The following is a 144,179-nucleotide window of genomic DNA, read 5'->3' on the forward strand; positions in this document are numbered from 1 at the left end:
TTTTCTAAACCCTGGCCCATAACAGATGCAAATTTGTCTTTTCAAGGAAGATAAGTTTCCATTATTCAAAACCAATGATGAGAGTAAGGATCCGACTGCATAATGGATTATCACAATACCTTATTTGGATCATTACTCAACACTGATTTAAGATCATTCGATACAGTAGCCATATCGCCTCTCTGCTAAAGATGTAGCAGAGAAAATGCAATACCGCTTTAGAGGTACTTCTCCAAAGACCACACTCCTCGACAGAACTTCACAATTTGCAAACAGAACAGTCAATTGTCATAGAGGTTTCCGAAAAAAAAATCAACTCTTTTCTCCTTTCCGTCCTCCCATTTCTCTTCACCCTGAGAAAATGGGACTCAGAAAGATTTCTAAACTGCTTTTGGCTCGAACCTCAAACTCTTTTCTTAAATTTTCCATATTACCCATGTTCTCTGATCTATTTTTACAAAATATTCAATTATACCCAGTGGAACAGATTTTGTATAAAAGGCAATGTGTTCATGATAGGATTCTTCCCTCATTTCAGCTGCAGAAAAACAATAGTTTCATTCCCATTTCGTAGTCCACATTGTGTTCAAGATTTTCAGCAGATGTGTTGCCCCCCAACATCGACAGGTCACCAAAACTGTTGTTGAGGATGAATGTGCAGTTTAAACACTGTTTAATATTTCAAACCTTTTGAAGTATGTTCCAAAATGTCTTTTTGCCAAGCTTTGTCCTCTTCCCTCAACTTCAACTTCCTGCATTTTTGACTTTCAGATTCCTCGGACAGGATTCTCCGTTTCGCCGGCAGAGCACCCAAGCCTGCAGGTTTTCCGGCGGCGTGAGGTGGCCACAATAGGAAATCCCATTGGCAAGTGCCCGGCACCGAGGAACACACAGTTGGCGGATCAGAGAATCTCTCCCCTCATGTCTCTCATATTGACTGGGAATGATCTGTCATGATTTCAGTGATTCACAAATACGTTTTCAGAATCTTCTGTCGAGTGAAACCTTCTTCAGCAAAACCAGCTGATTGTCTAAGCTGCTCAAAAGCAATGATAAATTAAACAAAGCTGGTCAGTGGTAGTCTTCAGAAATTGTGAATATAATTGTTAGGATGAGACAGAGTTTACTGCTAAAATCCAGAATAACTGGCTGCTGGCAATAACTTTTAGGAAAACTGTAATTCTGACAGATGGTCAAGGCAAGCCAGGCATCATAAAAGCCACAGCAATCAATCAGAGAGAGAAATGACTGTGTCCGAAAAAGGCAGTAAATTCAACATGTAAAAACAACAAGAAGAAGGAAGATGTTGGTTGCTGCCCAGCCATTTCACTCTCAGCCTGCCTGGCTGGCCTTTGACTCTAGTCGTGTTTCCGCTGGCCGCTGCTCCCCGATCCCATGAGAAACAACGCCAGCGCTTGCCTGGCCTTCCTGGAACCTTCTGGCTGTTGTTCTTCTCACCGCTCGGCTCTCGTCGGGTGGCCAGACCTCAAGCCTCCACCATTGACAACCCAGTGTGCTCTTGGCTGGCTGCCTAGATGCTGTTGCTGGCTATTTGGCCTACCCTCTGCTCCCTTTGACCCTCACTGCCTGTCCGGTTGTTGCCCAGATCAGTCCTCTCACTCTCAGCCCTGCTGCCTGGCTGGCCACTGCTCCCCGGTTCTCTGAGAAACAATGCTGGCGCTTGACATTTTGGCACTTCCCGACTGCTATTCTGCTCACCTCTTGTTCGGGAGGCCAGGCCTTGCTCCTCAGTAACTGCGTGTCCTCCTGGTGGTTGCCTGGCTGCTTCTGGCTATCTGGCCTGGTAAGCTCCACTCTTTTAGTTTGGTTGCCCGCCCACTTGCCTCGGCCCTGGCCTGGAGATCGAGAGTCCCCCGCTACTGGCTGACCAGGGTCTTCACCTTGCCTCACTGAAGGTTTTGCAGGTTCACACCCCGATGTTAGGTCAGCGACCTCACTTTTGCTTCAGGCTGACTGTCAGTCTGAATGACAGAAGCTTGGCTGCTGCTTTGCACCAATGAAAGTTCAGAATCTTCACGTCAGTTCAGGAAATGCATGTCTGAACTTCTCAAAGTCTCCACCACCTCTCAACATCTGGCAAACTATTTTTCCCGCTCTAAAGGGGAGTTCATCAATCAGAGCCCAATGATGTTCTGTATTTCCTGCTGATAGGCTAATTTGAATTTCTTGAGTCTATCAGCAGATTTAGAGCTACCAAGGCTCTGATTGGTATTCCCACGGTGCGCCCACCACAACAGTCACCTCTCAGTATGGGGCCCCCAGATTGGCCAGGGACCCACGCTTCAGCACTGTGTGTTCAAATGAAAGTCTGCCTCTGGCCTACAGTCAGTTTTTTGAAGGTAGGAAATTAGTTTGAATCTTGTTCTCATGAACCATTATTGGTGGCAAACACGCTGGAATCTGGTTTACCCTCCAAATGAAGCGTCCCGCCATCGGGATTTTAAAATGTTCTGTCTCATGACTGTACATAAGTGACATGAACCTGGCAAGGCAAACTTCTTCCTGGACTTTCAGACCAATTGATGCTGCTTTTCTCTTGCTTTTACAAGGTCACAGAGAGGTATCAGCTGCCTATCCCACACAAGCTGTACCAAGACACAGCAGCACGATAGCACAGTGGGTAGCATGGTTCCTTCACAGCTCCAGGGTCCCAGGTTCGATTCCTGGCATGGGTCACTGTCTGTGCGGAGTCTACATGTTCTCCACGTGTCTGCATGCGTTTCCTCCAGGTACTCTGGTTTCCTCCCACAGACCAACGATTTGCAGGTTAGGTGGATTGGCCATGCTAAATTGCCCTTAGTGTCTAAAAAGGTTAGGTGGGGTTACTGGGTTACGGAGATCGGGTGGAGGTGTCGGGCTTAAGTGGGATGCCCTTTACAAGAGCCGGTGCGGACTCGATGGGCCAAATGGCCTCCTTCTGCACTGTAGATTTTGCACTGTGAATTCTATGTTCTGAGACAGGGGATAGGTGAGACTGAGGCAGGACTGAGGGGGAGTAAAGGTGTGGAGTGAAAGAGTGACTCGCTGTCCGAGTGCCAGTTAGATATGGTGCCCAGACATTGGAACCTATGTGGTAATAAAGTGTCCAGCAACGAGAACCATTGTTCTCATTGCAAATGCATAATTAATAAGGTGAACAGTGCAAGTTCTCACATGTTCAGCCATCCTGATCTCCAGTGCAAGACACTCCGACTTCCACTCCCGTCACCAGACTTTTAAAAAAAATTTAGAGGACCCAATTTTTTTTTCCAATTAAGGGGCAATTTAGCATGGCCAGTCCACCTAACCTAAACATATTTGGGTTGTGGGGGTTAAAACCCACGCAGACAAAGGGAGAATGTGCAAACTCCACACGGACAGTGACCCAGGGCCGGGATTGACAACGGCAGGGTCGGTGAATCCTGCTGGCGGGCCGCCTCCACCACCAAAAAACACACAGCGGGTTGGTCAGTCAATCCCGTCCTGAATCTCCAGAATAGATAATTCCACCCTCAGTTTTCTTTAGTAACCTTCACGGCGAGGGCATTGAAAAATAAACAAATAATTTTTTTCCCTTTCAAAATACAGAAATCTTATGGCTGGGTTAATTAAAATTTACTCACTCACTCAAAGTGCAAGAAATATACACACTTGCACACTCACATAAATGATTACGGACAATAAAAGGTAACATCTTAAAAATTGTCCTTGACATAGTGAAGTATTGCCAAACTCAAACTTTATTTGGCAAGTTCAGTGAATAAATATCGTGTATGAACAGCATCTCCATACCATTCAACGGTGAATCTCTTGTACAAATATTGAAGGTTTTCGAGAAGGAAAGCAAGTCAGACAACAGCTTTATAATTTCCATGCTTAACTTTACATGTGCTGTCACTGTAAATTGCTGCTCAATTTAGTGTTTAGACCTTAAGACATAGGAGCAGAACTCAGCCATTTGGCCTTTCGTGTCTGCTCCGCAACTCGATCATGGCTGATATGTCTCTCATCACCATTTTTCTGCCTTCCGCCAGTCACCCATGATCCCCTTATAATTTGATAATTCTGAGTGCTGTTAGCCTCACCATTGCTTTTATTGCAAAATCCTACTCATAAATAATATTGAAATGTATTCACAAAATACAAAACAGAAAAAACTACCAGAATTTCAGATACAACTTAAAACATGATTGCAGACTGAAAAATGCTCAAATCACAAGACAGAACATGGGCGGGATTCTCTGATAATCGGCGCGTTGGCCGGGACCTGGCGCCAAAAACGGTGCGGATCACTCTGGCGTCGGGCTCCCCCAAAAGGCACAAATTCTCCGGCCCGGAATGGGCTAGTAGCGGCGTGACACCATTTGCGACGGCGCCACCCGCCACGGATGCATTGACGCCAGGCAGTGTCACAGCACAAAAAATGCCGTGCCCCCTCCCCCCTCAGAGATCCGACAAGATGGCCGCCCGCCGAGCAGCCCCGAGGTTCCAGGAGCGCGACATCGAGGCGCTCCGGGATGCAGTAGAGCAGAGGAGGGAGGCCCTGTACCCCGGACACGGCCGTAGGGAGATGGCAGAGGCCATCAGCGCTGTGGCTGTGACACCAAGGACAGGCGCCCAGTGCCACAAGAAGGTGAATGACTTTGTCAGGGCAGCCAGACTGAGTACACCTGCACCCCCCCCACCACCCCCACCCCCCCGACGTGCGGCACACCCCCAGGTGCAACCAATGCTAACCCTAATGTGCTGCATACCTATGCCAATATACGCACAACCGCTGACCTGCATGTATATCCCTGCCTAATACTATTGCCCTTTATCCCTGCCACCCCCCACCCCCCCCCACCACCACCACAGGAGAACAACAGGGAGCGTGAGAGGACTGGAGGGGGCCCAGCTGATGAGAGACCACTCACCATTCACGAGGAGAGAGCCCTGGAACTGGCAGGCGGACCCGAGGACTGGGAGGTTGCCGATGCAGAAGTCGGGGGCTCACCAAGTGAGACCCCACACGGCCCATCCCCATTCCCCCATATCCCCCAATATCCCCCCTCGCCCATATCCTCCTCCCCCATATCCCCCAATATCCCCCCTCGCCCATATCCTCCTCCCCCATATCCCCCAATATACCCCCTCGCCCATATCCCCCATATCCCTCATATCCCCCCACCCCCATTCCCCCAATATTCCCCTTCCCCCATATCCCCCATTATCCCCCCTCCCCCATTTCCCCCGATCACTGCCCGCGTGTCTAACCATGCTATATTGTGTTTTGCAGGACCAAATGTCGAGGCACCCGTCCCCGCAGATGCCGACCGCCCGCAGGATGCCCCAGGGCGGCCACGAGACAGGGACAGGCCTGGAGCAACATGGAGACGACGCCTCCGTCTCGTGCGAGTGCGGCGATGCAGGTGTGTGACACCCAGCGATGAGGCGGGCAGCCATAGGCCCCCGTCGCAGCCGATCCAGGACACCACTACGCAGGACACTGACACACATGACACAGAAAGACAAGACAGTGACACACAGCGGACGGGTGGACACGAACCGCCACCCCAGGTAACCATGGATTCTGGGTCGGACGATGCTCACGACACAATGCCACTGATTTCTCCAACACCCTCCACCATCGCAGAGACACTCACCTCGGTTGGGCACTTTAGTGATGAGGCTTCTGGTACACTCACTGGTGCGCAAAACACAGCCGTACCGGGACAGCAGGTGGAGGTAGGAGCAGCAGAGGGGCCGGGAGGTCGGAGGGCAGCCTGGCACAAGCAAACATCTGCCGCCCAGATGGGTCCCAGGTTCCTGGAGTTATCACACCCACCCATAGACCCGATGCAGTCACCGAACCAAGGATGATCGAAGGGGGTGACGGCCGGCTTGTGGCGGCTGCAGACGCAGGTGGAGGAGTGCACCCACATCCAGGAGCTGGGAGTGGTGGCGGTCAATCGTGCCACCCAGGCTGAAACCGCACGGGTCGCGTCCGCGGTGGAGGCAATGGGTACAACGGTGTCAGACATGGGGAGCAGTATGCAAGGCCTGGGGCTTTCCGTGCAGGCGGCGTCTGTGGCCCAAGACACAGGACTGCCCTCTCACAGGAAGCCATTAGCCAGAGCCAGTGGCAGATGGCAGAGGTGCTCAACGCCGTGGCCCTGTCTCAGCAGGCAGTGGCCCAGTCTCTGCAGGCAATGGCCCAGTCTCAGCAGGCAGTGGCCCAGTCCCAGCAGGCAGTGGCCCAGTCTCTGCAGGCAATGGCCCAGTCTCTGCAGGCAGTGGCCCAGTCTCTGCAGGTAGTGGCCCAGTCTCTGCAGGTAGTGGCCCAGTCTCAGCAGGCAGTGGCCCAGTCTCAGCAGGCTATGGCCCAGTCTCAGCAGGCAGTGGCCCAGTCTCAGCAGACAGTGGCCCAGTCTCTGCAGGCAATGGCCCAGTCTCTGCAGGCAGTGGCCCAGTCTCAGCAGGCTATGGCCCAGTCTCTGCAGGCAGTGGCCCAGTCTCAGCAGGCAGTGGCCCAGTCTCAGCAGGCTATGGCCCAGTCTCTGCAGGCAGTGGCCCAGTCTCAGCAGGCAGTGGCCCAGTCTCAGCAGGCTATGGCCCAGTCTCAGCAGGCAGTGGCCCAGTCTCAGCAGACAGTGGCCCAGTCTCTGCAGGCAATGGCCCAGTCTCTGCAGGCAGTGGCCCAGTCTCAGCAGGCTATGGCCCAGTCTCTGCAGGCAGTGGCCCAGTCTCAGCAGGCAGTGGCCCAGTCTCAGCAGGCTATGGCCCAGTCTCTGCAGGCAGTGGCCCAGTCTCAGCAGGCTATGGCCCAGTCTCAGCAGACCATCGCTGAGGGCATCGAAGCCATTGCCCATTTTCTGTCCGGCATCGCCCAGACGCAGGCAGGGATGGCCAACTCCCTGATCTCCATGGCTGCAAACTTACAGACCCTTATCGATACCAGGGCGGCTCTCCAGGACTGGCAACGCCAGGTGTCGTGGCGGCGTTGGATGGCCGGTCCGTTCGTACCCCCGACCCATGTAGAGGCCCGGGGTCCATCGGGCACCCCGGGGAGGGGGAGGTGCTGGGTCCCGTCCTGGGTCCCCCAGTAGGGGAGGTCCCGGAACACTGCGGCACCTCGGACTCCCCCCCCTTCCGTCCCAGGTGTATCTGGTGGGCAACGGGCAGGACAGGCTGGCAGCTCGCCATCCCAGTCGCCCGAGCCGCAGCCTGGCCCATCTAGGCCGGGCCGCCCCAGGAAATGGCCGCCAAAGGGATCCCGAGTCACAGGGCAGGAATCACAGGAGTCCACCTCCAGTTCTGCTTTACCGTCTGGGGAACCACCTAGACGTAGTCATGGGGCCTGTAAGGCCAAACAATTAGGCACTGAGTAAATTGGCACGGGTGAAGGGCACAGACGAGTTATAGGGGCTAGGGCACGTGTATGGACTGTTTGTCATTAAAATCACTTTCACACATTCTAATCTGCCTTTGTGCTCTGTGCGAAGCGTGCGGGGATGTGGTGTGAGATGAGCGCCAGTGTGTGTGTGAGGGGTGGTATTATGTGGGCCCCAGGTGTGCCCCCATCCCCCCTGGTCGCCCCTGCCATTCCCCCGGGCAGATGACGGGACCGTGCGCTGCGCTGTCACGGCCGCATGCAGGGATGGTCCGGGTGGAGGGTGGTACCGTGGCCATGGGTCAGACATTGTTCAACGATGTAGAGCCAGGAGCTCATCGCAGAGCGGGTCGTCATCATCCTCCATGGCCTGCAATAGACACGCCTCCATGGGCGACCGTGTGAGCCCGACCCGTTGTGCCGCAGTTGGATGTGCAATGGAGGGGTGGTATGCATGCGGGTGGGTGGGGGTGGTTGGTGGTGGGTGGGTGGTGGGGGGTAAGGGTGTTGGTGGTGGGTGGGTGGGGGGGTGAGGGTGTTGGTGGTGGGTGGGTGGGGGGGGTGAGGATGGTTGGCTGGTGCCGTGGTGTGCGGTCTGTGCCCATACTCAGAGCGATTCCCACGCCCCCCGAGTCAGTGAACTGGCCGGGTATCAGCCTGTCCCGTGCCCGTTAGCCCAGCCGGTAGCGGTGGGCAGCCTCCCGCCCATGTCCAGTCCGTCTGTCCTGACCATTGCCCCCACCCTCCGCATCTGGGGAGGACTGTGCCTCGTCCTGCTGCTCCTCCGCTCCCCCCTCCTCTGCCTGCAGCACATCGCCCCTCTGCTACCTGATGTGTTGGGTGCTCTGGATCCGTGAAACACATACAGGCCACCAACACTTAAAATTGTACAACACTACTTTATTAAACTATAAACTGTTGAACATACTATTACTGTGTGTTAAGACGATGTTAGATTAACTAAAGACCTTTGCCTATCCTAACCAGTCGAATCACTCAGCACATGGTGAGAATCTGTGCTGTAAACTATAAGCTCTTGTACTTCTGACAGGCTGCATCCCGAATGAGCGGGAAAACTGATGCCCTCTGTCTTTATAGTGAGTGTGCTCTAACTGGTGATTGGCTGCGGTGTTATGCATGTTGATTGGTCCTAGTGTATGTCCATCTGTATGTGTGTCTGCACCATGATATACTGGTGTATATTATGACAGCACCTGAAACGCATTTTTAGCAGGCCAAAGCACTTCGCTATCACACCCCTGGTCGCTGCATGGGCATCGTAGCGGTTCTCGAGTCAGTCTGTGGCCCCGTATAGGCGTCATCAGCCACGACCGCAATGGGTAACCCCTGTCGCCTAGCAACCAGCCATTCAGCCGGGATTGGCGTCCCTCGAACATGTCAGGGATGTAAGACTGCGCAAATACGTATGAGTCATGTACACTTCCCAGGTACCAGGTGCAGACGTGCAGGATCATCGTGTGCAGGATCATTCGCATACCACCTGAATGTTCATGGAATAGGTCCCCTTCCTATTGGTCCTGTTATCTGCAGGTGGCCGCACGGCGACGTGCATCCCATCGATCGCGCCCTGGACCATGGGAAACCCGGCCACGGCAGCGAAGCCCACTGCCCGGGCATCCTGGCTGGCCCGGTCCATAGTGAACTGGATGTACTGGTCTGCAATGGCATATAGGGCGCCTGATCCCGTGACATAAAATTTCAGGGCTACCCTAACCTTGACGGACATAGGGAGAGGGTGTCCTCCCCCAATGCCACGCGGTGCCAGGTGTGCCATCAGGTGGCAGATGTGTGTCACGGTTTCCCGGCTCATCCGGAGTCTCCTCCTGCATGCCTGGTCCGTGAGGTCCTGGTACATCGAGCGGGGCCGGTACACACGGGGCCTCTTCGGGCGTCTCCGTTGCGCAACCTCCTCCTCCTCATCCTGTCGGCCTCGGCGGCTGCCACCTGCCCCTCTGCGGCATGCTACTCTATGTCAGCCTGTGCTGCCTCCCTGGCACCCTCCTCCTCCTCCCCCAGGGCAACATGTAGAGGTGCGGCTGCCGCTGATGTGGCCAACATCGCTGGCCGATCAACAAACATAACGGGCTGCTGGGGGGGACGGGGGGTGGGGTGTGGGGGGTGTGGGGGGGGGGGACAACAACATGTCATAATTGCCCATCCCCCCCCCCGCAGCAAGGTGCCATGGGCTGCATGGGCACGACTGTTGGAGCCTGGCACCTTGCCAGGCGGACGACCTCCCTCGTCCTCTCCTCCTCACCCGGGCACTCGCCCCTCCCCCCTCCCCGGCACTCGTCCCCCCTCCCCGCCCCCCCCCCCCCCCCCCCCACTCCTGGCACTCGCCCTCTCCACCCTCCCCGGCTCTCGCCCTCTCCCCCCTCCCCGGCACTCGCCCTCTCCCCCCCCTCCCGGCACTCGCCCCTCCCCCCCCTCCCCGGCACTCGTCCCCCCTCCCCGGCACTTGCACCCCCCCGCTCCTGGCACTCGCCCTCTCCACCCTCCCCGGCTCTCGCCCTCTCCCCGCTCCCCGGCACCCGCCCTCTCCCCCCCTTCCCGGTACTCGCCCTCTCCCCCCTCCCCGGCACTCGCCCCCTCACCCCCCCCTCCAACCCCCTCCACCCGCCACCTCGCCCTCCACCCCTCCACACCCCCCTCACACACCCCCTCTCACCCCCCCCCCCAACAAGTCCCCCGCCCCCCACACACAGACTGCAGCCACGCTGTCACTTCTCCCGCGGCCACCCCACGCCGTGACCTACCTCCACGCTGTAAAGCGTCAACCATCAGCACTGGTTGACTCCGTTATATAAGGTGGTTTAATTTCGGCCGGCATGACCCAGTCGAGAGAATTCGGGCAGCCCCAGGGTCCATAGGTCGCGCCGGTCCCCGCCATTCTCCGAGGCGGGCGGCGCGATTCAAGTCTTGCTGGCTTTTGGGGGGGTCGGAGAATTCAGATGACGGCAGGGGGCAGGATTCACGCCCACCCCCAGCGATTCTCCGACCCGACCAGGGGTGGGGGGGGGGGGGGGGGTGTCAGAAAATCCCGCCTCATATGTTGTTGTGGCTCAAGGCAAATAATGCTGCTGCTTCTGACAGTCTCACCCAGGGATCTGAAAGAACGGGCTCAAGTAATTGTGAAATGTCTTGCAGGTATTTTTTAGAGTTCACTGGTCTCAGGTCAAATCCAAGAGGATTAGAAAGTAGCAAATGTCACTCCCATCTTCAATGAAGGAACAAGGGTTGAATTGTCAAATTACAGACCTGTAAGCCATTCTTACCTTGTTTGGAAAGCGATTAAAAGTATTATGAGGGATTATGAAGGGGAGACTCTCGAGAGACATAAGATTATCTGAGACAGTCAGCATTGTCTAAGAATTGGGAGGTTATGCTTCACTAAGTTAATTGATTTTGTGAGCAGATGAAAAACAAAGTGGATAGGGAGACAATAGTTGATATCTATCTGGATTTGAGGAAGGGCAAACATTGTTTAATAGGCTGTTACATAAGGTCCAAGCCCATGGGATAAATGTGAATGCATTAAAATGAATTTTCAAATGATTGGTCAGCAGATAACAACAGGCAGTAATAGAACAGCAAGGTTGCCTGGCAGGCAGTTACCAGTGGAATGCTACAAAGTTCAGTTTTTTTTAAATTAATTCATGGGAATGTGGGCTTTGCTGGCTCGGCCTGCATTTATTGCGCATTGTTAATTGCTTTGTGGTGAAGTGCCTTCAGTTCATGTGGTGTAGATATGCCACAGTGCTGGAGGGAGGGAGTCCCAGGATTTTGACCCGGCGACAGTGAAGGAATGGGGGATGGTGGGGGAGAAAGGGGGCGGGCGTGTTGTTAGTGGGGTGGGCGGGATAGTAATAACTCTAGAGTGGCTGTCCGGGTGTCTTAAGTGTGGAGGCCTGACAGCAATGAAATCTCGGAGTGATGCAGCCTGAGTAAGAAGGATGCCTATTTGCTTCGAGTGTCCCTGAAACAGGAAATAATTGTGCCCTCTGAGACTCATGCTCATCAAACTAATTGGCCATTGTAATATATCAGAGAATACACCCCTGCTAGTAAAGCATCACGTGTTGTGTAGTGATGTCAGCAGCATGTTTGTGAGGGCTTTGCGGAGTTCTCCATCTTAGATTGTATGAGCAACACCTCTTTATAAACCTCTCATCATGTTTGAAAGAATCCAGAGTGTTGGCACCTCCATCCTTTTTCTTTTTGCAGCAAACAACTTAGATAACGGCCATCAATAGTTAACCCTTAACAATATCAGCTGCCCATTGTCTCATGTCAAGGATTGGGATGAATACTCAGGGTTCAAGGCTAAATGCTTGGGTACACAGGATCGAGAGGCACTGCTCTTGTTTATTTGCCGGACCCCAATGCCTGGCAGTGGGGATCCATTAGCCCCCAAGGCAAACATCACTGCCCAGCTGACCCTTCCCATTGGCGATGTATGAACATTTAAATCGTCTGTCAGAACTCCCAGTAATATAGAGACTGTCAGAACTCCCAGCAATAAGGAGGGAACAACCAGACAGAAGGTCAAAGGTGACTCTGACTGGGCAAGGGCATCGACTGGAGCCAGTCATGCAATGGGATCTGTTGGCACCTGAGTTGTGAGTGGGTGGATAAGGTGTGGGACTGGCTGCTTCCAGTCCAGCAGGCAAAAGGGCCAGAAGAGGTACTGATGTTATCTGGCTGTGGCACCAACCTGACTGTCTCTCTCATCCCTCGCAAGTAACTGAGTGATCGTTATGGAGCCAATGAAGCTGGCTGTTATTATGACAGCACTACAGGAGCACAGTCTCCAGGAGCAACGTACAGCAACATCCAGTGTCAGGAAACGAGGGGGACACAGGGCAGGCTCAAGGGTTGGAGGTTGCACCAGTTGCAGTGAGAGCACAAAGGTGAAGAAGGAGATTGAGAGTGCACAGACCCCCTAGTGTCCCTCATGGAGCTGTAGGACAACATGTGCCGTAGCACATTCTGCCTCACCAGGAAGACTGTGCGGTGCCTGTGCCACATCTTTGCCAACTTGGCTCCACATAGAGTAGAGACAGGATAATGATGTCCGCGAACCAGCTGTATCCTGGAATCCAGCAGACCTCAAACTGTCCAACAGGATAGATACATGGGCTTGAGTAGGGTGCACTTTGTAAGGGCTGGTGCAGACTCGATGGGCTGAATGGTCACCTTCTGTACTGTAAATTCTATAATTCTATGAAGAGAATATCTAGCTTTGCTGTCATTCTCTCTCAATCCTTCCTTCCCAGATTGCTGACCCCCAAACCCAGCACCTCAACTTCATCTCCCTGAAATCAGAGCTCTTTCCATCTGAATCTTTTAATGTTTTTTTTTAATGCATGCATTACATAGCAAATTTCCAAACAGTCCAAATGGAATACCAGCTGCTGCTGTCTTCTGGGCCTCAAGCATTTTACTTCCTAACTCTTACAGTGCTAAATTGTACTTATTATAGCTGAACTGTGATCGGCTGGCTTAATTTCCTGCTGCCTGTCAGATACGCTGTTGTGCATTAGGAAATGCCAAGCTCTTGCAAGCAAAGTGGTTGAAGGTTTTAAAAGGAAAAATAAGCAATCCTTAACTGCTAACACACAGAAAATGAGCTCCCATGATGTTGAAGAGAAGTGTGTGTTATTAATATTCATTTGCCTCATGGTCCCTTATTGTCTGAAACTGCATCTAACACTTAGTGGATGAAAGGCAATAGTTAACAGTGCTGAGCAATGCTGCGTGCGTTTTAATGGGTACTAATTAAGTGGAGTGAATTCAGTACAAGCCAATCTGTCTGGGAAAAAAAGAACTTGAAGGGTAATAGACCTGAAATGTTGACGATCATGTTTCTCCACAGACGTTGACTGCGTTTTTGGCTATTTCCAGCTTCATCTGTCTCTTTTTATAGGTTTTCAGCATCTGCAGTATTCCCTGTATTTTGTCATGTCCCTCTCTGCCATTTCGCAAAAAACTGCAGCATTAATTCAGTGTAACTATGTTAGATATTTATGGAAACGGTGCTAATTGTCAAATGTTAATTCACAGTCTGGCAATGCCACAAGTGTGGAATTTGCATCCTCTTTTTCAAATTCCTTCTTTTTCAAATTCCTCCATGGCTTCACCCCTCTGTTTGGGTTTGAAGAGAGAGCATTTTGTGAGGCACTGTTGTGAAGCCCCATGTGGTAGCAGAGGAAATTGCCGGAACTTACTGCCATGCAGTTGTTATTAATGAGTGTCAGCTGAGTTGTGACATTTGGTTGTCGTGTTATTGACCTGTTAGGAGAGGGATGGAACTGCTGCTCACACTGAACAGTATTTCAGTCAACAGGTGAAGTAACTCTTTCAATTAATAAGACATGGACATTCTTAAACACAACGGGCTGGATTCTCCATCCCGACTTACGAAAAATCGGAGAATAGCGGGTGGCGTAAATATTTACGGACACGCTGGTCCGACGCCCTCCCGCTATTCTCCCCCGCACCCCCCACCCCACGCCCGCCTCTCGACACGAATCGCTGCCTGCCGTTTTTTTACGGCGAGCAGGATTCACTCCTGGCCGATGGGCCGATTTCCAAGGCCTTTACGGCCGTTTTTACAAGCGTAAAACACACCTGCTCTGACCGTTCGTAAAAACCACGGCCGTGCCAAGGGTACCATGGGCCCGTGATCGGTGGGCTGGATCCATGGATCCATTCGCGGGGCGGCTGAGGGGTATACCGGCCCGCGCATGCGCGGGTTTCACGCATATGCGTGATGATGTCATCCGCGCATACGCGGGTTGGAGTCGTCCAATCCGCGCATGCGCGACTGACGTCATCTGACGCGTCAGCCGTCGCTAACTTTGGCTAGCGGGCTTAACGAAATTCGTTAAGCCCGCGATGCCGGAGTTCACGGCCGCACGATGCTAGCCCCGACCGGGGAGATGAATCGGTTCCCGGTTGGGGGGGGGGGAGGCTGGCGTCAAACGCGCCCGTTTTTGACGCCAGCTTCCCGATTTTTCGTAACTCGGGAGAATCGCGCCCAGGAATCGGGAAACGTGACTGGGTGGAGAATCGGTTTTAACGTTGATTTCGTGGCGGGCACTCCTTTCACCCCAAATCGCAATTCTCCGAAGCCACGACAGCGGCTTCAATGCGTCCAACTCGCACGTACAGTAAACACAACACCATTTGCACATTATTAGTGGGGCCGACTCGGTATTCTCCAGGGACTCCGCGATTCTCCGTCTCCACTGGGGTGAATTCATGACGGCGTGATTCACTTGTGCCTTTAAAAATTGAGAAGCAGGTGCATTGCTGATGAGGGAGAGAAAGGAGGTAGGACACAGAGAGGTGCGACTGTGGGCTGCCGGTACAGACACTAGCCGGGCTGGCTTGAGTTGGTGGGGGGTAAGGGGGGTGCCTGCCAGGGACAAGGGTAGGGGAGGGCAAGCCAGGGGATGGGCATGGAACTGGGTGACCCCCATGGGACAGAGGCAGTGCCCAGGCACGGACTACCATTGCTGCGGCCTACAAGTAAGCTATCCTGCTGGGCACCACACTGACTACCCACCTTGGCACCTGGTTCTGCCGAGTGACATCAGCCGAATGAGCACCCCCACCCCACCACCCTCGTACCCCAGCCCCCACTCTCCCACCCCACCACATCCTTCACCACAGCCCCCCCACTCTATACAACCACACCCACACCCCAGGATCCACTCACTCATGCCACCACCCCTGGGGCATCATGCAGCACGCCCAAGTGCAATACCCACTTCAGCCCCTAAAGGGGGGGGGGGGCACCATACGGGGAGTGCGCAATGTACCTCTGGCAAGGGCAGCGCCAACAACTACACCTGGAGCCAAGGAGGTGCTGCGTGTAGCCGTCTGTGTACCATTAGTGACTGTCATTCGAGGATCTGCCGGGCCGGGTATGCCTTCAAAGACTCCAGCTGAGCAGAGGGACCGTACGGCATATCTGATAGATCATGGAGCACCTGGTACCGAGGGAGAATGGGGAGATGTCATAATATACATCTATGTATATAATGGAGTGCAGACAGGCAGTAATTTACGCACAGGGTGGCCAGTTAGCACAGAGAACAGAGCAGTCAATCACCAGACAGTACACTACCACTATAAAGCCAGAGGGCACTAAAGTTTCCCGCTCTCTCGGGATCCAGCCTCTGAGACAGTCAGAGCTCGTGAGCTAGCCAGTGCAAACACCATGTGGTAGCTATTAAGTCTGGTCAGGCTAGTACCAGGTCTCCAGTCAAGTCAGCATAGTGTCAACCCACAGTTGAACATGAATAATAGTTTAGATGTTAAATAAAATCGTGTTGTATCTTATCAAGTGTTGGAGGTCTGTCTCTTGCTACACTGCATCAAGTGCAGTCCACATTGACCCAGCCTGCCCAACACATCATGGTACCAGTGAGTGATGCTAAAAATTGACGGACCTACCTTGAGTGAATCAGCGTTGACCAGCAAACAGCCATCCGGTGACATGGAAAACGTCCAACGTCTGCCCTCCTCCGCAGCTCTGCATTGCCGGCAACCTCGGTGCAAATTGGAAGATCGTCAAACAAAAGTTCCAACTCTATCGCGAAGCAACTGATCCCGAGGCCGTATCGGACGCCAGGAAAATCGCACTCTTCCTCTCCACAGCCATGGACCATGCCATTCACATCTATAACTCCCTTACATTCGCTGAAGGCGAACACAAGACGAAATTTAAAACAGTCCTGCTGAAGTTCGACAGCCACTGCGACATTGAGGTGAATGAGAGCTTGGAACAATATGTTTTCCAGCAGAGGCTTCAGGGAAAGGTTGAACCTTTTCAATCCTTTTTGACCCATCTCCTGCATTCTCGCGCAGTCATATAACTATGACTCGATATCTGATTCCATAATCCGGGATCAGATCGTTTTCAGGGTCCACTCCGATTCCCTTCACCAGCAGCTCCTGAAAGTCAGGCAGCTCACCCTCACCATCGCCATCGAAACGTGCGTTCTCCACGAACATGCTAACAATCGGTACTCCCACATCAGGGCAGTAGAAACGGCAAAGCTAGCCTCCCACGAGGTGGAACGGGTGCAAGCTATCGCACAAATGCAGGGCCTAAGTATCGACGAGAGTGGCCATTTCACGCACTTTTCCCAGGCCCCTGCGCATGCGCGCCATGACCAAGGGGATGGCGAGACCGACGGCCAGGCTGCGCAGGTGCGTACATCGTTCAACCGCACTGTGCATGCGCGATGGCGCACTGAACGCGCTGACGTTGGCACCATGAAATGTCCGAATTGTGGCTCCGCCCATTTAAAGCGGCAATGTCCGGCAAAATCACGATGGTGTCTACAGTGTGGCAAGCTTGGCCACTACGCAGCTTTTGCAGATCTGTTCCACTGCCCAGCATCCAGCGATCCCAGCCACGGCGCAGAAGCGTTCGTTCAACACAGCAGGGCATGCCAGCCTCCGAGCCCGACAGCCCAACAGATCCTGGTGCCGAGTGCCTCAAATCCCCACACCAGCTGGGCATCATTACGAAGCATGTGCTGCCTCTCTCCAAGATAGTGAAGCACCTCCTGATCCTCAGCCTGGATCCCGACGGCGAGTGGTGTGCTGTCCTCACAGTTAACAAGGCTCGCATCCGGTTCAAACTGGACACCGGCGCATCGGCGAACCTCATCTCGAAATCCGATCTCAATACCATCCGTGTCAGACCAAGTATTCTTCCACCGGCCTGCCAGCTCCTTAACTACAATGGCAATGCCATAGCTGCCAGTGGCTCATGTCAACTCGGAGTGTCCAATAAGTCAATTAAAGCGACGCTGCGGTTTGAGATTGTAGGACCTGACAGAGCATCCCTGCTCGGTGCTCTGGCCTGCAAACTCCTGAACCTGGTTCAGCGAGTCCACACCATGTCATCGTCACAGGCAACGGCCTCACCTGATGAAAACTTCCAGGCTGAAATTGATGACATCATCACGCAGTACCACAGCGTGTTCGACGGAATGGGCACACTCCCATACCAATACAAAATCCTGCTCAAACCTAACGCCACCCCTGTAATTCACGCACCACCCCGGGTGCCGGAACCCCTCAAGGACCGCCTCAAGCAGCAATTACAGGACCTCCAGGACCAGGGCATCATATCAAAGGTCACAGAACCCACGGACTGGGTCATCTCCATGGTCTGCATCAAGAAGCCGTCAGGGGAGCTTCGAATCTGCATCGGCCCCAAGGGTCTAAACCGCAACATCATGCTGCGGGAGCATTACCCGATACCAAAATGAGAAGAGTTGATCAGCTGGATGCCTCTAAGGGGTTCTGGCAAATACAGCTGGACGCATCCAGTCGCAAGCTGTGCACATTCAACACCCCGTTCGGTCGCTACTGCTACAACCGGATGCCTTTTGACATCATCTCTGCCTCAGAGGTATTTCACCGCATCATGGAACAGATGATGGAGGGCATCGAGGGGGTGCGAGTGTATGTTGACGATGTCATTATCTGGTCCACAACTCCTCAAGAACACATCGATCGCCTCAAGCAGGTATTTCACAGAATCCATGAGCATGGTCTCCAACTCAACAGGGCCAAATGCTCGTTTGATCAACCAGAATTTGTCGCCCTTCACAAAGACTAAACTTACAGACTGAACTTTTGTACAATTTTGTTACCTCATCGGTTTGACCTCTGTAAATATCGTATTTACCGTTTCATCTGCCCTATATCAGCACAAGCGACACCTTACTATGTATATAAGTTCATTTTAGCACATTCTGTATATAGTCACGCACATATACACATCCACACGCACATGCACCTTAATATTTATTATCTAAACACAAAAAAAAGGGGGGGAGATGTCATAATATACATCTATGTATATAATGGAGTGCAGACAGGCAGTGATTGACACACAGGGTGACCAGTAAGCACACAGAACACAGCAGCCAATCACCAGATAGGACACCACCACTAAAAAGCCAGAGGGCACCAGGTTTCTCGCTCTCTCGGGACCCAGCCTCTGAGACAGTCAGAGTCTGTGAGCTAGCCAGTGCAAACACCATGCGGTAGCTAGTAAGTCTGGTCAGGCTAGTACCAGGTCTCCAGTCAAGTCAGCACTTTTTTCACAACGCCAGCTGCCATATTCAAGTTAGTGTTTAAAGGTCCCAAAGCTTTAGTGAATGAGTGTGTGTGTGAATGGTGATATGTGTAGGTGGGCACATGGGTGAGTCGGATTGGAGAATAAGCTGGGTCGGTAAGAAGGTAGGTGAGGTGGGAGGTTGATGAGTGGGTATTCGGATTATGGTAGTAGTTTGATGCGCAACAGGTCAGGTTTGCGGTGTTCTTTGTGTTGCTCAATTCAGGATGGTTGGCGTAGTGTTCACAAAGACCATAAAATAGCTTAAACAAAGCTACAAATGTATTAACACTACTAATTTGGACTTGTACTTCTAAATAACACACAGTTGATTGTTAACATATAAACTGCACTCATTTACAACTAATGTTAATACTGTTCTTAACTCTGATCTGCTCTTACTCAGACTATCAGTACTTCTGTCTGTCTCCTGCTAACTCCTAGACTACTCTCTCTCCCCATAAGGCTTAGCATCAATGCCTTATATACTTGTATATGTAGCTCCCTCTAGTGGCTACTCTAGACATTTCATTAACCCTTGCAGTTCTTACAGTTATGATAATACCACATCCCCCTTCCTTTGTAAAATAAAATAATTATAACTTTGGTTGTGATTTAAAAAAAAAACATTTATTTCTTGTGTGAGCATTACTATTTTCTAGTATTGATCATAAACTTGCGATCAGTTTGTACATTAATTTGTAAATACCTGTTATATACTGATGAAATGATTGATTATACAGTCATCACAAATTAAGTCTTTGAGGCGGTCTTCTTTTCCTTATTGATCTTCTTAAAGGGGTCTTCAAGGTATGCTACTTTTCCATATTTTCTTGCTGTATCGGTGTCAAGGAAGGATTTGGAAAGTCAATGTCCTTGAAGATGTTATCTGGATCAATAACCTCCTATGGTTGTGATTTAACAAGATGTTTGATGCGCAACAGTGCTCTAGTGTTTCTTCTGAACAGAGACTCTTATTCCCTTTGAACTAAGCACAACCTTGGTTTGAGAGAACTTGTCTGAAAGCTTTTGCTGTTTGTTGCCATCCTCCATCAGGATTCTTAATGAGTACAAAGTCACCTTCATTTAATTCAGATAGAGTTTTGGTTTGTTCATCATAGTCCTCCGTTTGCTTCTTTTTCCTGGATCTGATAGGTTTGCATATCTCTTGATGATCCATATCTGGAATGGTTATCTCAGGTAATGTCATTTGAATTTGTCTACCCATTAGCTTCTGATGAGCAGGTGATAATCCAGTTGACAGTGGTGTTGCTCTGTATGACAACAACGCCAACGATAGATCTTGATTTTCTTCGATTGCTTCGTGGAACAATTTCTTTATTATTCTGTTGCGCCTGACAATGGTGCCATCAGCCATTCGAAACACAAACGACCTGGGAGCAGCCTGTCGAACAACAACAGCTGGGGCTGACCAGCATCCATCAGGTAGCTTGATGCAAGCAGCATCTTACAGAGATAGCACAGGCAAATTGGTAGCATGAGCATTGTACGCCAGCTTTTGCCGGTTCCTGAGTCGCTGCACCTTTTGCAGCACTGGGAGGTGATCCTGGTCTGGTAAGTGTATGGCCGGAACAGTCGTCCTCAGGTCTCTATTCATGAGGAGTTATGCCGGAGACATACCGGTGGACAGAGGGGTTACCCTGTACGCCAGCAGCGCAAGGTTGAAGTCAGAAGCTGAGTCCACAGCCTTGCAGAGCAGTTGCTTCACGATATGGACCCCTTTCTCGACCTTCCCGTTGTCTGCGGGTAGTGTGGGCTTGAGGTAATGTGTTTGAATTGGTACGACTTGGCGAAATTGGACCACTCTTGGCTGTGGAAGCAGCGACTATTATCACTGATAACAGTGAGTTGAATGCCATGCCTGGCAAATGTCTCCTTGCAGGCTTTGATGACTGTCCTTGATGTGAGGTCTGACAGCCTCACAATTCCCGGGTAACTTGAGAAGTAATCTATGATGAGCACATAGTCACGCCCATTGGCGTGAAAAAGGTTGATTCCCACCTTGGACCATGGAGAGGTCATGATCTCGTGTTGCTGGAGTGTTTCCTTCGCCTGAGCAGGCTGAAAGCGCTGGCAAGTCGCACAATTCAGCACCATGTTGGATGTGTCCTGGTTGATTCCAGGCCAATAGACAGTTTGCCAGGCCCTACGCCTACAGTTTTCGACACTGAGGTGTCCTTCGTGGATTTGTTTGCGCACTAAGCTCTGCAGGCTGCGAGGAACAACGATACGATCTAGCTTGAGGAGGATCCCCTCGACGACTGTCAGGTCGTCCTTGATATGAAACAACTGAGGGCATTGCCATTTTTGCCAACCATTTGCAAGGCAATGCATTACACTCTGCAGAAGATGGTCCTTGGCAGTCCCTTCACGAATGTTGATCACTCTTTCATCTTAGGCCGGGAGGTTGCTGGCACACAGCTGCACCTGTGCCTCAATTTGGCGGATGAAGTCAACCTATTTACAGGGCGAGATGATGGAGCATGAAAGGGCATCCGCAATTATTAACTCCTTGCCTGGTGTGTATACTAACTCGAATCGTACCTGTGGAGTCTAAGGAAATGCGTTGAAGCCCTGGGCATCATGTCATTCAAGACCTTATGAATGACATAGACCAAGGGTCTGTGCTCAGTCTCCACTGTGAAGATTGGTAGACCGTAGACGTAGTCATGGAACTTTACAATGCTGGTTAGGAGGCCAAGGCACTCTTTCTCTATCTAAGAACTTAATGGATGACATGCCAAGGGAGCACTTGGCCTTGTTCAACTTGAGACCGTTTGCATGGACACATCAAAAGACTTGTTTTAGACGAGATGTGTGTTCCTCAGGGGTTGTTGGCCATATGATTACATCATCTATGTAGACACGCACACCCTCGATGCCCTCCATCATCTGCTCCATGATCCTGTGGAAGATTTCAGAGGCTGAAACAATGCCGAAGGGCATACGGTTATAACAGTACCTTCCGAAAGGTGTATTGAACGTGCAGAGCTTCCTGCTGGACTCGTCCAGTTGTATCTGCCAGAAACCACATGATGCATCTAGCTTCGTGAAGAATTTGACGTGTGCCATCTTACTGGTCAGTTCCTCCCGCTTCGAAATCGGGTAGTGTTCCTGCATTATGTTCCGGTTAAGATCTTTGGGATTTATGCATATCCGCAACTCTCCTGAGGGCTTCTTCACAGAGACCATCGAGTTGATCCAGTCAGTCGGTTCCGTCACTTTAGAGATTATGCCCAGGTCTTGGAGCTCCTGCAGCTGTGCCTTTAAATGTTCCTTCAGAGGAGCCGGCACCCGGCGTGGTGCATGGATCACAGGCGTGGCATCAGGCCTGAGTAAGATCTTGTAGCAGTATGGCAGCATACCCATTCCACCAAACACATCTGGGTATTGCGCCAGGATGCCATGGACTCGTTGTACGAGATTGAGTAGCTTTCATGCATGGGTACCAAGCAGGGAAGCCTTGTCAGGCTTGACGATTTCGAATCACAGTGTGGTATTGATGGTCTTGTGGGAGACATACAGATGAAAAGATCCAAATGCAGTTATGGCATTGCCATTATAATGAAGGAGCTGGCAGGTCGGTGGAAGAATTTTGGGTTGCTTTTTAACGCGGTCAAAATTGCTTGAGAGATGAGGTTGGCTGAAGCACCAGTGTCCACCTTGAACTGGATGCTGCATTGGTTAACGTGAATTACAGCACGCCATCGTCCGCAAAATACACGTTGAGGATAGATCGGCATCTTGCTGAATTTGAGGAGGCATATTCACATGTAGTGATGATGCCCACACGATATGGGGACTCCAGGCAGTCGTCCTCTGGATCTGTAGTGCTACCAGGATCAGAATCCAGTAGCCCTTGCTGTACACATCGAATGCATTTGCGTTGGACATGGGATTGCTGGCCCTTGACCGGTAGTGCAGAACTGCAGAAGGCTGCATAATGTCCAGGCTTCCCACAATTTAAACATCGCCTCCCTTTTGCAGGGCATTGCCATTTTAAGTGCGCGGTGCCACAGTTCGGGCACGTCATGACGGTGATGTCATTATTTTCCGTGCGTCATCGCACATGCGCAGTGCGGTCAGCCAACGTTCGCACCTGTGCAGTTTGGTCTTCGGCCGGTTCGTTCTCCCATTCGTGATGCGCATGTGTGGGAGCTGACTCAGCACATCAGTGTTGGAAATTTGTGTGCCTGGCCTATTTTGAAAAATGAATTTGTAGCAACAAGGCCAATCATTGTACCCTGCTGGAGGCGATTGGAGGTATCAGTTTGTCTTCACAAAGGAGCCACAACAGAGACTTTTGGTCCGTTATTATTGTGCAAAGTCACCCATAGACATTCTGGTGAAATTTCTTGATGCTGTAGATTATGGCAAGGCCTTTCTTCTCAGCCTGTACGTATGTCTGCTCGGCATCAGAAAGAGTTCTAGAGACAAAGGTAATTGGCCTCTCTGAACCATCATCCATTTTATGGGACAGAACTGGCCCTATTCTGTATGGTGATGCATTGCAACTTAAAATAGAACATAGAACCTTACAGCGCAGTACAGGCCCTTCGACACTCGATGTTGCGCTAACCTGTAAAACCACTCTAAAGCACATCTACACTATTCCCTTATCGTCCATATGCCTATCCAATGACCATTTGAATGTGTTTAGTGTTGGCGAGTCCACTACTGTTGCAGGCAGGGCATTCCACGCCCTTACTACTCTCTGAGTAAAGAATCTACCTCTGACATCTGTCCTATATCTATCTCCCCTCAATTTAAAGCTATGTCCCCTCATGCTGGACATCACCATCCGAGGAAAAAGGTTCTCAATGTCCACCCTATCTAATTCTCTGATCATCTTGTATGCCTCAATTAAGTCACCTCTTAACCTTCTTCTCTCTAATGAAAACAGCCTCAAGTCCTTCAGCCTTTCCTCATAAGATCTTCCCTCCATACTAGGCAACATCCTTGTAAATCTCCTCTGTACCCTTTCCAATGCTTCCATATCCTTCCTATAATGCGGCGACCAGAACTGCACGCAATACTCCAAATGCGGCCGCACCAGAGTTTTGTACAACTGCAACGTGACCTCATGGCTCCGAAACTCAATTCCTCTACCAATAAAAGCTAACACACCGTACGCCTTCTTAACAACCCTATCAACCTGGGTGGCAAACTTTCAGGGATCTATGGACATGGACACCGAGATCCCTCTGCTCGTCCACACTACCAAGAATCTTACCATTAGCCCAGTACTCTGTCTTCCTGTTATTCCTACCAAAATGAATCACCTCACACTTTTCTGCATTAAACTCTGTTTGCCACCTGTCAGCTCAGCTCTGCAGCTTATCTATGTCCCTCTGTAACTTGTAACATCCTTCTGCACTGTCCACAACTCCACCGACTTTAGTGTCATCTGCAAGTTTACTCACCGATCCTTCTACGCCCTCCTCCAGGTCATTTATAAAAATGACAAACAGCAGCGGCCCCAAAGCAGATCCTTGTGGTCCACCACTAGTAACTGGACACCAGTCTGAACATTTCCTATCAACCACCACCCTTTGTCTTCTATCAGCTACCCAATTTCTGATCCAAACTGCTAAATCACTCTGAATCCCATGCCTCTGTATTTTCTGCAATAGCCTACCATGGGGAACCTTATCAAACGCTTTACTAAAATCCATATACACCACATCAACTGCTTTACCCTCATCCACCTGTTTGGTCACCTTCTCGAAGAACTCAATAAGGTTTGTGAGACACGACCTACCCTTCACAAGACCATGTTAACTATCTCTAATCTAATTATTCCTTTCCAGATGATTATACATCCTATCTCTTATAAACCTTTCCAAGACTTTTCCCACAACAGAAGTAAGGCTCACTGGTCTATAGTTACCGGGGTTATCTCTACTCCCCTTCTTGAACAAGGGGACAACATTTGCTATCCTCCAGTCTGCTGGCACTATTCCTGTAGACAAAGATGACTTAAAGATCAAAGCCAAAGGCTCAGCAATCTCCTCCCTAGCTTCCCAGAGAATCCTAGGATAAATCCCATCCGGCCCAGGGGACTTATCTATTTTCACACTTTCCAGAATCGCTAACACCTCCTCCTTATGAACCTCAAGCCCTTCTAGTCTAGTAGCCTGTATCTCAGTATTCTCCACGACCACTTTGTCTTTTTCCTGTGTGAATACAGATGAAAAATACTCATTTAGCACCTCTCCTATCTCCTCGGACTCCATGCACAACTTCCCACTACTGTCCTTGACTGGCCCTACTCTTAGCCTAGTCATTCTTTTATTCCTGACATATCTATAGTAAGCTTTAGGGTTATCCTTGATCCTACGTGCCAAAGACTTCTCATGTCCTCTCCTGGCTCTTCTTAGCTCTCTGTTTAGAGCCTTCCTAGCTAACTTGTAACTCTCAAGCGCCCTAACTGAACCATCATGTCTCATCTTTACATAAGCCTCCTTCTTCCTCTTGACAAGTGTTTCAACTGCATTAGTAAACCATGGTTCCCTCGCTCGACCACTTCCTCCCTGCCTAACAGGTACATACTTATCAAGGACACACAATAGCTGTTCCTTGAACATGTTCCACATTTCCATTGTGCCCATCCCTTGCAGTTTTCTTCTCCAGCCGATGCATCCTAAGTCTTGCCTCATCGCATCATAATTGCCTTTCCCCCAGATATGACTCTTGCCTTGCGGTATAGACCTATCCCTTTCCATCACTAAAGTAAACGTAATTGAATTGTGGTCACCTACCTCCAAATCTGACACCTGTCCTGGTTCATTACCCAGTACCAAATCCAATACGGACTCGCCTCTCGTTGGCCTATCTACATACTGCGTCAGGAAACCCTCCTGCACACATTTGGACAAAACGGACCCATCTAAAGCACTCGAACAATAGTGTTTCCAGTCAATATTTGGAAAGTTAAAGTCCCCCATAACAACTACCCTGTTACTTTCGCTCCTACCCAGAATTATCTTTGCAATCCTTTCCTCTACATCTCTGGAACTTTTCGGAGGCCTATAGAAAACCCCTAACAGGGTGACCTCTCCTTTCCTGTTTCTTAACTCAGCCCATACTACCTCAGTATTCAAGTCCTCATCAAATGTCCTCTCAGCCACCGTAATACTGTCCTTGACTAACAATGCCACCCCTCCCCCTCTCTTACCACCTTCCCTGAGCTTACTGAAATATCTAAACCCTGGCACCTGCAACAACCATTCAAGATGATTGACTTGCCCAGGTCAAAGTGAACCAATAGACTCGATGACTGTAATGTCTGCTTGATGTGCTGGAAACCCTGCTCCTGTGGTCCCTTCCAGTGCCAAAGCTGGTGTTTTTGAACAGCAAGTGTAATGACGCTAGGGGGCAGCATGGTGATGCAGTGGTTAGCACTGGTTAGGTGGATTGACCACGCTAAATTGCCTCTTAATTGGGAAAAAAATAATTGGGTATTCTAAATTTATTAAAAAACGGTGTAGTGTCGCTAAAATCATTGCTAGGTTGGGGATGATATAGCCATATTAGTTGACCACCCCAAGAAAGACTTTAATTCTGCCATTTTCTAGGTACTGGGACTTCTTAAATAGCTCTCACCTTGTCTTCGAATAGGTCCTCACCACTTGAGCCCCAGAAACATGACCTCACTAGCTCAAAAAGTGCAATACTCGGCCTTCAGTCAGATTCCGGCATCTCTAAATCTTCTCATCACCTCTTCTAGGCTTGATAGGTGCTCTTTCTGTGATGCTCCTGTTACCAAATTGTCATCCGGGTAGACCACACCCTTTGGGATGCCGTGGAGCAGATTTACATAAGAACATAAGAAATAGGAGCAGGAGTAGGCCACCTGGCCCCTCGAGCCTGCTCCGCCATTCAATGAGATCATGGCTGATCTTTTGGGGACTCAGCTTCACTTTCCGGCCCGAACACCATAACCCTAAATCCCTTTATTCTTCAAAAAACTATCTATCTCTATCTTATAAACATTTAATGAAGGAGCCTCAATTGCTTCACTGGGCAAGGAATTCAATAGATTCACAACCCTTTCGGTGAAGAAGTGCCTCCTAAGCTCACTCCTAAATCTACTTCCCCTTATTTTGAGGCTATGCCCCCTAGTTCTGCTTTCACCCGCCAGTGGAAACAACCTGCCCGCATTTATCCTGTCTATTCCCGTCATAATTTTATGTGTAATTCCTATCTTGTGTTGGAATATCGCACAGGCTGAAGAGCTACCAAAGGGTAATCTGGAATTTGATTCTCTGTTCCTTCATGCCAGTGGGATTCTCCAGTACCACTTCATGTGAATGGAGATTTGACTGAGCGTCATGTTCCCAGTCTTCACAGGCAGTGGTAGCGAGGTGGATACACAACGAAGAATCCCACCCCTGGTATATTGAAACAGGCCTTTATGTGTGTTAATTGTCGGGTTTGGTGTATGTGAGGCCCTCCGCTAACTTCACCTAAAGTTCTTCAATTCATGGAATTAGGTATTTATCTGGTATTGGGTATTGGGTATACCCAATATTATTGGGTATATACCCAATACCCAATATTAGGTATTGGGGCTGTTTAGCACACTGGGCTAAATCGCTGGCTTTGAAAGCAGACCAAGCAGGCCAGCAGCACAGTTCACATTCCCGTAACAGCCTCCCCGAACAGGCGCCGGAATGTGGCGACTAGGGGCTTTTCACAGTAACTTCATTGAAGTCTACTCGTGACAATAAGCGATTTTCATTTCATTTCATTTCATTATCTACTTGGGCTGCCAGCTTTGTTGTAAGTTTATAATCCCTGCATATTGAAACTGAGTGGTCCAATTTTAACACAAAGACGACGCCATTCAGAAAGCTATTCCCAATTCTTCCAGATGTTTAATTTCGGCTTCCATTTTTTGGTGCAAGGTGGAAGGGACTGGTCTCATTCCGAAAAACCTTGGTGATATGTCAGGGTTGATATAAATTTTACCTATTATTTCCTTTATTTAACTCAACTGGACTGTCGTGAACACAGCCCAGTCCATCATATGAACCTGCCTCCCATCCATTGACTCCACTAAAACATCTCTCGCTGCCTGGGGAAAGTGGGCAGCATAATCAAATAACCCTCCCACCCGGCTTACTCACTCTTCCAACTTCTTCCATCAGGGAGGAGATACAAAGGTCTGAGAACACACATGAACAGACTCAAAAACAGCTTCTTCCCCACTGTTACCAGATTCCTAAACAACCCTCTTATGGATTGACCTCATTAACACTGCACCCCTCTATGCTTCACCCGATGTTGGTGTTTTCTAGTTACATTGTGTACCCTCTGTTGGCCTCTTATGTATTTTCTTTTATCTACTTTTCTTTTCATGTACTTAATGATCTGTTGAGATGCTCGCAGAAAAATACTTTTCACTGTACCTTGGTACACATGACAATAAACAAATTCAATCCAATCCAAACTCTTTATATTTCCATAAGACTTCTTGGAAGACACTGTCTGAGATCTTGAAGAATACTAATCCGTTCAACTTGATTTGATACAGCCAACCCCATCCCATGAGGCTTAACTGATATCCCTCAACAATGAACAAAGATAACTGGGCATCTTGTTGCTGATTGACACTGATGTGGTTGCTCCCAAGATTTTCACGGTCTCCTCATGTAGGTCGGCAACCTGGACGTTGTGCTGCTCAAGTTCAAAGACTGAACTCCTTGACGATATTTAAACTTTAAACCCACATCCAATGCCCCGGTGTCAACCTCCGCCTTTAGTGGTCATCTATTTACCTTGAGAACTATCTAAATTTGGATCTGTTTTGCTCAATTTTACCATGTTTGGTCTGTATTTTACAGGGTCTTCATTTGAATTCCTCCCCACATTGTTCACTGGAGTCAAGACATGCATTTTTGAATTGGCGCATTCTGACAGACTCAGCAGCAGCATGCCTGGATGTGGCCCTTTCTATTGCACTGAAAACAAATAAATTCTGCAGTGGCACAATTCTTGGGGTTTGTCTTCCCCACATCAGTAGCAGTCGTCTTGACAACCCATTTTCTTTCCTGGCCACAAGTGGAAGCTCACACTCCTGTTCCTGGGATTGTGGCTGAACCTCCTGTGTGTCTGCCGACGTGGTTGCTGCCTTGCAGCACAACCGCCCCACTGCTTGTTCTCCTCACGCCCTTGCACACATTGAAGCTCTCTCGGCTCACTCAGTTGTCTGAGCAATCTTGATCGCCTTGATTTTTGTTTTGATTTATTGTTACATGTGCCGAAGTACAGTGAAAAGTATTTTTCTGTGACCAAGGGAACGTACGGTAGCATGGTGGTTAGCATAAATGCTTCACAGCTCCAGGGTCCCAGGTTCGATTCCCGGCTGGGTCACTGTCTGTGCGGAGTCTGCACGTCCTCCCCGTGTGTGCGTGGGTTTCCTCCGGGTGCTCCGGTTTCCTCCCACAGTCCAAAGATGTGCGGGTTAGGTGGATTGGCCATGCTAAATTGCCCGTAGTGTCCTTAAAAGTAATGTTAAAGGGGGGGTTGTTGGGTTACGGGTATAGGGTGGATACGTGGGTTTGAGTAGGGTGATCATTGCTCGGCACAACATCGAGGGCCGAAGGGCCTGTTCTGTGCTATACTGTTCTATGTTCTATGTTCTATGTACACAGTACGTACATAGTAGACAAAAAGAATAATCAACAGAGTACATTGACAAATGGTACATCGACAAACAGTGATTGGTTACATTGTGGAACAAGGGCCAAACAAAGCAAATACATGAGCAAGAGCATCGTAGGGCATCATGAATAGTGTTCTTACAGGTAACAGATCAGTCTGAGGGGGAGTCATTGAGGAGTCGTAGCTGTGGGGAAGAAGCTGTTCCTATGTCTGGATGTGCGGGTCTTCAGACGTCTCTATCTTCTGCCTTATGGAAGGGTTTGGAAGAAGGCAAAGCCTGGATGGGAGGTGGCTCTGACAATGCTGTTTGCCTTCCTGAGGCAGCGGGAGGTATAGACAGAATCAATGTCAGGGTGGTAAGCTTGTGTGACGCATTGGGCTGAGTGCATCGCACTCTGCAGTTTCTTGCTATCTTGGACCAGCCTTGTCTGGATCATCATTGTTTCAGCCAGAAGCTTCTTTTGCACACTTATGTTGTCAACACAGCATAATAAATGATCTGCAGCATGTCAGCGAGCACTTTACCGAACTCCCAATGCTCGGCCATTTGACAGGGTCTGGCAAGGAATGCGGCAAATGTTTCTCCTTAGTCTCTGACTGCCAAATTGAACTTGCATCACTGTAGTATGATCAAGGGTCTGGGTTGAAATACTTTCTCTCCAGCTTCACCACCTAGTCAAATAACTTCATGTCAGGAGCCTCCGCGGACATCAAATTCTTCATAAGGTTCGAGGTTGTTTGCCCACAAACTGTTCAATAGGATAGCTTTCTGATAGCTCTGCCGGTACTTTGCGGTAAAGAAGTAACAAAGCCACTCAATATATTGGCTCCAGCTCACGGGCCCCGAATTGAATGGGTCTAACTTCCCAATCATGGGCAATTTTCGCTGACTGTTTTATGATGCCGTTAATGCTTTTTGACTTCTCTGTTCATTTGGTGGTTTCTCTCTTCCCCCTTGAATTCTAAACTACTGAGGAATTGTGACCGATTCTGTTTACACTCATTGCCAATGTAATAGCTTGAGTCAATACTAGTGAGAATTCCAGTATTACTGAACATGGGTTTATTGGTAGGAAGCAAAGGTAAACTGTACACAGGCACAGAGGCTGGGATTTTCCAAAATCCCGGCCAAGTGTTAACGCCAGCGTGAACACCGAGTGTTTCACACCGATGTCAACGGGCCCCTTGGCCCAGTGATTCAGTGGGCCACAGGGGGCCAGCACGGCGCCGAAATGCTGCACGCTGCTCGGCCGCGGCCCTGCACTGCTGGCGCGGGTCCATGCATGCGCGTGGTGGCTGTTTCCACGCCGGCGCCGCGCAACATGACGTAGCGACATAGTGGGCCCGCGCGGAAGGAGATAGGCCTCCTCCAGGTTGCGCGCGCCCGGCGATCGGTAGCCCCCTCTGGTGGGCCTGGCCGTCGTGTAGCCCCCCCCCTGGAGTCTGATCCCCCCACCCCTGACCCCACCAGGATGGCCACCACGGCTGCGGGTCCGTGCTCCCGCTGGGTGTTACCAGGTTGGAACCACGCCGGCTGAACTCGGCGGGTACTCGGCGGGTCGACCGCAGAGAACCACTGCGGGGGCACTGCCGCCGCATCGACCCCGTGACTGCCGCCGATTCTCCAGTCGCCGGAGCATCAGAGCAGCGTGACGGGAATTTCCGACTTTACCGACGATTCTCCGACCCGGCACGGGCTCGGAGAATCCCAGCCAGAGTCTCTGAACAGGTCTTCACTCTCTAGCTCCAAGGTCCACACTACCTGAGATGCTGCTGCCAGGATCCTACGCTTTTGTCCCATTGATTGGGTTTTGCGTGCTCCTGTGTGATAGACCCCAAGCTGGTCAAGTGGACCGCGAGGGCTCGCGCCTTAAGGGGCCATGCTACCACAAACATGTCCAAAGTGTCAACTCCAGCTCAGAGGTGAAGACTTTTGCAGAGGTTTCCAGGCAGCTGTGGAGTTGCCCAATGGAAGTTTAAACTTCCAGGGCAATTCCCATGCATCACCACACATCAGGGCCTCTGCAGGCCCTGATGCGCATTTTCCACCCTACATCTGGACTCCAATGATCCAGAGACAGAAGATTTTGGTTTGGACTTCAAAGAGTTTGGTTTGGTGCCATCGGTTTGGGACGTGCTCCGAGGAAGATCACTTCAGAAGCAAAACTTTCCTGTCATTAAATATTGAAAAGATGGAAGCCGTTGTCTTTAGTGCCTGCCAAAAACTTTGCTCCTTCCTGGCAATTCTCTGAGGCTGATCCAGACTATTGCAACTTTATATTTGACAGCAGGATGAGATTTTAGCCATGTTCTCATGCTGTCACTTCGATGGGGCTGGATTCTCCATTTGGGAGACGATGCTCTCCCATTGGATGCAACCAGTTTCCAATCCCTTGGGAGGGCAAACCAGCAAGCAATTCAGCGTTACTTGCCACGCAAATTTATGCATGACATAGAATACGAGGGATTCCCAAGGGAATACTGCTATTGGGACCTATTTTGAGCAGGCGGCCCAACAGCAATGTCTGAGGCCAACCACTGCTCCCCCCACACTGCACTGAAAATTAACCCCGAACCCTCCCCCCGCACCGCACAGTAGCCCCCACCCCTGGATTGCCTGGGTGCACCTCCCCCCAACTACCAAGTATGGGGATGACCTCCCACCCCCCACAGGGATTCCTGTAATGGGGGACCACCCACAAGGACCCCTGTAATATAGAGACCCTCCCCGAGACACCTGTAATAAGGAGACCCCCATAGGGATCCCTGTAATAGGAGACAGACCTCAGGGATTTAGCATGGTCAATGCACCTATCCTGCACATCATATTGGGTTGTGGGGGTGAGACCCATTCAGACACGGGAAAATGTGCAAACTCCACACGGACAATGACTTGGAACTGGAATCGAACCCGGGGCCTTGGCGCCGTGAGGCAGCAGCGCTAACCACTGCACCACCCTGCCGCCATAGACTTGACTATTCTGATGCGCTGTGGAACGCCTCCCTCAATCTATCCTCTATACTCTATCCACTCCTAATACCTTCTTGTACAGCTCAATGTCATATATTGCTTCTCGTGCCTCTCTGAAGTGTCTTGGGATGTACAAGTACATGTGCTGCAGATCTTGTGACACTATAATAGATTAACATTGCCGTGAGCATTCTTCTAAAATCTCCCACTGAAACTTCAGAGAAGATCTGAAGGAATGTCACAAAATAGGAGAAACTGCATACTAATCCTAATCAGCTTGTGTATGCCCTTCAGGATATTGAACGGCTCAATAAGATTATCGTTGAGCTATCTCGTTTCTTCCCGAATACTAACATTCCCAATTTTTGCAGTTTCCCATCATAACTGAAGTGCCTAATCCTAGCTGTCAATTTAGCTGGTATTCACTGCATTCTCTCCAATGCTGGGATAACTTTTTCATAATACAGTGACTGACCTTGTGCACAGTAATTCCAATGGGGCAAGGTCAACACTCTGCAGTAATCCAGAACCAGTAGCTCAGATTTCTATCTAGTATTTGATATAAATCCTGCCTTATTTTAGAAAAGGGTATGACTGCCACAGCTTCTTTTGGTGCAACAAAAAAATACAGCAGCAAGTTATTTATTGGACTATATAACCATAGGGGGCATGTTTGATTATTAGATGCTCCCAGTGTAGAAATTCAGGGAGGAGTATTTGGAATTGGGTGAATTGGAAATAATGCGGGGTAAGAATAAGGCATGTCAATCTCTGGGAATAATCCATGTAAATATGCACAAAAAAGAAAAAGCATAACAGCGGGTTACCAATCAGCTCAGTCAGCATTAATCACTAGGAGACCCAAGGGAAAAACGTGTTTCCAAGACTTAAAAAGGAGTGCGAAGGGAACGTAAATTGTTGCAAAGGAGAAAAAGGAGAAGTAACGCAAGGGCCTGTTTTTTTTAGGCCTATCTTGGCCAGGAGACAAGGCTAGCAGGGGCTAAAAATAATCCCACCAGCCGGCATGCTAGTTCCCTGGCTCTATCTTGCCTCCAATCCATAGTTTCCAAAGGAGGGAGAGGGTATTTGGCAGGGCTACCAGCATGGTGGCAATATAATAGCTGAAAAAGCTCATTAAGAAGCATTTAAGGCCAAATAAAGGTAGCTGCAGGTGGCAGGGGCCTGGAGTTGGTCACCAAGCAATAAGGTAGGGAATGGACAGGGGTGGCACAATGCTCCATGTAGGCCTTGGGGCCAGTTTCATGCTTAAGGACAGCAGTCCTCTTCAGCGTCCGTTTCTGTGAGAATCTTTATTGAACTGATCTTAAGATGTTTGCTTCCAGTAGCAGCCTTATGGTATAGTCACATGACTATGGAAAGCCAGAGGTGTCAATCAGAGTGGTTACATTTCAAAGCTCAAACATGGCCTCCCTGCCTGCCGGAGCCGCTATAGGCCACCTTGTAGACCTCTCACCCGCACACCTCCGTCTCCCTACCCCATCGCCATGGTGACCTGTCTAAAAATCCATTTGCTTAGTTTAAATTGCTGGTTTTGAAAGCAGACCGAGGCAGGCCAGCAGCACGGTTCAATTCCCGTACCAGCCTCCCAGAACAGGCGCCGGAATGTGGCGACTAGGGGCTTTTCACAGTAACTTCATTGAAGCCTACTTGTGACAATAAGCAATTTTGATTTTTTTTCAATGCCCCAAAGTTTGCAAAACAGGAATAAAACTGAAGAGTATGAAATTTAAAAGAAATTGTGGCCAAGTAGCAAGTAAAGACAGAAAGAAAATATTCAGACTGTCCAAAGGCTTGTTTACTGCTGAAGTGTTTCTTTCTGTCATGGAGCAGGCAGTCTGCAGACATGTCTCGTCGATTTGGAATGCTGCTTTCAGAACTCGATATTACAATGAGAGAGCTTGTGGTGTGTCTTCCAAATCACAAATGACATTTGGGGAACTGGGCAAACAAGGTTAGGGAATACACTACAAATGGTAGGATCAACAGAGGTACCTTGGAGTGCACAGTTCTGTGAACACTGAAGAAAAATATCCTCTTTGCTTTTTTGACCATTTTAAGCATTGAATACAAAAACACTTCATTTATGCTGGAACTGTCTAAAAAAAAACACTGATTGGGCTGCAGGTAGCGTACTGTGTGCAATTCTGGTGTCGGATTATAGGAAAGATGTGATCACAAAGTAAAGGATGCAGAGGAGATTTATGAAGGTTTTGACATAAATTGAGAATTTTTGCTGTGAGGTAAGATGGGATAAGCTGGGATTGTTTTTTTTTAAACTGAGATTGTTGAGAGGAGGTTTAATAAAGATTTAATTGCATGGACCTGATCAAAGATACAAGCAGGGGCAGTGGAGAATTAAAGAAAGAGAGAGCACATGGGCTTGATTAGTTTATTTGCAAGAAATTAGGGAGTGTTATCAGAGAAAAGTTGGCCGGTGATTAGTTGGTGAATGTAAGATTTGTTTAAACTAGGGCAATGGTTTAAACCTGAACTGGGAAAGTACTAAATACTGTATTAAATTGATACCTTATCTCATTAAACTAATTAATAAAATTCTAATCGGGATAAGTATATACTAAGGAAATTAGCATTAAGAGCATTAGCACAGAGCACAGAGTTGATACAAGGTATTAACTAAATAATAAAAGAGGGGATGATAATTTTTTTCTGACTGGACAGTTGGGGCCTGTTGCTTGCGTTTACTATGTCATGTGACAGCTTGGGGACACTTTGTTGTAAGTGTCTCCAGCTGATTTCTGAGCTTACGGCGCAAGCTGGAGTCACTACGGGATGTCAGGGAGGATGACAGCTTCCTGGATTGTACTCTCCAGGTGGTGGTCACCTCACATTTCGTGAAAGTTCAGGATTTTAGTTGGGTGGGAATTCGGAAGAGCATGATGAAGTTGGAAATGCAGGAATTGTTGGGGTGTGTTTCATTCCCAAATGGGTGCTTGGCATTGGAGACAGCTAGGAATGAAAATGCCTTGAAGGAGTGCAGTTCCGAGCCATTGCACCAATAGGCATGGGACTGTACAGGAGGGAACACCAAAGAGAAGAAATGCAGTTGTGTTTGGAGATTTTATAGTCAGGGGAACAGACAGGCATTTCTGTGACTTTCATCGTGACACCCACACCTTATCTGTGTTGCCTCCCTGGTGTCAGGGTGAAGGATGTCATGGAGAAGTTGCTGAATAATCTGCAGGGGAGAGAGAGTGGTACACATCTATACCAATGGCATAATGAGGATAGGTACTGAGATCCTCCCATCAGATTTACAAGAGCGAGAAGAAAGTTAAAGAAGTAGGGCCTTGCAAATAGTATTCCCTGCATTATGCCCAATGCCACACACCAGCAGTAGGAAGATATAGAGGATCAATGAATGGCTTGAAGCATGGTCCAGGAAAGAGCCTTTCAGTATCTTGGGCCTCTGGGGCCATTCTGGGGCAGATGACATCTCCTCAGGTTGCAGCTCAGCAGAACTGGGACAAATGTTTTCGCAGGGAGGTTCACAAGTGTGGGTGGGGAGGAATTAAACTAAATTGATAGGGGTGAGCACCAACATACAGAAGCAGAAAAGGGAAATAAGGTATGTGAAGGATTTAGACTTTTGCACCATACTAGAGAAGGAAGAAGCACATTGATAGGGGGAAGAAGGACTATGAGGAAGACAAAGACAAGATTACAATCCATGTAAGTAAACAGACAGAATGTAAGGTTGATGTGCTGAAAACACAAATAGCTGATGGGAATATATTTAGTGGAAATAGTGGAAACGTGGTATTAAAATGTTGAGGACTAAGTGGTTAATATTCAACGATATAAAGTGTTCAGAAAGCTGGAGAAAGAGAAAGGGAGATGGGGTAGCAGTATTGAATTGGCAGGCATTAGGGTGTTGAAAAGGGAGGAAGAGACAAGGACAGTTGAGACGCATAAAAAGATATATATTTTCTATAGGCCTAAAATAGCGAGAGAGAAAGAGAAGATCGAAGGGCAAATCTGCAGGGAAATCACAGAGATGTGCAAAAACTGTAGAGTGTAATGCAGGGGAACTTCAATTACCCAAATATCGATTGGGATAATGTTTGTTATGGGCCAGGGTTTAGAGAACCCCAAAGTGTATCATGGAGTTCACCTGACCCACAACTTTTAATAGCTTGTGGTATGGGGAGCACATGGGCCACTCTACAGGTGTGGTACAGCAGAAATGAAAAAGTATTTTTCAAAGCAAAACAATGTTTATTCTATGAACTCAAGTGAACTTTTTTAAAACATGCAGTGAACATCTTAGCAATAATTAATTCAAATACAACCCCCAAAGAATACAACACTAAATAATCCTTAATAACTTCCCAAACAACATCCAGAAGACTAAAGAAACATATTTTAACAGAAGCACATCAGGTTTACATTCACTACTGAAAACATTTATAATTCTGAATTCACCAAATGATCAGAGATAGTCTTTTCATGGCAGAGAGAACAGCAGCACACCTGCTTTGTCTGGCTTCAGCTCCAACACTGAAAATGAAACTAAAACACACCCTGCAGCAAACAGCCTAAAATGAAAGTAAAAAGCTGACAGACAGCCCAGCTCCACCCACACTCTGACATCACTGATAAACACCCATTTTGTAAAGGTACTTCTCACATGACACCTCCCTCCAAGAAACAAAATAAACCATCAACTTCAAGATGGTTTCATTTTTCATCTTTTCACTATTCTTTAAGAAATACACACAGTAAATATACTTTTTTGTTTCAAAAAATAACGCACGCAAACAGGTATAATAATATAGTCCACTTTTTTTTGTTCTCCTTCCTCCAACTAAAATTGCTTCCATTCATCACATTCGTGACAAAGTATCGGCTATAACGTTTTCTCATCCTGCCACCTGTACTATTTTTAAATGAAATGGCTGTAACAATAAACTCCAGTGAAAGAGCCTTACATTGTTATTCCAGAATCACTTCCAAAACATCAACGGATTATGATCAGTACATATAACAGTGTCAGACGGATTGCTGGTTACATAAATGTGAAAATGTTGCAAAGCCAGCACCAAGCTCAAAGTCTCCTTCTCAATCATGGAATACTTTTTCTGGTGAGAATTCAATTTCTTTGAAAAATAACCAATAGGCTGCTTGAGCCCTTCATCGTCATCTTGTAGAAGCACCGCACCTGCACCCACATCACTCGCATAAGCCACCACTTTGAATGGTTTCGTAGAATTTGGGATGGCTAACACAGGAGCAGTGCTTACCGCAACCTTCAGGCCATAAATTGCCTGTTGACACTCCGCTGTCCACTGGAATTTGTTACGCTTCTTGAGCAAGTCCGTCAGTGGAGTGACCACACTGCTAAAATTGGGTACAAGTTTCCGGTAAAATCCACTCATACCAAGAAATCGCATAATTTCCCATCGTGTCGAGGGTATCGGAAACTCCCCAATAACTTTTCTGTTCATATTCCATGGGACCATTCAACCCTGTCTGATTCTATGGCCATGGAAAGTGACGTGTGCTTTTCCAAATTCACTTTTGGCTAGGTTTATCACCAAACCCGCCCCCTGAAGTCGATCGAATAACTCCATCAGATGTCTTAAATGTTCTTTCCATGTCTGGCTGAAAATTACCAGATCATTGGGCAGCACGGTAGCATGGTGGTTAGCATAAATGCTTCACAGCTCCAGGGTCCCAGGTTCGATTCCCGGCTGGGTCACTGTCTGTGCGGAGTCTGCACGTCCTCCCCGTGTGTGAGTGGGTTTCCTCCGGGTGCTCCGGTTTCCTCCCACAGTCCAAAGATGTGCGGGTTAGGTGGATTGGCCAGGCTAAATTGCCCTTACTGTCCTAAAAAGTAAGGTTAAGGGGGGGATTATTGGGTATAGGGTGGATACGTGGGTTTGAGTAGGGTGATCATGGCTCGGCACAACATCGAGGGCCGAAGGGCCTGTTCTGTGCTGTACTGTTCTATGTTCTATCGATGTATACCTGCACAATTGGGTAATCCTGAAACAACTTTGTTAGTTAACCGTTGAAATGTGGCTGGGGCGTTTTTCATGCCAAATGGCATAACTGTGAATTGGTATATGCCATCTGGAGTCACAAAAGCTGAAATCTCCTTCGTCAGTAACCTTTAAGTAAATACAGTTTGGAAATAAAAGCCGATTGTCCCACTTTCGCAATGCAATCCTCCAAACGTGAAATAGGATAAGAGTCTGTTCTTGTAACTGCATTAACCTTTCTATAGCCCGCACAACCATTGGGTACCATCCGGTTTTGGTACCATCACTATGGGTGAGGTCCATTGGCTGCAACCCTCTTCAATTATGCCATTTTTAAGCATACTCTCAACCTCTTTGTTAACCTGTGCCAATTTTAAAGGGTTCAGTCTGTATGGATGTTGCTTGATTGGAACAGCATTTCCCACAATTACAACACGTATAGCCATTTTAGTACTTCCCAATCTATCTCTACAAACTTGCCCATGTGATATCAATAACTCTTTCAGGTCAGTTTGTTTTTCCGCTGGAAGGTAACTCAACAATTTATCTCAATTTTTAAGAACATCCTCATTTTCCAATTTAATTTGAGGTATGTCAAATTCAGAGTCATCTGGATTTGGTTTGTCACTTTAAGTTAGAATCATTAAAACCTCCTCCTTTTTCTCTCCTTCACTTTCAAAGTACCTTTTCAGCATATTCACATGACACACTCGGTGAGTCTTCCTTCTATCTGGTGTTTTTACCACATGATTCGCCTCACTTAATTTCCTTTCAATCTGATAATGTCCACAAAACCTAGCTTTTAAAGGTTCACCTACTACTGGGAACAATACTAAAATTTTATCTCCACAGACAAAACTACAATCTTTGGATTTCTTGTCCGCTACCCGTTTCATCACATTTTGTGCAACTTTTAAATGTTGTCTAGCCAATTCACCTGCTCTATTTAATCATTCCCAAAATTTGACACGTAATTCAATAATGTAAGTTCCGATTTCTCACTCACCAATTTTTCCTCAATCAATTTGAGTGGTCCTCTTACCTCATGACCAAAGATTAGTTCGAAAGGACTGAATTTGGTTGACTCAGTAGGTGCATCCCTCATTGCAAACAATATGAATGGAATTCCTTTATCCCAATCCTCTGGATAATTGTGGCAATAAGCCCTTAACATTGTCTTTAATGTCTGATGCCACCTTTCTAATGCTCCCTGCGATTCTGGATGTTATGCAGTTGATTTAAATTGTTTTATTCTTAAGCTATCCATAACTTCTTTGAATAACCTTGAGGTAAAATTTGATCCTTGATCCGATTGTATTTCTGTGGGTAGTCTATGTCTAGTAAAGAATTTAAGTAATTCCTCCACAATCTTTTTTGCAGTAATATTACGTACTGGAATGGCCTCTGGAAACCTAGTGGACACATCCATTATAATCAAAAGATATTGATTCCCACTTTTTGTTTTAGGAAGCGGTCCTACGCAATCAATTAGGGCCCTTGGAAAAGGTTCCTCAAATGCTGGAATGGGTATTAAGGGCACTGGTTTTATCACTGCTTGAGGTTTCCCTATCACTTGACATGTGTGGCATGATTGAAAAAATTTAGCTACATCTTTATGTAGTCCAGGCCAATAAAAATGTTTTTGTCTTTTAGCTTGAGTTTTCCTTATTCCCAAATGACCTCCCACTGGTACCTCATGTGAAACTCGCAACACTTCCTTTCTATACCCTACAGTCAATACTACTTGATGAACTGCTGCCCACTTTCCATCCACCTGCATATGTAAAGTTCACCATTTCCTCATCAAGTCATCACTTTCACGGTAATAACACTGGCATACACTCCGATTCCTCTTCTGTGTATGCTTTCTGATACATTCGGTTTATTTCTACATCTTTCTGTTGTAACGCCACCAATTTTCATGAACTAGTCGCATCCTCCACCTGTTCTTGCTCTTTTTCAACTATCTGATCAAAAATCGTTTCTGATAATTGCACTTCACCTTTATCTTCACTCTCTGATTTCTCCTCTTGTCTTGACCTGTGACTTTGCGACCTTGTTACTAAACAATCGGAAAAAATTCCAGAATATTCGTCCTTTAACACTTCAGTTGTCTGATTTTTGACTGGCTTATCAACCACCGTAGGCATCACTCCCACCTGTGATCCAGCTATATCATTCCCCAAGATAAACTGTATTCCTGGACAAGATAGTTTCTCTATTACTGCTACTACCACTTCACCACTCTTCACTGGACTTCCCAACCTTACCGTATATAATGGAACACTACTCTTCTCACCCTGAATTCCACATATTACCGCCTTTTCTGGCAACATTCTTCCCAAACTACATAACTCCTCATCTCTTACCATCAAAGATTGACTAGCTCCCGTATCTCTTAAAATTGTGACTTCTTTACCTGCTCCTCCTGATCCACATGAGTGAACTTTACCCACACAAGTAAATTTTTAAAGAGATCTGGCACCTTCTTATCAATCACCGCATGATCAGGCTGTACATTCTTTTGCACCTCCTTCACTTCACTTGGGCTTTCCTTTACCACTTTTATATTTTATTTTTTATTTTTTTAAATTTAGATTACCCAATTATTTTTTCCAATTAAGGGGCAATTTAGTGTGGCCAATCCACATACTCTGCACATTTTTGGGTTGTGGGGGTGAAACCCACGCAGACACAGGGAGAATGTGCAAACTCCACACGGACAGTGACCCAGAGCCGGGATCGAATCTGGGACCTCAGCGCCGTGAGGCAGCTGTGCTAACCACTAGGCCACTGTGCTGCCCCCTCCTTTACCACTTTAACAAACCCCACTGTCTTATCCTGTTTTACCACATCAGCCTTCCCAGTGCTTTTCTTCAACTACCAACACTGTGACTTTACATGGCCTAGTTTATGACAGTGAAAACATTTGAAACTTTTCATTTCTTTTCCACCGCCCTGGATTTCTTTTTTAGTCTGAGGTATCCTCTCCTTATTATCTCCCATCAGATCACCTTTACCTTTACCATTTGAGTATTTTTCATGTCCCCGGTTTCTATCCCTCACAGGCTGAAACTGATGTCGGAAACCAAGTTTTGATTTATGAACTAATTCATAATCATCTGCCTTTTCTGTTAGCAACCTCACAGTTTTAACCCTTTGCTCTTCCACAAGAGTTCTCACTACATCAGGAATTGAACTTTTAAACTTCTCCAAAAGTATGATTTCTCTGAGAGCTTCATACGTTTGGTCTATTTTCAAAACCGTTATTCACTTATCAAAATTACTCTGTTTGATCCTTTACAACTCCATGTATGTTTGACCAGGTTCTTTCCTTAAATTTCTAAATCTTTGTCTATAAGCTTCAGGTACTAGTTCATATGCACCTAAGATGGATTTTTTCACCTCCTCATACGACTCAGATACATCCTCTGATAGTGATGCAAACACTTCACTAGCCCTACCTACCAGCTTTGTTTGAATCAGTAATACCCACATGTCCTGTGGCCATTTCATTTGTTCAGCTCTCTTCTCAAATGAAATGAAAAAGGCTTCTACCTCCTTCTCATCAAATCTTGGCAATGCTTGGACATATTTAAATAGATCCCCACCAAACCTTCGACTATGACGCTCTTTCTCACTATCCTCATCACTATCATCCAACTGTACGTTTCCCTTTATGCCTGCCAATTTTAATTGACTATCATGTTTCAGGGCCATTTTCTGAAGTTCAAACTCTCTCCCTTTATCTTTTTCTCTGATCTGTATCTCCCTTTCTCTTTCTTTTTCCTCTCTCTTGCTTTCTTTTTCCTCTCTATCTCTTTTGTATTCAAGCTGCTTTAAATCTTCCTCATGCTCCATTTGTTTAATTTGTAACTAAATTTTTGCCATTTCCAATGAGTCAAACTGTATCTCAGGCTACATTAAATGCTTAGCTAGCACCATAATTACCAAATTTTTTGCATTTTGTCAGGTAATGTTAACTGCAAAATCTAACGGTCTGCTTTTAGTCTCTGTCCATAAGGTACTGCGTGTGACCGTCTCCACCCCCAAAACTTCAGAGCCTCTGAAAGAGCCATTGTCCACAACACACTCCCCACTGAAACTAGAATACCACACCTGAAAAGCAACCACAATATGCTCACCCCTCACTCTCTTTAAGTTCACTAAGCCCATCTAATAGATAGACTTTTATCCCCGTGGAGCCCCCAATTTGTTATGGGCCAGGGTTTAGAGAACCCCAGAGTGTAGCATGTAGTTCACCTGACCTACAACTTTAAATAGATTGTGGTATGGGGAGCACACGGCCCATTCTATGGGTGTGGTACAGCAGAAATGGAAAAGTATTTTTTAAAGCAAAACAATGTTTATTCTCTGAACTCAAGTTAACTTTTTTAAAACATACAGTGAACATCTTAGCAACCAGTAATACAAATAATACCCCCACAGAATACGACACTAAGTAATCCTTAATAACTTCCCAAACAACATCCAGAAGACAAAAGAAACACCTTTTAACAGAAGCACATCATGTTTACATTCACCACTGAAAACATTTATAATTCTGAATTCACCAAATGATCAATAGATAGTCTTTTCATGTCAGAGAGAACAACTGTACACCTGCTTTGTCTGGCTTCAGCTCTAACACTGAAAACAAAACAAAACCACACCCTGCAGCAAACAGCCTAAAATGAAAGTAAAAAGCTGATAGACAGCTGTTGCTAATTGTGCTTTTCACTTAATTGCTCTGTTTTATAACCTTTGCTCTAGAGTCACCAGGTATCTTTCCGATACCACCACGAGGTTCAAAGCCAAGTACTGATCAATAACTCAATACACCAGTTAGTAAGTTTCAAATCAAAACACATTTATTATACACACAGTCAATCACTACTCATGCATAAAACTCTACTTACTATACTATCTCTAACACTAAAAGGCCTATACTTAGCTTTGGAAATGGCCCACCAGGTCAGGGGAACAATGGCCTTTTGTTCGATTCTGAGGCTGCAGGCTTCAAAGCTGGTATGGACTAGTAGCTCGGAGTGCCTATCTCGTAGCGTGCGTTGACTGGAGACTTACTTGGTTGGTGCAGCTGCTAGGCAGGTCACGGTCAAGAGTTGTTTCGAGCTGCTGGGAGACCCTGCCAAGAAGGACAAATTGAACTTGGGGACTCTGTTTTATAGTCCCCAGGGATTTTGCGCCCTTGGGGGCGAACCCCGTACCTGGTTCCAATTGATTGGACTAAGTCCCGATCGCTTGGATCTATTTCTCCAATACTGGAGCTGCTCCCTGATCGCTGGGCGGTTCCTATGTGTCCATTGATCTTCCTTTGTCTTGGCTCCTGCTGGCACCGAGGGGTCTGGTTTGGTCCTGATTGCTTCAATCTATCTAATTGTTCCTGGGGATTGCTGATTAATATGCAGATGGTTGCTGGTTTCAGTTCTGTCTGGGTTTTTGCAAGTCTTAATACACAGGAAACCTTGCACCTGCTTGTTTCCCTGTGCCTGGCTGAATTTCCCTGCATTCTTAGCAGGCTTCCATTTTGGAATCGGGAAGTGGCCAACCCAGGTGGCTACACAGCCCAGCTCCACCCACACTCTGACATAATTGATAAACACCCATTTCTTAAAGGTACATTTCTTAAACACCCATGTCTCTCACATGACATGGTAAAATAACTGGTCGATGTGATGCGTCTCGTGTGGGTAAAGAAAGTTAGCAAGTTTTCTGCCTTTTGTCTATGAGTTTGCTTCTCATTTTCAACCCACACCGCTGGCTAGCAGCAATGAGAAAATTATAGCCAAATATGCAAGTCTCTTCCTGCCTGTGCGTAACGGTTCTATCTGCAAGTGTTCAGCTGTGCTTCCTATTAGTGACACACAAAAACTGGGTCCCATGCGGCTAATGCTTCAAAAGAATTTGGAGGTTTGGTCTTCACATGTGCAGTGTGCAGGCCTACTGTCATGTGAAAATGTCTTGGCACTCATCTCCCAACTGCAGGCAAAAATCCACTGCCTTGTAGCTATGTCAGGAGAGGTAAAGGCTAAGGGTGTAAACCCTACCACAATTTCTGGAGTTGACCCAAAAGGTAGAGTGATGTCTAAATACTTCATCTGTCTAACAACTTCTGCAACCAAGCTGGTTAGGGTTAGGATGAATGCCAAGGGTTACATCCTGGAGAGGACACTCCAGTTTTGCTGCAGAGTGTGAACATAACAAGTGTTAAACCCAATGAGGTTATGAGGAGAGAACAGTCCTACAGGCTGAATCTGACTGTGGGTGGGACCACTGTGTCCCACTGGTCAGGCATCAATCACCTCAAGTTGGGCAAACCCCCACAACCTCTTCCTCGGCAGTGCCTCAGGATCGAGGATGACTTGCTTCCACCCTGGGGAGGTGGATTCTGGAGTGGCTGAATGGTCCAATCCTGGATCCACGGACTCTGCCACAGGTTTGGAAGGTGATGTTTGAAGAGGTGGGTGGGATGCTCTGGATACTGCTCTCTCATTCCGCTGTTCACGCTTGGCTTCCGCGTGCTCTTCCTTGTGACGCTCCAGGTGATTGGCACTTTTGCGGATGCTTCTTCTCCGGTTTATGTGTTCTAAGGCAAGTGATTCCCACGTGTGGTTGGGAATGTTGCATTTATTCAGGGAGGATTTCAGAATGTCCTTGTGGTGTTTCCTTTACCTGCCGAGTGATCTCTGGCCATTGCAGAGTTCGGAGTAGAGCACGTGTTTTGGGAGTCTTGTGTCGGGCATGCGGGCAATGTGGCCCACCCATCACAGCTGGTCGAGCGTGCCTAGTGCCTTGATACTGGGGATATTTTTATATTTTTTTATAAATTTAGTGTTCCCAATTAATTTTTGCCAATCAAGGGGTAATTTAGCGTGGCAAATCCACCTACCTTGTACATCTTTGTGTTGTGGGGTTAAACCCATGCAAACACGGAGAGAATGTGCAAACTCCACACGGACATCGACCCAGAGCTGGTATCAAAACCTGGGACCTCGGCGCCGTGAGGCAGCAATGCTAACCACCGTGCTATCGTGCTGCCAATGATACTGTGGATATTAGCCTGGGAAAGAACGCTCACGTTGCTACGCCTATACTGCCAGTGGATTTATAGGATTTTGTGGAGGCAGTGTTGGTGATATCTCCCCAGGATTTGAGGTGTCTACTGTACATTGTCAATGTTTCTGATGCGCACAAGAGGGCGGCACCATGCCTGCTCTGTAGACCATGAGCTTGGTGCTGGGTTTGAGGTCTTGGTCTTTGAATAATCTGTTCCTCAGGTGTCCGAAGACTGCACTGGCACATTGGAGTCAATGTTGGGTTTTATCGTCGATGTCTGCTCGCACCAAGGAGGCTCGTGAGGTGAAGAAAATGATCCACATTGTCCAGGGGCTCACCATGGATCTTGATGGTTGGGGGGCAGTTTTCTGTGACAGGAATGGGCTGGTAGAGAACCTTTGTTTTCCAGATGTTTAGTCTGAGGCCCATTCTCTCATGTGACTCGGTGAATGCACTGATGATGATTTATAGCTAGGCCTCTGAATTTCCACACAAACAGGCGTCATCTGTGTACTGCAGCTCGATGACAGAAATTAGGATGGTTTTGGTTCTGACCTGGAGACGTCGGAGTTGATCTGTTTCCCACTTGTCTGGTAGATTAGCTCCACTCCAGCAGAGAGCTTCAGGACGAAGGGGTGAGTGTTGCTGAAAGGAAGATGGAGAAGAGCATTGGTGCGATGACACAGCCCTATTTGACACCAGTTTGCAGACGTATTGGTCTGTGGTAGTTCCACTGGTAAGGATCCCGGCTTGTATGTCACCGTGGAGCAGGTGAAGAATAGTGACAAATTTCTGCAGCCAACCAAATTTGAGGAGGATGTTCCACAATCCCTAATGGTTGACAGTTGAATGTCTTTGCGAGATCGAAGAAGGCCATGTACAGAGGTTGATGTTGCTCCCTGCACTTTTCTTGCATTTGTCGGGCATTGAAGATCATGTCCATTGTGACTTTTCATTGGTGGAAGCTGCACTGAGACTTGAGGAGGCAGTTGAGCAGAATTCTCGTGATGGCATTTCCTGTGGTGAAGAGTAGGGATTCCTCCTGTAATTTCCACAATCAGACCTGTCTCCTTTCTTTAAGATGGTCACAATTAAGGCATCTCTGAGATCACCCGACATGTTCTCTTCCTTCTAGACATGGGTGATGAGGTTGGTGATTCTTGTCAAGAGTGCTTCTACGTTGCAGTTTGATACTTCTGCAGGGATTCCATCTACGCCAGAGGCCTTATTGTTTTTAGGCTGTCGGGTGGCTTCTTCGACCTCACGCCGAACTGAGATTGTGACGGGTAGTGTGTTGAGGACACATGCATCGAAGGCTGTGTATTGACTGAGGAGATCTTCAAAGTGCTCTCTCCAGCGGTTATTGACTGTCTCTGTCTTTGATGAGTGCCTCTCTGATTTTTGCTCCCAGTGGCGTGGGTCGCTGGGTACTTGGACCGTAGATAATTTTAATTGCGCTGAAGAAGCCACGCAAATCATGGTTTTCGGCCAATTGCTGTATCTCCTGTGCTCTTTCCACCCACCATTTGTTCTTTTGGTCGCGGGTTCTTTGCTGCACCTCAGCCTTCAGTTGTCTGTCGGCTTGTTTCCTCTCAGTCGAGTTTTGGTGGAGCTGTTAGGTCAGGAATGCCTTGTGTTTGCGGTCAAGGACATCCTGGATCTGCTGATCGTTCTCGTCGAACCAGTCTTGGTCTTTCCTGGTCAAGAACCCGAGTCCCTCCTCGCAGATGGTGACTATGGTGGCTTTTAGGGTGGACTAGACACTCTGGGAATTCTGCGGCTCTCAAGTTGGGCAAACCCCCGCAAAAAATTATACTGAGCTGCCAGTCAATCTCCTTCCAGGGATGCTTGGAGCTTCGAGTCTCTACTGTAGGCTGAATCCATAGCATCAGGTAAACAAAGGAATCAAACAAATGTGTTAATTCTTCAATGGGCAAGCTGAAAGGTCAGGGCCATGTGCACGGGATTGACAGACGACTTGTCGGTGGTCGAAAACCCATGCGAGGCAGCGTTGTCAACATTGAACTTGATCGGCTGAGCATTGACATAACTTCCCTGCAAGGAACCAGGCTTACCGAGAGCAACGTATAGACACATAGAACAGTACAATTGAAAGAAAAATATTACACGGTCAACTGGCAGGGTAAGAGTTCAGAGAAAACACACGAGCAATTGGGAGGCTTCACTGATGATAGAAATCTCCCACAAATTGTTCAGAATGCACTCTCTCCATTCACTTCTCAACTCAAACAGGGCCAATTAACCTCATGAGTATCTATGCTGCAACACTGTACTTCACTACAGAGAAGAAAGACCAGGGACAGGATTTTCCGTTTGTATCAGTCATCGGAGTGAGAATCCTTTTCTACGACGAAATCGGGGACGGCGCCTGTTTGACGCACGTTTTGCATGCTTTACCCCCTCCGAAACACCATCAACGCAACACACGCATTGGGACGGCTTCAGCGCGTCATCTGAAGGCCCTCCCCCGATGTATTCCCCCGATGGGTCAACGGCGCGGTTAACTCATGGTCTCAGTCATGTGGGAACCCGGCGTGGCGGATGCTGACTGCGCCCAGCACCGCCACAATTGGGCGGGAGCCGTGATGCTGGCTGGGGTGGCTTCCGCAAGGGCTGAGGGGACTGGTGAGGGGTGTCCAGGTGGTGGTGAGGGGGTGTCCAGGGAGTGCACTATCTGGCAGGTCAGGTCTGTGCACAGCCAGCACCATGTTATATGGCGCAACGCTGCAGGTCGCCGTAGTACGCATGCGCAGCCATGGATCCGGCCATTCTCCGGCCATTTATTTTGTGGAGGCTGGGGTATTACGTGGCACGGCTGCTAGCCCTTCACCAGTCACAGCACCGGTGTGGGGGCGGCGTTGATTTTTTCCACGTAAAACGCCACGGATCCTCAGAATCAAAAATCTGGCCCCAGTCCTATGAGGAGATAGCCAGTACCAACAGCAGAATCCCTCAGTCAGAACAGGTTTACCTACTGGGGGATCTCAAGAGTGGGCATAGACCATAAGGCAAAACCCTGTCTTTCTCCCTTGGCTTCAGCCCCTGTGAATTATCACATGGGATAGATCTCACCTCTCAGCTACCCTCCAAAATACAAGCAGTGCCAGTCTCTGTGAGATCACGTGACCTTATTTGATCATCATCAGTCTGCTCTTTCACTTCCCACTCCCGACCCACTGCCTGGAACTCCAATAGGAGAAAGGCACAAGGGTAAGGCTGCAATAACAAATGGGCAGAAAGCAAAAGTGTATGGTTGTGTCACATACTGCTTGTATATCAGGGGTTGTCGGATGAATGTAAATTGGGAAGTGAGAAGAAGAACAAGGTAGGAACATACCATTATCTTCAATTGTCTCAGCTCTGCTGCTGGCTATGGCCTCAGTCTTGGCTGCTCCAATGGTGCCATCGCTGACTCCTCAATCAGGTTGAGGACATGAAACCAAACCTTCCCTCCCCATGTCTGCGGTTATGCAGCACTTTACCCTGCAATGAAAAAGGAATGGTGTTAGTGAGTGTCATGCAGTGTGTTTGGATGATGTATCCATCATACTTGAATCATTAGCAATTTGTAGAGACTGTGGAATGTGGTTGTGAGCTTTCCAGTTGTGCAAAGTGTGCGAGGGTGACATGAGGCTACGAATGTGAAGTATATGCATGATAGAGGATATTAGCGGATGTGCAAAAAGGGTAGTGGTGAATTGAACAGTGGATGAGGCAAGCGGTTGACTTGGAAAGATATGGGATGGGATTCTCCATCCCGCTGCACCAGCACCTCTGTCGGCAACGGGATTCTCCATTCTGGTAGCCGGCTAATAGGGTTTCCCATTGTGGGCACCCCCACGCCATCAGGAAATCCGTGGGCGTGAGTGTGCTGCCGGTGAAATGGAAGATCCTGCCAATGGAGAATCCAACTTGTGACATTTGAAGATGCATTTACTGAACTTGAGGAAGAAGACTTCCTTTAAGTGGTTCTCATCTTGCTTGAACTTGGGCCCCCTGCTCAGCACACAACCACTCAGCAGCATGTTTCACACAGGCTGCATTCTGCTAGCAGCACAAAATTTGCCTCCTGACTGCATCAAATGGATTGCGCTTCACTGTTCCAATGGCAGTTTTCAGACCTTTTCCCAATCTTTCTCCTTCGAATCAACATATATTTTAGTTATTCATAATTTGGCGAATCATTTTTGTCTTCTAACTCTCTTTCATGTACAATAACAAATGTAGGAAAATAATACTGTCATACCTGTGGAAAAATTGTGCTTTAAGCAAAGAAATCTGAAGACCGCAAGAGATTTTTGGAGTTGCCTTGCAAGGCACTATCAATGGATTCCATGTAGGCTATGATAGAATTGTATAAATAATTCATATGCATTCATGATAATAATGCATTTACATCTCTGCTTTTAAGCTTTCTGCGTAATGTAGTAAAAATTATAGCTTCATATGACATTGCATGAATACTGCGGCACGAGAGAAGGACAAAGTGAAGTTTGTGAGCAAATGAATTTTGCTTATTTATTTATGTATTGTAAATGTATCTCATTGCAGTCACAAGCCACATAAACATTCCTTTACAGACAAGTAAGCATAAACTGTCTCACACAGATGCATCAACTATCTTTTGTATTCTTCAACTCAAACAGTTACAAACTTCAAATTAATGCAGTTGAATGGCAATTTATGGAAAATTGTACAATGCCTAGCGACCTCCAATTCTGAATTCCTGATGTGTAATCCTGGCATACAAACTCTGAGTCCTGCATGCAAATTTTTAACATCTACTTTCCGTCAACTATGTATTTCACAACATTATGTTTCTCCTAATATCGCTACTCTCTGGTTTAGGTTCACTTCTATTAGTTTACCCATTAAAGTTATAGTGTCATGAGACTATAATTCCTTGGGTTATCATCCTGATCAATTTTACAATTTGCCACCATTTCTCCAGTTCTAAAATTTAAACAACTTGTGTTTATATAGCACATTTGACGTTGTGACAAATAGAACATAGAACATAGAACAGTACAGCACAGAACAGGCCCTTCGGCCCTCGATGTTGTGCCGAGCAATGATCACCCTACTTAAACCCACGTAACCCGTATACCCGTAACCCAACAATCCCCCCCATTAACCTTACACTACGGGCAATTTAGCATGGCCAATCCACCTAACCCGCACATCTTTGGACTGTGGGAGGAAACCGGAGCACCCGGAGGAAACCCACGCACACACGGGGAGGACGTGCAGACTCCACACAGACAGTGACCCAGTCGGGAATCGAACCTGGGACCCTGGAGCTGTGAAGCATTGATGCTAACCACCATGCTACCGTGAGGCCCCCTCTGGTCCTTCACAGGAATGTTATCAATGAAACATTTCACACCAAGCCACTTAAGGATATGTCGTGCCAGAGATTGATCAGATATGTATGTTATCAACGGTGATTGAAAAGAGACGACAGAGAGGAAAAGGAGCAGAGAAGTTTAGGATGGGAATCCCAGAGGGAAACAATGAAAACTGGAATTAAACAAGATGCTAGAGTTGGAGGAGCCCAGAGGTCTCAAAGGTCTCAGGCTGGAGGAGGATAGATATATTGGGAGCAACAAGGCCATGGAGGGATTTGAAAACAAGACTGAAAGTTTTAGAATCAAGATATTGGACAGGTAGCCAATGTAAATCACCGAGCACAAGTATTTGTTGAAACAAACTCATTGCAAGTTAAAACATGGCAGCTGAACTTTGGATGAGCTCAGGTTTGTGGAAGATTGAGATGAGAAACTGGTGAAGGGAGCATTGAAATAGCCAGATATACAGGTAACAAAGGTTTGCATGAGGGGCTCAGCAAGAATGAGGGATTCAGCAAGGATGAGAGATTTTGCAACTCATGGGCTGAGGCAGGGCAGAGACGGGCAATGTTCTGGAGGAAGATCATACTTAACTAACCTATTAATGTATTCTGAGAGTAGATAAGGGGGAACAAGTGAGATTGTATAAAGACATTCAATGATGTGAAAGGCAAAATATACTTACGTAGATATAAGGCTCATGGGATTGGAAGTCATAGTCATAGAGTCCAGAAAAGGACCTTTGGCCCATCGCATCTAAGTTGGTCGAAAACAACCTATTCTGATCCCATTTTGCAAGACTTCGCCCATAGCCGTGGATGCTTTGGGACTGCAAGAGCACATCTAAATACTTATTAAATGGTATGGAAGCAAGTTCCAAACTCCCACCACCCACTTGGTGGTGCTGGAGGCCCCAGCCTGCCGAAAGGAAGGTTCCTCGTAACATTGGAATGCATGTACATGCGCACATTTCTTTTTCAAAATCGGCAGCCCATGGCTTCCCACTACAAACAAGAAGTTCCAGGCCATTACAATCCAGAACTGTTGACCATAGTGCCAGCAGATGCATCGTCTGCAGGTCTGAGTGTAGTTTTATTTAAAGTAAAAAGAGATGGCAACTGTAGACCAGTTTATTATCACTCAAAATCACTCACATACACATAAAAAAAGATATAGCACAATTGAGAAGGAAGCACTGGCAACAACATGGGCATGTGAGAAGGGCTCAGACTACATGATGGTATTGTGGTCTAAAATTGAAGCATACCATAAGCCATTGGCCACTCTTCTGAACATGAAGGGGATTACAAAGTTGCAGCCTACAGCTCAATGCTTCAGACTGCGACTAAAGAGGTATGATTCAGCAACTGAGTGTGATTAAGTAAAATACCAAATGACAGCAGATGCAATATCAAGGATACCAGTTGAAGGATTTGAATTTCATTGAGGGCATGGAATTGTGTACATCTTTCATCACCAAACACCTACTGGCTATTGAAAAAGAAGCTGCAGAGATAAAACAAGCACAACAGCAAGATGAAAAATATGTCCAGATAAAGAAACACTGTCTGGAAGGATGGCCAGGCTAAACTCTCAGTAACCCAGCACTATGGCAGTACTTTGAACAGGGAAAGCTCTTCACAATTATTGATGATCTCTTGGTCTTTAATGACAGAATAGTAATTCTGAGAACACTTTGGCTTCCTAGTCTCCAAAAAATTCATCAAGATCACAATGGGATAGCAAAATATCGATCAAGAGCCTGACAATCAGTCTAAAAGCAAATGACTGCGGATGCTGGAATCTGAAACGAAAGGGAAAATGCTGGAAAATCTCAGCAAGTCTGGCAGCATCTGTAGTGAGAGAAAAGAGCTAACATTTCGAGTCCGATGACTCTTTGTCAAAGCTTTGACAAAGAGTCATCGGACTCGAAACGTTAGCTCTTTCCTGACAATCAGTCTGATGGCCAGGCATTGCTTGTTCTATTGAAGAACTAATTTCAAATTGCCCAACGTGTGCATTGATTGGGTCAGCGAAGAAGGAACCACTGCCATCCTCCGCATTTTGATCATGGCCATGGGAGTGCTTGGGAATGGTTTATTTGACTTTAAAGGCAAGATAGTTCTCCCATCTAGAAAATTGATCCTCACCATGTCAAGATGACTGGGGAGATAACTTCCAGCTCTGCGACAGACATTGCAACCAAATATCACCTCAAATGACCCTGCAAGAGTTAAAAAACATGAGAAGGAACAGAAATACAAACAACTTCAGAACTTCAACTTCAGGCATGAAGTACAAGACTTATCAGTGCCGCAGCCTCATGACAGAGTATGGAAACTGTGGTAACGTGCCCCTTTAAGGGGGCGAGTTCTTGGAGTTCATGTGATCCATTCGTCCAATCGGGCCAGAGCACGTACATTCTGGGCTGAGCGTGGGTTCTCCTTGCTAGTTTGAAGTCTGTGGAGTACAGTAGCTTTTATCTCTCTCTCTCTGTATATAGTTACTTACCTTAATAAACAATTTATGCGTTGATCCACTTGGTGGTTGTACATACACAGGCAAATAACACAGGGGCTGTTGAGAGGTAAAGAAATTCCTAATAAAATAAAAGGATAAAGGATCTTTGATGCACTGGGATGGCTTTCAGTTCAAGTCTTTCTGACGACAGTCTTTCATTTCAGTACTTCTTTGCAGGTTAGGTTTGAGATAGTTTTCTCTGGCAAGGTAGTCTACTTTCTCTGTAGATTCAGGATTATTTCAAGTTGACAGAAAAGATGCGCCAGGCACTCACTAGTTTTAGAACAATAAAGCAGTTCTTTGCTTATAATAATAATAATCTTTATTGTCACAAGTAGGCTTACATTAACACTGCAATGAAGTTACTGTAAAAAGCCCCTAGTCGCCACATTCCAGTGCCTGTTCAGGCACACAAAGGGAGAATTCAGAATGTCTAAATTACCTAACAGTACGTCTTTCAGGACTTGTGGGAGGACACCAGAGCACCCGGAGGAAACCCACGCAGACATGGGGACAACATTCAGATTCCACACAGATGGTGACCCAAGCCAGGAATCGAACCTGGGACCCTGGCGATGTGAAGCAACAGTGCTACACACTGTGTTACCAAGCTGTCCTACTTCAGCAAGCAAGAGAGAGAGTGCGTTCCTTCTCCTTCCAAGGTCTAAACACTTTTGCCAAGCCATCTCAGAAAGCATTACTCAGGAAACAATTACTGACTGTTGTCAGGCAGAACACCGTCCCTGGCCAACCCACCAGTTGCCAGTGAGAGAACCAAAATGACTTCCCCCAAAACCAGTTCCGAAGATTCACTCGGCCACAAAGTGTTTGGATTCTCCTCTCTTAAAATACAAAACCTGAGAACACTATGTCCTGACAAGCAGGCTACTTCAGTTTCAGTCCACTGCTTAAAGGCACATCCCCATTATGAGTCCATGGATCAAAAGTAATAAATATAAAATAAAAGAAAAGGAACAAAGGAAATAACTCATACAATGGAAGGTGTCGAAAGGGGATGGTAGAACTGCAAAGCTTGCAAGCAGGCGAAGTCCAGCGAGTTTGGCCAAAGAGCTGCTGTTAGTTGTGGTACCAGGGGTGACGCTGCAGAAAGTAATGAGCAAAGAAGCTCGGAGCAAAAGAAAGTGCAGGCAATCCACAGACCAGGAGCAATGAAGAATGCTCCGGGTCTGGGGGAGATTCCCCCCTCCCCCCACAACCCCAGGAGAAATGCAAATTCAGTGAAACTGGGTTATGACTGCAGAAGGAGGGGGAAACATCAGGAGCAAGAGCAGGACTGAGCAGACTTTACCTGGGGCGAACAAAAGAAAAGATTCCAACTCCGGTGTACAGTGTTGAGGATAACCCTGAAAACACATCAGAAGAATGCAGTTTAAACAATATAAAGATGGGCAAGAGAGTCCCAATCATGATAGTGTTGATGGTAAATGTTCAGCTATTCAGAATGGAGGTGGACATGGGTATCTCCAATACAGTTGCAGGAGAACAAACGTAGTGGGTGGGATTCCCCAGTCCTCCAGCTGCGTGTTCTTCGGCGGCGCACCCTCGCCAGCAGTGTGATTCTTCGTTCCCCCCCCGCTGCCAATGAGATTTCCCACTGTGGCCACCCCATGCCACATGTAAATCACAGGAATGGGTATGCTGCCGCCGGTACAGAAATTCCCATCTATTATTATTTGCAAAGGGGAGTTTAGCCTCGGAAGTTAAGAAGCATGACGGCCAGGTACACATTAAAGATCCTAGGAACAGCAACAATGCTCATAGCTCCCGGCACCACTCAGCTCAATTGCCTCTAATAGTAGTGGGGATGGGGGGGGGGGGGGGGGGGGAGGAAAGCAAAGTTTGATGAGCTGAAATTGATTGGTCCCTCCCAGAGGGAGAGGGGGAGAGGAATGTACCATGTCCTTTTAAGGGGTGAGTTTGTGATGGTCATGTGACCCGTTTGGCTGACCTGGCTGGACCGCACAAACCCTGTGTCTGAACACAGACTTTCCAAATGACCATGCACGATTTATAAAGTATGAGGAGAATGTAAACAAGTTCATAACTTGAAATTCAGGCATGAAGCCCAAGATTTACCTTTGCTGCAGCCTAGTCCCAGAGTATGGAAATGGGATGGGGGAGGGGGAACGTTCTTGGAGGGTCATGTGACGCGTTCAGCCAATCGGGCCTGAGTGCATGAATTCTGGGGCTGAGCGTGGGTTCTCCCTGCTAATTTGGAGTCTGGAGTCGTGGAGCACGGTGATGCACTATCAATTGCTTTCAGAATGGGAGCAGCTCGGTGTGCACACATATTTATACTCCACCTACTGGGCAGAGCCAGCAGGCAGAGATCTACCCCCGTACCTGTAGTACAGGAGCCTTACCGTATTACCTCTATGAAACAATCAATGGTGACTACCACATTCACCCCTCTGTTAAAAAATAGTCCAGCGGGGATGATTTAAAAAAAGTTTACAGGTTTGTGAGAATTTAAAGTTTACAGTCTGGTGTAAATTTACTAATTCAGCCGGCCGGGTGCCTTGATCACCCGCTGTGAGCACCTCAGTCCTGATGGTGATGCGGGTGCCGATTTGGTCTCCTGTGGCTCCGCGAGCGTGCTGTCCTCATCTTCATCCCCGGGTGGAACAAGTGGGAGGACGGATCGTCCTGGGGCGGGGGCTGTAGTGAGGTGGGCTGGGAGAAGGGTAGGTGGCGCCGGGGCAATCGGAGGGGAGGGTGTCGGGTAGTGGGCCGTGGGTGGGGATCCAGCTGGTGCCAGGTCCCTGAGGGAGACTGTGTCCTGGCGCCTGTCGGGGTACGCCACGTAGGCGTACTGTGGGTTTGCGTGCAGTAGTTGTACCCTTTCAACCAACTGATCCGTTTTGTGGATCCGTACGTGTTTGCGGAGGAGGATGGATCCTGGAGCTGCCAGACACGTTGGGAGCGAAACCTCGGAGGTGGACTTCCTAGGGAAGGCAAGGAGACGTTCATGGAGGGTTTCATTAGTCGCAGTGCAGAGTTGTGATCGAATGGAGTGGAGCGCGTCGGGGAGGACCTCCTGCCAGCGGGAGACCGGGAGAATCTGGGGCTGCAGGGCAAGCAGGACGGCCTTCCAGACCATCCCATTATCCCTCTCCACCTGCCCGTTTCCCAGGGGTTGGAGCTGGTTGTCCTGCTCGAGGCGATGCCCTTGCTGAGCAGGAACTGATGCAGCTCATCACTCATAAAGGAGGATCCCCGGTTGCTGTGGACGTAAGTGGGGAAACCAAACAGAGTGAAGATGCTGTTGAGCGCTTTAATGACCGTGGTAGACGTCATATCGGGGCATGGGATGGCGAAGGGGAATCGGGAGTATTCATCGACCACGTTCAGGAAGTACGTGTTTCGGTTGGCGGAGGGGAGGCGCCCTTTGAAGTCTATGCTGAGGCATTCAAAAAGGCGGGAGGCCTTTACCAGGTGTGCTCGGTCCAGCCGGTAGAAGTGCGGCTTGCACTCCGCGCAGACCTGGCAGTCTCTGGTGACAGTCCTGACCTCCTCAATAGAGTAGGGTAGGGTGCAGGCCTTTATGAATTGAAAGAATTGGGTGACCCCTGGGTGACAGAGATTGTCGTTTAGGGCCCGGAGTCGGTCCACTTGTGCCCTGGCACATGTACCTCGGGATAGGGCATCGGGGGGCTTGTTGAGCTTCCCTAGGCGACACAAAATCTCATAATTGTAGGTGGACAGCTCGATTCTCCACCTTAAGATTTTATCATTTTTGATCTTGCCCCGCTGCCTATTATTAAACATGAAGGCAACCGACTGTTCAGTGAGGAGAGTGAATCTCCTGTCGGCCAGTTAATGCCTTCAATGTCGCACAGCTTCCACGATGGCTTGGGCCTCCTTTTCGACAGAGGAGTGCTGAAGTTCGGAGGCATGGAGGGTGCGGGAAAAGAATGCCACGGGTCTGCCTGCCTGGTTGAGGGTGGTGGCCAGAACGACGTCCGATGCGTCGCTCTCGACCCGAAAGGGAAGGGTCTCATCGACCCCGTGCATTGTGGCCTTGGCGATGTCTGCCTTGATACGGTTGAAGGCCTGGTGGGCCGCAGCCGTCAGGGGGTAAATTGTGGAGTGGATGAGTGGGCGGGCCTTGTCAGCATAGTTAGGGTGACCAATGCGGTATCTCTCAGTGAGCAGCGCACAAGTGCACAAGTGAATTCACAAATGCACTGTTTGTGAGGGCCTACATGTACATCAATTTGGCCTGGTACCAGACAAACCAGGATGCCAGGGCCATGTGCTTCACTCACATAGCAGGCATGACCCAGCTGCAGGATTTTATTGACTGCACCCACTTTCTCCGTCTTCCCCATTGCGACATCGGGCACCATTTTTGAACTGAAAGGGATTCTACCCCCTTAATGTCCAGCTTATCTGTGACCACACAATGCACAATATGTAGCTGTGTGCCCATTTCCCGGGGAGCATCCATGCCAGTTACATTTTGGGTCGCTTACAGATGTCTGCCGTTTTTGAGAGAGCAGCAGCGGCTGGAGGAGTGGCTCCTCGGGGACAAAGGGTACCCACTCAGGAGATGGTTAATGACACCAATGTTGAGGCTCAAACACCCGCTGAGACTCACTACAACAAGCTCACACGTCAATATGTGCATTGGTTGAGCAGGTGATTGGACTGTTCAAAATTGGGCTCTGGTGCCTGGACCAGTTGGGCGTGTCCACAAATACAGCCCCAGAGGGTGTACCATATCACAGTGGTATTCTGTGCTTTGCAGAACCTGGCACTGCAGCGGGTTGAGCAACTGAACCAGGAAGAGATGGAGGAGCTGCACATCTCCTTGGATGCGGAGGATGTCAAGGAGGGCAGTGAAGGGGAACCCACAGAGGAGGAGGAGGAGGAGGAGGAAGACCTCAGCCAGAACCTACATGGGGTGCAGGGCTAGTGATGTGCTCATTGACTACCGGTTTGATTATGACTAAGACTCTGGTGTGAAGACCTCTCCCAACACGGGGTCATACTTCTTCTCACTACTGTGGTGTCTGGGCAGGGCACTAAGGTGACTGCACACTGCAGGAGAATGATGATGACTTGTAGTGAGGACAGAGTGATGCTCATCTTAAGCTCTGCAAAATATCTGACTTGTCTGACAAAGAGCTGAACATGACCTGCCACTGAACAGGCTGAGCGAGGGGCCCATAAAGGCTGAATAACACACCTCAACTGCTACTGCCTCCTCCGAGGTCAGGTGTGTTTCGCCACCTATTGACGAGGTGGACAGACTCTCAGACGTTTTCAACTGTTGACATCCTGATAACTATAGAATGCTGGCACACATGAGAAGCTTGAGTGTTGGTGGGAGGGTTGGTGGGGGCCGGGGAGGGGGGGAACCTTCCAAGGATGGGAGCTTGAGGGGGTAGGTTGGGCTGGGGGGCCTGTGCCAGAAGTGATGCGGCATTACTGCGTTGCCAGTGTGGGAGATGGGAGAGACATCGCGCTGTCATTCTCACACTGCACAGGGAAGAAGCACTGAGTTTGCATGGGAGGTTTGCAGAGCATGGCACCATGACTGACAGCATGGAGGCTCTTTATTTTTACTGTAAGTTAGTTATTACAGTGGTGTCTTTTCTGTAATAGTGCCTCGATTCACCCATGTTCACTTGGTGCCCATCTTTTCTTAGTCATCCTCACTCTCCTGCTATTTCTAGGTATTTCCCGGATCCGCAGCTCACATTGACGTGGCCTGCTGACCTTCAGATGCCATTGCCTGAGATAAACGTGGCAGGATTCCCTTGGAGGGCTGGTTTAGCACAGTGGGCTAAACAGCTGGTTTGTAATGCAGAACAAGACCAGCAGCGTAGGTTTAATTCCCGTACCAGCCTCCCCGAACAGGCGCTGGAATATGGCGACTAGGGGCTTTTCACAGTAACTTCATTGAAGCCTACTTGTGACAATAATAAAGCTTATCATTATTATTATTATAGAATGATATCATAGCGTGGTTTTAATCCGTGTACTAGCTATGATAGTTCATGGAGGTTTGCCTGCCCCATGCTTGATGTGGAGTGGTGCTCCTCAAGCTCGATATCCAATTATCTCTTTCTGATCAACAGAGAAGCCTGTGGACCCTAGGAGACAATGGCTAATTATCCGTGTCAAAAGTTAAAGATAGTTTAATGAGGAGGGATAATTATGACAAAGCCAGTCATTTGTGACTTTGTCATATTCAATGATTAATCAAACTTATATTCAATAATTCCCTTAACTTATCTATTTAGATATCACTCATTTTGATACTTTCTTTTACTCTGTGGCAAAGTGTGCCGGAGCCGACAGTCGTAAATCGCAAAGTTGTAAATATGTTCTTCATAAACAGATTTATGTTTATGATCACATAGTTCCAAGAGAAAATCATTAGTCTTAATTGTTACTTTACATTTCAATTTCTTTTATTATGAAAATTGTTTTAAAATCGATTAGACCAAAATAGCTTGCTCAATGTAAACACTCATGAAGTAGCATGAAAGTAGTCAACACTTTTAACGTATTTTGTGAGACAAGGGATGTCCCATGGTCCAGTACTTCAAGTGGGGAGTGAAATTCATGAGAAATATAACTTCAGGTAATTGAAATCTGAGAGTTACTGAGTATTAAATTAATGGATGGAAGGTCAGTGGCAGGGCATCCTCAATTTTCAAGATGCACTTTCTACAAGCACCATTCTTCGCTAAGGCCACTAGATAATGGAATAAATTCCTTAATGTATTTTGTAATTTAATTGTTATCTTCAAGGTAATTACTATAGAGTTAATTCCTTTTATGATAGTTTGTTAAATTGGTGAGCAAAGTTTCATTAAATTAAGTGGGTGTAAAAATGTTAATCAAAATGTTGTTTCATTGTACATCTCACTGTATCATCACACATTCAGTCGATATTCTGATGAAAACTTTGGGTTCATTAAAAGCATTGTACTATGGTCAAAAAAACCCAGAATGTTTCATATTAGCATTTGACTATTTTTAAAAAGTGCTGACATTTTAAAACTATACCCAGAAGAAGCACTAATTGCCAGGAATGCCACATCGAACATGAACGGCGAAGTGAAGACGGGCTGACATTATGATAACATGTCAGGAACAAGACACTTGCAGATAAGAGCAGAGAACAATAACATGTTGTAAAATGTTGTGTAAACAACTCAGCCAAACGTCAGATTAGTATGATACTGTTATGTTTTGTTTTGCAAAAATATACTTTATTCATAAAATATCTGAAAGAGCCTGACAAAATATTTGAAATTGCCAAAAGTGCGATGACATTCACATTTTCTCCAGAGATCAAGATTCACTCTGAGATACTTCAATTCAGTCACGAGCACTGTTATATTACTTTATGTAATATATATATTACTCTTTTGAACCAACCGAGTTGTTGAAATGAGCAGTAGTCTTCTTGTAAAAATAAACTAATTTATTGAGTAATATAAATTAACATTGTGAGTTCTTTTTATTTAATATTCAACTAGTAAAACAAATAAACAATTGTAAATATAACTAATTAAATTATATAATACAATACTTTGATAACTAATAACTTCTTCACTCTAGCTTTCCTACATCTGTTCACAAAGAGCGGGAAAGCTATTTATATCGGTCCTGATAATGAGACGTCAGGGGCGGGATTCTCTGAGCCTCCGCACCAAAATTGCGCTCGGTGTGGGGGCGGGAAATGGGGCGTCAGACCCGCGATCGGGTCCGATGCCTTCCCGCCATTCTCCGGGGACTGGAGGATCCCAGCCAGTCGCGCGCACGCAGTCAACCCGGCGCCGGTCGGGGGACATTGAAAGAGGCCCCACGGCAATTCTCCGCCGACAACTGGTCGATTACCCACCGGAGTGGTTCACTCATGGTTCCACCCGGCAGGTGCTCGGAGTGGCAGTTGCGGACCCACTCCATGGCTGCTCTGGTGGGGGTGGAGGGATCTGTCATGGGGGGGGGGGGGGGTGCCTCCAGGATGGCTAGGCTCACGATCGGGGGCCACCGATTGGCGGGCGCATGTGATTTGGGGGGCTATATTTACAGGGCCGGCCCATTGTGTGGGTCTGCCATGTTGTGTGGGGCCGCCGCGCGCATGCGCGGACCAGAGGCCAGAAGTGCAGGGCCCTGTATCCCTGTAACAGGAGCTGTGAGGACTGCTCCGGGGCCCTGCTCACCCCTTTCAAAATGGAAAAATCACTCTGGACTTTCTCCAAAAATGTCCAGAGTGATTCGCGCCTGTTTTCTCGCGGGCGAGGGGGCATAGCCCATTATTGGAGTATTCCGCCCCTGATGTGCAACCCAAGGCAGCCAAATAATGCAAGAAGTGTTTGTTCCCCACGAAAGCTATAGTGTCCTCTGCATGGTTGAAGACCATTGACTGTAAGACTGACCACGAAAGATAGAAAGACTCACTAACTTGAATGGAACCTCATAGGGGAAACAAATTGAATTAGTTGCTCACCATATATTCTAATAGTGTAGGACAATTATACAAAAACAAAACTAAGACCTCAATTATGCAGTAATTACTATTGCTGGACAATAACTCCCGATTGTGACTGTAACCACAGGGAATCAAAATGCTCAATTTTACTTTTGGATAATATATATTTTTGTCATAATGTTACATTTTGTTTTATATTTAGGGATGAATTGGATAGTTTTGAAACTCTAAAACAAAATACTACAAATGCCGATGAGGAGGCATTGTTTACCATCATCGGGGCAGCCAAGGTAGAGGCCCAGAACAGCGGCAGGGTTGAAACAATCAAAGATGACATTATGCTCCGATTCTCCTTCTCATATTACACTCCCCAACTCATTCCATGATCTTTTCTGATTTAGGAACTGTTTGTAGTCAAACAATATACTTCCTTCTTCACCCAGCCCAATTTTCTTCAATGCAAACCTATCCTTTCTCCTAAGATCAAATACACCATCCGAGGGTCAGAGGAAGGCTCCCTTAAAGCATGGGGGCAATTTGTCGGCCTGTTCCAAGACCTGTTCGAAGCCAACAGTAACTAGCAGAGAGGAAAGTAAAAAATTAAAAGAGGAATGACAGGAACACACAGCCCAGGGGGAACTGGAGGATGTTGGGAGGGGGGGGGGGGGGGGGGGGGGGGGGGGGGGGGGGGGGGAGGAAGACAGGTGGGAACCTGAGGGAAATAAAAGGAACAACACAGAGGGAGGGGAGGGGGTGGAATAACCTTCCACTCCCCCCGCCCACAAGGCGGACGCTGCGGAAACTCACAGGAAAGAAAAGGGGGAAGGGGGAGAGCTGAAGTAGAGGGGGGCACACTCCCGAGCGAGCAAGGAGGGTATCAAGGGATGGGCATACACAATAAAGATGTTTGTGGACCATGAAGGAGTTGACACTGAGTTGTTAAATTTTTTTTTTATACAATACCTATTAGTTATACAGCACGAAAGTTCCAAGCATGGTCTCTCCTGTTGGTACCCAAACTAGCCAACTTTATCAGAAGGTAGTTCAGGGCTCCCCCTTCTCATTATAATCCTCCGACGACTGTGGAAGTGGAGGGTGCTGGACTTGCTTCTCTCTGGTAATGCATTGTACCCCTGCGGTGCAAGACTGGGCGGTGCACACCAGGAATGCGAATGTTGCTTTTGACTGGAGCGCCATGGCAGGTTTGCTGTTGAGCAGCTGTACTGTTGACTCCCAATCGGAGACCGCCTATGGCTGGGTCTCCATATCCGAATCTGTGTTGCCAACATCTTTCATGTCAGCGTCTTGTTCCCCTTAGGGTTCTGTTCTGGCCTATTTGGGTATCAGATTCAACAGGACAAGAACTTTTAGGAAGAAATTTTTATATGGACCGATTGTGATCTAAGTGCTTTCGCATTACTTGACCCCGGGCTTGCACTTGAGAGGAAACTGGCCCTGTCTGGCAGATGAAGGTCCTGGAGATCCACAGGGCGCCGTCTGCAAAGTTTGAGTCACATGGCACTGCGTGGGCAGTTGATGTCGATCGAGGTAACGCTCTTGCACTCATGGATCTGATATGTAGTGACCAGCAACGAGTCCATAAAGTTAAGGGAGGCGAAAACTTCATCCGCCCTGGGAGGAAATGGAGGGCTAGTTGGCAAGCGTAGTCAGCTCAAAGCATGAGTGCACAATCTGAGTGTCCGGCCGATGCACGAACGAATATTCATAGGTGGCCAACGAAAAGGCCCACTGCAGGATCCTTGCAGGAGTGATAGGCGGGATGGCCTGTCTTCCTTGAACAGACCGAGCAATGGTTTGTGGTTAGTGATGATGGTGAAATGGCAGCCGTACGCACATTGATGAAATTTCTTACGGTGAAAACCACCACCAGGCCCTCCTTTTGTATATCTGCGTACTTGTATTCGGCAACAGGTCGCGTCCAAGAGGCGAAAGCAATCGGCCGCTCCCTGCCATCTGCCATCCAATGAGAGAGAACGGCCCAATGCTGTACGACAATGTGTCACATGTGATGATGAGATTCTTGGCGGGATCATAGTGAGTCAACAACTCAAGGATGAAAGCTGTTTCTTCGCTTGTCTGAAAGCTGTTTCCAGCAGCCTGCTCCACTCCCACTCTTGTTTTTTCTTCAAAAGTAGTTGACTTGAGATTCAGGATGAACTTGCCATAATAGTTCACTAACCCTACAAATTATTGAAGCTCCGTGGGGCTCGTAGGGGCAGGGTCCTGCTGAATGCTGTGCACTTTCTCTACGATCGGGTGTAAGTCTTTGCGGTCTACCTGATAGCACAAGTACACCACCTCTTTCACATGATAAACACACTTGGCTCTCCACAGGCAGATGCCAGACTCCAAAAGATGATGAAGAACTTCCAAATGCTCCTATTCGGTCGCACTGGTGACCAGCATCCCATCTAAGTGTACCACTGCAAACGTTGATCGTGACGTAACAGTGTGAGGCCGAGTCCAATTCAAGTTGCAAATATGCATGACTCAATATCAAGTTTAGTAAATGAGAGCCCACCTACTAATTTAGTGGAAAGGTCCCCAGTGTGGGGCATCAGGTAGCTGTCCAAGCACGGAGCCATATTCTCCGTCAGCTTATAATTCCTACATAACCGGACCATCTTGTTCAGCTTCAACATTGGAACTACCGACACGGCCCAATCTGCAAAGTGCAAGGACTGGATGATCCAGAATCACTCAAGCCAGATGAGCTCGGTCTCCACGTTTGCCAAGACCGGGCGGGCTCAGATCTATCTCAGCTGCGCACCTGTATTGACATTGGATTTTGACTACAGCACGCTTTATTTTCCTCAATCCGGGCAGAAAGACTTCAGGGTACCTTCCTGGATTCCGTTTGGAAGACCAGGGACCGGGATTTTGATTCTGGCCTCGGGTGACTATCTGTGTGGAGTTTGCACATTCTCCCAGTGTCTGCGTGGGTTTCCTTCGGGTGCTCAGGTTTCCTCCCAAAGTCCAAAGATGTGCATTTTAGGTAGATTGGCCATGGTGGTTCCCTCAATGTCCAGCAGTTTGCCAGTATAAGTGGCCAATCGAGCCTCCGTGTCCCTCAGATCCAAGTGTTGTACCCCTTTCTTCATATGGTCTAGAGTTTGCTGCCTACAATAGAAACTTCAGCTCCAGTATCAAGCTTCACGGGCAGCACGGTAGCATTGTGGATAGCACAATCGCTTCACAGCTCCAGGGTCCCAGGTTCGATTCCGGCTTGGGTCACTGTCTGTGCGGAGTCTGCACATCCTCCCCCCGTGTGTGCGTGGGTTTCCTCCGGGTGCTCCAGTTTCCTCCCACAGTCCAAAGATGTGCAGGTTAGGTGGATTGGCCATGATAAATTGCCCTTAGAGTCCAAAATTGCCCTTAGTGTTGGGTGGGGTTACTGGGTTATGGGGATAGGGTGGAGTTGTTGACCTTGGGTAGGGTGCTCTTTCCAAGAGCCGGTGCAGACTCGATGGGCTGAATGGCCTCCTTCTGCACTGTAAATTCTATGATTCTATGATTCATATCCAATAGATGACCATTTACCTACCCTGCGATTTTGATGGGGACAACCCAAGGCGCCGCCATGCATGTTGCATTCAGATTTCCTCCTGTAGTTCATCCAGATGGAAAGTGCGGACACTAGGTAGACACGTACCTTTACTGGGGCACCAGAACCACTGGCTGACCTGTGACTTGTGTTCATGTCAAGGCCTACGACTACATGTCACACAATGACCTGGTTCCCCCCTGCAGATTCTGGGGAGGCATGCTGTTGGACAACTAGGTCTTTGACCAATAGTCTGGGCCTGCACTCAGTCCAGGGCGGGGAACTGCCCTTGATAGGGGTTGATCACCATATCCCATGCATCCAGCCTGAAACCCAGGCCTTCCACACCAATAGAAATGGTGGCCAAAAAAATGAAGCACATTTATGAGTAAGCAGAACAGTTTAAAGAAGACGTGCTTGCTTAAAGAAGACTGGGAGTGGCTCGACTCTATACTGCCGGGACTGAGGAAATGGGGATTCAAAAGTCTTTCTTATTCATGCAAGCTACTACTGTAATGAAGCAAACAAAAGTCTGTGCAAAAGAAAAAATATAATTTTACATTGTGGATCCGGAGATCTCTTGTTTCATACATATAAATGAAATAGAAGGGAGGAAGGGTGAGATTGAAGCATAGATCCCTGGAGTCGTAATCCAGAATGATGGGGGAAAATGGGTGTTATGGACACATTTGATGTAAACTGTGAGACTTAGAACACATATAAAGAGAGAATTAAACTTTATCTGACAGCAAATCAACACCAGAGGACCTCAGTATGGCAGGGCATAAAACTTTTATGACACTGCAAAGTTTAGTCCATCCATCAAAGCCAGGGAAAAAGACCTACAATAAATTGATAAAAATCACTGAACAGTCTTTCTCACCAAGACTGCTTCAAATTGAAGAAATGTTTCCTTTCCACTGCCGTAGTCAGGAAGAAGGTGAAAGCATATTACAATTCATTGCAACCTTAAGAAAGTTAGTAAAATACTGCAAGTTTGGCGCAACACTAGACAACACCCTTTGTGATAGGCTGGCATGTGGACTCCGTGATAAAGCTATTCAGAGGAGGCTTCTAACTGTATGCAACTTAACTCTCAAATGTTCTGTAGAAGTTGCAAAATCGATGGAGCTACCAACAAAATAAGCTTCACAGGTAGGAATTGCAGTAAAGATCTAGAAGGTGGAGGTCGCCAAAAACAAGTCTGCAAGGGTACAGCCATGTCATCGATGTGCACAAATTGGACATTTAGCAGGGGAATGCTGGAGTAGAGGAAATAAGTGAAAGAACTTTGACAAAAAGGGCCATTTTGTCAAAGTATGCTGGGCACGGCAAACTTCACCAACACCAAAGATGTATTCAGAAAAAAGACGCATTCAAACATACTAGTCAAGTCTATAAGATTATTGAAGGAGTTCAAGACCCCTCAGAAGACAACATACTTGATCAACTTCAAGAGATGAAGCTAGCCAACCTTTCAGTGAGGGGTGCTCAACACTTCTGGGTATTCCCAAAACTTGGTGCTAACCAAGTCAAAATGGAAGTGCATCATTGATGAAGTGTATCATTGATACCTGAGACAATTTCTAGTCCGAAGTTAAAGCATCTGCCGTTAAAACCATCAAATGTTATCTTAGGGATGTACAGAAGAGGTTGTACCATTATAAGGACACATTATGGTAAAAGTAGAAGTAAATGGCAAATAGCTGAATTGTCTCTCCGTGTTGTCCGTGGAAATGTTTCTGCTTTATGGTTGAGCATGGTTGAGGAAAACCAAATTCAACTGGGGAGCGGTGAATCAAGTGGTTGATTCAGATAATGACTTACAACAACCTTGGAGCAGCACGGTAGCATGGTGGTTAGCATAAATGCTTCACAGCTCCAGGGTACCAGGTTCGATTCCCATCTGGGTCACTGTCTGTGCGGAGTCTGCACGTCCTCCCCGTGTGTGCGTGGGTTTCCTCCGGGTGCTCCGGTTTCCTCCCACAGTCCAAAGATGTGCGGGTTAGGTGGATTGGCCATGCTAAATTGCCCGTAGTGTCCTTAAAAAGTAAGGTTAACGGGGGGGGGGTTTTGGGTTACTGGTATAGGGTGGATACGTGGTTTGAGTAGGGTGATCATTGCTCGGCACAACATCGAGGGCCGAAGGGCCTGTTCTGTGCTGTACTGTTCTATGTTCTATGATCTCTGGAACAACCGGTGTTTGAAGGTTCATTGGGCTCAATGACTGGAGCTGAAGAACAACTAAAAATTAAGCCAAACAGTGCACCAAAATGTTTCAAAGCCAGAACTGTGCAAAATGCCATCAGGCCAAATGTCAAAGAGGAATTAGAAAGACTCGTCCAAACAGGAGTCATTGAACTAGTTACTACAAGTGATTGGGCGATGCCAATAATCCCATATTAAAATGTGATGGGTCAGTTAGAATGTGTGGAGGTTTTAAAACAACTTTCAGCCCACTATTGTGCACAGGTCACTGTCCCCTGCCACTTACTGAAGACTTGTTTGCTGATCTTCCTGGTGGTTATAAATGCAGTAAAATAGATCTATCACAAGCAAATTTACAAATAAATGTGGCTGTAGAATCACAGCTGCTATTCACTATCGTGATGCACAATGGTCTGTTCCATTACAGGAGACTTCTATTCTGAAAAACATCTGTTCCTGCTCTTTTTCAAAGATCCATGGGTCAAATTCTGTGTGGGCTAAATGGGGTATAAGGTTATACAGGTGACATCCTCATTACCGGTTCAAGTGAAGAAGATCACTTGGAGGCCTTGAAACATACATTGAAAGATTATAAAACCATAATCCCCAAGTGAAAAAGGAAAAGTTTGACTTTTTCCAGGCACCGATAAATTACCTGATTAACATCATCAATAAAGAGGGTTTGTACAAGGAGCCAAAATGATGACAGAAACCTTAGAAGCACCACATCCACGAAATGTGACATGGCTGAGGTCATTTCTGGGATGAATAAACTTTTACTGTAAATCCATCCCAAATTTAGAAATGCGAGTGAAGCTTTTACACAGTTTGTTATGTGTCAAACAGGTATGTTATTGGACAGAAGAATGTGAAAGTCTGTATAAAGAGGTAAAATAAGCGTTAAAATAGTCAGAGCTATTGGTTCACTACAATCCCAAGCTGAAATTGCAACTTGCTGCGATGCATCAACCTATGGGGTTGTTGCAGTTATCTCGCACATAATGCCTTCAGGAGAGGAACGAAGAGAGGTTATGAACAAGATCCAAAAAGGAACGGTGACAGATGTACATCGTAAAAATCCAAACCTCAAGCTCTACATCACAAGAGGATTTGAGTTGACAGTCCGCAATGGAGTTTTATTATGGGGAATCCAAGTCCTCCGTGTTTGCACAATAAACTTCTTGATCAACTACATGAGGAACGCCTTGGTGTGGTGAGGATAAAGGAAGCGGCACATAGTTATTTTTGGTGGCCAGGATTAGATCCTGAAATGTTGCACCTACTTCAGAATGGGGATTCTGGTGGATGCGTTCCAGTCCCATTTTCCCACCTAAGATGTGACTTTATATTTCAGGCTTCTCCCACTGGGATTCAATCCTCCTGCCAGCCTAAAAATTGATGTCAGGTGGGAGGCAGCCCTTAACTGACCAGTAATTGGTTGGGTGAGTGGGGGGGAGGGAGGGGGGGGGGGTGATTAGTGGGGAGGGGGTCTGTTGCATGACATTTCCTCAGGAACTATCCCAGTCAAGTGGATCTTCCCGAAGTCTTCGACTCTAGCTCAGAGTCACAGAAATTTGTGCAGGGTCCCGGGAAGCAGGCAATTTCCCAGCAGAAGTGTAAATCACTTGGGGAATCCCATGTACATTCACATGTCCGGATTTCCGTAGGGTCCTGATGTTCACCTTGAGTTTTACATCCGGTCTCTGACGATCTGGAGGCTGGAAGATTTTGGGCCATCATCCCAAGACTCAATGCAGAAAACAACTCATCCAAACAGATAATTCAGTTCTGATTGTTTCCTGGGAGTGAGAAGGTAAATTCATCGTTTATTACATTTATCAAAGATTTTTCCTTTCCTGCCCTCAGAGCACTGACATACGCTGTGGTATTGCTCTTTCACCTCTGAGTTGCCCGATAATTGACATGTGTAACATGATGCAAAAAAAAGATTCAATATACATCTAAGGACTGCACTCGTTGATCTTTCTCTATTCCTGTTTATTGCTACTTCATAATAAGACCCAGAATACGGTTTAAATTGGTGAAATTGAGTAGTGAGTATATAAGAGAAGTGAAAAAAAAAACTGCATTAAGCCTCCCACACATAGATCAATTTTCATTATGGTCTGTGTTTTATTTCAAGCATGCAAATTTCCCATCACATTCATGGTGTGCATGGAACGTTACATCTGTGCCTAAGGTATAGAAGCAAAAGGATTTTGAATTCATTTGAAAACTCATGACTCTTGAACCAAATAACGTATTTTTCATCAGGCTCCTCTGGAATGGATCTGTTAAAAACAATTCTAATGGCATATTCTGGCAGACTGAGTCTCCCCTTGAACTTCGACTCCTGCCCACACAATGTCAATTTGTTCCCCAAATGGCTTTTCTCCAGATTGCAAGTTAATTACGATTTTACCATCAGCCCCTTTAGTTTTTCCTTTATACACATCCACAGGGATTCTTTTGCAATTCCTTCCTTTCAAACTTTTTTAAAGAATTTAGTTCCCTGCTAATGAAGCAGATAAAGGTCGTAGGGAAGGGGGGGAAAATGATTCGGTGGGAGTGCTTGGAAGACATGCACTATTTTATTTCATTACGTTTTGATTCGTGGAGCTTCGCTGTGATGTAAACAGACATCTTCATGAACAGGAGATATCCCGTTGAGCGGCAATTATTTTCTTTTTGGATTTAAATGTAAATCAAGTATTAACAAATAGAAACTAATTTGGAATGTACATCATAAGAAATTCATACGTTTGTACATGGCAGTGACAAGTTGCACGCATTCTCTGGTGAAAAATACTAATTTGTGTTCCTGGACTGTCATCTATTTTTAGGAGCTGGGATTACAATTTAATAGAATTCTGCTTTGTTTTGTTACATTCAACTTCACTGTTTTTTTTTCCATTTAAATACTGACCCAGGCTTAATTTCCACAACACTGAATTAATGTAATTTCTAATGTAATTGTTGCCTTACATCGAGGGTACGATTCCATATGTAACAGAACATTTTAATTGCTGACCAAAGTGTTGGGTAATGTGCTGTTGAACATCCAGCTATTTCACTTAATTAGTCCTCACAACAGCAATTTTCTTTATTATTATTTTTTTAAATTGAGGAATAAATAGAACAGGTTGTTTTCTCTTTTTCTGTAAGTTTTAATTGCTCCACCATTGGTGACCCACCTTCAGAGTCCTCGGCTCTAGATTCTGGAATTCCCTCCGTCTCTGTACCTCACTTTCCTCCTTTTAAACACTCCTTAAAATCTACTTCTTTGACTAAGCTTTCCATCATCTGAATTGATGTGTGCGATTTTCAGACCGTTCCTGCCAGCCTCATCGCCTGGTCCTGCAGACAGCCACACCCAACACGGGTTCCCCACCAGCAGAGGGTACAAACAACACGAAACTTTGTTGATAGTGGCAGGGCTGGAAGATCCCGCCATGAGCCAATGGCAGGCCACCTCCGTTGTCGAAAAACACATTGCTTGGTGTTAGACTTTGTTTTATAATTGTAAGGATCCTTCCTGCTGATTCCCTTATTTCCCCTTTCTTTATTTTTGCTGTTATCATTTTGATCCATAGTGGCTTAATAGACAAATATCTTTAAGTCAAACGCCAGAGGAATTCAAGAAGTTGCAACATAGTATATGGTGCTGTTAGCTTTACACAGCGAAACCCGGACTTCTCAGTGGGACAACAAATTGGCCAGTAGATCATATTCTGCCCAGTAACAGGTGATGATTGGCCCTACTCGCCCAGAATGATTTTTAGAGTCCCAAGGAGCTCAGTTTGAATCCCAGACACTCAGGGGAAGGACCTGCTCTTCTTCTATTCTCTATCTCTCTCTTTCTCTCTCTCTCTCTCTCTCTCTCCAGAAAGGCTGTGAGTGCTGCCTTTCTAAAACTGCAGAGACCTGAATGAGTTTACAGTGAAAACCATGACAGGCTGCAGAGACCTGTGTCTGAACACTTACTTTGAAGGAAGATCTACTTAAAGACAAACCATCTTTTTATTTTTGATTTTCACCCCTCTCCTCCCCTCTGTGTTTTTCTGCCTTGTGTGTGTGTGGGCATGTGTGTATTTACGGGGTGGGGAAAAGTTAAAGTGGGGGATTAGGAATTACATAATAGTTAAAAAGTTGTATTTGCTGCATATTTCATAATAGCTCTTGTTATAAATAAAAGGTTATTGGGCGGGATTCTCCGGCCCCGCGCCGGGTCGGAGAATCGCCGGGGGTCGGCGTGAATCATGCCCCCGCCGGCTGCGGAATTCTCCGGCCCCCAAAAAGTCATGCTGACGCGAATCGCGCCACCCGTCTCGGAGAATAGCGAGGACCAGCGCGACACCATGGGGGCTGTGTTTGTGGAGTGGGAGGCTGTGTGGAGTGGGGGGTGTGGAGTGGGGGTGTGTGGAGTGGGGGTTGTGTGTGGAGTGGGGGGGTGTGGAGTGGGGAGGTGTGTGTAATGGGGGGTGTGTGTGGCATGGGTGGTGCAGTGGGGGAGTGTGTGGAGTGGGGGTGTGTGGAGTGGGGGGGTGTGGAGTGGGGGTTCTGTGTGGAGTGGGGGGGTGTGGAGTTGGGGGGGTGGAGTGGGGGAGGTGTGTGGAGCGGGGGATGTGTGGAGTGGGGGGTGTGGAGTGGGGGTGTGTGGAGTGGGGGTTGTGTGTGGAGTGGGGGTGTGTGTGGAGTGGGGGGCGTGTGTTGAATGGGGGGGTGTGGAGTGGGGGGGCGTGTGAGGAGTGGGGGTGTGTGGAGTGGAAGCTGTGTGTGGAGTGGAAGCTGTGTGTGGAGTGGGGGCGGTGTGGAGGGGGAGGTGGGGGTGTGTGGAGAGGGAGGTGGGGGTGTGTGGAGCGGGAGGTGGAGAAGTGAGGGCAAGTGCCGGGGAGGAGGGGGGCAGGCAAGTGCCGGGGAGGAGGGGGCGGGCAAGCGCCGGGGAGGAGGGGGGCGTGCAAGTGCCGGGGAGGAGAGGGCGAGTGCCGGGATGGGGTGGGCAAGTGTCGGAGAGGAGAGAGCGAGTGCCGAAGAGGAGAGGGCGAGTGTCGGGGAGGAGAGGACGAGTGCCGGGGAGGAGAGGGCGAGTGCCGGGATGGGGTGGGCGAGTGCCAGGGAGGAGAGGGCCAGTGCCGGGATAGGGTGGGCAAGTGCCGGGGAGGAGAGGACGAGTGCCGGGGGGCACGAGGGCAAGTGCCGAGGAGGGGAGGGCGAGTGCCGGGGAGGGGAGGGGAGGGCGAGTGCCGGGGAGGGGATGGGCGAGTGCCAGGGAGGGGTGGGCCAGTGCCGGGGAGAAGAGGGCCCGTGCCGGGGAGGAGAGGGCCAGTGCCAGCGATGAGAGGCCACTGCCGGGGAGGAGAGGGCGTGTGCCAGGATGGGGTGGGCGAGTGTCGGGGAGGAGAGGGCGAGTGCCGAGGAGGAGAGGGTGAGTGCCGGAGAATAGAGGGCGAGTGCCGGGATGGGTTGGGCGAGTGTCGGGGAGGAGAGGGCGAGTGCCGAGGAGGAGAGGGTGAGTGCCGGAGAATAGAGGGCGAGTGCCGGGATGGGTTGGGCGAGTGCCGGGGAGGAGAGGGCGAGTGCCGGGTTGGGGTGGGCAAGTGCTGGGGAGGAGAGGGCGAGTGCCGGGATGGGGTGGGCGAGTGCCGGGGAGGAGAGGGCGAGTGCCAGGGAGGGGTGGGCGAGTGCTGGGGAGGAGAGGGCGAGTGCCGGGTTGGGGTGGGCGAGTGCTGGGGAGGAGAGGGCGAGTGCCGGGATGGGGTGGGCAAGTGCCGGGGAGGAGAGGGCGAGTGCCGGGGAGGGGTGGGCGAGTGCTGGGGAGGAGAGGGCGAGTGCCGGGATGGGTTGGGCGAGTGCCGGGGAGGAGAGGGCGAGTGCCGGGGAGGGGTGGGCGAGTGCTGGGGAGGAAAGGGCGAGTGCCGGGGAGGAGAGGGCGAGTGCCGGGGAGGAGAGAGCGAGTGCCGGGATGGGGTGGGCGAGTGCCGGGGGGGAGAGGGCGAGTGCCGGGGAGGAGAGGGCGAGTGCCGGGATGGGGTGGGCGAGTGCCGGGGAGGAGAGGGCGAGTGCCGGGATGCGGTGGGTGAGTGCCGGGTTGGGGTGGTCGAGTGCCGGGGAGGAGAGGGCCAGTGCCGGGATGGGGCGGGCGAGTGCCGGGGAGGAGAGGGCGAGTGCCGGGATGGGGTGTTCGAGTGCCGGGGAGGAGAGGGCGAGTGCCGAGATGGGGCGGGCGAGTGCCGGGGAGGAGAGGGCGAGTGCCGGAATGGGGTGGGCGAGTACCGGGGAGGGGATTGCGAGTGCCGGGGAGGAGGGCGAGTGCCGGGATAGGGTGGGCGAGTGCCGGGGAGGAGGGAGCGAGTGCTGGGATGGGGTGGGCGAGTGCCGGGGAGGAGAAGGCGAGTGCCGGGGAAGAGAGGGCGAGTGCCGGGTTGGGGTGTTCGAGTGCCGGGGAGGAGAGGGCGAGTGCCGGGGAGGAGGGCGAGTGCCGGGATGGGGTGGGCGAGTGCCGGGGAGGAGAAGGCGAGTGCCGGGGAGGGGTGGGCGAGTGCCGGGGAGGAGAGGGCGAGTGCCGGGGAGGAGAGGACGAGTGCCGGGGAGGAGAAGGCGAGTGCCGGGGAGGAGAAGGCGAGTGCCGGGGAGGGGTGGGCGAGTGCCGGGGAGGAGAGGGCGAGTGCCGGGGAGTGGTTGCGAGTGCCGGGGAGGAGAGGACGAGTGCCGGGATCGGGTGGGCGAGTGCCAGGGAGGAGAGGACGAGTGCCGGGGAGGAGAAGGCGAGTGCCGGGGAGGAGAGGGCGAGTGCCGGGGAGGGGTGGGCGAGTGCTGGGGAGGAGAGGGCGAGTGCCGGGGAAGAGAGGGCGAGTGCCGGGGAGGAGAGGGCCAGTGCCGGGGAGGATAGGGCGAGTGCCGGAGAGGAGAGGGCGAGTGCCGGGATGGGGTGGGCGAGTGCCGGGGAGGAGAGGGCGAGTGCCGGGATGGGGTGGGCAAATGCCGGGGGGGAGAGGGCGAGTGCTGGGGAGGATAGGGTGAGTTTGGAGAGTTTGTCCGCCTGGCCAGTTGCCAGCTTCCAACAGTCAATGACGCCACGCGTCCGTGACTAGTGACGCCGACGCGAATGGCATCACGTTGCTGCTAGAATTTGCGATGTTTCGGGGGGCCCGACGGCGAAGTAATTTGCGTCGTTTTTGGCGCCGGGTTCCGGCCATCTCGCCGATTATCGGAGAATCCCACCCATTGTGTTTAAATTTACAAACCTGGGGCTTGATTTCCTCCCCCCCCCCCCCCCCCCCCCCCCCCCCGCCCTCCCCCCGGCTGGGTCGGAGAATCGCCGGGGGCCGCCGTGAATCCTGCCCCCGCCAGCCGCCAGCCGCCGAATTCTCCGGCACTGGATATTTGGCGTGGGTGGGAATCGCGCTGCGCCTGTCGGTGGGCCCCCCCACCCCGCCGGCGATTCTCCGGCCCGCAATGGACCAAAGTCCTGCTGCTGTTATGCCGGTCCCGTCGGCATGAATTAAACAAGGTATTTAACGGCTGGACCAGGCGCGGGTGGGCTCTGGGGTCCTGGGGGGAGCGCAGGGCGATCTGGCCCCAGGGATGGCCCCCACGGTGGCCTGGCCCGCGATCAGGGCCCACTGATCCGCGGGCGGGCCTGTGCTGTGGAGGCACTCTTTCCTTCCACGTCGGGCATCAGCCCCCGCGATGGCCGCCGCGGAGGTGACCCCCCCTGCGCATGCGCGGGGATGACGTCAGTAGCCGCTAGCGCTCCTGCGCATGCGCGGTCTTCCGCCAGCCAGCGGAGTTCCTTCAGCTTCGGCTGGCGTGGCACTAAAGGCCTTTCCCGCTGGCCGGCGGCGCTCCAAACACTCCGGCACAGGCCTAGCCCCTAAAGGTGCGGAGGATTCCGCAATTTTGGGGCGGCCCAACGCCGGAGTGGTTCACCCCACTCCATCCCGCGTAGACCCCCCGCCCCGCCAGTTAGGGGAGAATCCAGCCCCTGGTGACTAATTATTGGGCAGCCATAGATTAGATTTGATTAATTGTCACGTGAACTGAGCTACAGTGAAAAATATTATTCTGTGTACAGTCCTGACTGATCGTTCCAAATATGAAAAATCAAGGACATACATAAATACACAATGTAATAGACGGAGGCATCAGGTGAGGACACGGAGTGTAGTCCTACTCAGTAGAGAAAATGGGTAAAGGATCAGTTCAGTCTAGAAGAGGGTCATTCAGAAGTCTGGCAAACGTGGGGAAGAAGCTGTTTTTGAACTTGTTAGTGCATGTTCTCAGACTTTTGTATTTCTTGCCCGAAGGAAGAGGTTGAAAGAGAGAACAACCCAGATGGGAGGGATGTTTGATTATGCTGCCCACTTCCCCAAGGCAGCGGGAGGTGTAGACAATGACCAGCTCCTTAGTTTTACTGATGTTAATGGGGAGACTGTTGTTACACCAGGCCACTAGGGTTTCTATCTCCCTCCTGTACTCTGACTCATCATTGTTCGGGATCCGACCCACTACGGTCGTATCATCAGCAAAAAGGCATTCTGGGAGTATGGATTTGTTGTGTCTCTTGAAGCAGTTCATAATGATAGATGTCAAGGCCATCAGATGGTAGTCGTTGAGGCATGTTGCCTCCCGTACCAGCCTCCCCGGACAGGCGCCGGAATGTGGCGAATAGGGGCTTTTCACAGTAACTTCATTGAAGCCTACTCATGACAATAAGCGATTTTCATTTTCATTTCATTTCATTTCATGTTGCCTGGTTCTTCTTTGGCACCAGTATGATAGTGGTCTTCTTGAAGCAGATAGGAACCTTTGAACGGAATAGGGAAGGTTGAAGTTGTCCGCAAACACACCCACCAATTGGCCCACGCAGAATCAGAGTGCACGGCCAGGGACGCGGTCAGGACCCATTGAATGAAATGAAATGAAAATCGCTTATTGTCATAAGTAGGCTTCAAATGAAGTTACTGTGAAAATCCCCTAGTTGCCACATTTCGCCGCCTGTTCGGGGAGGCTGGTACGGGAATTGAACCGTGCTGCTGGCCTGCCCTGGTCTGCTTTCAAAGCCAGCGATTTAGCCCTGTGCTAAACCAACCATTGCTTTCCAAGTGTTCACTTTCAAGATGGCCGAACTGACTTCAGAAGCTGTGATGGTAGATATGGGTGTGTCCTAGACTGCTGGGGCAGTTGACAATGCTTTGATGGTTTCCTGCTCGAAACAAGCACAGAATGCATTGAGTTCATCGGGGAGGGGTGCACTGCTGCCGGAGATTCTACTCGGCTTTGCTTTGTAGCCTGTTATGTTGTGTAAGCCTTGCCACAATCATGTAATTGTCACAATATGTGGATATTGTAAGGAACATAAAGGGTTAATGTAATGTTACTACTGTAATCACTAGATAGTGCTATAGAGCAACCATTTAAATATCACATGCCTCCTTGACTTCTGGGAGAGAGGCAAGGAAGCGAGACGGGAGATGCAGGAGAGAGTGGATGGAAGTCAGACTGAGTAGATGTGAGATAGTTTAGCTGATAGCATAGTTTAGTACTGTAGAACTGTAGTGTATTCTTTACTTATCTTCTTTACTTAGTTAATGTTCAAATCTAATTAAGTGTAGTGTAATAAATTAGCTTTGTTTGTTGAACACTGCTTGCTGTTCTTTGTCAACACTACAACCTTCACCATCCTGTAAAACAATAAAAAGAACACAGCAGTCATTAGTCTGTGACACGAGCTTAGTCTGGTATTGACTCTTGGCATCCTTTTAAAATTTTTTTAGAGTATCCAGTTCATTTTTTCCAATTAAGGGGCAATTTAGCGTGGCCTACCCTGCACATCTTTGGGTTGTGGGGGCGAAACCCACACAAACACAGGGAGAATGAATAAACTCACACGGACAGTGACCCAGAGCCGGGATCGAACCTGGGAGGCAGCAATGCTAACCACTGCGCCATCATGCTGCCCCATCTCTTGGCAATCTTGATGACTTTTTGGAGGTCGATCCTGGATTTCTTGTATAGGTCAGGGTCGCTTGTCTTCAAGGCTTCAAAGCTGGCCTTCAGTAGGGAGTGAATCTCCTATTCAAACCATGGTTTCCTTTAGGGGAACGTATGTAATACCTTTGCTGACACGCAATCTTCTACATACTTGCTGAAAATGTCTGTGACAGTGGTGGCATTATTGTTTAGGTTGGCTGCTGAGTTCTTGAATATGGACCAGTCCACTGACTCCAAGCAATGTCGTAGGAGCTCCTCTGTTGCCTCCGACCAGCACTGCATGACCTTCTTAACCGATTCTCTCACTTAAGTTTCTATTTGTACACTGGGAGAAGGAGCACTGTCTTATGATCCGATTTTCCGAAGTGCAGTCTGAGGATGGATCGGTGGACACGCTTAATGTTTGTGCAGCAGTTGTCAAGGATGTAGGCACCCCTGGTGGGACAGATGTGTTAGTGGAATTTTGGCAGTTCACTCTTGAACCTTTCCTGGTTGAAGTCCCCAGCCGAGATGAACAAAGCCTCCGGGTATTCTGTTTCACTGTTATTTCTAGCGGTGTACAATTCATCAAGCGCCTACTTAACTTCCGCCTGGGGTGTGATGTAGATCGCGTGATGATTTCAGAAGTAAATACCCATGGAAGGTAGTATGGGCGGTACCTCATAGTCAGATATTCCACGTCTGGGAAGCAGTAGTTCGTCAGGATCGCCATGCCTGAGTGCAGGAGGAGTTGATGAGGAGGCAAACCCCTCCACCCTTCGCTTTGCCCGCTGACGCCATGTTGTCCATTCAAGGTATTGAGAAGCCGTCAGTTTGTTTGCCGTAGTCCAATGAGGCAGCAGTGAGCCATATCTCCACGAAACAGTGCACACAGCAGTCTCTTACTTCGCTCTGAGAGGTAAACCTAGCGTTAAGCTCATCTAGCTTGTTTTTGATCGCTTGAACCAAAGGCTTGGGCCAAAGACCTTGGGTATTTTTCTAAGAATTATTAGTTAATTCAATTGTGTTGTGACTCTGGGTCAAGTGGGCTGGAATTGACCACGCAGTAGCCCAGGGTGTCGTAACGTAATGTTCCTGTGACATGCCTTTAGACATTTCATTAAAGGTACCATGTAAATATTTCTTGTTGTTCAACTATTGAGGTATCTTCAAACTTTCAAGGATGCAGTTCTCATCATCAGCATAAAAAGACCGTATAATGCGAAGTCAGGTTAGAGGGTTCATTAAAATAACAAAGGTATGGTAATGCTTCTGAAACCTCATTAAAAATTCTAATTTCAACTGCATTTTAATTAGTTTCAAATTAAGCCCTTTGTTGTCTTTTATCTGGGAATGAAGGAAACTGCTACATGATGGATTCAATGTTATGCAATGCTTTCTCTTTGTTAATTATATTTGATGCTATTTGTCAATAACACATAAATTACAATATAAATTATGCTCGACTAATGAAGAATGAAGGCATATAAGGTAGACATATTAAAGGTAGTCCCCTTGAGTGCATTTTAACTCTGTCCAAGGGACACAGGCCTGGACTACTGGCAAACTATACTTTTTTGATTTTTCTAAGCCCCCTTAAATAGGGTACTGCTCGGCCTGTCCACATTATGGAATGTGATAGAGGCATCCTCTACTTCATTTTACAGCCATCCAAACAGGTAGACATCGAAAGGGGCATGCCGGGGTTAGTGAAATGAGAGAACTTTCCCTTACTCTGGAATGATTTTCGCAGTCAGCTATAGATACTGCCGATGAACTAATTCAGCATTGGCACTAGAATTCCATGCCAATAGGTGTCCACCCACTCCTCTCTTGTAGGTTCTTCCAACTTCACACCCGGGTTGGCACATAAATTTAGGCCAAGATTGCAATGAGGGTTTCTGGCCTCCATCACTGTGAAGGAGCCATGAAGATGGGCACAAGAACACCTGCAGCAATGCCATCCAATTTCCCTTTCCTTCAAGAAGCACCTGGCCTCTGTTTGGCATTACACTTCAACAACAGGGGTGGAATTCTCCGACCCCCCAGCTGGATCGGGAAATCGCCCGGGGGCCGGCGTAAATCCTGCCCCGCCGTGGCCGGAATTCTCCGCCACCCGGGAATCGGCGGGAGCGAGAATCAGGCGGGAATTTTCTTCCGCCGTCGCCACGGCCTCCACCATGGCAGAGGCGGAAGAGACCCCCCCTACCGCGCATGCGCCGGTGGTGACGTCAGCGGCCCCTGACGCACTGGCGCATGCGCGGACCGGCGAAGGCCTTTCGGCCAGCCCCGACGCCGGGTGGCATAGCGCCAAAGGCCGTTTGGCGCCGGTTTTGGCACCATCGGAGGAGTGAAAACCACTCCGGTGCGTGCCTAGCCCCTAAAGGTGCGGAGAATTCCGCACCTTTGGGGAGGACCGACGCCGAAGTGGTTGCCGCCACTCGGCTACGCTGGTACCCCCCGCGCCGCCGGGTAGGGGAGAATCCCGGCCCAGAACTGTGATTGAAAACTCAGCAATATGGAGTAATTGAACCTAACAATAGTTGCGAACATATCATTGCTTATGAAAAACCTTCTTTTTAGGGCAGCTTGTGAATTCTTGAAGTGCGAAAATCACCTACCTTTATGCCTTCCTTCGATTAATACAGTGTCTTCCTCCTTGGGCAGCACGGTAGCACAAGTGGATAGCACTGTGGTTTCACAGCGCCAGAGTCTCAGGTTTGATTCCCCGCTGGGTCACTGTCTGTGTGGAGTCTGCACGTTCTCCCCGTGTCTGCATGGGCTTCCTCCAGGTGCTCCGGTTTCCTCCCACAGTCCAAAGATGTGCGGGTTAGGTGGATTGGCCATGCTAAATTGCCCTCAGTGTCTAAAAAAGGGTAGGAGGGGTTATTGGGTTACGGGGATAGGGTGGAAGCGAGGGCTTAAGTGGGTCAGTGCAGACTCAATGGACCGAATGGCCTTCTTCTGCACTGTATGTTCTATGATATTCTGAAATTCAAGATGTTTTCAAGGTGTTTTCACTTAACTGCATGTTCATGGATTACTGATTGCCTCCTCATGTGAAATCTTGTCAGAATTTGTAACAAATATTTATAAATATGTAACTGTAACTTTCTATTAATGCTTCTGGAAATTAATATAATTGGAACTGGGAAAAAAAGCGACTAATTATGTGGATTAGTTTATACCTGGACAAGTTAATAATGTTATCTCTATTGCTTTGTTCTAATTGTTTTGTCTTTTGTTTCATTCACAGAATGTGAATATTGCTGGCAAGGCCAGCATTTATTGCTCATCCCTAACTGCCCTTGTGAAGGTGATGAGGAACCACCGTCTTCAACTGCTGCAGTCTATGAGATGTAGGTACACCCACAGTTCTATTACGAAGGGAGGTTCAGGATTTTGACACAGCAACAGTGAAGGAACAGTGATATATTTCCAAGTTAGGTGTATGGCTTGGAAGTGAATTTGCAGTAGTGGTGTTCCCATGCAGGTGGTGGTGTTCCCATGCATTCACTGCCCTTGTCCTTCTGGGTGATAGAGGTTGCAGGTTTGTCAAGGGAGAATTGGTGAGCGGCGTCTTGTGGTGCATATCGCTGCCACTGTGTGTCAATGGTGGAGAGAGCGAATATTTAAGGTGAAGGACGGGATGTCAATCAAAAGGGCAGTTTGGTCCTGGATGGTGATGAGCTTCTTGAGTGTTGTTGGAGTTGCACTCATCCAGGAAAGTGGAAAATATTCTACAACACTACTGACTTATTATCCCTTGTGGATGTTGGGATGGCTTTGGGGATTCAGGAGGTGCATTACCGTCTGCAGAATTTTCAACTTCTAATTTGCTCTTGCAGCCACACTATTTATAAGGCTTGTAATGGTAACCCCAGAATGATGATGGGGGACTCAGCAATCATAGTGCCATTGAATATCATGATGTGGAGATGCCGGCGTTGGACTGGGGTGAGCACAGTAAGAAGTCTTACAACACCAGGTTAAAGTCCAACAGGTTTGTTTCAAACACGAGCTTTCGGAGCACTGCTCCTTCCTCAGGTGAATGGAGAGGTATGTTCCAGAAACATTTATATAGACAAAGTCAGAGATGCTGGACAATGCTTGGAATGCGAGCATTTGCAGGTAATCAAATCATTACAGATCCAGGGAGTAGGATAATCACAGGTTAAAGAGGTGTAAATTGTCTCAAGCCAGAACAGTTGGTAGGATTTTGCAAGTCCAGGCCAGATGGTGGGGGGTGGATGTAATGCGACATGAATCCAAGATCCCTGTTGAGGCCGCACTCATGCTTGCGGAACTTAGCTATAAGTCTTTGTTCGGCAATTCTGCGTTGTCGCGTGTCCTGAAGACCGCCTTGGAGAACGCTTACCCGGAGATCAGAGGCTGAATGCCCTTGACTGCTGAAGTGTTCCCCAACTGGAAGGGAACATTCCTGCCTGGTGATTGTCGCACGATGCCTGTTCATTCGTTGTTGCAGTGTCTGCATGGTCTCACCAATGTACCTCGCTTCGGGACATCCTTTCCTGCAGCGTAAGAGGTAGACTACATTGGTCGAGTCGCACGAGTATGTGCCGCGTACCTGGTGGGTGGTGTTTCCACGTGTAATGGTGGTATCCGAGTCGATGATCTGGCATGTCTTGCAGAGATTGCCCTGGCAGGGTTGTGTGGTGTTGTGGTCGCTGTTCTGAAGGCTGGGTAATTTGCTGCAAACAATGGTTTGTTTGAGGTTGTGTGGTTGTTTGAAGGCCAGTAGCGGGGGTGTGGGGATAACTTTGGCAAGATGTTCATCTTCATTGATGATGTGCTGAAGGCTGCAAAGAAGATGTCGTAGTTTCTCCACCCCAGGAAAGTACTGGACGACGAAGGGTACTCTGTCAGTGGTGTCCCGTGTTTGTCTTCTGAGGATCAGTGCGGTTTTTTGCTGTGGCACGTTGGAACTGTCGATCGATGAGTCGAGCGCCATATCCCGTTCGTACGAGAGCATCTTTCAGCATCTGTAGGTGCCTGTTATGCTCCTCCTCGTCTGAGCAGATCCTGTGTATACGGAGGGCTTGTCCATAGAGGATGGCTTCTTTAATGTGTTTCGGGTGAAAGCTGGAGAAGTGGAGCATCGTGAGGTTGTCTGTGGGCTTGCGGTCAAGCGAAGTGCTAAGGTGACCGTCCTTGATGGAGATGAGTGTGTCCAAGAATGCAACAGAATTTGTAGAATAGTCCATGCTGAGTCTGATGGTGGGATGGAATTTATTGATCTCATCGTGTAGTCGTTTCAGTGATTCTTCGCTGTGTGTCCAAAGGAAAAAAAATGTCATCGATGTATCTGGTGTATAACATCATTTGCAGATCCTGTGTGGTTAGGAAGTCTTGTTCAAACTTGTGCATGAGGATGTCGGCATATTGAGGTGCAAATTTGGTCCCCATGGCTGTTCCATGCATCTGGATAAAGAATTTGTTGTCAAAGGTGAAGACGTTGTGATCTAGAATGAAGCAGATGAGTTGCAGAATTGCGTCTGGAGATTGGCAGTTGTCAGTGTTGAGGACTGAGGCTGTTGCAGCAATGCCGTTGTCATGGAGGATGCTAGTGTAGAGTGCCGAGACATCCATTGTGACGAGGAATGTTCCTGGTTCAATTGGTCCATGGGTGCTGAGTTTCTGTAGGAAGTCCGTCGTGTCGCGACAGAAGCTGGGTGTACCTTGTACGATGGGTTTCAAGATGCCCTCGATGTGGCCAGAGAGGTTCTCACACAGTGTCCCATTGCCTGAAACGATAGGACGACCTGGTGTGTTGGCCTTGTTTATTTTCGGGAGGCAGTAGAGATCTCCAATGCGGGGATTACGTGGGATGAGAGCACGTAGGGTGCTCTGAAGGTCTGGATCCAAGGTCTTGATCAGTCTGTTGAGTTGGCGGGTGTGTTCCTTGGTTGGATCTACAGGTAACTGTCTGTAGTGTTCCTGGTTGTTGAGTTGTCGGTACACTTCTTTGCAATAGTCCATTCTGTTCAGTAGGTCGGTGGCCCCTCCTTTGTCTGCTGGTTTGATGACGATGTTGCGGTTGGTTTTGAGAGCGCGGATGGCGTTGCGTTGTACTTGGGTGACGTTCGGGGCTGCCTTGTGAATGCGACTGATGAATCAGGCAGTGACACGACTTCTGACGGCTTCAGCATACATGTCGAGTCTAGGGCAGCGGCCTTCCGGAGGGGTCCAATTCGACTCTTTCCTTTTCGTTTGCTGCACCGCAGATCTCGCGGTCTGCTGTTCCGGATCATTGGTCGTCTCCTTGGGTTCGCTGTCGGCCTCTTGGGGTCTGTGGAAGAATTCCCAGAGCCTCATTCGCCTGATGAATTCCTCCGTGTCTGCCGTGAGACTAATGGGGTCAATTTTGGTGGTGGTGCAGAAATTGAGCCCTCTGCTGAGGACTTCAATTTCGTCTGGTTGAAGGGTGTAGTCTGACAAGTTGACAATAGATTTCCCCGTATTGTTTTCGACTGTGGTACTGGGGGAGGCTTGGTTGCTGCTGTTGGTGATGCCGAGTTTCTCAAGCTTCCTGTTCTTGGTGTGCATATAGGTGGCATAGTATCGTTGTCTCATCTGTTTGGCGGTGTTACGCAACTGGTCTGCTGTGTCCTGAGCGCAATTTGAGAATATGGCCTCTATCTTGGTTTCCAGGTTGCGTCGACTGCTGTAGAGCTGGTGTACATGGTGTTTGAGGAGTGTGACAGAGGTGCGGCGGCAGAGTCTTTCAGCGTAGTCTGTGTTGTAGGTCGACTTGAGTGGGTTTGTGATCTGTAGCCCTTTCGGGATCTTGGGCGGGATTCTCCGACCCCACGCAGGGTCGGAGAATCGGCAGGCAGCGGCGTTATTTCCGCTCCCGCAGGGTTTTTAAATCTCCCACCGGCCAAAAACCGGCGTTGTGCAAATCCCGCCGGCAGCCTCTGAAAACAGCTGGCGCCGGCGGGATTTCATTTTTTTTTTAGTGTCCACAAATCTCCGGCCCGTATGGGCCGAAGTCCCGCCGACGTGGCCACGGGTCACGTCGGCGAAAATCACAGTTGCTTTAAAACGTCGTCAACCATTGATGATGGTTGACGCCGTTCAGTGTCGGGGGGGGGGGGTGGGTTGCGGCATCGGGGGGGGGGGTGGGTTGCGGCATCGGGGGGGGGCGTGGGTTGCGGCATCGGGGGGGGTTGCGGCATCGGGGGGGTGGGTTGCGGCATCGGGGGGGGTGGGTTGCGGCATCGGGGGGGGTTGCGGCATGGGGGGGTGGGTTGCGGCATCGGGGGGGTGGGTTGCGGCATCGGGGGGGTGGGTTGCGGCATCGGGGGGGGTGGGTTGCGGCATGGGGGGGTGGGTTGCGGCATCGGGGGGGGTGGGTTGCGGCATCGGGGGGGTGGGTTGCGGCATTGGGGGGGTGTTGCGGCATTTGGGGGGGTGTTGCGGCATCGGGGGGGTTTGGGGGCAGCGGCGTGCAGAGAGGGGGGGCGACGGATGCCCGGGGCCAACGCACCGTCGCCCCCCCCCCTCTGTACGCCGCTACCCCCTACCCCAACCACCCCCCCTCACCACCCCTACCTCCCTCCAACGCCCCTACCCCCCTCCCCACCACCCCTACCCCCCTCCCCACCACCCCTACCCCCCTCCAACGCCGCCCCCCCCATCTCTCCCAACGCCGCAACCCCCCACCTGCAACGCCGCAACCCCCCACCCTCAACGCCGCAACCCTCCACCCTCAACGCCGCAACCCCCCCTCATCGCCGGATCCCCCCCCCCCTCAACGCCGGTACCCACACACCCCCCTCTCTCCTCCTCCCCCCCTTCCTTCCTCCCCCCCCTCCTTCCTCCTCCCCCCTTCCTTCCTCCTCCCCCCCTTCCTTCCTCCGTTAGTGGGGGGGGGGGGTGCGGCGTTAGTGGGGGGGGTGCGGCGTTAGTGGGGGGGGTGCGGCGTTGGAGTGGGGTAGTGAAGGGGGTAGGGGTGGTGAGGGGAGGGGGTTGGGGTAGGGGGCAGCGGCGTGCAGAGGGGGGGCGACGGTGCGTTGGCCCCGGGCATCCATCGCCCCCCCTCTCTGCATGCCGCTGCCCCCAACCCCCCCTTCACCACCCCTACCCCCCTCCAACGCCGCACCCCCCGACCCCCCACTAACGCCGCACCCCCCCCCCCACTAATGAGGAAGGAAGGGGGGGAGGAGGAAGGAAGGGGGGAGGAGGAAGGAGGGGGGGTGTGGGTACCGGCCTTCAGAGGGAGGGGGACAGGGTGTGGGTACCGGCGTTGAGGGGGGGGGGGGGACCCGGCGTTGAGAGGGGGGGGGGGTTGCGGCGTTGCGAGAGATGGGGGGGCGGCGTTGGAGGGGGGTAGGGGTGGTGGGGAGGGGGGTAGGGGCGTTGGAGGGAGGTAGGGGTGGTGAGGGGGGGGGGTGGTTGGGGTAGACAATGCTGGACAATGCTTCTCTGACTTTGTCTATATAAATGTTTCTGGAACATACCTCTCCATTCACCTGAGGAAAGAGCTGCATTCCGAAAGCTTGTGTTTGAAACAAACCTGTTGGACTTTAACCTGATTAAATATCAAGGAGTGATAGTTAGATTTTTTTCTTGTTGGTGATGATTATTGTCTGGCACTTGTGTAGTGGGAGTAGAACTTGCCAATTATCAGCACAAGTCTGAATGTTGTACAGGTCTGAATCCATACGGACACAGACTGCTTTTGTATCTGATAAAAATTGAGCTGAACATTGTGCAATATATTGTTTGATCTCATATACATTTATAATATTTTGCTTCTCATTACATCCCAAAGTATTTCAAATCAAATAAATTCATTATTAAATTCTTTTATGCAGTTTTGTAGGTAGAAATTCACACAATTATGCCTCCAATTTCTTCATAATGTAAATTATTGACTGGTTTTAAAGGACCTATAATGTAAAAAAGCAGCAAGCTTTTTGGGGCCAATTTTATGGAATTTCCCACAATTACCCCTGATTGTATAAGCAGGCATTGTCTCAGACTAGACTAGTCCTAAGGCAGGAAACTTTGCTGGGAAGGATTGTGATGGGAAGATGGAGTGATTGGGGGTATTAATTTGACCATGCTAACATTAGAGCCATGTAACCGATTGTCTTTAAAAGGGTTGTACATTTTACCATTTCAAATGGTTGTTCAGAGCAAAAATAGCACAGATTAAACCAAGTGGCTGGTTCAACAAATGTGCAAGCAAGAAATAAAGTCCTTGGGTAGGTCATTGGGTTGTCCAGCACACAAACCAAAGTTAAAGGCTGTCAAAGTGCCTTTCCGGCTGTATGAGTTAGGAGAAGGGAGTCATACCTCTGGTGTAGTTGGCTGCTGCTATTCTTGCATCAAATGGCATCGACCTGTTACTACTTCTGTGCCAGCTGGAGCCTGTGAAGCGATTTACTCATGGTCATTGTCAAATAAGTAGCGCCAGAATAGATGGGGCAGTCTACTTACAATGTCAATTGAAAATACTGGCAGTCCTTCTTCCATCTTGCACCATTTTTAACTGTGAATTAATATGATTGGGCAGTTCAAAACCCAACTCTTATTATTCAGTTGAACAAGATCCCACACTTTAATGTTTTGTAGCTTGCTGAGCTCCTGTGAAAGCGTGTATTGTGAGAACTCCCTTTTCATATCACTTCTTGTTCTGTTATATTCTTTCAACTTTACCAATTACCGGTGGCTTTCCTGAGAATTATCATACTTGGACTAGTTTAGCTTTCAGCATCTCCAATTGTTTGGGAACGGACTGTACAGCTGTAAGGGCATTGGAGCCCTGCCTATATTAGCTCTCTCTACCCTCCAACATATAAAGAAAGAAAAGGGAATCTTTAAAAGATTGGAACCCAATTAGCAGTCTGTGGTTTCATGAGCAATATTACAATTGGGTTGAGGATCTCTCTGATTGACGGCTCCATGACAGACTGTTACGGTCCAAACCGTACAACAAAATTGCATGACAATTACATTTTCCTGCCTGATTGCAATTATCAATCTGCTCCCCACTCACCATCAGACCTTCCAGGATGTTTTACACATCCTATCATAATAATATAATATAATAATCTTCATTGTCACAAGTAGGCTTACATTAACACTGCAATTAAGTTACTGTAAAAAGCCCCTAGTCGCCACTCTCCGGCCCCTATTCGTGTACACAGAGGGAGAATTAACAATTTCAAAATTACCTAATAGCACGTCTTTCAGGAGTTGTGGAAGGAAACCGGAACATCCAGAGAAAATCCAAACAGACACTGGGGGAACGTGCAGACTCCACACAGTGACCCAAGCTGGGAATCGAACCTGGAATCCTGGAGCTGTGAAGCAACAGTGCTACCCACTGTGCTACCATGCTACCCTGATAGCATAATGGGTTTGTGTTTAGATTTGGGCCAATTTTGGGCCTGTGTCCATTGGAGTTTTGAAGAATAAAAGGTGTGCTTATTGAAACATATAAGATCCTGATGGTACTTGAAAGAATGAATGTTAAGAGGATGTTTCCCCTTATGGGAGAGACGAGAACTAGGGGACATGGTTTAAAAATAAAGGGATTCTCATTTAAGACGGAGATGAGGAGAGGCTTTTCTCTTAGATGGTCATGAATCTGCAATGTTCTTCTCCAAGGATCCATCAAGGCAGGGTCATTGAATATTTTTAAAACAGAGCTAGATCGATTTTTGTCTAACAAAGGAGTCAAAGGTTACCATAAAAGAAGAAAGTGCCAACTGTGGCACAATCAGAACAGCCATGACCATATTGAATGATGGAGTAGGTTCAAAGAGCCAAATGGCTGACTCCTGCTCTGAATTTCTATGTAGGATGGTGTGAAATCCTGGGAAGGTGTGGGGTGAGGTGGTGGAGCATGATGACCGGGGTGGTTGGAGATGCAGGTAAGGCGTCAAGAGGCCCAGCCATCTTAAGGTCTATTGAGGCCCTCAAACTGCCAATTAAAGGCCAGTTAAGGACATCATGCTGCCTCCACCACCATAATACATTAGGTGGAGGAATGTAAAAAAGATGGCAACTTAGGGTAAAAAGCGGGAAGGAAGGAGTATAACGTCTTTGCGGAGACCCCATGCCCATCAGAGGCACCTCTCCCCAAGATGGTTACCCATCCAACCCTTCTTTATGCGTCTCCCCTTGACCTCAAAAACTCAATCTCCGTCCCCCTCCCCTCGCCAGTATCCCTGATTCCTCCCTGGCCAAAATCCCTGGTCGTTGTAGTCCGGTATCCATCTTCCATTTTCACTAGATTCCTTATAATCCCAGCAACGGCCATTCCTCTCTTCTAGCATGGACTACTCAGTTGTTGAGGACAGGACATTTTGTCCTGGAGGGACAGATATCCCATTTCACTTTGCTAAGGCAGCCCCCAATGTATTATTGTTGCGGGCAGACCTTTTTAAAATTGGTGAGGTGCTGTTTGACTTTTCATCTACAGGTGTGTGAAGGGAATGGGCATGAGGAATACACTTTCCTGCAAAATCCATCCCACTGAGTTCTTGATAAATATTGGGAGTCATGGCTGCTTCTTATGGGCTAGCTATAGGAATGGGAGGTGAACAATATTTGTAACATTGACTATATAACATACCTGCTTACATTACTGCTGGCATGATATAATATTGTGTTTGAATGCATACCCATGGACAGAAAGTGGGGGAGTGAGGAGGAAAACAGGGAGTGAGTCATAGAAGAAAATGGAGTGAGTGAGTGAGTGAGTGAATAGGGAGAGAAGAGAGAACATTAAAAAAGTAATTCTTGGCCTGAATTTTAGAAAGGTGCCACATTTAATTCTTCTCTCCTATCTATATCCACCGCATGTCAAAGGAGACTGTTTGTCTGGCAGTTTGTAAAACTGACCCAAACCCAGGAATTTCCTACTCAGCAGGTTAGTTTTAAATTACAGCCTTTGAGAGCGATTTGCAGCCCGCATCAGCAAGAATAGCGACGCAGGCGCAAAATATGGCGAGAATTGGGAAATGCGAGAGTGCCATGGCAAGTATTGGGAATCTGTGAGCTGGCTGGGAGTGACGTCACCGTGGAGGTGTGATGGCTGTGTTAAGGGGTGCAGTGGGAAACATGAGGAGGAAGACATACCCTGGCTGCACAAAGTAGGTCATTTGCCTTCATTTGGCACTGCAGCCCATCCTGTTATGGATATCTGGCCAATTGCATGTACCGGATGTCATACCTATGCCCACACTTTTCAGAAGTTTGGTGAGAGCTCCCTCCATGAAATGTGGTGCTGTTTTCCCAGAAATTATCCTCTTGACTGGACTTGGAACAAGTGTTGGGTCGGCATTTAAAAGGAGCGTTCCACTGATTACAGAGATTAAAGGCTGGATTCTCCATTTGGGAGACTTATGGGCTGGATTCTCCATTTCAGTGGCTAAGTGCTGCTCAAACGGAGAATTTGTGGCCGTTTTATGACTCAAAAATTGGCGCTGAACCCTCACTGATTCCGGGACCGGTGAGGGGCTGGCAGCAGCGCCGGGTGAAACCCCCGGCTCCTGCGACGAAAACGGTCGGAGAATGGCCGGGTCCTTGGTTGCATATGGGCATGGTGACGACCTGCAGCAGTCATGCCGTGCAATATGACGTCAGTTGTGTGCGGACCCGACCCCCATCCACGACCCCACAGGCCACCCCCTGGCCACCCCCCACCAATCCCCCCAGCACTTGCAAAGGCCACCCCGGCCTACGGCACGGATCCCAGTCAAGTGTGACGGCACTGGACAAGGGAAGAGCATCATGGGAGGACCTGCCAATGACACGCCAATGCGGCATGCAGCGCGTGACGCGATTACGCCACTTCCAAGGGGACAGTCATAGCTGACCGGCGTCAAACCGGCGCTAGCCCCGATTTGGGCGTCAGTAGGATTCTCCCCCAATCACCGATTACAATATCGGCATCGGACAACGGAGAATCCTGCCCTATGTTCTTCCACTGGAGTTGAATTACACTAGTTTTATGGTCTCTTTGTGGTGGTAAAGCAGGACGCAATTCTGTATTCCTTTCCATGCAATTTTATGCATGTCATGGAATGCGAGGAGATTCCTGGGGGAATCCCGATATCTAGAGCGGGCATCCCAATAGTGGAGTCCTGCACTGGCATCCACCCCCCCCCCCCCCCCCCCCACCCACACCATCAATCAGCCATGACCCTCCCCACACCACAAACCGGTCACGATTCACGACTCCTCCCAGCGCAAATCAGCCAAAAGCCTCCACCCCGGCACTGCAAGGCAGTCTCCCAGCCTCAGATGCCTGGGTGCACAACCTACCCACAAGTACAGTGGCCCCTTGGCCCACCGTGTGTCCATCGCGTCAGCTTCACAATTGTAGGGACCACAAGTGAACCTCCCCATGTGATTCCTGGCCGCGGGGACCGGAGAATCATAGGATTCCGTAGTATGGGACGCCGGGCCAGCTAAATAGATGGAAATAGTTGATGACAACATATTCGCATTTATTTCCATGTTCCGGTTCAGGCCCCAGCGAGAGATCAGAGCACGCCGTTCAGGCCGACACCCAATTCTCCGTCCCATTGAGAAATGCATTCTGTGTGTCCCAGAGACAGAAACTCCTGCCCTAAATTTTCCCAGAGTGAACGAATCAGAGGCAAGCCGCCACGAGCACAGTATGAATCATTTCGGAAAAAATTCTGTTGAAGAGGCTGAATATGTGGTGATTTTTCCCACCATCGTGCCAATGGGATTCTCCCTGGTTTTCTCACTGGGACCATGAAATATTTTGAGAAAATATAGGAAAATTCCGTCTATTGTGTTTTACTGTTTGCAGAAAATATTTTGGATTGGGATTTGTTTTCTGTATATTCCGCTTAACATTTAGAGTGGAGTTTCAGATTAGCTTGCCGGTTATATTCATGCTCTGTAGAGCAGCAAAATTGCAATTAATAGCAAATCTTATCAGAGGAGCCCCCAGCCCTTTAAATCTATAAATACTAAGCTAGAGTATTTCATGCTGGTGTTCAGGTTTTGATTTAGACCACACAAATGTAATATTTTTTAGCTATCTCTATTTAAACTGTGAAGATAGAGGTTTACAATATGTGTGCACTTGTGCACAAGTGTGTGCCTGTGTGTGTGTGTACAAGCATATCTGTGCATGCTGGTGTGCAGGTCTGTGTGTGTGTGTACATGTCGGAGATTGGTAGGAACGGAACCCCTAATGCCAGCCAGTGGAAGATATTAAAAGGTGATCTTCCCCCTGGTGACTAATAATGAGCTGGATGTTAGCATGTACTAGATGCTGTGGTATGAAGAGGCAAGAGTTCAGCTCCTTTTGCACCAACACACCTTTAATGGTTCAAACTCACTCTGCACAGAACTCTACAGATCATCACAAGGTCCAGAGTCCACCTGAAGCCCCTTTACATATCAGTGTCAATCATTGAACATTTAATATAAATGAGACAACTAATTGCAATGTCTCTTTACCCATTACTTAACACTGGATGCTCGTTCATATCAAGGTCAGGGGTTAACCTTAGGATATACGGCACAGGAACAGGTCATTCAGCCTAACCAGTCCATGCTGCTATTTATGTTCCACTCAAACCTCTTCCCATCATTCGTCATCTAAATCTATCAATGTAACCATTTATTCCCAACTCACTCATATGTCTCCCTTGTCCTTAAATTCATCTATACGATTCACTTCCCGTACCAGCCTCCCTGAACAGGCACTGGAATGCGGCTACTAGAGTCCTTCCACAGTAACTTCATTTGAAGTCTACTTGTGCCAATAAGCGATTTTCATCTTTACCCACTCCCTGTGATACTGCACTCCACATTCTCAGCACTTTTTGGGTAAAGAAGTTTCTTCTGAATTCTCTAATGGATTCCTTTGTGACTAGCTGACTTGGTGGCCTCTCGTTATGCTCTTCCCAACAAGAGGAAACATTATCTCGATATCCACTCTATCAAAACCTTTTATAATTTTCAAGGTCTCTGTTTGGTCACATCCTCCGCCTTCTCTTTTCAAGAACAAAGAGACCCAGTCTGCCAATCCGTTTCTGAAATGTATACCCACACATTTCTGCTATCATCCTTGTACATATTCTCTGCACCCACCCCAATAGCTCAATATCTTTATAATAATATGGAGACCTGAACTGCATCAGTACTGGGAGTGCATCGAACCAAGGTTTGGTACTGGTTTAATATAACATCCCTTCTTTTTAATTCTATCCCTCTAGATATTAAGTCTCGTGTTTTTTACTTTTTCCAGGAAGTGGGAGCACAAAGTGAGACTGCTCAGAGACTTAACTTGTTAATATTTTTGTTCTGCACATTACTAATTAGTTGACTAATTAAATAAACAAGGTTAGACAGACATGGCAGGGAAGTTGGTGAGCTGTGACTGCAACGAGATTTGCGGTCAGTGTCTATAGCTTGAACCACTTCAGCTCAGAGTCACTGAGCTGGGGTCTGAGTTGCAAACACTGTGGACATTGGGATGGGAGACAGTTGCCTGGACACTTTGTTCCAGGAGGCAATCACACCCCTTTGATTAGGTAGAATTTATAAATTGGTCAACAGTCAGGGACAAGAGGTTGTGACTGCGAGTTAAGCAGGTAAATGGAACCGGCATGGGGCAGCAGGGTAGCATGGTGGTTAGCATAAATGCTTCACAGCTCCAGGGTCCCAGGTTCGATTCCCGGCTGGGTCACTGTCTGTGTGGAGTCTGCACGTCCTCCCCCTGTGTGCGTGGGTTTCCTCCGGGTGCTCCGGTTTCCTCCCACAGTCCAAAGATGTGCGGGTTAGGTGGATTGGCCATGCTAAATTGCCCGTAGTGTCCTAATAAAAAAAAAGTAAGGTTAAGGGGGGTGTTGTTGGGTTACGGGTATAGGGTGATCATGGCTCGGCACAACATTGAGGGCCGAAGGGCCTGTTCTATGCTGTACTGTTCTATCTATGTAGTAATGGAGGCAGCACAGCCGCTGACTTTGTCCAAAAGGTATGGGTGCTTGCCACCTGAGGGGAAATATTGCAGGGTGGCTGAGCAGACTGAACCTGCAGCCAGGGTGCAGGAAGCCATTCAAGTGGAGGTAACGGGCAGGGATGTGGGAGTGATATAGGGGACAGTCAAGGGGATAGACACTATTCTCTATAACCACAGCCAGGAGCTCCAAATGTTGTGTTGTCTGCCCGGTGCCAGGTTTAAAGATATTCAATCACCGTGGGAGAAAAACCTGACGTATTGGGGTTCTGGGGGATGGGGGGGAGCAGTGTGGTGGATGGTGATGGCAGAAATCCAGTTGCTGTGGTCCACGTTGGAAACAACATCATAGATAGAACTAGGAATGATATTCTGCTGAGAGGGATTGAGGAGTTAGGGTCAAATCAAAATGCAGAAGATCAAAGGTAATCAATTCTAGGTTGTTACATGAGCTATGTGCTAATTGGCATAGGATCAAACAGATTAAAAAAATAAACTGTGACTAACTTAAAGAGAGGTGTGGGAAAAGGGACTTTACATGGTCTCGTACTCGGAAGAGAGAGCCGTTCCATTGGGATGAACTCTCCTTAAAATGGGCTGCGGTAAGTGTCCTGTCCAATCAGAAACTAGGGCTGTGGATAGGACTTTGAAATAATGGGGTGGGGGAGGGGTAATATAAAGGGTCACTTAAAAGCAGTGAGAGAAAATATTATTATGGGGAATGAGGAAATGACAGTCATTGAACAAATATTTTGTGTTCATCTTCACGGTTGAAGACAAAGGTTGCGTACCATGAATAAAGTAATATGTACCAGAAATAGAGTAACCTCGGTGCTAACAAGAGTGAGGAAATTAAGATAATTAATATCAGCAGAGACCAAATACTGGAGAAACCTAAGTCACAACAATCCCACAACACTCGAGGACTTGATGACATGCATCTTAGTGTTCTTGGAAAAATGCTTGAAACTATAGCTAAGGAAGTCATAAGTCATAAGGCATTTAGAAAAAGCAGGGTATGAACAGGCATAATTAACACTGTTTTATGAAAGCAAAATCAGTTTTGACAAATTTATTAGACGTTTTTGATCATGTAACTAATAGGGTTGATAAAGGTGAACCAGTAGATGTAGTGTACCTGGATTTCCGAAAGGCATTCAATAAGGTGCTACATAAAAGGTAAACAAGCAAAATAAGGGCTCATGTAATTGGGGATAATATTAGCATGGATAAAGGATCAGTTAACAAACAGGCAGCAAAGTGTAGTGTCGGAATAAATAGAGCATTCTCAAGCCTGTAGATCGTGACTAGTGGAGTGTCACAGGGATCAGAACTGGGGCCTCAGACATTTAAAATCAATATTAATGACTTAGGTGAAGCGAGACTAATGGATCTAGGTTTTCTGTCACTACAAAGCCAGGTTCAAATGTAAGCTGTGGAGGCACTGAGAAGTTGAAAAGAGCTACAGACAGGTTAAGTGAGTGGGCAACAATATGGCAGATGAGAGTATAATGTGGAAAAGTGTGAGGTTATTCACTTTGGACGTAAGAATAGAAAAGCAGAATACTTCTTTAAAAGGAGTGAAACTTGTAAATGTTGATGTTCAGAGAGACTTGGGTGTGCACGTACAAGGAACAAGGCCATTCAACATGCATTTATATCAAGTAATTAGGAAGGCAAATGGCATGATGGCCTTTATCGTAAGGGGGGAACTGGAGTACAGGGTCACAGAGGTCTTTCAATAGTTGTACAAGCTTTAGTGAGAGACCTTTGTGTGCAGTTTTGGTCTCCATATTTAAGAACGGTTATACTTGAATTGGGAGCAGTACAGTGAAGGTTGAAGAACTTTCTGTTGGTTTGTTGGTTAACCAATTTGTTGGTTAAGAAATGTGGGAACCAGGAGGTAATATAAGATAGGAATGCCAAGGTGCCCAGAACACTGGGACAGAGAGTAATTAAGTTTAAACCAGGGTTACTGTGCAGCTATCTGGATGCACAGAGTGTGGGAAATAAGATTGATGAGTTCCAGGCACAGATTGCCACATGGAAATAACAGGCCGAGGAGTGGTGATCACAGTTGGATTGCTATTCGACTTCCTTTTGCTCACATGGAGATGCAGCTGTGCCTTTCTTGCCCCACCTTTTGACTCAGGTCAGGTAAGAAGAGTGCAATGCAGCAGATTCCTGAGGCCACAGTCCGGGATACCAGAGTTGGGGGAAAGGAAGACAAGCCCCTTTTTCAAGGCCACCAGCTACCATAAATCAGATACTTTTAAAGGTCCCAGTCTTTTTGAAAAGCCAGAGAGAAAGTAAGTGTGTCAGGAAATGTGTACGGTGGGTGGGGATGAGGAAATCTATATGGCAGCTGGTCGTAAACATGGAGGATCGTTTATGGGGAGGGCTGTCAGTGGGGGAGGGTCAGGGATAGCCAAGTGGATTGGGGCGTGCTTAGGGGTGGGGGCATTGGAGGATTTGGTTGAGTACTTGTGAGAGAGGGGAGGTGTTGTTGGGGGTGTTGGGAGAGTAGTCGAAGTGGTGGGGCATCGTTGGGTGGGTGAGGGTATAGTTTGGCGTTGGAATATAGTTGGGGGATTGAGAGGGCAGTCGAGTGGGGAAGTTAGTCAAGGATAGGGAGGGTTGTCATGTGGGGAGGGTAGTCAGGGATATGGGGGAATAATCGGCAGGTTGGGAGCTAGTCTGGAGGTGGGGAGGGAATTCTACAGTTGCCCAAGAGTAAAAATGGTTTTAATTCTTCCAACGGTTCCTGATTAACTATACTGGTAAAACAGAAGTATCCAAAACCATCAATTTATATTAGAGTATTGAATGGCTCCCAGTTCAGAGTGTCCATTGGAAGTTTACTAATCTGGGACGGGATTCTCCCCTACCCGGCGTGACGGGGGGGTCCCGGTGTAGGGGATTGGCGCCAACCACTCCGGGGTCGGGCCTCCCCAAAGGTGGGGAATTCTCCCCACCTTTGGGGGCTAGCCCCGCGCCGGAGCGGTTGGCACCAGAAGACTGGCGCAAAAAACCGGCGCCCCCGGCAGCGGGGCTGGTCGAAAGGCTTTCGCCGGTCGGTGCATGCGCCGGCGGTGACGTCAGCGGCCAGCTGCCGCTGACGTCACCACTGGCGCATTCGCGATGTGGGCTTCTTTTCCGCTTCCGCCATGGCGGAGGCCGTGGCGGCCGCGGAAGGAGAAAGAGTGCACCCAGGGCACTGGCCCGGAGTCTATGTGGGGGGTCCCGATCATGGGCCTGGCCACCGTGGGGGCACCCCCAGGGTCCGATCACCCCCTGCCCCCCCCAGGACCCCGGGCGCCCGCTCGCGCTGCCGATCCCGCCGCCACCAAAGGTGGTTCAAACCTCGGTGGCGGGAAAGGCCTCCCAGCGGCGGGACTTCGGCCCATCCGGGCTGGAGAATCACCGCAGGGGCCTCGGCAATAGGAGTGGCGAGATTCCCGCCACCGCCACTTCCCGGGTGGCGGAGAATCTCTGTCACGGCGGGGGCGGGATTTCTGGCGGCCCCAGGCGATTCTCCGACCCTGCTGGGGGTCGGAGAATTTTGCCCGTCTTTCCCGTGCTGTTCTGGGGCGGGATTTTCCCCTACCCGGCGTGACGGGGGGTCCCGGCGTAGGGGAGTGGAGCCAACCACTCCGGGGTCGGGCCTCCCCAACGGTGGGGAATTCTCCGCACCTTTGGGGGCTAGCCCCGCGCCGGAGCGGTTGGCACCAGAAGACTGGCGCAAAAAACCGGCGCCCCCGGCAGCGGGGCTGGCCGAAAGGCTTTCGCCGGTCAGCGCATGCGCCGGCGGTGACGTCAGCGGCCAGCTGCCGGTGACATCACCACCGGCGTATGCGCAATGTGGGTTTCTCTTCCGCTTCCGCCATGGCGGAGGCCGTGGTGGCCGCGGAGGAGAAAGAGTGCACCCAGGGCACTGGCCCGGAGTCTGAGCGGGGGGCCCCGATCATGGGCCAGGCCACCGTGGGGGCACCCCCTGGGGTCCGATCGTCCCCCGCCCCCCCCCCAGGACCCCGGGGCCCGCTCGCGCCGCCGATCCCGCCGCCACCAGAGGTGGTTCAAACCTCGGCGGCGGGAGAGGTCTCCCAGCGGCGGGTCTTCGGCCCATCCGGGCCGGAGAATCACCGCAGGGGCCTCGGCAATAGGAGTGGCAAGATTCCCGCCACCGCCACTTCCGGGTGGCGGAGAATCTCTGCCACAGCGGGGGCCGGATTTCTGGCGGCCCCAGGCGATTCTCCGACCCTGCTGGGGGTCGGAGAACCCCTTGTGTGGGAACTTTCAGGGGAGGCCGCATCTTCTATGATACATCCAGGTACGACCCTCCAAAGATCAGAAGTTATGGACTCATCATGTTGTGACTGTAACAGAGAACTGGCTCAAAGAAGAACAGTGAATTAAATATTCTTGGTTACAAGGTGTTCACAAAATATAGGAAAAATAAGAAAAGGGGGTGGGGTGGGAGCATTAATTAAGAAGAGCATTGCAATCCTGGGAAAAGTGCATGTCCCAGAGGGGCTAAGGATTGAGTCTATTTGGCTGGAGCGGAAGAACAAAAAAAGGTGCAATTATGTAGCTCGAGGCGGAGGAGGTTATTGAGAGGAGTTATAGGGAGGTAGTCACACCTCAGGTAAAAGAAGAAAGTAGATGGGTAACCGTCAGGGGAGGGAGAGGGAACCGGCAGGCAGTGCAGGGATCCCCTGTGGTCGTTCCCCTCTATAACAAGTATACCGTTTTGGATACTGTTGCGGGGGACGACTTACCAGGGGTAAGCAATAGGGTGCAGGTCTCTGGCACAGAGTCTGTCCCTGTTGCTCAGACGGGAAGGGAGAAGAGGAACAGAGCACTTGTCATTGGGGACTCCATAGTTAGAGGAACAGACAGGAGGTTCTGTGGGAACGAAAGAGACTCACGGTTGGTATGTTGCCTCCCAGGTGCCAGGGTTCGTGATGTCTCTGATCGTGTTTTTGGGATCCTTAAGGGAGAGGGGGAGCAGCCCCAAGTCGTGGTCCACATAGGTACCAACGACATAGGTAGGAAGAGAGATGGGGATTTGAGACAGAAATTCAGGGAGCTAGGGTGGAAGCTGAGAGCTAGAACAAACAGAGTTGTTATCTCTGGGTTGTTACCCGTGCCACGTGCTAGCGAAGTGAGAAATAAGGAGAGAGAGGAGTTGAACACGTGGCTACAGGGATGGTGCAGGAGGGAGGGTTTTGGTTTCCTGGATAATTGGGGCTCATTCTGGGGTAGGTGGGACCTCTACAAACAGGATGGTCTTCACCTGAACCAGAGGGGTACCAATATCCTGGGGGGGAGATTTGCTAGTGCTCTTCGGGGGGGTTTAAACTAATTCAGCAGGGGGATGGGAACCTAAATTGTAGTCCCAGTGTACAGGATGTTGAGAGTAGTGAGGTCAGGGATAGGGTTAAAAGTTCGAAAGAGGGCACCGGCAAGCAGGACGCTGGTTTGAAGTGTGTCTACTTCAACGCCAGGAGCATCCGGAATAAGGTGGGTGAGCTTGCAGCATGGGTTGGTACCTGGGATCTCGATGTTGTGGCGATTTCGGAGACATGGGTAGAGCAGGGACAGGAATGGTTGTTGCAGGTTCCAGGATTTAGATGTTTCTGTAAGAACAGAGAAGATGGTAAAAGAGGGGGGGGTGTGGCATTGTTAATCAAGGAAAGTATTACGGCGGTAGGAAGGACGCTTGAGGACTCGTCTACTGAGGCAGTATGGGCCGAGGTTAGGAACAGTAGAGGAGAGGTCACCCTGTTGGGAGTTGTCTATAGACCTCCGAATAGTCCCAGAGATGTCGAGGAAAGGATTGCAAAGATGATTCTTGACAGGAGCGAGAGTAACAGGGTAGTTGTTATGGGGGACTTTAACTTTCCAAATATTGACTGGAAATACTATAGTTCGAGTACTATAGATGGGTCAGTTTTTGTGCAGTGTGTGCAGGAGGGTTTTCTGACACAGTATGTAGACAGACCAACAAGGGGCGAGGCCACATTGGATTTGGTACTGGGTAATGAACCCGGCCAGGTGTTAGATTTAGATGTAGGTGAGCACTTTGGTGATAGTGATCACAACTCGGTTATGTTTACTTTAGCAATGGGCAGGGATAGGTATATACCGCAAGGCAAGAATTATAGCTGGGGGAAAGGCAATTATGATGCTATTCGGCAAGATTTAGGAGGTATAGGATGGAGAAGGAAACTGCAGGGGATGGGTACAATCGAAATGTGGAGCTTTTTCAAGGAACAGCTACTGCGTGTCCTTGATAAGTATGTACCTGTCAGGCAGGGAGGAAGTTGTCGAGCAAGGGAGCCGTGGTTTACTAAGGAAGTTGAAGCACTTGTCAAGAGGAAGAAGAAGGCTTATGTTAGGATGAGACATGAAGGCTCAGTTAGGGCACTTGAGAGTTACAAGTTAGCCAGGAAGGACCTAAAGGGAGAGTTAAGAAGAGCGAGGAGAGGACACGAAAAGTCGTTGGCGGATAGGATCAAGGAAAACCCAAAGGCTTTCTATAGGTATATCAGGAACAAAAGAATGACTCGAGTAAGATTAGGGCCAATCAAGGATAGTAGTGGAAAGTTGTGTGTGGAATCAGAGGAGATAGGGGAAGCATTAAATGGATATTTTTCGTCAGTGTTTACACTGGAGAAAGACAATGTTGTCGAGGAGAACACTCAGGTTCAGTCGACCAGGCTAGATGGAATTGAGGTTCAAAAGGAGGAGGTGTTAGCAATTTTAGAAAATGTCAAAATAGATAAGTCCCCTGGGCCAGATGGGATTTATCCTAGGATTCTCTGGGAAGCCAGGGAGGAGATTGCAGAGCCTTTGTCCTTGATATTTATGTCGTCTTTGTCGACAGGAATAGTGCCGGAAGACTGGAGGATAGCAAATGTTGTCCCCTTGTTCAAGAAGGGGAGTAGAGACAACCCTGGTAATTATAGACCTGTGAGCCTTACTTCGGTTGTGGGTAAAATGTTGGAAAAGGTTATAAGAGATAGGGTTTATAATCATCTTGAAAAGAACAAGTTGATTAGCGATACTCAACACGGTTTTGTGAAGGGTAGGTCATGTCTCACAAACCTTATTGAGTTTTTTGAGAAGGTGACCAAACAGGTGGATCAGGGTAAAGCTGTTGATGTGGTGTATATGGATTTCAGTAAGGCGTTTGATAAGGTTCCCCACGGTAGGCTATTGCAGAAAATAAGGAAGTATGGAATTGAAGGTGATTTAGCGGTTTGGATCAGTAATTGGCTAGCTGAAAGAAGACAGAGGGTGGTGGTTGATGGCAAATGTTCATCCTGGAGTTCAGTTACTAGTGGTGTACCGCAAGGATCTGTTTTGGGGCCACTGCTGTTTGTCATTTTTATAAATGACCTGGAAGAGGGTGTAGAAGGATGGGTTAGTAAATTTGCAGATGACACGAAGGTCGGTGGAGTTGTGGATAGTGCTGAAGGATGTTATAGGATACAGAGGGACATAGATAAGCTGCAGAGCTGGGCTGAGAGGTGGCAGATGGAGTTTAATGCGGAAAAGTGTGAGGTGGTTCACTTTGGAAGGAGTAACAGGAATGCAGAGTACTGGGCTAATGGCAAGATTCTTGGTAGTGTAGATGAACAGAGAGATCTCGGCATCCAGGTACATAAATCCTTGAAAGTTGCCACCCAGGTTAATAGGGCTGTTAAGAAGGCATATGGTGTGCTAGCCTTTATAAGCAGGGGGATTGAGTTTCGGAACCACAGGGTCATGCTGCAGCTGTACATAACTCTGGTGCGGCCACACCTGGAGTACTGCGTGCAGTTCTGGTCACCACATTATAGGAAGGATGTGGAAGCTTTGGAAAGGGTTCAGAGGAGATTTACTAGGATGTTGCCTGGTATGGAGGGAAGGTCTTACGAGGAAAGGCTCAGGGAATTGAGGTTGTTTTCGTTAGAGAGGAGAAGGCTGAGAGGTGACTTAATAGAGACATATAAGATAGTCAGAGGGTTAGATAGGGTGGACAGTGAGAGTCTTTTTCCTCGGATGGTGATGACCAACACGAGGGGACATAGCTTTAAATTGAGGGGTGAGAGATATAGGACAGATGTCAGAGGCAGTTTCTTTACTCAGAGAGTAGTAGGGGTGTGGAACGCCCTGCCTGCAACAGTAGTAGACTCGCCAACTTTAAGGGCATTTAAGTGGTCACTGGATAGACATATGGATGAAAATGGAATAGTGTAGGTCAGATAGGCTTCAGATGGTTTCACAGGTCGGCGCAACATCGAGGGCCGAAGGGCCCGTACTGCGCTGTAGTGTTCTATGTTCTATGTTCTATGTAATATCATCCATAGGTCACCAGATAGTGGGAGGAATGTGCAGAAACAGATTTGCAAGGAAATTGCAGAGAGTTGCAAGAATTATACACTGTCCATAATGAGGGTCATTAATTATCTGAATATAAACTGGGACAACAGTAGTGTAAAAGGCAAGAGCGTGTTCAGGGAAATTTTCTACAGCCGCATGTTTTCAGTCCAAAAAGAAATGAGGCACTGCTGGACCTGGTTCCCTGGAGTGAGACGATGAGCCAAATGGATCAAGTGTGAGGAGAAGAACATTTCGGGAACAGTGATCATTGTAGTATAGGGTTTAGGTTAGCAAAGGAAAAGGACAAAGAACAATCCAGAGTTGGAAAAATAAACATGGAAAAAATAAAAATAAAAAATAAGTTCATTGGAATGAGAACAGAGCTGGGCCAAATAAATTGGAGTCAAAGTTTGGCAGGAAAAAGCAATAGCTTATCAATGGGTTACCTTCAAGGATGCGACAATTCGGCCATAGTCAAGATATAATCCCTCGAAAGGAAAAGGCAGGGCAAAAAAATCCAGAGCTCCCTGGATGAATAAGAGATAAAGATTAAGATAAAAAAGAAAAAGTGTGCTTATGACCAGGTTAAAGTCCAACAGGATTGTTTTGAATCACTAGCTTTTATCAATGGAGAACCAGGCTGAATATAAAAGGTTCAACAGGAGGTGAAAAAGCAAAAAGAGACTATGAAAGGAAACCCGCTGTTAAATGGAAAGGGAATTCCAAAGTCTTGCATAGGCATGTCAATTATAAAAGAGTGGTACAAGGAAAAGAAGGACTGACTAGGAGCAAAAAGGAGATTTACAGATTAAAGCCAAGGGCATAGCTGATGTAGTGTATTGGGCTTTACCAAGGAGGAAGATGCGAGCCAGGTCATGGAGAAAGAGGGGTAATCAATACACTAGAAGGATTTAAAATTTAAAACAGAATGTATTGAACAGGCCGGCTGTATTTAAAGTTCCTGAGGCACGATGAACGGAAGAGATGGATCCAAGGATACTAAGGGAAGTAAAAGTGGAAATTGCAGAGGCTCTGGCTGTAATTTTTCAATCTTCCTTAGATACGAGGTTGGTGCCAGAGGTCTGGAGAATTGCAAATCTTAAATCTTTGTTCAAAAAAGGGTGTAAAGATAAGCCCAGCAACTACACAATCAGTCCATTTAGTTACCGAGACAAATGAAAGTTAATTAAGGAAAACCAGCATGGAGTGATCAAGGAAAATTATGTTTGGCGAACTTGCTGGAGGTTTCTGAAGAGTTAAGCCACAATCAGATTAGCCATGATTTTATCAAATGGTGGAGCAGGCTCAAGGGGTTGAATGGTTTTCTCCTGCTCCTAATCTCTTTGTTCGCATGCTCATAGATGTATGTACATAAATTATGAAAGGTAGCAGGACAGATTGAGAGAGCAATTAATAAAGCATACAGTGTGCTATGTCAATGTTAGAAATTCTGGCCCCTTTAAGAGTAAACCAGGACCAGCCTCACAGTGAATTGAGAGTGGGTGATGCTCATTGAAGCTTGTAGATTGGAGCTGGGTTCCCCAGGATACCTGTTTCTGGGCAGGGATCCAGAATGATAGAGTGTCAACTGGTGTGCATGTGTGTGGACACGCACACATGGCAATTCATCTATTTAACATACTAGGCTTTATTTTTTAATAATAAATTTGGAGCACCCAATTCATTTTTTCCAATTAAGGGGCAATTTAGAGTGGCCAATCCACCTAGCTTGCACATCTTTGGGATGTGGGGACGAAACCCACGCAAACACAGGGAGAATGTGCAAACTCCATGTGGCAAGATTCTTGGTAGTGTCGATGAACAGAGAGATCTCGGCATCCAGGTACATAAATCCCTGAAAGTTGCCACCCAGGTTAATAGGGCTGTTAAGAAGGCATATGGTGTGCTAGCCTTTATCAGTAGGGGGATTGAGTTTCGGAGTCACAAGGTCATGCTGCAGCTGTACATAACTCTGGTGCGGCCGCTTCTGGAGTACTGCGTGCAGTTCTGGTCACCACATTATAGGAAGGATGTGGAAGCTTTGGAAAGGGTTCAGAGGAGAATTATTAGGATGTTGCCTGGTATGGAGGGAAGGTCTTACGAGGAAAGGCTCAGGGACTTGAGGTTGTTTTCGTTAGAGAGGAGAAGGCTGAGAGGTGACTTAATAGAGACATATAAGATAGTCAGAGGGTTAGATAGGGTGGACAGTGAGAGTCTCTTTCCTCGGATGGTGATGACCAACATGAGGGGACATAGCTTTAAATTGAGGGGTGGTAGATATAGGACAGATGTCAGAGGCAGTTTCTTTACTCAGAGAGTAGTAGGGGTGTGGAACGCTCTGCCTGCAACAGTAGTAGACTCGCCAACTTTAAGGGCATTTAAGTGGTCACTGGAAAGACATATGGATGAAAATGGAATAGTGTAGGTCAGATAGGCTTCAGATGGTTTCACAGGTCGGCGCAACATCAAGGGCCGAAGGGCCCGTACTGCGCTGTAATGTTCTATGTTCTATGTTCTATGTTCCACACGGACAGTGACCCAGAGCTGGGATCTAACCTGAGACCTCGGCACCGTGAGGCAGCAGGGCTAACCCACTGCGCTACCGTGCTGCCATACTAGACTTTTTAAATATTGGCATAGAGCACAAGAACAAGGAGATTATGTTGAACTTGTATAAAACACTGATTTTGCCTCAACTAGAGTATTGTGTCCTGTTCGGAGCAGTGAAATTCAGGAAAGATTAGACAGGATGCAGAAAAGACTCACTAGAATGGTTACAGAGATGAGGCGCGGGATTCTCTGACCCCAGGCCAGGTTGGAGAATCAACACCGGCCTCTCCACATCATGGAATGGATCGGTTTGACATACATTCAACATCACATTTCAGGCCGTATTTAAAACATCCAGGGAAGTGTGAGAAACCGGCTGCTCATCAGGAAGCTCATTGCAGAAACAAATTTAAATTTGGGCAGTTGTGCCTCAGGGCAGCACGGTAGCCTTGTGGTTAGCACAATTGCTTCACAGCTCCAGGGTCCCAGGTTCGATTCCGGCTTGGGTCACTGTCTGTGTCGAGTCTGCACATCCTCCCAGTGTGTGTGTGGGTTTCCTCCGGGTGCTCCGGTTTCCTCCCACAGTCCAAAGATGTGCAGGTTAGGTGGATTGGCCATGATAAATTGCCCGTAGTGTTGGGTGGGGTTACTGGGTTATGGGGATAAGGTGGAGGTGTTGACCTTGGGTAGGGTGCTCTTTCCAAGAGCCGGTGCAAATGGGCCGAATGGCCTCCTTCTGCACTGTAAATTCTATGATTAGACAATCAGCCATAATATTTATTTCCTTGCATGGAAGAAAAGTCAATAGCACATGAAAACCTGCAAGAGAAATCCAAATGTTGAAAGTCCAGAAGTGCATTTCTGAAGGGGGCCTGAAAAATATTCTTTTGAGAGGTTTTACATTTTTATAATAAAAATAATGCATTGTGATTAATTTTAAGCTGGCTTTAACTCAACGCTTGATATATTTTTAATCAAAGAAAAAACTTTAGTCTGCGGGAAGTGTGACCTCCCTTGATACTCCTTCCTACACTTTCAACTGTTTTGTACAGCTGAAGACAGTAATATGTTTGACAATTCCCTTCTTTTATTACAGACAAAACATTAACTTTAAATATCCTAACCAATAAAGCATTAATTTTAAAGCCCCGAACCAGCCATGTAGAGCAGTGCAGGTGAGCGCTGCATCCCTAACTTGACGTGGACAGACTTAATGAAAAATCATGAAAATGGCACCTCCAAACTTCTCAGGTTTTCCAATACAGCTTTCGTTCCTTCTAACTCTAATATCTACCTTCTATTTTTAAAAGTTGAGGCTCTCTTCCTGTTGCATGCAATCTGTACTTCATACTTTAGTGACACATTTATATTTTTCAAACTCATTTGCGGGATTTAAATGTTTCTGGCAAGCCCAGCCTTAATTGTTGATCCTCCCTAAGTTAAAAATAATAATAATTTACGGGATGCAGGCATCGCTGGTTAGGACAGCATTTCTTGCACATCCCTAGTTGCCCTTCAGAAGGTGGTGATGAGCTGCTTTCTTGAACACCTGGAATCCCTGAGGTGCAAGTACAACAACAGTGCTGTTAGGGAGGGAGTTCCAGAATTTTGCCCCAGCGACAGTGAAGGAACGGTGATATATATCCAAGCCAGGGTGAAGTCGGGGTGGTGAGTGACATGGAGGGGAACCTCCAGGTGGTGGGGTTGCCAGGTAACCTGCTGCTCTTGTCCTTCTAGATGGTAGCGGTCATGGGTTTGGAAGGTGCTGCTTCAGGCATCTTGGTGAGTTACTACAGTGCATCTTGTAAATGGTACACCTTTGAGAAGATGGTGATAAGCTGAACTTTTGAATTGTTGTTGCCCATGAAGCGTAGGTAGACCCATAGTGTTGTTAATAAGAGACCATGCAGAAAGTTCCAATTCAGGAAGGTTTGTGTCTTGGGGAAGAACGTGTAGTGTTCCCATGTATCTGCTGCCCATGCCTTTCTAGGTGGTAGAGGTCACAGGTTTGCAAGGTGCTACTGATGGAGCCTTAGTGAGTTATTGCACTTCGTTTTGTACATGGTGCACACTGTGCCAGTGGTGAAGGGAATGAATGTTTATGGTGGTGTATGGGGAGTGAACAAACAAATTGCTTAGTCCTGGGTGGTGTCGAACGTCTTGAATGTTGCTAGAGCTGCAGTCATCAAGCAGGTAAAGAGTAGTCTGGAGAGTCAGGAGGTGAATTGGCTGCCACAAAATTCCCAGCCTCTGACCTGCTGTTGTAGCCACAGTATTAATATGCTTAGTTAAGTTTCTGATCAGTGGTAAGGCTTAAGACATTGATGGTGGGGAACCAGCGATGGCAATGCAAATGAATGCTAAGAGAAATGATTAGATTCTCTTTCTTTGGAGATGATCATTGCCTGGCATTTGAAATGAAATGAAATGAAATGAAAATTGCTTATTGTCACGAGTAGGCTTCAATGAAGTTACTGTGAAAAGCCCCTAGACGCCACATTCCGGCGCCTCTCCGGGGAGGCTGGTACGGGAATCGAACCGTGCTGCTAGCCTGCTTGATCTGCTTTAAAAGCCAGTGATTTAGCCCAGTGAGCTAAACCAGCCCCATACATTAACGATCACTTATTTGCCCAAGCTTGACTGTTGACCAAGTCTTACCATATGTGGGCATGGGGTGCTTCAGTATGTGAGAAGTTATCAATGTTAGTTAACACTACACAATCATTAGTGAACATCCCCAGTAGTTCAGCAAACATATACAAGAGGGCTCATTTACACCACCTTTCACACCAGCCTGTTAATCCGTATGCTCTATGCCCCTTCCCACCCCTCTCACCTTGCCTCAACCATCTTCTGATGTATGTCTTCATATCATCCTCTGACATGTTGGGCACAATCGAATGGCCTTGTTGCACCCGACTTGTGAAGCGATGAGGTCATTAACTCTTGCAAAAGGCCTTTTGCGAGATTTGCGATGCTCGGGACGCCTCACGGAATCTAATGAGGTCTCACGAAACGTCGCAATCTGGATCTCGCCCTCACTGGGCGTGATCCAAATTTGCATAGTTAAGTGAGCAGTTAGATTCACTTAAATATGTCTGCACTGGATTCTCATAAGGCCCGGGATCGAACACCAGTCCCTAGGAGACATCGCCATGGCGCTTTTGGACCAGGCAGTGCAATGTGGACCCGGTGTAATGGCACCTGGGGAGGTCTCCCAGGCCAACGGAAGCCACCAGGGCATCAGGCTCTGGGCAGCGTGATAACCCAGCACTCCCACTGGAACCGAGGCACCTTTGCACTGCAAGCCTGGCACCAAGGCATTTCCACCTGTGGACCCTGTCAGTGCCAGAGGTACCCAGCCCTTCTGAGGTGGGGTGACGGGGTGCTAGAGGCCCCCCTAACAAGTACTTTGGGACACTGGGGGTATCTGCAGGTTGAGGTGTGAGATCCAGAGATTGGGGCAGCATTAGAAAATGGCACCCCAATCTCTTCCTACACTCACGAGCGGTGCGACCTCGGTGTGGCATTCCTCACCAAGTCCACAAAAAAACCAGAGTCCCATTTGATAGCGTGGTCGTTCTCTGCACTGCAGGCATCGAGAAACACACCGCGAAATGCACCCGTTTGTTTCCTTTTAAGAAATGAAATGAAATGAAAATCATTTATTGTCACAAGAAGGCTTCAAATGAAGTTACTGTGAAAAGCCCGTAGTTGCCAAATTCCGGTTCCTGTTCGGGGAGGCTGGTATGGGAACCGTGCTGCTGGCCTGCCTTGGTCTGCTTTAAAAGCCAGCTATTTAGCCCAGTGTGCTAAACCAGCCCCTGGTCAAGATGCACCTGTTATCTATATAGATCATTTTTCTCAGGCCCCAGGGGAATATTTGCCCTTTTACTAGACATGGAAACAGATTATCAGCTATAAGCTGCAAATGTATCATGCACAATTCAGTTACTGTGTAGTATTTGTGGCCTTTTGTCACATTCCCCTTAAATCACAGCGAACACTTCAACACACAATTGGATCATACGACCTATAATTATTACAAATCCATCATCTTTTCTAATATCAAAAATACACCTTCATCGATTTTTATATTTTGGTTGACCAAATTCATGTTTATTCTGGATGGAATGGATTGAACGAGAGTTATAAAAAATGGAAAATAATGGAAATTAATATTGACAAATCTGTAAGATCTGATATGTATTAAAATAAATCAACAAGAATATTGTACATGCATTTGTCATAATTTTACAATGAAGTTTAGAACCAGGAATTTTGTCTACAGATTATAAAGTGGCAATGTGATTTCATTATTCAGAAAAGTGGAAGGGAGGACTAAACAGGTAACTACAGGTCTGATAGTTTAACTCCAATTGTGAGGACGTTACTGGTGAATGTAGAATTTGACAAGCATTGGATGATCAAAGAGAGTCAGAGTAGATTTGTGAAGAGATGTTTGATTAATCAAGTTGCAGTTTTTGAGGAAGACACTACAAATCCAATTTCCCCTGACATCAGTGGTTACATTGAGGTGGGTGAGTTTCTGAAGACTGTCGGAACCAGTCAATTTTTGAACTTGATGGAAACCTGCTTTGGAGTCTGGATCTCCCAAGGGAACTTAGGTGAATGCACCACTCAGAGGCGAAGAGAGTAATTCCTGGGCAGTGCTAGAGCAGTTCCCGAGAAGTGCTACGAGGCAGTGCAAGGGGGAGGAGATGTTCCAGTGTGAACTCCTTTTACGCAGGGGCTGCCTTTAAAAATGGCACCCTGATCCTCAAGTTGCGAAATTACTGGTGGGGCGGGCCGATCAGAGGTCACTCTGCCAGGGATATGTAGTTGAACCCACACTTGATGTTTTTTTCCAATATACGGTGGAGAAAGCCACCATTGCTGTCAGTCGCTTCAACATGGCTTTACCAGCCAGCTTTCGACCTTTGCAATTTCCTGGAAAATCTCGCCCTTCTTTGATTGAAATTCTATTGAGATTTTGAAAAAAAAGGAATAGAAGGCTGGACATCTGTTCAGCAATTTCAAATTGTTTATTGTATTGAACTTTCTTGGCTTGTTTATTCAGTTCTGCTGTTTAATCCCATTATGAATGCATAGCAGGGTTCAAATTCTTCCTCTTCGATTTAGCTCAGCGTGGGTTATAGACACTGTTGTGGAGGGGACTGTGTGCTTTGTTTGATTGACAGATGTATGAGCTTAAAATAGAATGAAGTGTTTTGAAAAGGATTTTGAATGACTATTTGCATATTTTGACAGATGAAACAAACATTTGAGGTCTAGATTGCTTTCTCAAAGAGAGTTTAAATGCCTGTGTATTACATGAACAATTTTTTGAGCTTCTGAGAAAGGTAATCCTTTTAATTTTTTTAATTTTTTCCAATTAAGGGGAAATTTAGCATGGCCAATCCACCTATCCTGCACATCTTTGGTGTGTGGGGGTGAGACCCATGCAGACACACGGAGAACATGCATACTCCACATGGACAGTGATCCAGGCCGTAATTGAACCCAGATCCTCGGTGTCATCAGATAGCAATGCTAATCACTGCGTCACCATCCCACCCAGGGGGAATATTTTTCAACTGGAATTTGAATAGCTGATTTTATATTTATTTCCTGAGTATTATTTTATGTTTCATGAGTTCTGTACATAGTGGATACTGGTTGAGTGGGTATGGCAGGGGCATATGGAAATGGAGGGGGCATGCGGGTGGATGGTGGTCACGTGTGAGGACTAAGGGGGCCTAACCTCCACGTAGAGAACTGGACTGAGGTCCCAGTGAAAGGAGGCAGGCCTTCTAATCTGGCAGCCTTGGCATCCACCCACCTTCATTTCCACCCTATGTCTGCAACAGGAGGCGATTCTCTTGACTCCAGAACATCTATGGCTTGGAAGACGAAAGTTCCAGGTGAACGAGCTGACTTTCGGAAGTTGGAAACTCGATGTTGAGAAATGGTCTGCCTTTCACTTCCTCACTCAAATAGGAAAATCCTGTATTAAATGTGTGTTCGGCTCCAGGTCACAACTTTGCACCAAACCCCTGAACACTTGACTTTAATACAGCCTCCATTGACAGTCTTTGTAATTTTCTTCATGAACGCAACAATGCTGCACCCTGACCTGCAACTATTCTCTCAGATATTCTGGTCTGTTGTACTAAAGCAGTATAGAGAGGCTTCACTTGACTTATTCCTGGGGTGAAGGTATTACATTTTGAGGAAAGAATGTCTGATTGAGCCTGTGCTTGTTGTAGTTTGTAGGAATTAGCTCGAAGACTTGACAGCGTAAATGCTGAGATGTAGTTTCCCCTTTTGCCGACGGAGGGGGGCAGAGGGTGTCTAGTACTATGGTACAGTACTTTAAAATTAGGAATCTCCCATTTACGATGAGGATACTTTTTTTTCTCTCAGAGGGTGATTAGTCTGTCGAATTCTATTCCCCAGCGAGCAGTGGAGGGAGGTTCACTGAATACATTAAAGGCTGAGTTAGATAGATTTTTGATTGACAAGGGACTCAACGGTTATGGGAGCAGACAGGAAAGTAGAAGTGAGGCCACAATAAGATTAGCCATGATCTCAGTTAATGACAACGCAGTCTCGATGGGTCGAATGGCCTACTTGCATTCTTGTGTTCAGGTGTCATTTGAATTGTATGGGATTCCCTGACCCCACAAACATTGACAGGGTCGACTATAAAGTTCTGAGACAAATGCAGTTTGCAATTTACACAAGTGTTCTGCCCAGCGGGTCTTTAGGGCTAACATTAATAGAGTTCATGTACTTGCATTTATTTTAGTTACACCTACACATATCAAAGAGCGCACCCTGTCTACATTGGATTACAGTTCAGCAGCATGTCAAGACTTCACGTTGTAAAATAAATTCTATATTCTCTTTGACATTTTCTTTATCAGAAATTTATTATTTATTGCCATTATGACCTGTAACAGAAAAATGGGTGGTTCAAAGATAATGCTGTCCAGATTTGATAACGTATCCCTAACTATTGTTTATTGGATTTCACTCCTTTCTTGAAACAGACGGCCTTGTAGAATTGAAGTTTGTTCTCATGGAGATGCATGCCAAGTAGGGGATAATGTTGGCTTTCATGTTGTACTTGCCAATTGCAAGATACAAAGGTGAACATGTTTCAATGAGAATAATGCATTGGCATACATTTTCAACTGAAATGATTGCAAAGGCATTCAGTTAATTCAGTTGGCAACAAACATAATTTTTGTACTAATGTCATGGACTTGACTTGTGCACATCTGGCAGAAAGCAATCTCAGCTTAGTTTAAGGAAAAGAACCATCTGGATATTCCAAAAATTTGAATTTTTAATGAAAACAGTAAAATTCCTCTTGACAATGTGATACATAGATCTTCACTGAATACCACACATAGCTTATTTAGTATACAAATTCTGAATTGAAAATCCACTTAACGATGTTCTCAATGCTATGAAATAAAGTTACTCTGAATCTGAGGAGGTCTTGTGGCACAATGGTAGCATCCCTGCCTTTGAGCTAGTAGCTCTTGGTTCAAGTTCTGCGCCAAGTCTTGATGATTAAGGAACACGGCCAAACAGGTTGAGCATCAACTTGTAAATCCTTGGTCAGGCAACTGCATAAGACAACGACAAACCACTGCACTTCCCAATAACCATGGAGTAACACATGGAAGTCCATGATTGCCAATGCCTTCTTTTTTTTCATTCTTTCATGGGACATAGTGCCTGGAGAGAGAGGAGAGACACCCTGAATATGTCATTGGTCAATATAGTGAGTGGGATTCTCCGGACCCCAGTCACGTGTTTTTCGGCAGCGCCATTCACCGAAGATGGGATTCGATCTACCCATCGCTTGCAAATGGAATTTTCCATTGAAACCATCCCACGCCAACGTAAAACCCATTGCCGGGGGTGCGCTGCCAATGGGAAAAGTGAATCGCATCGACCAGAGAATTACGGCCATTAAATATGTACAACCCAGCTCAGTGAAGTTGGCTATAGTGACCTAGATATTAGACCATGCTTAAGATGGCAACAGCAATGTGCAGCTCATTCCATGCCAGAAATGTGCCACCTGCTATGCTGGCAAAGGATCCCTCATTAGCATTCAGGGAAAACACCCAGGGCAGGTGCTCGGTCTCTTGCATATGGAAATAAAAGGTCAGATGCCTGCTTGCAAAATTGGATTGTTGTTTCTTCAGGTGCTAAGCAGTCAAGTCAGTGGTCCTTAAAAGGAATACAACCAGAAAGAAAACATCAAACTTTTTTCAGAACGTGATTTTACATCTGGGAAAAGTAAAGTTGCACAGTAAATCTACAGGCCACTTTCAGCCACCATCTTCCTATTTCCCTCCCCCATATTTAGGATGAGATTCCCTATTTGGGAGATCACGGGTTGGATTCTCCGCTTGGCGACGCCGAAATCGCGAAACGCGATTGGGCGGAGAATAGTTACTGACGCCAAAATTAGGGTAGGTAAGTGTCATCGTCCGACCCGAGCTCCAGGCATCCTGAGTCTTGGGAGGAGGGCTGGTGTGCGGGCTGCTCTCCCCGTCAGTACTCAGCTATCTGGGGGGCTCCGGCTCTGGCACTGGCTGGGGGACTCCGGATGGACTGGCCCAATTTCCAACAGCCCCTGTAAGACACAAGACAACATGTATGATTAGACAGCGAGCCTGGCGGGGGAGTGGGGGTGGGAGGGGGGTGGGTGAGGGGGATGCGGGGGGGGGGGGGGTGAGGGGTGAGGGGGGTTGGGGTGAGGATGTGAGGGAGTGAGTGGGATTTGGGGTGACGGTGTGAGAGGGGTGAGGGGGGTGAGGAGGGGGGGTGAGGAGGGGGGGGTGCCCACCCACGTGTGATGAGCAACCGCTACTCAGCGGGGTCTCACTTGCTCGCCCGTAACCGCACTCCACCCCCGGCAACATCCTTTTCCTCTGGGCCACGTTCAGGGCCCTCTGCTCGGACACGGTGAGGGGCCACAGTTTTACTGGTCCCCCCCTGACCTTCTACCGCTCCCGGCGGTTGTGCGCGGCCTTCTCCTGGGGTGGGGGTGGGGGTGGGGGTGGGGCAGGGAAACACATAAAACAATGCCGTTAGATGATCTGCCACATGCAGCCAGGGGTTGAGTAGATTGTGGCCTCAGTGGCCAGGGCATCCTGGGTGGGTGCTGGCATATGGGGCAGGGTGGGTGTTCGGCCATCCCCGGGGGATAGGTGCCGGGTTACAGGTGTGCGGGGGGGGGAACGGAGCAGTCAACTCACTCCTGCTGCTCTGAGAACGTTGTTACGTTTCTTCTGGCACTGCATGCCAGTCTGGGCAATGTTGTCCATGGCTCTGGCCGCCTCCCCGACCTGTGCCCAGGCACGATGGCGCCTGGCGGCCTTCCTCTCAGGCCAGGGTATAGGGTCATCCTTCTCTCCTCCATGGCATCCAGGAGGGTGTCCAGCTCAGTGTCCCTGCTCTCCTTCCGGCCATCTTGTTGGCTGGGACGGTGTGTGGGGGGAATGGATCGTTTAAGTGTGTTTGCGGCGTGTGAGCCTCATCAGTGCCAATCATAGACCCGGCGAATCCGGCACCGTTTTCTATGGAATTAATTGCGTTCCATGTGGCAAAAGTGGCTGAATTGTGCAGCTGTTGTGCCATTTTTTTGTGTCAAAACACCGCACTTCCTCCACTGACATCAACACTTTGCCTCAGAAACGGAGAATCCAGCCCTAAGTGTTGTCCTTGGGAATGAATCGGGAGTGTTTCCTAGTCCTGTTGGGGGCGCCAGTCTCGGAGCCTTAAGGACTTGCTGATGGACCAGCACTCTGCCCACGTGAAACTAGTACAATTCCAACAGACACCGGCGTCGAATTCACTGGGGCCGGAATTGGCACTGGAGAGCTTGAAAAGCTGGAGCTGTAAATAAGCGCTCCATTCCCCAGACACTCTCATTGCTGCCAGGCCAGGAAGATGGCATCAAAGCGAGCAGCCCCGCCCCGAGGCTCGCGAATGTGGAGCTGGAGACACTGCTGGATGCTAATGGAGGAGAGGCGGGACACCCTTTTCTCCAGAGTGGCGGGAGGCTACCAATCGCAGGGGTGGCAGAGATGGTGAGTGCCATGGGCCCAGCCATGAGGACCGCCTTGCGATGTCTGAAGCAGCTGAACGACCTACTTGGGGCAGCTTGGGTGAGTCACTACCTTTATGCCCCTGGCATCATCACCCCCCCTCTCCTCACCCCCCCCCCCCCCCCCCACCCCTCTGCAACATTCCCCGATGCGGCCCCCACCAGGTGATGGGTAGGCAGTGCAGCGTGAGGGTGGGCAACCTCCCTGGGCAGGCCAGGGTGCGCCACCAGCTCTGTGGCCCTGGCATCACAGCAGTCCAGCACAATGTCAGAGACCCTCTTAGAGTTATGCTGTAGCGCCCCACCAGAGTGATTCAAGCATTGGAACCACATCTTCAGGACGCTGATGCATAACTCAATGAGGTTTCTAGTTGCTGCTTCATTATAGCAGTTCTTCGCGTAGGTCTGGGGCTTCCAGACGGATGTCATCGGCTACGACCACAGCGGATAACACTTGTCGCCCTAGAGCCAACCCCTCATCCGAAGGAGTGCCTTGAAGGTGTCGGGCACTGTTAAGTGTGCCAGGATGTATGTGCTGGGCACGCTGCCTGGATATCGGGCTCAGACGTGCATGATGTGCAGCCGATGGTCACACACCATGTCCATTTTCATGAAGTGGAAGCCCTTCCCATTGTTGAAGGACACCCCCTCAGCTAATGAAGCCCAAGATAAAATGTGACGTGATCCTTGTGCTTATCTCATTAGGTGCCTGCATCATTCTGGAATCACACTTCAATTCAGGCACAATCCAATATCTGGGCCTAAATATAAAACACTTTGATCAACAAAGCAAATGAGAGACAATATAAAACTAAAATATATGATTGAGACAAAGGTACATAAAGGTAAAGAACAGTTGTGATCCTGTGAACACTGAGAGATGCAAATAAAGCAAGGGAATGCAAAGACAGTAATAAAAGATGCAAAAAAGAAAACGCGAACTTGTGGGTGTTATCTAGGAATACAATAAAGATTAGTACAAATATAATTGAAGAAAGTGCTTAGCTAAGAGTAATAGGGGCTCCTTAATAAGGAACACAGGACATATTGCAATTGGAAACCATGAAAATGGCAGGATTGATAAATATCTGCTTTGTATTGGTCTTCACATTATGCATGAGGATAAAGTGCTGGATATGAAAAGAAGCCTAAAAAATAAAACAAGGGGATAAAATAACTGGATTCAATATAAGTTTAAAAGAATGGTGAAACTAAAGAGATTAAGATAAACAAATTTCCAGGATCCAATGGTTTACACACGAGGGAATTAAAAGGTGTAGGTAAAGAAATAGTTAATGTTTTAGTCACAATCTCCAAAACGTTCTTGATTCAGGAATTATCTGTGTAGATGGAATAAGTTAATAATGAGAAGAATAGCTGAGCTTTTGGGCAAATACTAGCTGATCAGAGAGCCAGCAGATAGTAAATAAAACTAAAGTCATCATAGTCCCAGATGACTGGTGATGATTGAATATGAGGCTCACCACACCTCGGGTGAGGGGCAAGATTGAAAACAGGCCTTCATGAATAACTTCAACTAATACGGAACTTGAACCCACACTGCTGGTCTTGCTCAGCATCACAAGCCAGCTGTCTAGCCAACTGAGCTAAACCGCACCCCCGTATATTTGTGAAATGAAAATCATGGGATGGCTTCTCCGTCGGTGGGATTCTCCATCACCAGGATTCTCTGTTTCGCTGGCAGCGCACTCACACCTGCGGATTTCTCGACGGCGTGGGGGTGCCCACAATGGGAAACCCCATTGGCCGGCTGCTGTGAGCCGAGTTGAATTTCCTGAGGAGTTAATCAAAGTACAGATAAAGAAGTGTTTATAGTAAATACTTATATGGACTTCTGGGAAGCACTCAACAAGAATCTGCATGAGAGACTGTCACCAAAACACATGGAGCTGGAGGCACCTTATTGGCTTGGGTAGGGTTGGTTAGGAGGCAGGAGGAAGAGAATAGTGATAATGGGCTAGATTTTATCAGGCATCATATTCTCTGTACCACCTCCCCCACCCAACCAAAAATCAGTGGGCAGCCCACCCACCTGAAACCCAGGTGCCCAGCAGCAATATTACACTGAGAGCTGTGTTAATTGTTTCAGAGCATCACGGAGGAAGTCTTTCTACCGGGGGGGGGGGGGGGGGGGTGCAAAGGTTACTTCCTATGAGCACAGGAACAGCTCAAAGAACGCAGCCTCCCTTCCGGCCCAATAGCAGCCTGTGCCTCCATGACAGCTGCCAGGTTGTCGGCACCTTCATCATGTCACATGCAAAATAGTGGTGGAGGTAGAATGAGACTCTTAAGTGGCCTTAAGTGGCCACCACAAGTGGGCATAAGGGTGGGTGAGCTGCCTGATGCCTCTCTCTCTCCCTCCCCGACCCCATCCCCCGCCACTTAAATGGGAAACAAGTCAGGGTTTGGCACGAAGTTGGGGGAAGACCACCCACTTCATTTTACAGGTCCCCTTCCCCCACAACTTCAAATGGACCAGCAAGGTGCGGGAGGGGGCACACGGCTAAAAATCTAAAAATTCAGCCAATGAATATGCATTTAATTTGGCAGGATGGAAACAGAGGTGCTCCCCAGGGGATTGGCTTTGTGGCTACAGCCTTTGGATGGAAGAATAAAGAGCGCTTTTAAAAATTTCTCATGATATCAAATTGGGAGGCACATTAAATTACCTGGATACAAGCAGAATGTTACAAAGGGGGCAGCAAGGTGGCCCAGTGGTTAGCAGTGCCGCCTCACGGCGCCGAGGTCCCAGGTTCGATCCCGGCTCTGGGTCACTGTCCATGTGGAGTTTGCACATTCTCCCCGTGACAACCCAAAGATGTGCAGGGTAGGTGGATTGGCCATGCTAAATTGCCCCCTAATTGGAAAAAATTAATTGGGTACATAAAATTTTAAAAAAAAGAATGTTGCAAAGTGGCATTTGCAAATTAGGTGACTGGGAAGAAAAGGCAGGAATTCTCTGATTATTTGCTGGCGTCGGGATTCTCTGCTCCCACCGGCAATGCTCCCCCACCCGCGGGTTCCCTGTCGTGTGTGGTGGCTTCAATGGGAATTGCTATTGACAGGGGCAGGAACAGAATGTCCCTCCACCAGCGAGCTGCACACCGCCTCCCACCGCTGTGAAACATACGGCTGGGAGGCTGGAGAATCCCACCCAAAAACTGTGGGATAGTGTGATCCTAAAAGAGATCGATCGGAATCTTTTCTAAATGGCAAAAAAGCAAGGTGGATATTTAGGGGTCCAAGGACAAAAATCACTAAAAGCTACCAGCTGGACCCAAAAGAAAATTAAATAAGATCTGAAATGTACTTTATTTCAAGACAGTTGGGATAAAAAGGATGCAAATTCCATGACAGGAACACGCAAAGCACAAGAACCAGGAGCAGGAGTGGACCATATGGCTTGTCGAGTCTCCTCTGCCATTCAGTACGATCATGGTTAATCTTGGGCTTCAGTTCCATTTTCCCACCCACTCCACATTCCTGCTCATAATTCCCTGAGAGATCAGCAATCTGTCTATCCAAGGCTGAAATATACTCGACAATGAAGCATCCACAACCCTCATGATAGGGAATTCCGAAGGTGCACAGAAGTTTGAGTGAAGTCATTTAGAAACATAGAAGAAAGGAGCAGGTGGCGACCATTCAGCCCTTCGAGCCTGCACTCATTATGATCGTGGCTGACCATCCAACTCAATAGCCCAATTCCACAATAGCCTTTGATCCTCTTCGCCCCAAGTGCTATATCTGAATGCTTCTTGAAAACAGTGGACGGGATCCTGTGCATCAGAAAGGAAGGGCCAGATTCTCCATTCTCCTAGCCACATGTTTCTCGGTGGTGAAAGGTAGTGTGCCATTCACTGGCGGTGGCATTCTCTGCTCCTGCCGCTCTCAATGGCATTTCCCATTGAAACCACCACACGCTGCTGGCAAACCCGTGGGAGGGGATGTGCTGCCGACGAAGCCAGAGTCCCACCACCAGCAAATGGCCAAAGACTTCCGGCCTAAGTGTTGATGACGGGGCTGAATCGGTGGACTTCAATCGCAACTAAATTGGCCCCAGTTCTGGAGCAATTAATGATCTGTGCTAACTGAGTGGAAATTCCAATGAAAAAAAGGATCTGATTCACCGGGGTCAGGATTGCAACTCAAGGGACCAGCGTGGAGAGAGGCAGACCCGTCGAGTTCGAACAGCGGGGGCAGGGAGAACTGTCTCAGAGTGAGAAACAGCGTGGGCTAAAAAGCACACCAAAACCCAGCCAAAGGCAAAAGGGACACAAGAGGACTATGGCTGGAACAAATAACAAATCGAAGGGACGGCATGGTGCAAGGAGCAGCAGCAGCGAGGGAGCAGTGGGTGCGCAATCAGGCGGCCCCACGAGACAGGACGGAGGTTCAGGCGAACCTGGAAGGGGAAAAGCTGGCGGACCAAACAGCGGTGTAGGAACAGGACGCAGTGACCATCATCCCCCCTGCACAGGGGGAAGGGTGGGGAAGCGTGGTAAGAAGGGAGCGAAACACCATAAAGGAGACAATCAGGACAGAGCTCCACACGATGATGAAGGAGGCGTTGTCGGAGACGACAGACAAAATGCAGCGAGTCGTCGAAGGCCTGGAAAAGAAGGTAGAGGCGCAGAAGAAAATGATCCTGGAGTTGGAGAAGGCAGCCTTGGTCGGGAGCGATAGGATCGTAGCTCTGGAAACCGAAGTGAGAAGGTTGTTAACGTCCCAGGGGAGCCTCAGAGGGAAAGTAGAGGACCAGGAAAATAGGTCCAGAGGGCATAAGATCAGAATACTGGGTCTGCCAGAGGGGATAGAGCGCAAAGACCCAACAGGCTGCATCGTCCAAATGCTGGGCAAGCTAGTGGGAGCAAATCGGGGGAGGAACAGCGCAACAGTAATGAAAGCCATGGGGGCGGAAAAGAAAGGAAGAATCGGAACACAGAGCAGAGGACAGACCACGAACAGAGACAATAATAGCATGAACTGTACACATTTGTTTTCTCTTTTGCGTGGAACTGTGCTGCCTCTGTGGTAGTCACCACTGATGTGTATATTGTATATAGAGGATGTTGTTATAGGTGCTTTACGATAAGACCCCTGTACTACAGGTACGGCGGTAGTTCCCTGCCTGCTGGCTCCGCCCAGTAGGCGGAGTATAAATATGTGTGCTTCCCGTATAGCAGCCATTTCATCAGCTGCTGTAGGAGGCCACACATCTTTGTGTAATAAAGCCTCGATTACATCCTACTCTCGTCTTTGTGTAATTGATAGTGCATCAATTTATTACACTGAGTTTTCAGAGATAGACCTCCGCATCAAGACGGATCAACTGCAGCTGCATCCTCAAGCAGACAACGGCAAAAAGGTCTTTGACCATTGGCTAGCCTGTTTCAAAGCGTACATCGGGTTTGCGCCAGACACAATTCCAGAAGCACAGAAGCTCCAGATCCTTTACACACGGCTGAGCTCCAACATCTTTCCACCCGTCGAGGACGCGCCAACCTACGCAGAGGCAATGGCGTTATTGAAGGAAAACTACGCTCAGCGGAGTAACAAAATCTACACCAGACACCTCCTCTCCACGCGGCGCCAGCTTCCCGGTGAGTCAGTGGAAGATTTCTGGCGTGCCCTTCTCGCCCTAGTTAGAGACTGGGATTGTGAGGCCATTTCGGCCACGGAACCCTCGAATTTGCTGATGAGAGACGCATTTGTTACGGGCACAGGGTCTGACTACATCCGCCAGCGCCTCCTAAAAGGGGCCACGCTTGACCTCGCGGCGACCAAAAAGCTAGCGCTCTCACTTGCAGCCACATCACGCAACATTCAGGCCTATGCCCCCAACCGCGCGGCCCAACCCTCCTGTGCATCGTGGACTCCGCAGACGACCGCCCCATCATGGACCCAATCTGCGACCACCCTTAGCCAGCCCCACGCCTGTGCCGTGCGGTAGCCAACCAATCCTGGGGGGCCCAAATGTTACTTCTGTGGGCAGTCAAAACACCCCCGACAGCGCTGCCCGGTGCGGAACACCCTCTGCAAGGCCTGTGGCAAGAAGGGACATTTCGCTTCAGTGTGCCAGGCCTGTTCAATCGCCACTATTGTCCCGGCGCCCCCCCCATGTGCGGCCAGTGGGTGCCGCCATCTTCCTCTCCTCGGGCCATGCTCGACTCGCAACACGTGCGGCCCTTGGGCGCCGCCAACTTGTTCCTCCCAAAACCAACGGGCGCCGCCATCTTGCCTTCCTCACAACACGTGCGGCTCGTGTGCGCCACCACCTTGCCCGACTCAGGACCCCTGCCCGTCAGGCACCTCATCAGGCCGCTTATCACCTGCAACCACCGACGACCAGCCGCGTCTCGCTTCGGTCATGATTAACCCGTCTCGAGCACACAACCTCGTGACTGCTTCAACTAAAGTGAAGGTCAAAGGACATGAGATCTCCTGCTTGCTGAACTCTGGGAGCACTGAAAGCTTCATTCACCCCAACACGGTAAGGTGCTGCTCCCTCGCGGCAGTCCTCCATCAAAAACGAGGCCCAAGCCATCGTTGAAGCTGTGCGGCATTGGAGGCAGTACCTGGCCGGCAGGGGATTCACTCTCCTCACTGACCAACGGTCAGTTGCCTTCATGTTTAACAACACACAGTGGGGTAAGATCAAAAATTATAAAATCTTGAGGTGGAGGATCGAGCTCTCCACCTACAACTACGAGATTTTGTATCGCCCCGGTAAGCTCAACGAGCCCCCCGCTGCCCTATCCTGAGGTACATGTGCCAGCGCACAAGTGGACCGACTCCACGACACGACAATCTCTGTCACCCAGGAGTCACCTGTTTTTACCATTTCATCAAGGCCCGCAACCTGCCCTACTCCATCGAGGAAGTCAGGGCTATCACCAGAGACTGCCAGGTCTGCGTGGAGTGTAAACCGCACTTCTACCAGCCAGACCGTGTGCACCTGGTGAAGGCCTCCAGCCCCTTTGAACGCCTCAGCGTAGACTTCAAAGGGTCCCACCCCTCCACCGACCGCAACATGTACTTTCTCAGTGTGGTCAATGAATATTCCCGATTCCCCTTTGCCATCCCATGCCCCGACATGACGTCTGCCACCATCATCAAAGCCCTGAACACCATCTTCGCTCTGTTCGGTTTCCCCGCCCACCTCCACAGCGGCCGGGGATCCTCATTCATGAGAGATTAGCTGCGCCAGTACCTGCTCAACAGAGGCATTGGCTCGAGCAGGACGACCAGCTACAACTCCAGGGGAAACGGGCAGGTAGAGAGGGAGAACGGGACGGTCTGGAGGGCCGTCCAGCTGGCCCTACGGTCCAGAAATCTCCTGGCCTCCCGTTGGCAGGAGGTCCTCCCCGATGCACTGCACTCCATTCGGTCGTTCCTGTGCACCGCGACTAATGAAACCCCCGTGAACGTCTCTTTGCCTTCCCCAGGAAGTCCACCTCCGGGGTATCGCTCCCAATGTGGCGGGCAGCTCCAGGACCTGTTCTCCTCTGTAGACACATTCGACTCCACAAAGTGGACCCATTGGTCGAGAGGGTACAGCTACTTCATGCCAACCCGCAGTACGTTTACGTAGCGTACCCCGCGGCCGCCAAGACAATCTCCCTCAGGGACCTGGCACCAGCTGGTTACCCACACAACTCCCCCCTCCCGACCCGGCGCCACCCTCCCTTCCCCCGGCGCACTCCACCACAGCCCCCGCTCCGGGACACTCCGCCCTCCCCTTGCCCACACCTGGGGATGAAGAGGATTTCGACATGCTCCCGGAGTCTCCGAAGACCAAGCCGCCGCCGGAGTCGCCACCAGCACTATGGCGCTCCCTACGACAGATTAAGGCACCGGACTGCCTGAATTTATAATTTTATCTGTACTTTTAAAACACAATTTCCTGCATATAGTTCTCCACCAACCCCGCCGGACTCATTTTTAACAGGGGGTGAATGTGGCAGTCGCCACTGATGTATATATTGTATATAGAGGATGTTGATATAGGTGCTTTACGGCAAGGCCCCTGTACTACAGGTACGGGGGTAGATCCCAGCCTGCTGGCTCCGCCCAGTAGGCGGAGTATAAATATGTGTGCTCCCTGTACAGCAGGCATTTCGTAAGTTGCTGTAGGAGGCCACACATCTCTATGTAATAAAGCCTCGATTACATCCTACTCTCGTGTTTGCTTAACTGATAGTACATCAGCCTCATTTTCAGGCTTGTTTCTTCTCTCAATGCGATGGGGGGGAGTGGAGCAAGGGAAGCGAGGGTGAGAAAAGCGGACAGGAGGGCGAAACTAGGGTTGATAGGAGGAATGTAAAGCAGGGTCAGAGCTGGGCAAGCACTGGGAGGGGAGCCACCGTACTAGCGAGGAGGCCAACACGGGAGGGCAGAAAGAAAGGAGGGCCATGATGCACCTCTCAGGGGAGAGGGAGCGCCTGGCACAAAGAGGGTGGAAGGATGGGGCAGAAATGGGGGAAGAACGCAGAGGGTCAGGGACTGGGTGGGTGGGAGGGGAGAGGAGTCGGGTGGAGAGAGCAGAACAAAAGGGAAGCAAAGAGAAAGTTGAGGTAGAGAAACAGAACAGACACAGGCCTCATCAGGCAGGGAGCAGGGCAAGGAACCAAAATGGCACTGCAAACAGTCACTCAGGAGGGCATCAGGGCAAAGGGAGACCCCGGAGGGCAGGGGCCCACCCACAGGGCCTTACACATAGCTGATAGCCATGTTGGGCGCTCCCGGGACAAAGGGGACCCTGGAGCGCTGGGGCCCGACCTCATGGGGAGAGCAGCGACCGTGGCCATTTTGGACGACCCCTTAACAAAGGGAAACCCCGGAGTAAGTATGGGTGATCCTACAGGACCGAGATCAGAACCCCCCCCGGGTTGTTATGTGGGATGTAAGGGGACTCAATGGCCCAGTGAGAAGATCCACTATGGGATTCTCCCAAATCCACGCGATAGCCCAATGCCGGTGTAAAAAGTGGCGCGAACCACTCCGGCGTCGGGCCGACTGGAAGTTGCGGAATCGACCGCACTTCTGGGGGCTAGGCCGGCGCTGGAGGGGTTGGCGCCGCGCCAAACGGCGCGGAAGGGCTGGCGCAAGTTAGCGCATGCACAGACCGGCTGCCGTATTCTAGCGCATGTGCAGGGGGGTGTCTTCTCCGCACTGACCATAGCAGAGCCCTACAAAGGCCGGCGCGGAAGAAAGGAGTGCCCCCATGGCATAGGCCTGCCCGCAGATCGGTGGGCCCCGATCGCGGGCCAGGCCACCGTGGAGGCTCCCCCCGCTTCCCCCCCCCCGAGGACTGCACCAGCCGGCCTACCAGCCAGGTGCCGCCGTGTGGGACAGAAACCGACTGCCGTGGCGTGATCCCCGCCCCTGCCCGAAAACCAGCGCTGGAAAATACGGCAGCTGGCGACGGAGCGGTGTGGCGGGATTCAAACCCCCCCCCCCCCCCCCCCCCCCCCCCCCCCCCCCCCTCCCCCGGGGATTCTCCGACCCGGCGGAGGGTTGGAGAATCCCAGCCCCAGAGTCTTCACCCACCTCAGAAATCTAAAAGCAGACATAATCTACTTACAAGAGACACACCTGAGGGAGAAGGACCGACTGTTGGTAAGGAAGGGCTGGGTGGGGCAGACGTACCATTCATGTTACAAGAGGACAACGTTTATGGTGTCATGAAAGGAGCACAGATCGTACTGGTTAAATGTGGACTCTGCCACCTGGGATAACACAGAATTCATAAAGAAGACCATGGGGAAATCCCCGACATTGACACACACCGACTGATTACGGGGGCGGCTTTAACCGCGTGCAGGACCCACTGACCGACCAATCACACTCCAGAGCAGGGAAAAAGACAGTGGCGACCAAGTATGAAATACTCCTTGATCGTTATCTCTGACCACACTCCACACTACATGGATGTGAGGTTGCAGACTGGCGATCCCAGAGCCCCACATGGAGGCTGGACAGACCTCCTGGCTGACAAGGCCCTCTGCCAAAAAACATTGCGGGCCATAGGTGACTATGTTTGTAACAACCAAAACGGGGAGGTCTCACCCTTCAAGTTGTGGGAGGCACTGAAGGCCATGATGAGAGGAGACATCATAGCCTACAAGACAAGTAGAGATAGGGAGGAGAGGGTGGCCAGGCAACAGCTAGTGGACTCCATTCTGGAAGTCGACAGAAAATACTCCAAGGCCCTGGCGAAGAGGAAAATGCTGCAAATGGACTTTAACCTGCTATCTACTTGGAAAGCAGTGTACCAACTCTGCCAGACATGGGGGACCTTCTACGAACAGGGTGACAAGGCTGGCTGCCTATTGGCTCACCAGCTGCAAAAGCAGGCAGCCACGCGGGAAATAGCGCAGGCAAAGGATAGCAGATGCAGACCGGTAACAGAACAAAGGAGGTCAATCGAGCATTTGTGATCTTCTACCGGGCACTGTACACCTCCGAACCTCCAACGGGGACGCGGGGATGAAACAGTTCTCAGACAGACTGGAACTACCAGTTGTGGGGGAAGACAGAGGTGGGGGGAGTTGGAAGTACCAATAGATCTGGGAGAAATCATGGAGAGCATCAGCTCCATGCAGGTGGGGAAGGCACCAGGACCTGATGGATTCCTGGCGGACTTCTATAAAACATTTGCACCAGTCCTGGTCCCGCACCATTTTTAAAAATAAATTTAGAGTGTCCAATTCATGTTTTCCAATTAAGAGTCAATTTTAGCGTGACCAATCCACCTAGCCTGCATATCTTTGGATTGTGGGGGAAAAACCTACGCAGAAATGGGGAGAATGTGCAAACTCCACACCACCATTGACCCAGAGCTGGGATTCGAACCTGGGTCCTCAGCACCGTGAGACAGTTGTGCTAACCACTGGGCCACTGTGCTGCCCATTTCTGGCCCCACACCTAAGGGACATGCTTGTGGACTCACTGGCAAGGGGCGCCCTGCCCCACTCGAGCACAGGCCACAATTTCACTGACACCCAAAAAAGACCTGCCGGAATCTGGATCATACAGACCCATTTTACTGCTAAATGTGGACACGAAAATACTCGCAATGGTCCTGGCCAAAAGGCTGGAGAGCTGTGTACCAGAGGTGGTCGCAGAGGACCAAACGGTTTTATCAAGGGTAGGCAGCTCACAGCTAATATCAGGTGGCTGCTGAACGTAATAATGACCCCTCACGGGGTGAGAACACCAGAGGTGATCATCTCCCTGGACGTAGAAAAGGTATTTGACTGAGTCGAATGGAGCTACCTCCTCGAGGTGCTGGAACGGTTTGGGCTAGGAGCGGGATTCACCGCCTGGGTGAGGCTCCTGTATAACACTCCCAAAGCGAGTGTCCGAACTAATACCACCAGCTCAGAATACTTCCAGCTACAGAGACAAAGTCTAAAACACTGGGCCTGGGCAAAAGTGGCAGAGGCCATAGGTGCCTTGGCCCCCACCTACAGGACTGGCCAGCAGTGCAGGAAAATGCTGCACAACCTCATCAGGGCGGCCAAGGTAAGTAGGCAGCACCATGCCCCAGGCACCACCCCCGTCCCACACACCCATAAACCCTCCCCCACCCAGATGACGATCGAACCCCCACCACCAGCAGTCTGCATGCTCTCCCCCCTGCACAAGGTGTCAGCACCCATACCGCCCGCTATGGCCAGGTGCCCTGTTCACAAAGGCCACCAGCTGCCCACCCCCTGTGCTGCATGTGTCCGATTACTTAACGTTGTGCGTTTTCTGTCTACCCCCCCCCCCCCCACCACGCATAACCACAGAGAGAGAGAGAGAGAAGAACGGAAGGGAGCCACCGGACCTATGGCCCCTTACTGTCATAAATACATAGAACATACAGTGCAGAAAGAGGCCATTCAGCCCATCGAGTCTGCACCGACCCAATTAAGCCCTCACTTCCATCCTATCCCCATAACCCAATAACCCCTCCTAACCTTTTTGGACACTAAGGGCAATTTATCATGGCCAATCCATCTAACCTGCACATCTTTGGACTGTGGGAGGAAACCCACGCAAACACGGGGAGAGCGTGCAGACTCTGCACAGACAGTGACCCAGTGGGGAATCGACCCTGGGACCCTGGCGCTGTGAAGTCACAGTGCTAGCCACATGTGCTACTGTGTTGTCCTCACTGTCGCAGAAAAACAGGCACTGGACCTTGTCAGTGGGCATGGAGTGAGGGTAGTCGCCGAGGTGGAGGTCGGCATCGGGTACCAAGTGACCCTCACTGAGTTGCAGTGTTCCTATGGCACACATGGCACGTCCCCCACACCATCCCACACCAGCCTCTTACCACACCCACAGCAGCCCCACACCTTCCCACCTACCCTTCACCACCCCCACACCATTCTTACACCACCCCCTCAACACCTCCTCAACACTCCCTCAACACCTCCACACTACACCCTCACCACCCCTCCTCCCCCACACTACCCACCATCCCAACCCACGATCTAATCACGCGTTATGGAATCACCTAGCAACAAGGCATGCCGTTCTGGTGTCTTCCACCCAGACCCCAACCCCAAGTGATTCCAGGGAGTTGGCAATGGACAACGACGCAAAGCCCCAAGCACCAGGCTGAGACACCCCGCAGCACCAGTCTGGGGATGACTCAACTTCCTGTCATAGCTGTCATCTCCACCCTCCACCATCCCAGAGACACTCATCGTGGTTGGGCATGTTAGTGAAGAGGCTCCCGGGGCACTCTCTGGTGTGCACCTTACATGTGCAGTGTACATCAGGTGGAGGTAGTGATGCGCTATCAGTTGCACTTAAGGATTCGAATCGGTACAAGAGAGGCTTTATTACAGTTAGATGTTTATCCTCCGACTGCAACTGGTAGAATGGCAGCTCAGGAGAACTCATACATATTTATACGGCTCCCTGTGGGCGGAGCTAGCCGGCAGGGGCTACCGACGAACCTGTAATACAGGTACTGCTGTACATCCCCTAATACAAGCACACCCACAGTTACACAGTGGTGGGTCACCACAGGTAGGAACCCCTGAGGGGTGAACGGTCAGAAGGCGGCCAGGCCCCAGGGACTAGCTGCCATCCAGGTGGGTCTCGAGCTTCTGTAAAGGGCAGTCCCATTGATCATGGTGATGCAGATACAAAGCTAGTGACTGCATGAGGGGCTGTCAACAACCACCCAGAGCCTGCAGGTGCAGTTGAAGGAGTCCATCCGCCACGGGGCAGAAGATGGTGCTGACCATGCGGGCTCCCCAGGCCAACACTACACAGGTGGCGTCCGTGGTGGAGGCTTTGAGGGCGAAAGTATCGGCCATGCGTCAGGATCTCCAATGCCTGGATCGCTCAGTGTGGCGGTGGCCAAGGCAGGAGAGGGCTGCCCTGTGACATGCAGCTATGTGCCAGGGCCAACTGGACATTGCAGCGGCGCTCCGGAGCTTGGCCCAGTCACAGCGTGTTATGACTGAGGCCATCGACGGCATTGCTCAGTCGCTGGCTAACCCGAGCCAGTCCCAGAGGGGTGTGGCACAGCCACTGAGTGATGTGGCACATTCTCAGATGGAGGTGGCCTAGTCCCTGTGCTCCATGGCCACAGCATGGAGACCCTGGTCGAGACGAGTCTCCAGGACTGCCAGTACCAGGTGGTGAGGAGCCCCAGGTGTTTGCTCTGGTCGCAACCCTGTCCAAAGGATTAGGCTGGGGACAATCGAGCACCCCAAGGGAGGAGGAGGTGATGGGGCCCGTGCCAATAACTTCCACATGGGAGGTGCTGGAACACCACAGCGCCTTGGACCGCCCTGCCTACCAGATAAGGAGACAAAAGCTGCACATAATATTCCAGGTGTGGCCTCACCAAGGCCCTGTTGGCGGGACAGAGGACCCCGCTGCACAAAGACATCCCTGCTCCTGTACTTGAATCCTCTCGCTATGATGGCCAACACACCATTTGCCTTCTTTTTACTGCCTGCTGCACCTGAATGCTTATCTCCTCAACTCAGTCCCAAATAATTAGTTATGTATCCTGAGATTGTACAGATCTTTAATTAGACCATATTTTGCAACGGAAGTATTGCACTCAGATCAGACACCATGCCAAAATTCTCCTGCCACTCGCTGCCAGCAGGATTCTCTATTCCCGCTGACCGCACACCATCCCCACCCCCATAGATTTCCCAGCAGCATAGGGTGGCTTCAATGGAATTTCCCATTGACAGTGGTGGGAGCAGACAATCCTGCCCCAACAAATGGTGCCTCCCGCCTCCGGGAAACACACGGTTGGGAGGCTGGAGAATCCTGTCCCATAATACATAATGAGGCTTGACGAAGATCCACCATAAGTGGTCCTAAAGGAAGAGTGCTAAATTGGGGAAAGGCCAAGTATAACAAAATTCGGCAGGAGCTAGGGAATGTGGATTGGGAGCAGCTGTTTAAGGGTAAATCCACATTTGAAATGTGGGAGTCTTTTAAGGAAAGGTTGATTGGAGTGCAGGACAGACATGTCCCTGTGAAAATGAGGGATAGAAATGGCAAGATTAGGGAACCATGGATGACGGGTGGAATTGTGAGATGAGCTAAGATGAAAAAGGAAGCATACATAAGATCTAGGCGACTTAAAACTGATGAAGCTTTGGAGGAATATCGGGAAAGTAGGACAAATCTCAAACGCGCAATAAAGAGGGCCAAAAGGGTCATGAAATATCTTTGGCTAACAGGGTTAAGGAAAATCCCAAAGCCTTTTCTTCGTATATAAGGAGCAAGAGGGTAACTAGAGAAAGGGTTGGCCCACTCAAAGACAAAAGAGAGAATTTATGCGTGGAGTCAAAGGAAATGGGTGAGATTCTTAATGAGTACTTTGCATCGGTATTCACCAAGGAGAGGGACATGATGGATGTTGAGGCTCGGGATGGATGTTTAAATCTCTAGGTCAAGTCGGCATAAGGAAGGGGGACGTTTTCGGTATTATAAAAGGCATTAAGGTGGACAAGTCCCCAGGTCCGGATGGGATCTATCCTAGGTTACTGAGAGAAGCGAGGGACAAAATAGCTGGGGCCTTAACAGATATCTTTGCAGCATCCTTGAGCTCGGGTGAGGTCCCGGAGGACTGGAGAATTGCTAATATTGTCCCTTTGTTTAGGAAGGGTAGCAGGGATAATCCAGGGAATTATAGACCTGTAAGCTTGACGTCAGTGATAGGTAAACTGTTGGAGAAGATACTCAGGGATAGGATCTATTCACATTTGGAAGAAAATAGACTTATCAGTGATAGGCAGCATGGTTTTGTGCAGGAAAGGTCATGTCTTACAAACCTAATAGAATTCTTTGAGGAAGTGACAAAGTTAATTGATGAGGGAAGGGCTGTAGATGTCATATACATGGACTTCAGTAAGGCGTTTGGTAAATTTTCCCATGGCAGGTTGATGGAAAAATGAAGTCGTATGGTGTTCAGGGTGTACTAGCTAGATGGATAAAGAACTGGCTGGGCAACAGGAGACAGAGAGTAGTGGTGGAAGGGAATGTCTCAAAATGGAGAAAGGTGACCAGCGGTGTTCCACAGGGATCCGTGCTCAGACCACTGTTGTTTGTGATATACATAAATGATCTGGAGGAAGGTATAGGTGGTCTGATTAGCAAGTTTGCAGACGATACTAAGATTGGTGGAGGTGCAGATAGTGAGGAGGACTGTCAGAGAATACAGCAAAATATAGATAGATTGGAGAGTTGGGCAGAGAAATGGCAGATGGGGTTCATCCAGGCAATTGCGAGGTGATGCATTTTGGAAGATCTAATTCAAGAGCGGACTATGCGGTCAATGGAAGAGTCCTGGGGAAAATTGAGATCTGGGAGTTCAGGTCCATTGTACCCTGAAGGTGGCAACGCAGGTTGATAGAGTGGTCAAGAAGGCATACAGCATACTTGCCTTCATCAGACGGGGTATTTAGTACAAGAGTCGGCAGGCCATATTACAGTTGTATAGGACTTTGGTTAGGCCACATTTGGAATAGTGCGTGCAGTTCTGGTCGCCACATTACCAGAAGGATGTGGATGCCTTGGAGAGGGTGCAGAGGAGGTTCACCAGGATGTTGCCTGGTATGAAGGGGTGCTAGCTATGAGGAAAGGTTGAGTAGATTAGGATTGTTTTTGTTGGAAAGACAGAGGTTGAGGGGGGACCTGATTGAGATCTACAAAATTATGAGATGTATGGACAGGGTGGATAGCAACAAACTTTTTCCGAGAGTGGGGGTGTCAATTACAAGGGGTCACGATTTCAAGGTGAGAGGGGGAAAGTTTAAGGGAGATGTGCGTGGAAAGTTTTTTACGCAGAGGGTGGTGGGTGCCTGGAACGCTTTACCAGCGGAGGTGGTGGAGGCGGGCACGATAGCATCATTTAAGATGCATCTAGACAGATATATGAATGGGTGGGGAACAGAGGGAAGTAGATCCTTGGAGAATAGGCGACAGGTTTAATGAAATGAAATGAAAATCGCTTATTGTCACAAGTAGGCTTCAAATGAAGTTACTGTGAAAAGCCCCTAGTCGCCACATTCCGGCGCCTGTTCGGGGAGGCTGATACGGGAATAAAGATAAAGGTTTAGATAAAGGATCTGGATCGGCGCAGGCTGGGAGGGCCGAAGGGCCTGTTCCTGTGCTGTAATTTTCTTTTGTTCTTTTGTAAATCCATTCAGCTATTGAAAGAGTGCAGCCCCAGGGAAAACAATGCTTGATGGACAGCTCTGGCTCTCAGATCCCTTCTCCCACTGCACACTGTTTAAATGCACAAGATAAAAAGGTTTCAGGTGCGTGCATTTTCTGTTATTGTTACTTAAAAGGGTGTGGATGAATGACACATTTATTCATCTATGGTGGAAAAAAAAATTTGTTGAGAAATGAAAGGTTACCGACGAATGACTGGTTCTTGATGTCCATTTAAACAACATATTGTCACTATAGATTTAATTGGTTCGACAGTGTGAAGTGGGCGAATGTGCTTAGAAGTGCCATTGGTTGGCAAGGGGGCATAAGGTGCCATAGGGAATTGGTAAGGATTCATGCCTTGACATGGGGCATCATGAGGGGCAATAGAGGTTGGTGGACGAGACACCTTGACATTTTGGACATGTGGTGGCATGGATATGGCATGGTGAGTGTGTTAGGTGAGGGGGACTGAGGGCTAGAGGGCCTTGCCTTGTTCATTACATCTGGGTAAAGGCCCACAGCAGCCGCTGTGCTAGGTGCTCTATTTCCCAGGTTAGCTTCCTGACTACAGCCTGCAACCCCCCCCCCACCACCACCTTCACTGTCCCCCCAGAATAACTGGAGTTTCTGGGACACTTCATCAAAACTACAACATTCCATCAACCTTAATTCTGAAAATTCACAAATGGATATGTTGTATAACCCCATGATACCCTATATGAGTCACCAAGTGTCCTCCTTCGGATGAATAAGGAATTAAAGGAGGGGATTGAGGTCAGGCAGAGCAAAACCAGGTGCTGCAGGGGAGAGAAAGGAATGTGATGTGGCACGCTTCCTCTGGCGGGTACAAAGATATCCCTCATACGCACCTCGTGCAGCATAACTCCGGTGCCTCTCTATGCCAGCCAGAGTATTCCACTGTCTGTGAGTTACCCATATATGGTGCTTCATGCAAATTCCATCTATTCAAAACCTGAACGATAAACCTGCAGGTGCCTGAATTAGTACCCCAGGCAAGTTCAAATTATGATAAATCCGGAATTGAATAATTCTACTTCAGAAACCATTTGAGCATTGCGGAAATGGTTGAGGAGTGCCCAATGCTGGCATGGGAAGATGAAGTCAGGTGAATGGGTTGTGGGCTCTGTGAAGGTGTGGTTTTTAAGTGACCTTGACCCTGGTCACCTTCTTACATCACTTTGTGGGCGGCACTGTACTCAGTCCCACATTCACCCTGTATGTACCAGACCCTGATACTACTATAGTCAGTAGGTCCAAAATTATGTGCGAAATTTCAACTTTCAAATAACACTGAACATATTTATTGGGAAGCACGGTAGCACAAGTGGATAGCCCTGTGGCTTCACCGCGCCAGGGTCCCAGGGTCCCAGGTTCGATTCCCCGCTGGGTTACTGCCTGTGCAGAGTCTGCACGTTCTTCCCATGTCCGCGTGGGTTTCCTCTGGGTGCTCCGGTTTCCTCCCACAGTCCAAAGATGTGCCGGTTAGGTGGATTGGCCATGATAAATTGCCCTTAGTGACCAAAAACTATAGGAGGGGTTATTGGGTTACGGGGATAGTGTGGAAGTGAGGGCTTAAATGGGTCGGTGCAGACCCAATGGGCCGAATGGCCTCCTTCTGCACTGTATGTTCTATGTTCTACCCTCTGATCAAAATATTCCTTCTTTCTTCTGGTTGAAGAATCCTGGTAAAGTCCATTAAAATTAGAGGTGGGTTGTTCAAGAGTCATCTCCGAAAGCACTTCTTCACAGTAGTGGAAATCTGTAACTGTCTTCCCCTAAAAGCTCTTGAGGCGAAATCAATTGAAAATTTCAAAACTGAAAGTGATCCATTTTTGTTTGGCAAGAGTCATGGAGCCTCTCTATGCCAGCCAGAGTATTCCTCTGTCTGTGAGTTACCCATATATGGTGCTTCATGCAAATTCCATCTATTCAAAACCTGAACGATAAACAGGCCGAAGGAGTTGAAATACAGATCAGATTGAACTGAATGGGTCCATGAGGCCGGATGTGACTTAATCCTGATCCTGTGTTTAAAATCCCCTTTCATTTCAGAATGATTGTGGATACAAATCTTCAAGTTACATTTGTTACATTGCCTGGCTGATGTGTTTTTTTTTCTTGAATATAATCAGGGCTACTGCTTTGAGCTACTGAAAAAGACCAGTTTTTTTCCAACTACAATTTCTTTCTTGACCAGACTTATCAGTTGCTACATTTAGACCAATTGTAAAATTATTGAAATGTTTATTACAATAATTTGACAGTTAGTAGGATTGCCTTTGTTCTGTTCTAATAGATGGTATAATGGTGATTAATATTTGCAAAACATTATTCAGTATAGTATACTGAAGAGCAAAAACAGTCATAAATATTCTTCATAAGACTGATGAGAGTGATTCTTTGTCAGCCAAAGTTGGGAGAACTGTTTCACAGACTAGTTAAGCAAAAGCCTGACATAGTCATACTCACAGAATCATACCTTACAGACAATGTCCCAGATACCACTATCACCATTCCTGGGTATGTCCTGTCTCACTGGCAGGACAGACTCAGCAGGGGTGGCGGCACAGTGGTATACAGTTGGGGAGAGGGGGGAGTTGCCCACGGAGTCCTCATCTTCGACTCTGGATCCCATGAAGTCTCATGGCTTCAGGTTAAACGTGGGCAAGGAATCCTCCTGCTGACTACCACGTACCGGCCACTATCAGCTGATGAAACAGTTTTCCTCCATGTTGAACATCACTTGGAGGAAGCACTGTGGGTGGCAAGGGCGCCGAATATGCTCTGGGGAGGGGACTACAATGTCCATTACCAAGAATGGGTCGGTAGTAGCATTACAGACCGAGCTGGCCGGGTCCTAAAGGACATAGCTGCTGGACTGAGTGGGTGAGGGAACCAACAAGAGGGAAAAACATATCTGATTTCATCCTCACAAGTCTGCGTGCTGCAGAATTGTATTCAACCACAATCTGCAATTTCATAGCCCGATATATGCCCCACTCTACCATTACCACCAAGCCGGGGGATCAACACTGGTTCAATGAAGAGTGCAGGAGAACATACCAGGAGCAACATCAGGCACACCGAAAGATGAAGTGTTAACCAAGTGAAGCTACAATACAGGACTACTTGTGTGCCAAACGGCATAAGTAGCAAGTAATAGAGCTAAGTGATTCCACAATGAGCGCATCAGAACTAAGCTCTGTAGTCCTGCCACATCCAAACGTGAATGGTGATGGATATTAAATAACTCACTGGAGCAGAAGGCTACACAAATATTGTCATTCTTAATGATGGAGGAGCCCAGCATATATGTGCAAAAGACAAGGCTGAGGTATTCGCAACAATCTTCAGCCAGAAGTTCAGAGTGAATGATCCATCTCGGTCTCCTCCGTAGGTGCCCAGAATCTCAGATGTCAGTCTTCAGCCAGTACGATTCACTCCAAGTGATATCAAGATACGGCTGTAGGCACTGGATACTGCAAAGGCTTTGGGCCCTGACAATATCCTGGCAACAGTACTGAAGAATTAGGATGGCATGGTGGCGCAGTTGTTAGCACTGCTGCCTTACGGGGCAGAGGACCCGGGTTCAATCCGGCTCCGGATCACTGTCTGTGTGGAATTTACAAATTCTCCCCGTGTCTGCATGGGTCTTACCCCACAACCCAAAGATGTGCAGGGTAGGTGCATTGGCCATGCTAAATTGCCCTTTAATTGAAAAAAATTGAGCACTTTAAATTAATAAAAATGAAAAAAATAGGACTGAAGACTTGTGCTCCAGAACTTGCCACATCCCTAGCAAAGCTGTTCCACAAGCAATGTGGAAACTTGCCCAGGTGAGTCCTGTATACAATAAAAGGACATATCCAACCCAGCCAATTATTGCCCTATCAGTCTACTCTCCATCATCAACAAAGTGATGGAAGGAGTCACCAACAGTGCTATCAAGTGGCATGCCCTCAGAAATAACCTGTTCACAAATGCTCAGTTTGGGTTCCACCAGGGTCACCCAGCTCCTGACCTCATTACAGCCTTGGTTCAAACATGGACAAAGGAGCTGAATGCCAGAGGTAAGGTGAGAGTGACTGCCCTTGACATCAAGGCAGCATTTGACTGAGTATGGCATCAAGGAGCCCTAACTAAACTGGAGTCAATTGGAATCAGGGGTAAATCTCTCCGTTGTTTGGAGTCATACTTGGCATCAAAGAAGATGGTTTTCGTGGTTGGAGATCAATCATCTCAGCTCCAGGACACGACAACAGGAATCCCTCAAGATAGTGTCCTAGGCCCAACCATCTTCAGCTGCTTCATCAATGACCTCCCTTCCACTATAAGACCAGAAGTGGGGATGTTTGCGGATGACTGTAAAATGTTCAGCACCATTCGTGACTCCTCAAATAATGAAGCAGTCCATGTCCAAATGCAGGCTTGGACAATATCCAGGCTTGGACTGACAAGTGGCAAGTTATATTTGCACCACACAAATGCCAGGCAATGACCATCTCCTACAAGTGAGGATCTAAACATTGTCCTTTAAAATTCAATGGCATTACCATCACTGAACCCCCCACAATCAACCAGCTGGGGGTTACCATTGTTCAGAAACTGAACTGGACTAGCCATATTAATACTGTGGTTATCAGGGCAGGTCAAAGGCTAGGAATCCTACGCCGAGTAACTCACCTCCTGACTTCCCAAAGCCTGTCAACCATCTACAAGGCACAAGTCAGGAGTGTAATGGAATACTCTCCACTTGCCTGCAGCTCCAACAACATTCAAGAAGCTCGACACCATTCAGGACAAACCAGCCTGCTTGATTGCTTCCACTTCCAGAAACATTCAAACCCTTCACCTCCGACGAACAGTGGCAGCTGTGTGTACCGTCTACAAGATGCACTGCAGTAACTCACCAAGGTTGCTCATATAGCACCTTCCAAATCATGACCACTACCACCTAGAAGGACAAGAGCAGCAGATACCTGGGATCCGCGCCACCTGAGGTTCCCCTCCAAGTCACTCACCATCCAGACTTGGAAATATATCGGCGTTCCTTCACTGTCACTGGGGCAACATCCTGGAACTCCCTCCCGAACAGCAAAGTGGGTCTACCTACATCACAAGGACTGCAACGTACAAGAAGGTAACTCACCACACCTTCTGAAGGGCAACTCGGGATGGGCAATAAATGCTGGTAAGGCCCACATCCCGTAAATTAATTTTTAAAAAAATCTGATGCGGAGTAGCACAACAGCATGAACCAAACATTTATTATCTTGAAGCACCTTATGGAGAAGAGCAGGTGACAGAGTTATTTACATTCGGATATAAGTCCAGTAAGATAATGCAATCTGCTAACACAATATCAAATGGTTGTTTACACTGAATACTACCTATTTGAGCCAAATCAATCTAGTGCATAGACTAAAATGTGACTCTGAAAGAGAAATACTCAAAATTTCCAGAGCGCTTAACAATTGATTGAAAGATTTTTAAAATAAAAATAATTGCTCATTAAATCTGCCCCCATCAAATGAAGTTAGCCAATAATCAGTTACTCTGGATAGAAGGCACCCAATTCTTGTTCCATTGATTTCAATGAAACATAAATGTGCAGAATTCTGCAATAGGCTGGCCTTGGGCCTCAGGCCACTCGAGCTATCACCTTGTCCAAGAGTGGCACGAACACCCCTCCCATTGATCAGTGTCCCAAATTTGCAGTCTGCCACACTAATCTACTTTACACAATTGCAGTTAGCCGTCTGAAACACAGTCCTCCTCTTGATCCTAGCTTCAACGTTTCATCCACACTTACCTTTCCCCACCAATAACTGTTCTCCACAGCTCCCCAACTCTGGCCTCCCACCTACCAGCCAGGCTTTCAATTTGGTCAGTTTAGAGGTGGATGACTGCAACATGTTATTTAACTAAGGCATGGCCATAATGATTTGTATGAGCTGCCAATGCAGCACCTTGTATCTTCCACTCTCTTGGTCTCCCCATCATTACCATGGCCAATATTTCAATAAGCGTGGCCGTTCTCGGGATTTGGCTGAGATGGTGGATGTACTGAGCACAGATCCATTGAAATACAAATTAGAGATGGAATACAGGGCAATGTGGCAAACTGGTTAAAAAGTTGGCTTAGTAACAGGAAAAAAAAGGTCAATGGCTGTCCTTGCAATTGGACAGTTGTTTCATCTGGTGTTCCACAGGGCTCGGTGTTGGGACCCTTGCTGTTTGTGTTATATATTAACGATTTGGACGTGAAAATGGGGAGCATGATAGGGAAATTTGCAGATGACACAAAGATGGCCGAGAGGTGGACACTGTAGAGGATAGCTGTAATCTTCAAAATTATATAGATGAGTTTGTGGAGTGGTCGGTAAAGTGACATGGAATTGAACACTGAAAAGTATGGGGTCATGCATTTAGGGAGTTCAAACAGTTATAGGGAGTACACGACAAATGGGAATATACTAAGAAGGATAGAGGGTAAGAGATCTTGGCATACAAGTACACAGGCCCTGAAAGTCAGCAGTTCAAGTAGACAAAGTTGTTAAGAAAGCATACGAATGCTGTCCTTCATTGGCAGAGGTATAGAACATAAAAGTAAGGAGATAATGTTGGAATTGTATAAAACACTGGTGAGGTCACAAATTGAATATTGTGTGCAGTTCTGCTTGCCACTTTACAGGAAAAACATTATTGCTCTGGAGAGAGAGCAGAGGAGGTTTACAAGAATGTTGCCAGGGCTAGAAAGTGTAGCTATGAGGAGAGATCAGATAGGTTGGGATTATTATCCTTGGAACAAAGAAGGCTGAGGGGTAATTTAATTGAGGTGTACAAAATTATGAGCAGAAGAAATAGGTCGATTGGAGGAAGTTGTTTCCCTTGGTTGAGAATTCTAGAACCAGGGAACATTGAATAAGTGGCAGCAGGTGTGGAGGGGACATGAGAAGATAGAGGGAGTCTGGAATTTGCTGCCTGAGTTGGTGGTGGAGGCAGAGACCCTGCACTCTTTTAAAAAGTACCTGAATCTGCACCTTCAGTGATGTATGCTGCAGGGCTGTGGACCGGGTGCAGGAAGGTCGGATTAGAAAGGGCACATGGATGTCTTCAGGCTGGCATGGACAAGATAGGCCCAATAGCCTCTTACTGTGCTGTAACCTTTCTGTGATTCTATGACAATAGCATGCATTGGGAGAAAAGGTAACTTTGGATCATTGGTTTCAAAACTTTCCACTACTAAGCCTTTCCTTGTGTTGTTTCTATGTGTGTTGATTAATTAAAACAAATTGATTGCCATGATCAATCAATAACTCCATTATCATTTTCTCATGCAACTAGCAGGAGGCAGAAATGACTGACCATGGCTTTATTTGTGCAGCAATTCCTGTGTAATGGACTTAACAACTAAAGTTGGTTGCATGTATCTGGGAATACATTCTTGCTGATTATACATCAAGTGATGTATACAGCACGGTAGCATGGTGGTTAGCATAAATGCTTCACAGCTCCAGGGTCCCAGTTTCGATTCCCGGCTGGGTCACTGTCTGTGTGGAGTCTGCACGTCCTCCCCGTGTGTGCGTGGGTTTCCTCCGGGTGCTCCGGTTTCCTCCCACAGTCCAAAGATGTGCGGGTTAGGTGGATTGGCCATGCTAAATTGCCCGTAGTGTCCTAATAGTAAGGTTAAGGGGGGGAGTTGTTGGGTTACGGGTATAGGGTGGATACATGGGTTTGAGTAGGGTGATCATTGCTCGGCACAACATCGAGGGCCGAAGGGCCTGTTCTGTGCTGTACTGTTCTATGTTCTATGTTCTATGATGTGTAATGATGTAGCACAGTGTTTGCATGGGCTTTGGGTAGATCAGCATCTAGATTATATTGAGAAAAATCAACCTTATTCCAGTTTTCAAGAATCCAGAATGTGGGAACCTCCATACCTTTTCTCTTTGCGGCCTCAAAGAAATATAACGGGAGAGAAAACTGGCGATGAGAATTGAGACAGAAACACAGTTGGAAAGAAGATTATCATTGACTAATTGTGGAACAGCATTGGGAGCAATGGTAGATTCTCAAGACCAGACTCACACATGCACAGACATTGGGCAAAATACTGCTGCCGACGTGCAGGTTTAACAAACGTTTTTGACAGCAACTGTGAGTAAGAAGACCAATAGTGGAGGAAGATTTTCTTGCACTGAAGTGTGTGATGTCTGGGCTGCAGGGACGCGCATGTGGCGAAGCTAATCAGGCTGTGGGGAACAGGTATTTCGAAGTCTGGTGACTCTACCCAGGCAACGTCTCTGCGGGAAAGTCAAAATACTCAGGTTAAAAAGGGAAAGATTTCCTAGTTTCTTGTTCAAGGGATTATTTGTGTCATACTTTCCAATACAGTTAGAAGGGAGAAAGTGCAGACCTTAGGAGCCCGGATCCATAAATGGCAGGAAAAACAGGCACCCTAGATGCATTTGATGGGGATTAGCAAACATGGAATTCATATTAAGAAAGATTCCAATTGTTTTGAATAGCTAATCAGACACCGGAGGGCCTAAAGTTGGCCATAAAACGTTTATGCTGCAACAGAATCTTGTTCACCCAGCAAAACCAGGAGACAAGTACTTCAATGAATTAATGCAAATCTTAGAGAGCCATTTCTCTCCTAAAATGTTACCAGCAGCCAGGAAGAAGGTGGAACCATTTTCCACTCTACAGCATCTATCAGAAGATTCGCTAGATATTGTGAATTTGGTATAACTGTTGATGATACTCTTTGAGTCAGGCTAGTTTATGAGTTATGCTGTCATGAAATTCAGAGGAATCTGCTCACTGTAAATGATTTAACTTTTCAAGCTGCTGAGGAAATTGCCACATCTATAAAACTTGCTATGAGAGAAGCTTTGCACATAAGGTTAGGGCAAAGATCCACAAACTGGATACCTCAAGAAACAAGGCGGCAAAAGCGTAAGCATGTCATCATTGTACACAGGTTGGACGCTTAGCAGGAGTGTGCTAGAGTAAATCGAATGCATGCAAGAACTATGGTAAGGAGGGCCATATTGCCAAAGTGTATTGGGCTCAGAAATCTTCTTCTATACCAAGAAAGTGCAGGAAGAACAATCCAAAAAACCATCTTGTCATATCTACAAATTAATGGATGAAGCTCAAGATCACTAAAACGACAGCAAAACCAAATTACTGCAATTGCTAAATCTAGCTGTTTTATCAATGCAGGGAGGTCAACAACAGCTTTGGGCATATCCAAAACATGGAAATTGATGAAATTAAAATGAAAGTATAAACAGACGGTAATGCCAGAGACAATTTATCATCAACTGAGGCATTAAAACCATTAAATGTGATCCTAAGGACGTACATTGAAGGGGCCGTACCATTGAAAGAATACATTATGCTGACAGTAGAAGCAAATGGGCAGATGGTTAAGTTGCCTTCACACGTTGTCGTAGAAACCTACTTGCTCTATTTGGTAGATAGAGCATTGTTGCTTATGATTAGGCAGTCACTCAATGAGTGGATTCAAAGGGCAACTTGCAACAACGTCCGAAAAAGTTGTTCAAAGATTCAAAAGGCTCTTTGACTGGAGTTGAAGTACACCTAAAAATCAACCCAGCCAGCAAACCCAAATGTCTCAAAGCTAGAACCGTACCATATACTTTCAGCCTAAAGTTGAAGAAGAACTAGACAAGACAGGAGTCATTGAACCTGTTACGACAAGCGATTAAGCGACACCAATCATTCCTGTACTAAAAGGATGGCTCAGTGAGAATTTGTGGCGATTTTAAAACTACTATTGACCCAGTTTTATGCATACATCGTTATCCACTGCCACTGATTAAATATTTGTTTGCTGGACTTTCTGGAGCACAGCAATTCAGTAAAATTGATCTTTCACAGGCATATTTGCAGATGAATCACAACCACTACTCGCCATAGTGATGCACAAAGGTCTGTTTCATTACAGAAGATTTCCTTTTGGAATAACAGGAACACTTGATGAATTTGATAACTATCCTGAAGCAGTTAAAAAGGAAAATTTTGATTTTTGCATAAATTATCTTGGTCATATTATCGACAAAGACAGTTTACACAAAGAACCAAAGGAAATGTCAGCACCTTGGAAGCACCACATCCTCAAAATGTGACACAGTTGTTTTTAGGATTGATCAATTATTACGGTGTGGAATTTAGCAAAACGATTGATGGCTTTTCTCACTTTGCTCTGTGTCAAACAGTCAATGCACTGGTCAGAAGTATGTGAAAATGCATACAGTGAAGTGAAAGAAGCTTCACTAAAGTCAGAGCTGTTGGTTCATCATAATCCCAAAATGAAGTTGCAGTTAGCTTGCGATGCCTCACCCTATGGGGTTCATGCACTCTTCTCACACATTATGCCTTCAGGAGAGAAACAACCAGTAACATTTGCTTCAAGTACACTTACTAGCACAGAAGTTAATGATGCTCAGCTAGAACAAGAAGCCTTGAGCATCATTTCAGACTTAAGAATGTTCGACCATTAGCTTCATGGGCGTCATTTTATCCTTTTGATGGATCCTCGACCTTGACAATAATCTTTGGCCCTTATAAAGGAATACCTTCTTTGGCAGCCAGTAGATTGCAAAGATGGTTAATGATGTTGTTGGCTTACTATACCCAATATTGAAAATCAGTGTAGCATGTAAATGCTGATTCTTTATCACAATTGCCATTAAAAGTCAAGCATGACCCTGAAGAACATTTCGGCAATATTCTGTGTTTCTCGCTCGTGGATAGTGTATCTGTAGATTCAAAGATCTACAAGAACTGATTCAGTAATGGGGAAGGTGATGGACTTGGTCCAAAAACAAACAGTCAGACATTCATAGGATAAGTCCAGACCTCACATGAAGAGTTGAGTTGACAATACAGAATGGACTTGTGGGGAATCAGTGTGATTATTCCTCCATGCTTATGCAGTAGAGTCCTTGGCCAACTGAGGGACATCCGTGTTGCAGGAATGGTGAAGGAATTAGTATGCAGTTATTTTTAGTGGTAAGGATTAGATGCTCGAATTGAAGAGAAAGTTGGGCAATGCTATTCTTGTGCAAAATGAAGGAACATGCCACCATTATAACCATTACATCCCTGGGAATGATCAATGTAGCTAAGGCAAAGAACACACATCGACTATGCTGGTTCACTGGAGAGTCACATGTTCTTAGTGATTGTCGGAGCACATTCAAAATGGCCAGAAGACATGATAATGTAGTCAACGATGACTGAGCAGGCTATTGAGACACTAAATGAAGTATTCGCAAGTTCGGAACACCAGAGAAGATTGTCAGTGATAATGGTTCGCAGTTTTCTTTGAACGAGTTTGAGGACTACTTGAAAGGTAATGGTATACATCCGGATTTCTTAAAAGTGCCTGCAGGTGGGTCGCCGGAGCGTATCAGGGTGGATCGCGGAGCAATCGGTTGTGCCATTTGCAATCACGGGATAAGTGCCTATGGGCCTCTGCTGGCTTTTAAATTGAGAATTGCAGCCGTTGCCGCCTATTAAATGAACATAAATTAGCCTGTGTGCACTCTCTGGCCAGAAGCAGCGGCAGTGAACTGGTCACATGCACTTGACATTAAGCACCCTGCATGTACATGTTTTTGGCACCAAATCATGGAGGAGAGCTGTTTTCATTTTCTAGCTGCTGGAAAACATGGTAAGAGGATTGTAAAAAAGGATCATTTTTTTACAAGTAAGAGATGTCCAGTGTAATCGGCAGTGTACCTATCGGCCACGATATCACAATTGAATCTGCTGAAAAGTGCTGCTCAGTAGAATCCAAAGCAGGACAGAACTGTGCTAGTATTAGCTCTGTAAACAGCTCCAGAGCCCGTTGTTAACAGCATATAAAGAAGAAACTCAGGAACAAAACAGTATCAAGATGATTTCCTGAGGTATAGTTTTGTTAATTGTGCCAATGCAAATAAGGATATGAAATGTTACATGCAGGGAAGTATTACTCAGTGAGAGGTGAAGTTTTAGATTTTGAAAGCGAAATGGTGAATTAAAAACTGCTTTTAAAGTTGACACTCGAGAGTCACTAATTAACTGATAGCTGACTCCAAATTAAAATATTAGCTGCTGTACCTGCCCTGTGATATCATATTAAAAACACACCTAAAAGCCATGAGGCTGTCAGCATTTTGGAGCAGCATTTCCCAGGAATATCCAGTGCTGAGTAAGACAAGCATTTTGCTGCTATTGTCCTTCATCATGACTTACACGTGCAAGGTTGGGTTTTCCGTCTTCACAGAGATGAAGACAGCACAAAGAAACTGGCTGAAGTCTGCACCTGATATGCACATTGCCCTCTCCTCCTTTGAACCTGATTGAAGTGAGACATGAGGACCAAGCCGGCTCCCCTTTCAAATTGAAAGTCAGCGAATGTGGCTGTGTTGCAAAGGTTGGCCAGTGTGGGTCCCGAATGTCGATTGGTTGGAAACAGTGGGTCCCAGGAAAAAAAGTTTGAAAAACAATGGTATACAGTCACTATATCAAGTCAGCTCCATATCAACCAGTAACAAATGGATTGGCTGAATGTTTTGTGTGATCATTCAAGCATTCTGTTAAAGCATTGAAAGACCAGGCAACATTATCAAGGAGTAAACAAATGTTTTGTATCTTATTGAACACTGTATATGCTACCTCGCAAATTTCACCGGCAAAGTTGTTGTTCAAGAGGAAACTATGAACACAGTTTGATTTGTTAACTTCACCTGACACTTCAGAGGCTATCAAATGACAACAAGCACAAATTGCCAGGAGGGATAAAAATCGCTAAAAAGCGAGAGAGAGAGGGTGTTAGCTTGGAGTTACACCACTAATGAGAAATAGGTCCCAGCTATGATCCTAGCAGAGACATATCCAATATCATACATCGTACAGATGGATGATGAAAGAGTTTGGCGATGTCATGTTGATCAG

The sequence above is a fragment of the Scyliorhinus canicula genome, chromosome 3 (assembly GCF_902713615.1).
Source record: "Scyliorhinus canicula chromosome 3, sScyCan1.1, whole genome shotgun sequence".
Classification (NCBI taxonomy): Eukaryota; Metazoa; Chordata; class Chondrichthyes; order Carcharhiniformes; family Scyliorhinidae; genus Scyliorhinus; species Scyliorhinus canicula.